This window comes from Crassostrea angulata, chromosome 2, assembly GCF_025612915.1.
Source record: "Crassostrea angulata isolate pt1a10 chromosome 2, ASM2561291v2, whole genome shotgun sequence".
Taxonomy (NCBI): domain Eukaryota; kingdom Metazoa; phylum Mollusca; class Bivalvia; order Ostreida; family Ostreidae; genus Magallana; species Magallana angulata.
In genome coordinates, this window is record NC_069112.1 from 77703352 (window position 1) to 77847530 (window position 144179).

At 33.9% G+C, this 144179-nt stretch overlaps 6 protein-coding genes and 3 long non-coding RNA genes across 9 annotated transcripts in view; 5 read left to right on the forward strand and 4 right to left on the reverse strand.

The window, feature by feature from the left end:
- LOC128170924 (sodium-coupled monocarboxylate transporter 1-like) overlaps positions 1–7000 on the forward strand; it is an 18101-nt gene extending 11101 nt beyond the window's left edge. The window contains exons 11-17 of the mRNA XM_052836690.1: positions 1–6; positions 559–629; positions 1092–1178; positions 1683–1855; positions 4602–4702; positions 5147–5271; positions 6598–7000. The exon at positions 1–6 is cut by the window's left edge and continues 107 nt beyond it. Of these exons, the coding sequence (XP_052692650.1) occupies positions 1–6; positions 559–629; positions 1092–1178; positions 1683–1855; positions 4602–4702; positions 5147–5271; positions 6598–6843 (809 nt within the window). The 3' untranslated portion in view covers positions 6844–7000. The remainder of the gene's footprint in view (positions 7–558; positions 630–1091; positions 1179–1682; positions 1856–4601; positions 4703–5146; positions 5272–6597) is intronic.
- A 20671-nt stretch (positions 7001–27671) lies between these two features.
- LOC128170919 (homeobox protein 5-like) lies at positions 27672–38768 on the forward strand. Its single transcript, XM_052836669.1, has 4 exons — positions 27672–28316; positions 28610–28795; positions 29761–36030; positions 36306–38768. The coding sequence occupies exons 1-4, from the start codon at positions 28091–28093 to the stop codon at positions 36497–36499; spliced, it is 6876 nt and encodes a 2291-aa protein (XP_052692629.1). The 5' UTR covers positions 27672–28090; the 3' UTR covers positions 36500–38768.
- Positions 38769–38899: 131 nt separating this feature from the next.
- On the reverse strand, positions 38900–66792 carry LOC128170938 (thioredoxin domain-containing protein-like). The gene is made up of 9 exons (XM_052836718.1): positions 66591–66792; positions 66253–66330; positions 64642–64749; positions 63594–63732; positions 62895–62948; positions 61891–61986; positions 61037–61174; positions 58757–58793; positions 38900–39378 (listed from the first exon to the last, which is right to left on the reverse strand). Exons 1-9 carry the CDS (start codon positions 66745–66747, stop codon positions 39244–39246), a joined length of 942 nt encoding a protein of 313 aa, XP_052692678.1. The 5' UTR covers positions 66748–66792; the 3' UTR covers positions 38900–39243.
- On the reverse strand, positions 41745–47169 carry LOC128170955 (uncharacterized). The gene is made up of 3 exons (XR_008241958.1): positions 45788–47169; positions 45507–45679; positions 41745–43034 (listed from the first exon to the last, which is right to left on the reverse strand). It is a non-coding gene; the product is annotated as an uncharacterized LOC128170955 (long non-coding RNA).
- On the forward strand, positions 51915–58347 carry LOC128170960 (uncharacterized). Its single transcript, XR_008241963.1, has 2 exons — positions 51915–54337; positions 56068–58347. It is a non-coding gene; the product is annotated as an uncharacterized LOC128170960 (long non-coding RNA).
- A 132-nt stretch (positions 66793–66924) lies between the features above and the next one.
- Positions 66925–74302, forward strand: LOC128170949 (uncharacterized). The gene is made up of 2 exons (XR_008241951.1): positions 66925–67061; positions 74127–74302. It is a non-coding gene; the product is annotated as an uncharacterized LOC128170949 (long non-coding RNA).
- A 7285-nt stretch (positions 74303–81587) lies between these two features.
- Positions 81588–92705, forward strand: LOC128170926 (uncharacterized). Its single transcript, XM_052836695.1, has 16 exons — positions 81588–81722; positions 83587–83695; positions 84273–84482; positions 87175–87408; positions 88056–88216; positions 88572–88694; positions 88824–88935; positions 89581–89738; positions 89906–90004; positions 90348–90422; positions 90640–90763; positions 91033–91142; positions 91371–91550; positions 91694–91790; positions 92211–92303; positions 92477–92705. The coding sequence occupies exons 2-15, from the start codon at positions 83599–83601 to the stop codon at positions 92291–92293; spliced, it is 1863 nt and encodes a 620-aa protein (XP_052692655.1). The 5' UTR covers positions 81588–81722; positions 83587–83598; the 3' UTR covers positions 92294–92303; positions 92477–92705.
- A 4791-nt stretch (positions 92706–97496) lies between these two features.
- LOC128174879 (uncharacterized) lies at positions 97497–99687 on the reverse strand. Its single transcript, XM_052840304.1, has 2 exons — positions 98709–99687; positions 97497–97606 (listed from the first exon to the last, which is right to left on the reverse strand). Exons 1-2 carry the CDS (start codon positions 99685–99687, stop codon positions 97497–97499), a joined length of 1089 nt encoding a protein of 362 aa, XP_052696264.1.
- Positions 99688–110148: 10461 nt separating this feature from the next.
- On the reverse strand, positions 110149–110830 carry LOC128174880 (uncharacterized). The gene is made up of 2 exons (XM_052840305.1): positions 110774–110830; positions 110149–110631 (listed from the first exon to the last, which is right to left on the reverse strand). Exons 1-2 carry the CDS (start codon positions 110828–110830, stop codon positions 110149–110151), a joined length of 540 nt encoding a protein of 179 aa, XP_052696265.1.
- Between the last annotated feature and the right edge of the window lie 33349 nt (positions 110831–144179).

A 144179-nucleotide genomic window follows, 5' to 3' on the forward strand; every position in this document is an offset into this window, starting at 1 on the left:
TACTAGGTAGGGCAGTGCTGGGCTTTCAGCAATATTCTATAAACGCCATGATCGGATCTAAAAAGAATGGGGTTAGAAGGGTTCGGACCCCTGCAAAATTTAAATTTCTTTAAATTACATTATAAAACTACCAAAAATATCCCCCTTGGAAATCTTTTTTTTTTCGGATCCATGCATGGAGGTTATGTTCTTGCATTATGTGTATAGTAAGCCAACCAACATATTCATAAGCATTACGTTGTAAGGTTAGTCTACAGTTTAAAGGTTTATCAAAGAAAATTGATTTTAACAATTGTCATATCTTATAACTGTAAACTTACGGATAAATCGTATATAGATGAAATAAAATGGATTAGAAATTATTCGAGTATGTAATTATATCTTTATATAGTTTGACTTGGAGTTTTAGCGCATTTTTCGGATATAGTTTGCTTTTAATTTTAATCTAAATTAGCAATGTTAAGGATTGCTTTCTTTAAAAAAAAAAAGGTCACAAACTGTGAAGTTCCAAAGAATTCTTTAGCCAGTAAAATTGAAAATCATACATTTCATTGACAGTTGCTTTATATGGAGGCGCTGGGATAGGTATGGCATTTATGGCGATGAATTTGGGAGGAACAGTTCTACAGGTAAAACTACTAGATTTATTCTTCTTTATAACTATATTCCTTTTTTGAAGCCGTACAGATAATTATATTTATCATATGGAAACAAACCATGTTTTTCTATTTTTTAAATACATCTACAATTAAACACTTGACCCAATACTTAAATATTTTTACGATTTTTCTTGATTCTTCGTAGCTATTATGGTCATGGAGACAGAAAATGATTAAATACTATAAAATCACCACTACTGTGGAATCATTAAAATTCATGTGGGCCAATTTTCGTTGAATGCTTTAATATTACAGGTTCAAGGGGACTTAATTTCGTGTATTTTCGTTTACAAACAAATGGATTATGACTTTATAGCTCTAGTTTATTTAGTTCGTGGGGTGTTAATTCGTAGATAAGGGGTACCAACGAATTCCACGAAAATTGAGCCAACACGAAATCTAATGATTCCACACTATTCATTATCAATGTAGGCCTCTCTAAGTTTTACCGGTGCTGCCTCAGGTCCGCTACTGGGCATTTTCGCTCTAGGGGCTTTCTTCCCGTGGGCAAACTGGATTGTAAGTATTAGTGTGTATGCATGATTTTAACCGAGATTGTAATAAGTGTATTGCTTTATTTACATCGTTTATTTGTCGATCATGGATTTAAATGCAAACGGTCTGGATAGAAAAGATGGAAAAATCATTTTAAAATTTAATTATTTGAAATATTAGTAATAGCATGACAAACACACATAAAATGAAGTGAATGCACTGACAATTGAAAGCGAATTTGTTTCTCTGAAAAAAAACTTACTTTTATCACAATGTAACGTCACAATGGGAATCAGAATATAAAGTCTAGTTTATATAAAACTGATGTCACTGGTCATTCAACTTCTGAACCTTTGTATTAGTAAGAATCATCCAATCAGATGTCATGTTATCAATTTAGAATTTACCGGGTGGCAGTAAATACAAAATAAGTTGTCATGTTCTAAATTTCGTATTTAATGCCACCCGGTAAATTCAAAATTTACAACATGACACAGAGTTAAACTGATGTGTTTTCCCGTCCTTCAGGGAGCCGTTGTAGGTAGTGTGTTTGGTTTAGTGCTTCCATTTTGGATCAGCATTGGTGCGTATAGCGTGGTAGGGACCCCAAACTCACTTCCGTTTCCGACAGAAAATTGTTCCAGTTCCGCTAACGTGACAGCAGCCACGAACCAGACAGCTACCGACACGGCAGCTGCCATGTAAGTGTTAAGACAAAAAAAACTTTTATCCAATCGTATCTAACAAAAAATATTGTTATATTCAGTAGTATTTTCTCACTCTATAACTCTATATAGACGAATAGTCAATAATTATAATATAATTATAATATTAGCTCGTCCGAAAAATATCGACCGGTCAATATTTTTTTGATATTGACCAGCTAGGAATAATATCTAGAGAACATTCCCTGTATTTCAAATAATCGCTTCTGATTTGTTGATTCGTAAACGATGACGTAAATAATTCTTCGCGACTCCAAAACAAGGTGACGTCATAATAGACAGTCAGTCAAGGCAAGTAAACAACGGACGCGCAATGCGACGGTTTGCTATCATAACGGATATAAGGATTTGCGAATTACTGTTAAATATTTACATTCTACTGTGTTTTTCCATTAAATTCCGTGATGTTTAAATGCCTCTAAATGCAACAAGTAGTCAAAGGTCAAATTGACGAGTTTTATTATGACGTCACAAACGTTGAACGCTGTAAACTGCAACGTCACAAGCGAAAATCAAAGTTCACGCTTGTGGCTGTTACTGTGGCTCTTCCATTAATATTAACTTACCCTTAGGATAGGATATGAATTTTAAGGTATGAATCACATTTGCAGACAAGGCAAGAAGTTAAAAATAATGTAAATATAAGCATTAAATCATGATTTTTTGAAGTATACACTTTCATAACTGCATCGGTGTGTGCATACAAATTTTCATAACGCGCTAACGCGCGTTACTCAATTTGTATGCACACACCGATGCAGTTATGAAAGTGTATACTTCAAAAAATCATGATTCAATGCTATAGTAAAATCAGGTAGAACATTTGTATGTTAATTCTTACGGTTGGCGGAATATCACCAGTGGTCGTTTGATGCTGAGGATATTTTGGAAATGAACTTTGCATAAAATTGAATTCGTGAATTTCTTGTTGAGCTGAGAAAATTACGGCGATCTGTTTTCAATTAATTTCTTAAATTTTGGTTTGTTTCTTCATATAACAAAACAAATGTTGGGACGAGAATATTGCCCTCCGCTTCGCGTCGGGCAATATTTCGTCCCTCGGGGGCTAATATAATCAATGTTGCCCTCAACCCCAGTCAATATTTGTATAATATTCTGACCCGCTTTTGAATTCACTCTGGACGTCCTTTGTTATTGGTCGATTATGTTGACCTCACTATCTCTGTAGTGAAGGCCTGCACGTGCTGTTTGATTGTTGATTGTGATGTTGACTTAATTGTGTCTCTAGTAAAGGCCTAGTAATTGTTGATTGTGACGTTGACTTTATTGTATCTGTAGTGAAGGCCTAGTAATTGTTGATTGTTACGTTGATTTTATTTGTATCTGTAGTGAAGTCCTAGTAATTGTTGATTGTGACGTTGACTTTATTGTGTCTGAAGTGAAGGCCTAGTAATTGTTGATTGTGACTTTGACTTTATTGTGTCTGTAGTAAAGGCCTAGTAATTGTTGATTATGACGTTGATTTGATTGTATCTGTAGTGAAGGGCTATAAGTGCTCTGTGATTGTTGACTGTGACGTTGACTTTATTGTGTCTGTAGTGAAGGCCTAGTAATTGTTGTATGTGACGTTGATTTTATTGTATCTGTAGTGAAGTCTTAGTAATTGTTGATTGTGACGTTGACTTTATTGTATCTGTAGTGAAGGGCTATAAATGCTGTGTGGTTGTTAATTGTGACGTTGATTTTATTGTATCTGTAGTTAAGGCATAGTAATTGTTGATTGTGACGTTGATTTTATTGTATCTGTAGTGAAGGCCTAGTAATTGTTGATTGTGACGTTGACTTTATTGTATCTGTAGTGAAGGGCTAGACGTGCTGTGTGATTGTTGATTATGACGTTGACTTTATTGTGTCTGTAGTAAAGTCCTAGTAATTGTTGATCGTGACGTTGATTTTATTGTATCTGTAGTGAAGTCCTAGTAATTGTTGATTGTGACGTTGATTTTATTGTATCTGTAGTAAAGGCCTAGTAATTGTTGATTATGACGTTGACTTTATTGTGTCTGTAGTAAAGTCCTAGTAATTGTTGATTGTTACGTTTATTTTATTGTATCTGTAGTGAAGTCCTAGTAATTGTTGATTGTGACGTTGACTTTATTGTGTCTGAAGTGAAAGCCTAGTAATTGTTGATTGTGACTTTGACTTTATTGTATCTGTAGTGAAGTCCTAGTAATTGTTGATTGTGACGTTGATTTTATTGTATCTGTATTGAAGGGCTAGTAATTGTTGATTGTGACGTTGATTTTATTGTATCTGTAGTGAAGGACTAGTAATTGTTGATTGTGACGTTGATTTTATTGTATCTGTAGTGAAGTCCTAGTAATTGTTGATTGTGTCGTTGATTTTATTGTATCTGTAGTGAAGGCCTAGTAATTGTTGATTGTGACGTTGACTTTGAAGTCCTAGTAATTGTTGATTGTGTCTTTGATTTTATTGTATCTGTAGTGAAGAGCTAGTAATTGTTGATTGTGACGTTGATTTTATTGTGTCTGTAGTGAAGTCCTAGTAATTGTTGATTGTGACGTTGATTTTATTGTATCTGTAGTGAAGGCCTAGTAATTGTTGATTGTGACGTTGATTTTATTGTATATGTAGTGAAGTCCTTGTAATTGTTGATTGTGACGTTGATTTTATTGTGTCTGTAGTAAAGGCCTACATATAGTAATTGTTGATTGTGACGTTGACTTTATTGTATCTGTAGTGAAGGCCTGGACGTGCTGTACACGATTTCCTATCTGTGGTACCCGTCCATTGGAGCAGCCACTGTTGTGATAGTCGGACTGATCGTCAGCGTGTTCACTGGTGTGTGTTAGATAAGTTTGTTTCTAGTCCTTTTTATATACATTGAATGTAAAAGTAACTCGATATTTTACATTGGAATAGCCACTGTTAAATAATATTGAATGTTATTTTATTTCATATTTCGCTTAGAGAATTCGATATTTTAAATGTACATCTCAAATAAACTACATGAAATATAACAATGGTTAGGAGTCATTTATTAATGTGTCAATCGTTTTAGTCCTTGGTGGCAACTGTCATGGCCACACATTACTTTAGCATTATAAATACTAAATATAGAAAATAAAAAGTTATTACAATATTTCATGTTCAGTCAAAAGAATATTTCGTAAAGAAATATTTCAACTACAGTGATTAAACAGTGTGAAACCAAGTATATAACGAACCATATCAAACGGTCTAAGGTTATCTCTGTATAAATGAATCCTGCTTGGTTCTGTGAAGGTTTGACGCCCAAGGAGGAGGTGGACAGCCGATACCTGATTCCGCTGTTTGACCGGGTCTTCTGTTGCCTGCCGGGAAGCTGCAGACGATGTTTACGTTGCCACATAGAATATGAAGATCCAGACGTACGTTAAAAGATTATTCCAAACTATAAAAAAAACTGAACTTTATTTATTTTACAACGATTGATAAGCAAGTTCTAAAACTTATATCAATATCTCTCGTTGGCACTATAAACTATAAAGTTATACTCCCTTGTAACCAAGCTTCATTATATAAAATTAAATGAGATAAGTTTTAATGTTTTGCGGCACAGTATTGCATATACATGTACATCCATAATGAAAATTAAAAAAGGCTAATACATAACTCTGTTAACTCCTTGAATATAACTGTTGTTTTACTCATATCAACCTTCGATTCTATAACTGTAACAATTACCTTTAATCCTCGGATTCTATAGCTGTAACAATTACCTTTAATCCTCGGATTCTATAGCTGTAACAATTACCTTTAATCCTCGGATTCTATAGCTGTAACAATTACCCTTAATCCTCGGATTCTATAACTGTAACAATTACCTTTAATCCTCGGATTCTATAGCTGTAACAATTACCTTTAATCCTCGGATTCTATAGCTGTAACAATTACCTTTAATCCTCGGATTCTATAGCTGTAACAATTACCTTTAATCCTCGGATTCTATAGCTGTAACAATTACCTTTAATCCTCGGATTCTAAAGCTGTAACAATTACCTTTAATCCTCGGATTCTATAGCTGTAACAATTACCTTTAATCCTCGGATTCTATAGCTGTAACAATTACCTTTAATCCTCGGATTCTATAGCTGTAACAATTACCTTATAGGAAGACCTTAATTATCTTTAATCCTCGGAAAGTTGACAAGCACATTGTACAGTGATACAAATTATACAATACACGCAATAATTGACTCTGCACCAAACTTTTTCCACCAAATACTGTAAACCAACTTTTATTTGCGTGCAAGAAATTTTCGCGAGGTCTGCGAGAGCCTCTTGGTCGCTAATTTTTTTTTGCCGTAAACCAGTCTTTATCGTACGGTTGTAATAACAAAAATACGGGTCTGTTTTTTTTATAACAATACAGGTCTGGATAAGGCTTGGTCGCGAACATTAGTCGTTGCGAACCAGTTTATTGGAATTAAATCTCGAAATAAAGTCGCCGCGAATAAAAATTGATTTACAGTACACTATTGGTATGATTAATGCCATTATTGAAAGATTAACGGATCCCTGGTTAATTTGACGAATTATTCTATATCTTAGGACATAAAAGCTTGTAATGTGGAATTCGACATTCTTTTCACATATTTCATCCATTATTTGTTATAATCATGATAGTATTATTATTGTTCATATTGATTATGAACCCAAGATGATTGATGAAAAAACTAAAGCTTATACTTTAGGATATAAAAGCAGAGAATGATGTGGAATTCACAGTTGATGCAGACCAACCTGTTATAGTCCCAATAAAGTCCGAGAAGTACCGAGAAAACATGTACTCCAAAAACCCAATCGGCGGGATTTCCTACAGGTCATTCCGTGGGTCTGAAAACTGGCAGGACAACCCGGCGTTCGCTGAGAGCGAGGCGCCGCCCTCGTACAATGACGTAGAAGGTACAGCAGTTCAGATGGCCAAGACGGAACTATAGCTAGAGTGGAATAACTTTTCTAATTGATTGATTGTGATAATTTTTTTTAATTGATCTCTGATATTAAAAAATCGAATTTTACAATAACTATGTACTGTTCATGTAAAAATGCATTGCTCATTTCTATTTGATTAATAAATCAATGTCACATATCGTCTTCCACTTTCTTTGTATGATCCAAGGGAGTTATTTTAAATTTGAAAGGTTCATTAGCGTTCATGATTCTCGACACCCCGTGACTTCTACTTTTTATGACAGTGCACCACAACATGGCGATTTTAACGCATTGTGAAACAGTTTATATCGCCAAATTGTGGTGTATATCGCTGTGGCCAATGGGTGTACTTTCGGTGTACCAACCCGCAGTTCCCGATTTCATGAAGAGCGGTAAATGTTTAAAAGTTGATCGCCCCCCCCCCCGAAAAAAAAAAAAGAATTGAATTTGTCTCGGTCATTTTCAAGTCGAATACATGCTAAAGTCCACGTCTTTAAGTAATTTATAAGAATGGGCTTGTACGCACTTTCTTTGTATGATCCCAGGTATTTATTTTAAATTTGAAAAGGTTCACTTGCGTGCTTAATGGTTCATCTCATATTCTCCACTGCTCGTCTTATGATTGTATAGAATGCATATTTACAAACTTTAAATACTGTTTTGCAAAATATTTTGCATTGCATGTTTTAAGCACTTGAATGCACGTGCATATCGAAACGTCATCATGTAAAGGTAATGAACCTTTGCTCATTCTTCACAAATTAGATACCTTTGAACCAGCCTACCATGAGGTTGTCATAAGGCTTGGCTCTTAAAATAGAGTTTTTTTGTTTTAAATTCGATTAAACAAGATTTGATAGAGATTATGCAAAGCTACCATTAGACGACATTTTCAAAGATGGCTTCTAGATAACTTCGATTAATACAGACTAACTAATGTATGAATGGATACTTAATATTTATTTTCATGTAAAATAGACTACATGTATACTTTTCTTTTCTTTTTACAGATTTATATAATGTCTCTGAAACAAAAAAAGAAAATCCATAAACAGATGGAATTTAATCATGATGCTTTAAAGTGCTTGATAATATATAGTAGCTATTAAAGTATACATTGTTTCAATGTAACAAATTCGAAAAGTAAGACATACTGTAGTTTATATCTTTCCTTCAAAAATAATGCAATTGCAATTGACTGTTTTGTCTTTAGCAATACAGCAGGCATTCACCTTGTTGAATATATATATCTAAACTGTTGTCATTGAGATTTAGATAAACCATTTGAATTTTTATGAAAAAGAGATCCTTTATCTTTCTCAATTGATACATCACAATTATGCTGATTGCTAGACAAACTCTTGCCCACTTAATTTCTAAATCAGGTATTCCACATTGCTAGAAATAACAAATACGTTTGAGCTGATAGAAAGGATAGCAAAAAAATCTTGAATTAATGTGTGTAACTTTTTTATAATGAACGACATGATGAAAAAAACTATTGTTCCTAAACTTGCTAATTTCGCTCATCATTAACTATTCAACTCAGGTCACCAAGCTGTTCGTCAATTTTGATGCATCGTCTTGGCACCCAATCATGCATATCGTTATCTTTTGAATTGTGCAATTGGATCTCTAAAACGCAGAGCATACCTTTTTTCCAAAAGTTAAAACGCCCTTTTCATTGCATTTCCTTTCGCCCAGTTAAGTTGAACCGCCAGCTTGTCCGATCTTAAATTCGCAGAGAACTGGATATCTTCATTCCACCGACAACTGGATTCATTAATCCATAGTTCGGCGATCTGGATATATCATTTTATTTTACATTCTGTGAGTTTTGGGATTTTCCCCCACTTTGGAATGGTAGAATAATGATCCGGACTTTCCCTAAGAATATCCAGAAGAATCCTATAGTGTATATATGAGGTATGTACATATTCCCCTATAGTTGATTTTCCTCCTACCGCCCGAAGGAATATTACCCTTGTAGACATATATTTATTTCTTTGGCCTATCTGGGAATGCAGGATCAGTTTTAAATGCTGTTTTTGTCATTTTTTTTTTGTCCCGTTGCTTCATGGGTCTATAAAGGTTTTTAAAATTTGATTTGAAAACTTTTTAAAAAATAATCATTTTCACAACCTAATGACCCAAGATAAAGATGAAAACCTTAGTCGAAAGAAGGCTTAAGAATAATTATATGTTGTTTGGCTTCACTTTTATATATTATTCTCAAATTATCATATAATTTAGTTCTGTTATTTGTATAAACATTCAACATAATATACTTATTTTCATAATATGGAACTATACCATTTATTTTCAAAGGCAAAGGTAAGTTACAACGATTTATTAAGCTAACATTAAGACTTTTGTTGACAATAATAATTGCCAAAGACCTATTCATACCCCGGTATTAGTCCAACAGGCAGAAACCTTTTTTTCTACAAGGCGTTATGAAATACGGGTATTTCTTAAGGTGATATCCGCACTCTCATTTTGTGACGTACTTCCTATAGAGATAGACTATCAATTAACATTTAACTTTATAATTTTTTTTCTTTCATAATATTGTTATCTTAAGGCGAAGCGCAATCGCAATAGGCTAGAGCGTTATTTACGAATCTGTAAGTAATGGGATCGAATTCCATTGGGACTTTTATCTTACCTTACCAAACATTTTCAAAACACAAATATTTGCCAAATATTGAGTTTGTAAATTCTAAAACGCGAAATGATTATGTTTGAATTATTGGCCTTTTTCCACATCAACATTTTTAGGTATCACATACCGCCTTAATGGAAACCAGAAACATATTTGAATTAAAGTGTATGTGTACTGTTTTCCATCAAAACTATATGCTACATCACAAATATTTCATCATCTCTGGAAACTTATTTTTGCAAATCATTGCCACGTCGTATAAACTCTAAAGGTGTCCCTAACCGATTAAAATGCATATGTAATGTTTATGCACCGCATGAACATGTGGTGTAATGTGTTATGTACATATAACGCTATATTGAATAATTTGATAGGTTGACTTAGATACAGATGGAACCATCTACGAGATATTATAATTTTTAACTCAAGAAAACTTTGCTGTACACAAAAGGTTCATTAAGCTTAATTGCCTTGACAGGAAAGAGATCACAGAGTTTGACAAGATTTTCCGGTTTGAAAACAAAGTGTGATTTCTTTGCTCAGGTTTGACAAATGACAAAGCTAATGAAACATGTGGGATTTATCATAAAAATGAAATGGATGGCGATACTTACGAGATTTGACTAGTAATGCCTGACAATTGACACCATTTTTCATGGTCTAATCGAATTTCGATGGGGCAATGCATCATAATAATAGGTAAAAAAAACACCTTAACGGTGAATTCAAAAATTCCTTGTGAAAGGAAGGTATGAAAATGAACATGGTTTCACATGAATACACTGAAATTTTACATTTCTTCATTTTTTAAAGAAGAACTTCGCAATCAGCTTCTGGATGTTTTTTCTACAAAATAGTTTATTTAATGTTTGCATTTCCTTAATTTAATTTAGGTGAAGAATATACTAGTTTAGGGTATAAATCATTATTAAAAGATAAATGAAAATTGTGTAATTTAAAAGAAATAATTAAGCAAATTACAAATTGCTGTTTAGGCACATGAGGATCTCAAAGACTGTAAAATTAAATGTCAAAAAAAAAAAAATAAAACTTTAAATTTGTGTTAGAAAAACTAACAAAAAAATATTCATAAATTGCTATTGATGCTTCAATTAAACAACAACTTCAAGTTTTGTAAATGAACACTGATTAGAAATAAACTGCAATTGATCAATCTAATGTTTAGTCACACCCTTACAAACCTCTGACTTGACATTTTTCAAAGTCAATTACATTCCGTCTGTGTATGTAAATCCTATTCCTTTACAAAATTACCCCAAAAATCCAAATGACTATTTTTGAATCTCAATTTCGACACCTGTTCCTATGCCGATGAGAATGACGCCTTTAAAACGATTTAAAAAAACCCTAATATCGTACATGAAAATTAATGTCGATATAGGTCCTAATAAAAAAAAACTATCATATGTCTGCTGAAAGAAAAGCATGACGTAGTGAAGTTTGTTTTTTAAAATAACTATTATAATAAAAAAAAACCAAAAAAACAAACAAACATTGACCATAAATATGTTTTATCCCTTATTTATATATAAAGATAAAACGGTACAAAAAGCGCTGAAAAAATTGTGATTTTTTTAAATTCTTTTACACGAAAAAACTTATGCAATGATGAAAAAATTACTTCCTCATCGTTACAATAGGATGTTGTCTAGATTGTTTATTATGCAGATAATCACTCTGCTGTTCTATAATTAAATGCTCTGTCATTTGTAGCTGTGTTTGTTGACACATCTAATTAAAAGAAAATTTACATTTCTTCCTCAAAAAGACCCTGTGTCATCAGTATGGTGTTTGCGACCATATTAAGATTAATTAGTTTTATACATTTTAATATTTTTAGAGCATTTGCTCCATACACGGTGATAAGGCCCAATTTGCTTATTTTTTTTACCTTTGCACATTTTTATCCTGTGTTTCCTTTTTAGGCGTTATCTATTCAGGAATCTGAACAAACATCTAAAAAATGGTTCCTTTATTATTTTGTATGCAGATAAAAACACCCATATTTCATCTTATTTCTGGTTAAAAAAAGATAATAATCTATTAGTAACAATTACAATTCTTGTAAGAGAGCAATTTTAAAGGTAACCATTGTTGATCAAAGTTATTCAAAATATGCAGTTAAAACAAGTTTATAAATTATTTTGAAATTTATTTTTAAAAATGATTTAAAAAATCTAATTATCTTTATCTTTATAAATAGAAGTTTTATGATATCAGGAATTTAGTTTGATCACCGTGGTTAGTGATACTCGGTATCTACGGTTACTGTGTGATGTTCAGCGTTTGTTTAATGGTTGCTTTCACTTTGATTAATGTTTGTAGACTCCAAGATTTTATAGCTATTGTTTGTTAAATATAAGTGTCCTGGTGTTTTGTTGTTTCGTTAGTAATCTATTTGACAAAGGTCAAGAAATGATTGACTAAATATATGTAGAAAAAAAGAAAGGAATATAGATTTTTTTTTTCAAAAGCATGTGACATTATATTAGGTAAACTGAATTCTGTATATGTTAAACACGTTTTGAAGAAGTCATAGTTATTGCAACATTGTAACATATTTAACTTATCCACTTACAAAAAAGTAATAAATTGCATCATTGACATTTGTTAATTCTAATGTTTGATAAATGATTTATCTTTCATACATGTAATTACTCACGCGTGAACCTTGGTCTAAAGGTCCCTCTACAAATGACACAATATTCTTTTTCCTTTATATTTTCGATTGCTCGTTTGGAACATACGATAGTTGAATCATTTATTGTTTCTCAGGTAAGAATAATTTTAAAAAAACTAGATAATCTTGCAATAAGATTAAAATTTCATAAGATTTCATACAGAACGAAGAAATTCTTTTATTTTAGATAAAATGATTTTACAAAGAACGAAGAAATTCTTTTATTTTAGATAAAATGATTTTATAAAGAACGAAGATATTCTTTTATTTTAAATAAAATGAACCATTTCAAATTTGATCTTCAACCGATTTTATTTGAGTTATTACTGTTATTAAAATTAAGGCTATGGAGCTGAGATTACGAGGAAGACTTGGTCAGTAGGGGTTAATTCTAATGGTTGTTAAGATAAAACTCTACTGCCCTGGGCTGCGTTTTACAAAAGACCTTAAGACTAAATTAATGAATGTTAATTAATCACAATCTTATCAATGTTTTATTCTTATGGCTGTAAAATATAACTATGGATATTGAAATGGTTGTATATAATTGGTTTTGTCTACGTTTTCTCCATTTAAGATTATTCCATCAGGCTGAAAATATTTACGACTTGTCGTAAGTTCTTTTGTAAAACGCAGTCCTGCTTGTTAAGCCTTTGTCTTATCATTAAGAAATGGAAAAAAAAATCATATTAGGGAATATTAACCATGTGTTTTATGGTTAACATTAAATTTTGATCTTTTGCTGTTTTTAATGGCCCAGTCTTAAATTCTCTGATAGCTGCACCGATAATACAAGGTGTTGTCAAACATACAATGAGTAAATATTGTTATGCAAATATATGTTAGTTTTTATTTGCAACAAATATATTTTCACTTCTTATCAAAGACATTCTAAGGTATTCGATCTTACAAGTTCAAATGCAATTTTTGACCGACCATCTAAGCCTACTACATGATATTAACTATGCGTATTATGTTCAACATTCAATTTTGACTTACTGCTGATTTAAATCGCTCATTCTTAACTTCTCTGATAACACAAATTGTTGTCAAACATATAGTGATTTAATGTTGTCGGCTTAGTTTTCAATTGCAACAGAAAACGAAAATAAGCATTTTTCCATCCTATCAAAAACATTATTGGGCATTTGATTTGACAAGTTAAAATGCAATTTAGACATAAGGCTACCAACTTAACCTACTACTTGTATTTTTCATCAAGCGTCAATGCAGAAAATACTTTGCGGTAATTGGTTGAAAAGTCACCAAAAAAAAAAAAATAATAATAATGGACCTCGTGAATAGCAACGACCGCGTTGTGATATAAGTCAAGTTGTTTTTACAATGGATATGTTCATAAGATTAAGAATTCTCAATGATGTACCTTCTGAAATAAAGCAAGGGTCAGCGAACTCCAGGATACAGAACAAGGTGACATTTATTGTAATAGATTAATTTATTCATTAACAAAATAAAATTGTACCAAAAAAGCAATAAAATGCTGAATGACTACAATGACATGGAAATACTTTTTATATGAAAGCAAAATATTTTTTCCCGCCCTTGATGAAAAAAGACGTTGCTCAAATAATTGGTTGACCCTCCTTTACTGTATTTAACACCAAAAATCCTGAAAGCGACACTTGGGTCATCAAAAGCGAGAGTTTTATTTTTATTTTATTTTTACGATGCTCGAATAGAATCCAGATCTGTATAAAACGTATCAACACTTGTCATCGCCTACTAATGCCCTGATGACATATGTCCCTCTACTCTAACATGTATTTTTATAGAATCTACAAAAAAATTAATTTTATTTTTGTGACATTTTAATTACAATTTCTGCACGAATTTATCATTAAAACCCTACGATATAGAAACCCTTTTACAAGGCTAACAGAGTTGTGCGTATACAATAGAAAAGGCTGCCACATTGTTTAAAGTATAGTTTAAGAAACGTGTTTAAAGTCCTTATAAATTCTTTTCTTCTGGTAATTTTACATTGGGTGTGTTTCTTTACATGGAACTTATTGTAATGGTTTTTTGGCATATCTAAAAACGGAAATCATTTGTTTTATTTATTGAAATAAATTAATTGAAGTAATTAATTCACTGTGACGATCCTGAATCTTTTTGAGTTTATCCGTTTTATCTATATTAAACGGTTTACCATTTAAGTTTTGCATAATGGGCCATTCAAAATAGCTCTATATGATACATTCTGCATTGCTTAAAAATCCTTTTCATAAAAATGTAAGAAGAAAAAGGCTAAATGGCCCCAATTTAAATAAAATCAACAACAACACACAAGCAATTAGAATCAACCAAGCACCAGTGCTGACATCTGGTCATTCAAAAGAGTTAATGTTAAAGGGCTTAATGGCCTCCATTTAAATAAACACGGCTATAAAACAACAAGATACATCGGGTCATTAGTCGGTCCTGACACTTATCAGCCGGGTCAGTTACGACTCCCCCTATATAGGAACTCTTTTGTGTCTGAAGTTTGCATAACGTGATAGCATATTAAAGTTAATTTTTAACTCGATGTCATTTGCTGGCACCGTTTTGCTACATAATAATGCAAAATAGACATAAATTTGACACAAAAACTGAAAGAAGAATTAATTTTTTTGTCACAATGCTTTCTTTGATTGGAACAAGTATTAAGGTTGTGCATTTTCAGTATCGTTACATTGTCTACATTCTTAAAGCTGAAGTTCTTTCACTCACGTCTGGATGAACATACTTGTTTGAACTTTTCAGAAAAATCAAACAAAACAATTTAAACAATCAATCAGGTCTTATTTCTAATTCCACATTTACTAGGAGTGTGTAATGCTATTAAATTTCATCAATGGTTTCTATACTTGTAACGAATATTCCCAAATGTTTTGATTGATTGCGCCCTTAGTACCTTTTGTCACGGCATTTCTTTACAGTGAAGTCAATGCCACTGCGCATAATTGATTTGTAACTACTGATCCATGATGATGTCAAACCATGACGTCATCATTCTCATTATTTTGATGAGTGTTTGAATGTTTTTAAGCAATACAAGAGAGTTTAATCCACTTTTGTACTTCTTAAACACATTTATTTTAGGAACAAAGCATTAAGGTAATTTCATTTCAAAGTAGTGTTTCCTACTGAACTTATTTCTGCTTAAATATACATTACCCCAAAAAGAGAAAAAGGGGGTTTACGGACTAGTCGCACAAGATAGAATCTTGGAATTCGTGTCAAAGGGCTCTATATCTCCAGGGGTCAACTGTTAAACCAAGATACTTCACGGAAAAAAAAACAATCATGAACTTTCATTAACACCTGTAGACCAAAATGATTGATTTAAAAACAAAAAGATGAATGATGCTTTTAAAAGAGTAAATAGTATATCCTTGAAACTCGTTCATTAGTGTGTCTACGGTTTTTAAAAATTCTCTTTATATAGCTCAACCAACCCCATCCTCTGAAACATTAACATAAACATTGACATAACAAAAAGCGTCCATGTCTGATATTTGATAAATTTTATTTTTGATGGAGCATATACTAACTAGTTGCAACTGTAACCTGGGAGTTACATCATATTGTTTTTCAATGGTTGTAATCAGCCACAAAATTGATATTTACTTTATTATACTGAATGTCTGAATTTTAAAGAAAATTTTACTGCTTTTATATTGAAATGAAGTAAATTCTACGGCAAACCGTACGCGCATGATTTACGCGCATGTAACAATTCGTTGTGTTACCCGTTGCCAAGTGTGTTGCTAACGCTGAGGGTAATAGAACGGATTACCAACTGCGTCTAAACCAATTAGATTTCAGTATTTAACATGAAAGTATAATAAAACATTGATAGCAGGGCTTTCAGGGTGGTCATTGCTACGCTAGTACGAGTTTTAGAGTTGAATCAACTAAGACATATGCCGTTTCACGTCCATCAAATCCTATTCCTACAAACGCTATATTCAGTCATTTCTTTAAATATATTGCAATTGGCACGTGAAGTGCGATCCTGTTTTGTCAGATCAAGTCTCAATCACAGATAAATTAAACACACTTAAGTTACAACTATTTTAAATAGGATCTGATATCAAACACAAACTTCAAATCATGTGTAACACCTGACATGAAGTTTACCAGTGGAGCAAGTTAATTAACACATGGACAACTGCTCGACCAATCACTCCCCATTTTTAGACTTATTGACATGCATGCATGTTTCTACAATCTCATCTGCTGCTTTGTCATTATAAATGAGGATAAGTCATGTGGTGTTATCAGGGGTTATATAGATGCCACCACATGTTAGTTATAAGATATGTGGTGTTTTTTGAGTTATATAGATGCTACCACATGTTCGTTATAATACATGTTGTGTTTTGGGGGTTATATAGAATCCTCCTCATGTTTGTTATAAGACATGTTGTGTTTTGGGGGTTATATAGAATCCTCCTCATGTTAAGTGCTGGACATGTTGTGTTTGCGGGGTTATATAGATGCCTCCTCATGTTAAGTATAATACATGTTGTGTTTGCGGGGTTATATAGATGCCACCATATGTTAGTTATAAGACATGTTGTGTTTTGGGGGTTATATAGATGCCACCATATGTAAGTTATAAGACATGTGGTGTTTTGGGTGCTATATAGATGCCACCACGGGTTAGTTATAAGACATGTGGTGTTTTGGGGGTTATATAGATGCCACCATGTGTTAGTTATAAGACATGTGGTGTTTTGTGGGTTATATAGATGACTCCACATGTTAAGTATAAGACATGTGGTGTTATTCAGAGTTATCTTGATGACTCCACATGTTAAGTCTAAGACATGTGGTGTTATTCAGAGTTATATAGATGCCTCCACATGTTAAGTGTTAGTCGTGTGGTGTTATTCAGGGCTATATAGATGTCTCCACATGTTAGATATTAGACATGTGGTGCTATTTATAGTTATATAGATGACTTTACATGTTAAGTACGAGATATATGTTGTTCAATATATAGAAGCTTTCACTTGTTAAGTATGAGACCACTGCAAAGAAGTCAAAAATAACTTAATTAATCACATTCTCTTCCTTTTCTTCACTGGAGTTCTGGGAATCTCTGAATGTGATGTGTACTATCGTTATATAACGAGTTCTTAATTTCAGAATATTAAGGTAGCATTTTATGGAAATAAATCTTACCTTAATTATATGAAGAATTAAAAAATTATTAAAGTGGCATCCTAATATATATCAATTAAACTGTCAAAGCATTAAAGAAAGAATTAAAGAAACAAAGCAAGTGAGGAAAAATGTTTATAACTATATGTTTGCCGACTTATGCATCTATATTGATATAATAAATGACTTTAAATTGCGAGTTTTGGGTTTTTTTTAACCTGAGAACGACAGATGTAGCATTGCTTTGATGTTTCGACATTCCATCATGGAATTATGGTAAAACATATTGCCATATTCGTCTAATTAAAATTTAATCAATGAACAAACAAAAATCATCAAAAGCTTCCTCTCTATCTATTGAGTATTGTGTTTCATCATTCCACGCTTAAAACACAACCCACGTATTTAAAAAAAACCAAAGAATCATTCCCTATTGATTTTATTATGGACAAAGTGATGATGATAAATAAGATAAAAAATATGAATCATGTGATTGATACATTGTACTGAACAGCAATAAGATGCTTATTCTGCTACTTAATGTTCTTCTAAACAGTACTAAATAATGCTATGCTACACTGTGCTATATGATGCTATGTTACACTGTGCTATGCAATGCTTACTCTTTGACACTTAATTATACAACATTCTATTGCACAAATGTTCTAAATTGGACAAGCACTGATATGCTAAACGATACTGTGCTACAAAATTGCAAACTACACTGTGCTACATAATTGTAAACTACACTGTGCTATATAATGCTATATTACTCTGTGCTACATAATTGTAAACTACACTGTGCTATATAATGCTATACTACAATTTGCTATTCAATGCTTTCTTTTTGACAGTTAATTATACAAAATTATTTTGCACACATATTCTAAATTGGACAAGCACTGATATGCTAAACGATACTGTGCTACTAAATTGTAAACTACACTGTGCTACAAAATTGTAAACTACACTGTACTATATACTGCTATGTTACACTGTGCTACAAAATGGTAAACTACACTGTGCTATATAATTGGTAACTACACTGTGCTATATAATGCTATGTTACACTGTGCTACATAATTGTAAACGACACTGTGCTATATAATGCTATGTTACACTGTGCTACATAATTGTAAACTACACTGTGCTATATAATGCTATGTTACACTGTGCTACATAATTGTAAACTAAACTGTGCTATATAATGCTATGCTACACTGTGCTACAAAATACTATACTACACTTTGCTATTCAATGCTTACTCTTTGACGGTTAATTATACAAAATTCTTTTGCACACATATTCTAAATTGGACAAGCACTGATATGCTAAACGATACTGCGCTACTAAATTGTAAACTACACTGTGCTACAAAATTGTAAACTACACTGTGCTATATAATGCTATGTTACACTGTGCTACAGAATGGTAAACTACACTGTGCTATATAATTGGTAACTACACTGTGCTATATAATGCTATGTTACACTGTACTACATAATTGTAAACGACACTGTGCTATATAATGCTGTGTTACACTGTGCTACATAATTGTGAACTACACTGTGCTATATAATGCTATGTTACACTGTGCTACACAATTGTAAACTAAACTGTGCTATATAATGCTATGCTACACTGTGCTACAAAATGCTATACTACACTTTGCTATTCAATGCTTACTCTTTGACAGTTTATTATACAAAATTCTATTGCACACATATTCTAAATTGGACATGCACTGATATGCTAAACGATACTTTTATTTCCTTGACTAGACTAAACTCTACTTTATCACATAGAACAAATGCTATACTAAACAACAATATACTAGAGAATACTAGATAATATAATTCTATATATACTATATTTTTTCTCTACCTAACTATTTTCTTGAGGGGTTTATTTCCCTATACCAAACGTAACCGGACTAAATCATACCATTCTACACTTTAGAGCAACACTACATAACAATATACTATAGGGTTCTAGATAATTTCATTATACACAATATTTAAGAATAACAATATTCTTGAGCTGTTTTTTTTGTTCCGATACCATACGTAACCGTATCATATCGTACCATACTACACTGTAGAACTACACGGCGTTATCCCCCCCCCCCCCCATCCACAATCACAATAGAGAATGATTGACTTAAATTACCAACAGTATCTCTATGAAGATAATGACCTTACTTTCAGTTTCCTGGTGTTATCCAATATATTTTGTTCTAATTTAAACATTAAATATTTTATACAAATGTTTGCGCAAACTTGATGACGAATGTTTTCTGCCACCATAAATTAGTGCATGTATATCTTTTTGTCGTCTTCACGATACTGTTCTCGCGTTAGATGATACTTCACGGCGTATCATTGTAACATTGGGATAGATAAGCTTGTCATAAACAAATTTGACAAGTTAATGGGATGCTAATTAAAATCGTCCGATATAAAAAGCGCGATATAGGTTTTTGTGATTGAAGACATTTTTTAGTACTGGAGAGACCGCCGATCATTTTTTATATTTCATTTCGTATCTATAAAAATATCGCCATTTGTGTGTTCCGCATACTACAGTTTATTTTGGAATCAAAAAGTTACTCAAACGTATTTGAAGAGGTGATTAGTATCAACACGTGAATATTACAACGAAATAAGATTTCTTTAAAAAAAAAATATGTAAAAATGATAAAGGAATTTAAGTAAGAATTTCACCCTGGAGTTCCACATCTATTCTGTTACCAACGAAATATCGTGAACTTCTAACCAGGATTAATCAAGCCATCGATTGTCTTTTACATATCTTTCTCATAGTTTTACTTGGATTAACGTTCGAAAAGAAAATTAACACAACAGTATCAGCAGTACAATGTTCGACAGTTTGTCCAGGCTGATTTGAACTACTTTATGTATCCGTACTGACAATCAAGAAAAACTGCAGGAGGAAATATATTTTTTTCATCTAGTGTTTCTTAAAAAGACTAATACATTTTATCAGTGAAGTAACGTTAAAACGGTACAGTTTCTAATCCATCGTATATATTCAAGGGTTTAACAACTGTCAAGCTATTCGCTGCTACAGTTCTGTTGATAGTAAAGGGACTGTCTGAGACTTGACTCTTTTCGCTTCCTCTAGGAATAGAAATTAAGAAATTAAACATTACCTGCAGACAGCTGTTCCGTTAACGCCCTAACGTAAAGTCGTGTGCTGTCATTAAAGTTCATTAAATCCGCTACATTACAAATCCAAAGGAGAGAGGATTATCTTTGTGAGGGCATTTATCGTCGGGTTCAGTACATGTAATTGGAGACTGGATTTTTTTAAAATTCCATCTGTTGAAATCTGCAGGTAATTAATTAAGTTTGCACCATACTTTTATTTGTTTTTTGCAGTTTCGAGGCCATGGTTTGTTCCATTTAAATTTTATTCTTCTTGCAATGTTTATTAATTGCATGACATGAAACAATTGAAACAAAGTTATTAAGATAACAAATCAGAATCACTTTCACATCATTAGAAAGCTAGAAGCAAGCAGTTACTTATTACTGCTTTTCATTGCTTCTCATATTGTATATAACATATGACGTTGTGTAAGATATTTACCTGCAGAGCGACACTGACTGAATGTCTGCGCTGCATTTGAAATAAAGATTGAAGTATGAATTGAAATTGTGTATCAAATTTACTTTGATTTTAATAATTACCACAATAACCCTAATAAGATTTACTTTTTGAATCATAAAACCAAAACAAAAAGAACTATTGTCTATTTTATGTATATACATCCTACAACAGGGTTTAGGGTTCTTGAACTCAAAATAATAATTCAGGTGTTTCTTTTAAAAATAGTTCTTTCGATGTCTTCTATTTTCATTGTTATTTGTAATCATGCTTTGACATTTTGACCACATTTTTTTTTATTCATGTTTGCTTAGGGAAGCTGGGTGGTCAAAGGATTAACCATCTAAATTGCCTTACACTTTGACAACTGATAGTTTAAGCCATAGAAAAACATTCAGTGAAGAAAAAACTCAATAACGTTTAGCTTTAACATTTGGTAATTTTCCGATTTCTTAATACAAAGCTTTTCCCTTTTGGAATAAAATGGCCAAGAACAAGAATCCTTTAATTTACTCTTACTCAGTCAAACTCTACTCCAAACCAAACCCCTAACCCTAAACCTAGCCCCAACCCTCTAACCCTAACCTAATTTTATGTACATTTTTCTTTTAACAGGCAGGACTGGTAGCTATACAGCTTGTATAGAAGTATGGGGAGACTTTCTGTGACTGTAGCTTGCATTATCATACAGGTAAGATTATCGAATACCATAACACTTTACCCTACAGGATCCACCCTATTTCACATATTCACTGTACATTGTACAACTTTATAGCATTATTATAAAATTCTATCATATTTGATAAACATTTCCTCATCTTTCACGAGAAGTTTTAACATCTTTGTTTATTCTTAATCGTGATCTTATGTTAATTAGACGGTGCAAAAACTGACAGAGTTCTTTATTAACCAAAACCTCATGGGAAACCACGGTTTTGTATTTTCACTCTTAAATTTAAAAACAACGGCCCAAACTTTTTTTTTCTGTCAAATCGCAGGACAAGATGATTTTTTAAAAAGATATTTAAAGAAATGAATTTCTTACGTTCTATTTCAATACTAAAAATATAAACAGGTAAACCCCATACAGACTTGAAGGTGTTTTTCTTATATATACATATTAATCATTATTTCCATCTTACGTTTACTTGGTATTTATGAAGAATTAGGATATAAAGCACATTTAGAATAAAAGAGTAATTAGCACGACTTGCTGGGAAGATATTAATGTTAATAAATCAAACATGACTTCTGTTTCCTCTTGAACATTTTTCTCACAATTTTTTTAAACAAAGAATAAAGATGACCGCTTTTTCTTAAATACTTCCTTTTTTAAAAAAGTAAATGGATAAATAAAAACAAACAAGAACAGAACAAATATCCTTTCAATAGTTAGATCTGGTGTAGTTGTTAACCAGGATTTAGAAATATAAGTTTATTGGCCTTGTTTGTCCCTTAATTGCATAAAGTTTCAAATTAATTATCTAAATCACGTTTATTTTTGCGACTTTTTTGTAACGAAAACAGTTTACATTGAAATCATTTTAATGTTTGGTTACTGTGATATGAAGAAAGATACGTGACTTATGGTGACAGATGAACCCCGCTGCAAATCTAGAACAGTTATGGATGCATATAGATACATACAGAGATTATAACGTGTCCCATTGTAAGAATCTTAATTAAGGAGTAAAACACAATATACTTTGTGTTAAAAATGTCCAAGTATTTGTTGATAAAACAAAATACCTCAAGATCAATTTTAATGTAACAATCAAAATTTGGTGGTGACAATTGTTACCGATTTTCTTTGCATTATACAGTTTGATACTCCCTGATGAGTAAAAATGCTTAACACAATTTATCTGTTGCCATGTGGTAAACATATTTTAACACAATCCATGGCGTTTAAAATGTGTCAACAGTATTTATCAACGTATGAATTGTGAAATAAACGAGTTTGTATGTTGTTAGATCTATAAATATATTTTGATATAAAATAAGAACACTGGTTACACTCCTACAAAACACAATACATTGAACATATTGAAATCTGAATCATAAATCATCGATCAAGTCAATATATTGACTAATGTATGTTCAATAACAATATATCGCTTTAATGTTTTATAAACTTACTTTATTTTAAACATTATTGTTAAAAAAAACAAAACGAACAAAAACACACCTTTTACACCTTGGTATAAAAGAAATAATAACTTAATAATGTATCTTTTTAACGATTTCAGTTCCTTGAGGTACATATATTTTGATCTTATGAACATTCAATCAGCAAATCATATTTAATGACGGTAGTTACGTATATCACACGGGGAAAACACAAGATCTAAGTCGGAAATAAAACCCAATTACCATAAAGTTAAAAGAAATCCTCTGATAACTGTCTTTGACTATTGACAAGTCATAGAAAACCGCTTGTCAGGGCCTTGGTACCTACGTAAAAAGCTCACATCAATACGTTCTAGCCATGGGAGGGCAGTTTGGTGGTTAATTAATGAATTTGGCGGTCTATCATATGTTAATTAATAAACTTCATTGCTTGACTTTGACATCATTAAGCGTTAACATCTTATCATTTGTTTTTAATTGTTTATGAGTTGTTTATCGATTTACCTATTCCTTCCTGAATATGTGTAGAAAATGTTCACCTGATATGAACGATGTCTGTTGATCTACTGCTCAAAAACAAGAATAGACTGGTGAAATATTTAACGTAATATCTTGCACTTTGAACAATAGGTAACTCTTTAGAGCAGGGAGAAAAATTGGGCAGGGTAGTATCAATATTAAATCTTTGCAGTCCATAGTCTAAAAATACATGGTTAGAATTATGACGGCCACCAATAGCTAGAGCAACACAGTAGGTAAGGGGTAGGGGTAATATTATAGCGAATTGTGTTATCTATAGTCCTAGATTTTACCGCTCGCCTATATAACGTTCTGTTTAGTATGTTGATAACATGTCTTCATACAGATTGGTCCTTTTTTTTTTTAGAAATTCTATCAAATTAGATAACCATTGTTGTTGATGGCATTATAATTATATCATTTGTGACTGTCCTTTTCTTAAGACTAAAAGTAACTTATATGTGGAAATGAAATATACATATTTTGTATCTTTTTTCAGTATTGTAACATTCGCTTTTTCTGATATAGGAAAATGAAAACATAAACTTATATATGGATTCTCAATTTCAGATGACCTATGCAATTGGTAAGTACAATATTCGCAAAATGTATAATGTAGACTTTAGAAGAAAAAAACAGAATTTGATAAATTTATTTGTTCACCATTGAACTAATATCCAACGAAAAAGTAAGATATTCAAAACCAATCGGTAATTCCCGCAATCATTTTGATGAGATCAAAATTCGGTTCATAGTTTTTTTTTTCCGGATAAAATCGCTTATTGTTTGTCATAATGCTAATTTAATTTTGTAATTGATTGCGTGTCAAAGAATTTTTATAACACCAATAGGTATAAGTCAAGGGTTAGCCTTTGTTGACTTGCGGTTTTATCATATTTTGCTTAGTGGTATATACTTCGAGAGCAAAAGAAGACATCGAGAAAAGATCAAATAAAATGACATCTATCTATCTATCTATCTATCTATCTATCTATCTATCTATCTATCTATCTATCTATCTATCTATCATTAAAACAACAATCAATATAAACCTTTTCAATCTGATTTACAGGATTGTATTAAAAGAAGCTCTTAATATTAAATCAACCCATTTAATAAAAACTCTACAGCTTCCCTATCTACAACAACAAAAAATGTCAATACTATCAATTAAAGGTGTATTTCAAGTGATTTTGATTCATAATTGAACACATCTGCTTAATGAAATTAGTATTGCAAATGTGATTGAGCATACTGCTATTAAAATGTGAAAGTGATGGATTAAAAATCTCTCTTTTTTTAATTGTTGAGATCAGTTCGATTGATCGGTTACACGCTATGAGCAGTAAGCATGCAATGCAATATGCATGCACGAAGACAACCGAAAAGGGCCCGGCATCCATGAATATCAAAGCCGAAATTGTAACAAAGGGTGTGAGATTACTCTTTCAATATTATGATGGGTTGTCAAAAGGCGGAGGGAAATTTGAATGATAGGCGGTATTTTATGATATGTTGGAAATTATGCAAACTTTTCATTTTTTGCATAATTTATGAAATAAAATGAAAATCAACGTTATCATTCGGTACGATTTAATTGTGCTCTCTTATTGTTTTATGTACCAAATCCTATACAGGACATTTGGTAATCATGCAATGAAATTAGAATTAGAGGAAACATTTCGTCCCAAAAAAATCGTAAAAGACAAGGAAAAAAGGTTTTTAAGTTGATGTATCCTTCGATGGGTCAAAGATGAGTATTTAAGGATATCACGTACTGATCTTCACTGACAAAACTAAGATATTAACATAATGCGCATCAACGTCATTGCACAATCATAAAATTCAATTCAAAATCTAAATGGAACAAAAAATGATCTGCACCAAGAAATTCATTTGTGAATTAAGGATCATTAAATTAATTTTTAATTGTTGCATGATGAATAGCTAAAAGCCGAAAGGTTTGCAGTGACAAGGCATCCAGATCACAAAAACAAGAGACTGGGCATGTACTATTTATCTCGTTTAATTTACAGCTGTCAGGGAAAGCGGTGGTATATGGGAGAGGGACATTGATAGATGAGAGCAGGGCCAATGCAAAATATCTTATTAAAATCCCTTCAAACTAAATTATATGGTAATATCTTATCTTTAAAACCTGCATTTATAGCAGGCCTGAGTAGTCGATGTAAGTACAGAGCATAAAGATGTCAGATACTAGGCACCATCGGATCTGATATGTATTAAAATATTTCATGCTAAAATTAGAGGGAATCATACATCTATAATGTATGGTAAATGAATTAAAAGACAAATAGTTAGAAGTAAGGAATTTGATCTCTACATACTTTTGTAGAAAATAGTCTTCAATTATCTCACATTCTGTCAGAGGTAAACGTACTTGATATTTCTTTTTTCACCTTAGAACTTATTTATGATTAGATCATTAGTGACACATCAAAATTGAATGTGTTCAAATATAGCAATAATTTCTTCCTTTCACAGAAGTCTGAAATGTAATCTCAAAAATGAGAGAGAGAGAGAGAGAGAGAGAGAGAGAGCTGGATACTGTGGTTTCATCAATATTCGTTGAATACCAATTTTCTTGGATTTCGTTGTATAGTTGATCAACTAAATTAAATGTTCATTGAAGTGCAATTTTTTTTAACATTTTGTATTGATAGGGTCATTGGCCACGAATTTACGTATCCTTGAAAGTGTGATTTTTACTTTATCCACGAAAATTGATGCCCTTGAATATTAATGAAACCACAGTAGTTTTCTTCCTTACACTAGTCTGAAATAGAATTATACCAGGGAAAAGATCAAAACAACAGTGTAATGTTATTTATATCATGTATCTAATATCAAACACGTCTATTTAAATTCAAATTCCAAATAAGGAATATAATTTATATTGAAGAAACTATAGATTTTTTTCGGATTTACAAAACTTGTTCGTTTTTATTTTTTTTTATATGTGTTAAGAACCGTAATTGTTGTCAAAAATTGTTGTCAAAAATCACAAATGAAAGAGTGTTTGGCCTTTTTCTAAGCTATATTGATCTCTTTCAAAAGAAGAGCACTTATACTGCTGGAAACAAATGTTCAAATTTCAAAGCTATGAAATATGGAACTTTCCTACACTAGATAATACTGTGTTCTCTTCATGTTTTTAGAAACATATCATTATTAGTTAAATCAGTATTTGAAGAGCTAATCAAATGAAAGCAAATTTGATAATTGACAAATATCATGTATTACCAACCCTACATATCCAAGAAGTTAATACCATTACTTTATAACTTCCATGAATACGTTCATCAAATTTCTGTAGAGATATTTTTTGTACCTCAAGTTCGTGCTTTTTAAAATGCTGTGTCAAATTCCCACTAATTTATAACCGTCCATCGTGACGTATACGTCCCTAAACCGGAATGCTCTGTTGTAAGACGTGCATTCTACTTGACTTTTAGTTTATTTGGCTAAATCAGTGCGCAGTTACAATAACATCGTGCATTCATATAATGCGCTTATATCGCATTTCTTGACATGTATCTGAGGAAACTAACCGCTGCTTTTTGACATTCTGTCAATGATATAACCAAATTGCTTCTTCTGTAAACATGTCTTGAATAGCTGAAGTGTTTCACAACTGTTTATCCTTAATCTATTATGGTCCATGTTATATAATGTTATATAATCCTTATATAATGTTGTATTCTTGTATTTAAGACGCATTTCAGATGTATTTTCGGAATAAAATACTAATTTTTGCCCCCAAACCTGTCATGCGAAAGCGATATAAATGTACAGTAATCAATTAACATGCCAATTAATTTACACTCACATTCTATAAAGCAATGTTTTATGAAGAACTACCATCATTTGTGACAAGCGGAATTTGTAAAATCAGCATTATTTTGAAACTTTTTAAGAACAATGCTATAAGAGTTAATCGATAATACGAGTGTTTGACGAAACCTTATTTCACATTGGCAGTGTTCAATTACATAAAAATCTATCATACATTGGTGTAATGTTACATGTACGGGAAAGATTTATATTCGATATATTCATAACAAATGGTTAGATCTGCAGGAATGAAATTGACTTTGCTGTAAGAGTGAATTACTGTGGAATCATTAGATTTCGCGGTGGCTCAATTTTAGTGTTTTCTTGGGTACCTCACAACCACGAATTAACATCCTCCACGAATTAATAAATTAGAGTTATAAAGCTTATTTCCTTCTGTAGGTATAAGAAAATACACAAAATTTCATCCCCAAGAACCTATAAAATTTCAGCAAATCCACGGCAATTGGCTCCCACGAATTTTAATGATATCACAGTAATCATTAACATATTTGTTATAACCCTTGTTAGCTGTATTTGTGTCCTAACGCATGCCAAAATACTTAAGATATGTGTGATGGTTAACAGGCGTCTAACATTGTTGTCTAACCCTTGTTCGTTTGTAGGACAGTTACAACCATTCTGTGAAGACCCAGCGGACAGAGGCCCTTGTAATAAGTTAGAGCTGCGCTACCGTTTTAACGAGGATAGTGAATATTGTGAAACCTTTCTGTACGGAGGGTGCGCCGGGAATAAGAACAATTTCAAAACCGTCGGGGAGTGCGTGAAGGCGTGCGTGGATGGTAAGGGCGTGTTCGCGGACCTCTGTAGCATTTATTAGGTTCTTAATTATCCTGAATATAATAATTGAAGGTTCACGTTACACACTGTAGAATGTAATTTTTTTTAATTTAAATTTATTATTAACAATCAAAGCATATTATTTGATATTTGTATCTAACATCATGAAAATAAAATGTAGTGAAAAAAAGGACCAAGACCAGTCTTTACAAAAGAAATCCGTTTTAAAAAAACAAAACATTGGGGAAGAAATGTAGTTAATCATCAAAATAACACACTATATGCACCATTACAGAGCCGAAAGGATCAATCTGTGAGTTTCCGCCGGACGCCGGCTCCTGCTTTCACGCCACTCTCCCTCGCTACTATTACGACGAGGAGTCGGAAAGCTGCAAAATATTTTATTATAGTGGTTGCCAAGGAAACGAAAATAATTTCGTATCGGGAGAGGATTGCAAGACAAAATGCAAAGCGTTGTCATGTAAGAAAAGCACGTAGTCTAGACAACAATGCGCATGCGCACGATGCATTTAAATTTATATATTTTTTAAATTTCAGTTCCGTTCAAGTAAAGTATGCAAACACAAGCATGGCGAGAGTTTGCACCATAGTTAGAATTAAATTCGATTTATTTTCAATGTTTTTTTTGGTCAATGAATATTAAACAGTGTTGCATTTGTTATTTTGTATTAAAAAAAAGGTATCTCATTTTCAGTTATGTTCAACATATTTCATTCCAGCGTCCAAGAATTGGTTTGAGTAATGTTTTCTATAATATAACATGAATTCTTGTTGAGAGATGCAAATGTTACGTTTTTGTTTTCTGAATTGCAAAATCTTTTTATATTGATTTTATAGATATCCACTCTTAATTGTAATAACATTTAATATATGTTGTAATTACAAGTTGAGATATTATTTTAACTTCTTAATTGAATATAAATTAGCTTAATCATAGACAATATATATGTTGCCCTTTTATCAAATACTCGTAACCAACAAGCATTGCATTATTTATTTCTATTTATGCATTGCTTATTCAATGTTGCAAACTTTGCTAGTGTTGTTGCTTGTTAAACACGTGCAATGCCAGTTTCATGTTGCCATGTTACCTATAACCATATAGATTAACCTTTGTCGTTATTTGAGCGTTTGTTGTATTCTATGATGTCTTTTTTATATTTTTGAATCTCATAATCGATGTTCTATTTTTAAAACTTAAGTTGATTGAAATAGTTCATATAAAGTTCTTTTAAAGCTAAACACGTCGGTAAATAAACATTTTATGTGTTAAAATTAGTTTGCATGTCATTAGTACATTATCTAAAGGCAATAAAATTGCTTGAACTAAATTTTCTTACCAATTTTATCCCGTTCTCTTCCAGTTTGTTTTGACACTTTTAGGAAATACAAATTTCTTAAATTATTCTTTTTTCTCTTCAACAGTTGAACCTTTGCCAGGAGGACAAAATCAGGGCTCCAACTACCAGTGGAACAGCCCTGGATCAGAACCCAGCTCCGGAAATTCCTGGAATTCCCCTGCCACTACTCCCAATTGGAACAACCCTCGACCGACGAATGTTGTAAACCGTGGGTGGGGTAACCACTACAATAGTGACCACAGTAGCCACAACTCTCCTCCTCCTAGGAAAGCCCATGCACCACCGGCACAGTACGATTTTAACAGCAACCCAAATAATAACAACCATCGCCCACCGCCGCCAAATCACAATAACAACCATCGGCCATTGAATAACAATAACCATCATCCTAATTATAACCATAATTCAAATCACCGGAATAGTCCCAACCATCACCCTAACCAAAATGGCGGGAGTTCTATATCATTTGTTGAGAACGATCCTAACAACCAGAAACAGAAAAATGTTCCACCTGGCATTCAGCCTCCAGAATTACGAGAATACAACGGGAATTCCCCGTGGAATAGTGGAGGATGGAATGGTAATAGTGGTGGATGGAACAGTAACCCGTATCACAATGAAAACAATGGAGGCGGTGGCGGAAACGAATGGAGGTCCAATGAATCTCGACCTCCCAACTCTGGTCATGGCAACAACAATAATGGATGGAATAATCCTGGCAGTGATGGTGGTAGCAGTAATAGTGGTGGTGGTGGTAATGGGGGAGGAAGTAATTGGAACCACTCTATGTCCTTCAAAAGACGTGTTGGGCCTAATGATCAATCAGGGTCGGGAGGAAACAATGGTCAGCCACATTGGCAGCCAAATAATGGTCAGCCCCGAGGCCCAATGTCCCCCATGGCACATATGGCTCGGAGATTTGGACATAATCCATATGGAATACCACCTCGCACAACGACACCAGAGGATGATATTGTAACGACTCCTAGTACTCCAGTATCCACTACTCCTCCGTACAACTATAACTACAACCATGCACCACCGCCAAGAAACAATCACAATCATAATTATAATTGGGACAGTCCTCCAAACCCACCACCTGCTAACAACCCTCCACATAATCCAATCCAGCAAGCTCAACCATTCCCATCTAAACATATTAACAACGCACCTCCGAGACGAAACAATATTCCCCCTTATAATCCACCTCCAGCAGAACCAAATTACAACTACAATAAAAACCCACCAATCCCGCCAAAGAGAACATCGCGTAGACGTTTCGCACCAGACTGGGTACGGCAGCAAGAGGCTCCATCTAATAACCAGCAAATGGCTTACCCCCCTACCACGACCGCCTTGCCACCACCACCTCCCCCAGGACCTGCCAATAATCTCCCTCTTCCAGGGAAAACGTCTTGGGACAACATGTTTCGTAGGAAGAAGGAGTCGGCGATTGAACAAGTAAAGTCTGCCCCAACTGAAATAGCCTCGTATGATTTCGAGGCTGGTTCTTCAACAAAATCAAGCACAGTGCCTGCTAGAAGAAACTTTGATCCCTCTATGGAGAAACCACAGCAAACGCATTTACAACAGACTGAAAACAGTATCGCTCCTTCAAAACATAATATAAATCAATATGACTTTGAAGCAAGTGTCACTAAACACCAAGATATTCCTTCAAATGCGGGTCCTCCTCGGAAGAACAATGCAAATACACGACCAGTTACTGAACAAAATGAAAGTTTTCCTCCATCTCGAAATAATGCAAACCAATATGACTTTCAAGCAAGTCCGAATAATGCAGGAGGAAATGTTGGTCAAAACGGAGTCACCAAGAAATCAAGCGACGATATTCGAAGAGAAAATGCAATGAGAATGTTCAACAGGCAGATGCAAAATGGAGATCCGTCATCCGGCGCAGTTCAAAGACAACCGGCATTTGAACAGACAACAAATGCCCCTTTCAAAGCTCCAGTGTCAAAATCTACGTACGATGATCAATATAGATCTGTATCCCACGAACCGGTTACTAGTCAGATCATTAATCATGGTGGTGATGATACTTCTAGAAACAATTTCGACGACGCTTTGAGAACCAAGGAGAGTAAAACTGCAGCATCTAATCCTGGTGGCATTCCAGGTGGGTTTGATTCGTTCTTAAGACCGAAAGGACGCCATGCGCCAACAAATTTTCAAGAACAAAATGAGCAACCTCCAACACAAGGTAACGACCCATTGCCACCATCAGCTAGAATCGGTCAGCAACAAATTCAAGCGATGGAACAAACACCATCACATGGCCACGCACCGCATCGGAACATTGATAAACCAAATAACAATTTCGACAGGTTTTTCAAATCTAAGGAACAAAACGTTAATAATGCAAATTCAAATGGGGCCGGGGGTGGCTTTGACAACTTTTTAAAACCCAAAGCTTCTCCTGTTGAGAGAAATGTTAACTCTCCTTGGGATTCGAAGAATAATGCAGATCCAAATCGACACTTGGGGTCAAATGAACACGCATCTCCTAATGATCCGCCAATAAACAATAATCATCATAACAGTTTCGACAGTTTTAGACGTTCAAATAAATGGCACAAAGATCCCCAGACTGCAGAGTTCAACTCCATTCCAAACAAAAAACAAATGAATCACCATAACGAAGCTTTACAATCAAACTCACCGGCGGAAAAGAACAACATACCAGACAATATATCAACAACACAGCATAAAGACATTCCCCAAATGCCACGCAAGTCACATTTCGGACACAGGAGTCACAATCAGTATACTAACAGAGAGGCGTTTGACCTGTCAGGTTCCCACACTGCCCCTACGGCAGTGCCCACTAAACCTGCCTCAGTGTTGTCAGGCGCCGACCTTTACACGGGGGTTTCACCTACTCTAGGTCAAGGTCACGCTCACTCAACAGGAAGACCAGGTTTTGGAATATCTCCCGCATCTCATGCAGAGTCTATGGACACCTCAGCTCTGAGTTCTAATACAGAACCTTTTAGTTTAACAAGGACAACTCCGCAACATCGTGTCCAGCAGCCCGACCAAACCCAAAACAATGATCAACGATTTTCGCAGCAAGATAACAGGCAAGCATGGGATCCTCGGGGTTCAAGTAACAACATTCAACCTACAACACAACCTGTGACACCATACAATGATCGAGTCAATACAGAGCCCATTAGTGTCACAGTAAAAGATACCACTAAATTGAAAAAGATCTTTGGGCAAACAATGCCCCCAACGGGAAATACAAAAATCCCAATCGGATATATTCTTACCCATAAACCATTCATTGACAGCATTGGATTGGATAAGAATTTCCCTTTGCTGTACAAGAAATTTCTTGAAGCTCTGAAATCTGGTAAACTACCTGCTAAGGATTTTCAAACAAGTAGCGACGAAAACGGAAACAATAAACAAGTTAGTGTAGATAACCAAGGGACAGGAAACACAGACAACAAACAACAAACAGAACAAGGAAAAATGTTCCACGACAGATCGCCTTCTTCACATCAAGAATTATCAGTGCATACTAGTGGAGTGTCTACAGAGCATCAAGTGAATAATCAGAATCAACCAACCCCAAAACAACAAACACAAAAATACCAAACTCCACATCAAACTCCACAACAGGAAGTTCCTCGATACCATGAGCAACAAACTCATCGACAACAAACTCATCAACAAACACATCATCAACAAACTCATCAACAACAGCAAACTCAACAACAAACACATCATCAACAAGAAAGAGATCATCAACAACAAACTCATCAACCACAGCAAACTCAACAACAAACACATTATCAACAAGAAACACATCATCAACAACAAACTCATCAACCACAGCAAACTCAACAACAAACACATCATCAACAAGAAACACATCATCAACAACAAACTCATCAACCACCGCAAACTCAACAACATACACATCATCAAGAAACACATCATCAACAACAAACTCAAAAACAAACACATCATCAACAACAAACACATCATCATCAACAAACTCATCAACAGCAACAAAGTCAACCAAATATTCATCAACAAACTCCGTTAAAACAAGATCATCAGCAACAACATTCCCAACAGGAATTTACTCAACAACAGCATTGGCAAGCACAGAGTCAACCAGCACAAGGTCAACAAAATCACTGGGATCAAAACAAACAGCAGGAACAATACCAAAATAACCAACAACAACAACATCAGGACGTTCGTTCACAACAACAACAACAACAACAACATCAGGACGTTCGTTCACAACAACAGCAGCAACTTGCCATGGCGCAAAGAGCTCGAGAAAGACAGCAGAGATTAATGACAGAATCAAGCAACCAACACGCAGGACATGGAGGGTTTAATCAGCAGTTCAATCAGTTATACAGAACTACCACTGCTGCACCGACAGAAGCAACAACCCAGCCTTTCTTTAAGAACACGTACCCACCAATATTTAACATGCTTGTGAAAAATTCCTTGCCACCGACTCAAACCCCAATGCCTGAAACGTCTCGTCGACAAAAGGATACTTTCCAGCAGCAGCAGCACGAGCAATCAACAAACCGCTATCTACCAACTAATAGCCATAGACAGGAATCGAATCCGTCATCTTATGTACCCGAAAGCTCTCTAAGATTGGGCGGTCCTGCCTTTAACCCAGTTCATGACAATCTACCGTTTGGAAATCACATTTCTGGTTCAGTTTTGGATAGTGTTCCGGAAATGCAGCTGTACGAAACCCGCGAACCCGTCTTGCCTATCGATATGATATCTGAAAACAAAACAAAAACAGAAGATATCAATATACGCAACTCTCAAAATATCATTATGGATAAAAATGAGAAAAACTCTATGAAACTTTCAAGTCTCGATCCATATTATGCAAAGGACATGCCATCCGGAACAAGGGTAGAAAAAATTTCTACCTTGACCCCCTCCTATGTAGAGACTACATATTCTAGAGCTCCAGCAGTCCAAACAACGGCGGCTCCAATAACTGAAAGTGTGTCCAACCACCAACGGCGAATACCTATCAGTCACCAACATCTACCGGCCAACCAACGACACAATCAGACCAGTTTCGAATCAAGTTTCGGTCGATTTGGAAATTCAAACCAGCAGTTTCGAAATCAATTTGGCAATATCAATCAAGGGAATAATAACTTCCAGAATTTACCTCAACACAATCAAAACCAGGAAGACACCAGCGCTAGTCAATTCAAGATTCACAAAAAGACACATATAACAGTCTCTATAAAGAGCACACAACCGCCGACGTCACCCGTACTGGGTATCTATAAACAAAAACATTCTTTCGAAACATCAGCGCCACTATCTCACAATGGGCGTTCAAGCCACGTTCAAACTCCAGTCAAAGACATTATACCAGAACATCATTCCGTGAGAGGTCAACAGAGAGACCTGCATGCTGGATCTCGGTCCCAGCCAACTCAGCGGCAACAACAGGCCGCCCAAGCTGGGTTTGTAATAAGCCAGGTTAACAATGGCCAGTCTGCTAATCAAAATCACCCTAACAAAGAAAGCCATCAACCTTCAAATACTAAGCAACAGACTCGTCAAACAATGGACACAGTTGGGACGTCAGCGGCCTTCAACCATCAACATAATAGACAGGTTAATCAACAAAGGCAACAAATGCAAGCTTCTCAATGGAGTCAACAGGGTGCTAGGCAAAACGAGGGTAACTCACATCATCGACAAGTCGCGCCAAAGCCTCCAAACATGGGTGCTGCTCCCGACGCAGGATTTATCATTGTATCGCCAAAGGAAACTGCTTCCTCTTCGAGAGCGCAACAACACAATTCTGTTGGAGTTAACAAATCAATACAAAAACCCGAAACCAATAACTTACGTTCACCCACCCCCGCCCCAACTCAGGGGTATCTGAACTTCCTAGCAGACTTTGGAGGAATTGAAAATTTCGCCGCCTCTCATTCAAGGCAAAGTCAGAGCAAACCTGGCGGTAACACTCAACAAGCTAACACACAGAACCACAACGCAGCATCTGGGACGTTCTCTAGACAAAATACAAACCACCAACAGGTGGCGCAGAACACACCAACCAACACCGTCAGGAACACGGGTACACAGGGCTCGGCGGCCTGGGGGAGAAGGCAATTCTCAAATCGATTCCAGAGCAGACCTGGATTTGGAACAGGTTTCCAGCAAAACCAGAGGAACTTTCAACCCAGGTCAACCACCACCACTACCACCACCACAACTACAACAACAACGGCGGCGCCACCTGTCAGGCGCCACTTCACAAACCACCGACGATCTCAGCCTCGGCGTAAGTTACTTATAATATAATGAAATAAGCTCAACAAGGCTATGTGAAGTCTTTCACACTAATCGAACGAGTAATGAACAATTCTCACTAAAAATCAATTTTTAAAAATATTTTATTTAAAAAAGAAGTCGTACTGAACTGATCTTAGGTGTTATTTTACTTATTTATGAATGCAATGTATTCAAATAGCATATTAAAACGCGTGTACACGTGCTGAAATTGGCAATAATACTTATCTATCTTGACAACCTGTGTACATTTTCTTCCATTTTCAGAGGGGGCGTCTGGTAGCTCCCAGAACAGGTGTAGAGAATCTAAGAATGAGGGACCTTGCAGAAGCTGGTCCATACGCTACTTCTACGACCCCGCCCTCGGAAACTGTCGCCAGTTCTACTACGGAGGTTGTGGCGGGAACCAGAACAACTTCCGGTCAAAGTCCGAGTGTTTAAGTACATGCTACGGCTCTTGATGAGTTAGTGTTATATATTCATAAACTTGGTTTGAGGACTTCCTGTTGAATATTCATGATCTTGGTTTTGAGGACTTTCTGTTGAATATTCATGATCTTGGTTTTGAGGACTTTCTGTTGAATATTCATTAGATTTAAAACTATGTGCAATCGTTACGGTCATTTCCTGGCGTGATTCACAAACGTGTTTTTCGTGTGCATTATTGTTTGGTATCATGACCAGAAGAAATATATTCGCCAAGAGGAAATCACACAGAGAAAATAGTCTACCTCATGGACCAACTACCACACATCATGCTACAGACACGAAACAGCATAGGAAGAACGTAGCGCTGTACCAAGTAGAATATGTGCATATTCATGTTTTTCTCTGGAATTATTTAAATTTGAGCGTGAACTGAAAGGGTGAATTTCGCGAGGATATTAACAGGGGCACTCTGTCTCAAATACATTTCTTTTAAAGAATATTTTTTTTCTCGAAATTCCGTTGCATTGTCAAATTTAAACAATCCACGAAAATAAACGATTGCACACGAGTCAGAGTTCATACATGAAAATATGAGTGTTTAACGTTGTTGGACATTGTGATACTGTCGGCAACAATTTATTTTTATAGATAGTTACGTGATCCTTGCAGTAATAGGAACACTTTAACGTTATCTTCACTTTTATAACTAAAATATGTTGAACACAAGTAGAGACAAAAAATTAAACATTTGTATACATGTATATATTATAATTATATATATTTTCAAAATCGGATAAACTAACTTTTTTCTTCTTTTCTTGACATCTGTCTTAAATGATTCAACTTTTCTTCATATAATTAATCCCAATGCGTCACAATCAATCAAACGACCAAAACCCTGGAACATACCACGTGTCTAATCAAGTAGAAAATCCATATCAATTATTCATCGCCATTAATTTCAACATTCACCAAAAATTGTGTGATATGGCTAGGGATAAACTTATAAGGTAATCAAATATATCATATAAAGTATTCTTTGCTGGAAAATGTAAATGAAAGGATTTGTTGCCAAATTATCTAGGTCCCCCCACCCTCGATGACAATATAAAGAATTGCAATCAATATAGAATCCTGTACTGTTTTATGCAAAACTTTTTGTAACATTTTCTGTATTTTTAGAGTAAGGTATATAAACACGTGTCTCCGTCAGAGATATGGACCATTTTCGCTGCGATGTTCTAAGCTGCATGTTTCAGGAACACCCTGGCTCAATTTAGAAACGTTTATTTGTCGACAATGGTTGCTTGACCACTATAAAAACACATCAATCTCATATTTTGTTCCCTATAAAATCGTCAAACTAAGAAACTGTTCAATTGTTTCGCTTTACGGAATTTTTTAAATGCAGAAAAAAAAATGTATTTCAGTTGTTAAAATGCATCTATTATGGACTTAAAATTTTTCTTTTAAATCGGTTTATCCAGGTTGCTTCCTCCCCCCTTTCTAACGGTACAAGGGAGCTCCAAATTTGTTTTCAGAATGCAAAATAAGACTCGTATCTAGATTCTTAAAATGCCTCTCTGATGGATAATAGATATTTCTGTAAAATTATTTAATCTCGTTTTCTTCATTTTTTTTTCTATACCACACTGGTGTACGGCAATGCTCGGTACAATGGATGCATTGTTGCCTGTCCTTGGCTTCCCTTTTCTTATTTGTTATTTACCCTCCGTTATGATTGATTTTGTAAAAAACTTTTGTTGTATTTTGTTGATAATTTATTTTGTGATCAATGATATATAATGTTTGAAATCGTTCACACAATTTTTACGGATATATCACAATAATTTATGTTAGAGTGTTGATTTGTTTATTCAATAAAAAAATTAAGTTATATGTAGCATGGGCTTTTTCTCTCGTTATCTTACATCAATTTATACAAATTTAAACTCTTTTTGTGTCATATTACACAATGCATTACATTTGATAAATTCTGCATTCTTCTTTCAACATTTAAGGACCCTATAAAAATAAAACATCTCTCTCTCTCTCTCTCTCTCTCTCTCTCTCTCTCTCTCTCTCTCTCTGTTCTTTAATGACCAATATTTGGCTGAGAAGATGGATTCGCCATCTTATAAAAAAAAATGTTAATGAGAAACTCTCAATTTCACTGTGAAAGCATTGTCTGCCTGGCAATCAAATTAATTAGGGGGGAGGGGGGGGGGGGTAGTTTAACACAGCAGAGGCTGTCAAACTACTCATAGTTCTGTAAACATTGATATTGATTAATTTTAAGTGTCAATTCAGGTATTTTAAAATATTTCATGAAAATAATTCTGTACTTCTTATTCATAACATTAAAATGAAGCCCGCCCTGAAATATTCATGCCTCGAGTATCCCAACAAAAGAAAAGAGAACTAATAATATGTTGATTTCTCTATTATATTAATACCAAAACATGTTATGACAGTCAATTTACACCTCTTTAATTAATGTAACTCAGGAATGTTTCAAACTTAGTGCCTCCTCCAAACAATTAAATAAGTAACATAACATAATAAGATTTATACTATCTGAAATCGGTCTCATGTACCATGCGCTATGTATATTGCACAAATTTATTGCCCTACGTCAGCCATACACGCCATATGTAACCAATGTCTACAGATTATAGTAAAAATGCCCAGTTAATCCTCGTTACTGGTTAATCCTCGTTACTGGTTAATCCTTATTACCAGTTAATCCCCTTTACCAGTTAATCCTCGTTACTGGTTAATCCTCTTTAACGGTTTTCTTGGCATTCCTGGAGCATGTTGCCACGACTACAGCCACAATAAAAGCTATGACGGCCAATACAGTGCCCCCTATCAACAGGAAGTTACCACCTTCCGGGGACTGCAAGTTCTTCTGAAAAAAAAGATGAATTTCAATGTACATGTTTATACAGTAAATAAATTGTAAAATAATGTATTCTATTGTATATAGAATATTTCTACTGTTAAACTAAATATTCTTTGAAGAGTTCATTAGGGAGCCAAAATAAAATCAACAAATTGTAATCCACTGATATTCAAACAATATGAACATTTCATCAATCAGGGAGCCAACATAGTTTAGGGACCAAAGAATTCCTTTAAATTTTGGGGATTTTTATCTTTTAGATCAGGGTGCCAATAACATTGTTTTTGATTTTGGTTTGCATGTATTTGTCTTTAAAAGCCTTATTTTTTTTTCTCTTATAACACATTTAAATTGTGTTATATTTCAAATACTTATGCTGTAGTGCGTTATGTTACGTAGTCATGCAACACAAATTTGGACTAGTAATGTTTAGTTGTCAAATGGAATTTTACACACTTCTTTTAATGTGGACTATGGTCCTTCTTGAATCTCTTTCAAAGAAAAACTTGCGTATACTTATTAATAAACAATATTTATTTTCATTTTAAAAACATCTTACTTATCCCGCACCCCCCACCCACCCCCCAAAAAAAATAATAAAGGAATGAAAAATAAAACGAGAATTTTAACAATCCTGTCACACTCAATGATGGTTTACAAGATTTATCCAACGTTAGTTTTTCCTAATTGCAGCCTGGCCTTGAAGATGGTAACTCAACAAGTCAAAACCCCAAACACTATACCATGGTACTGATGGTACCAGCACTAACTATACCAAGTTAAAACCCCAAACACTATACCAAGTTAAAACCCCAAACACTATACCATGTTAAAACCCCAAACACTATACCAAGTTAAAACCCCAAACACTATACCATGTTAAAACCCCAAACACTATACCATGTTAAAACCCCAAACACTATACCATGAACGCGTTCCAAAATCAAAACAGAAAATCTTTTTGTCTGTTTTGTACGTTTTACCTCATAAAAGCACAAATATAAACCAATCAAGACAATTTAAGCTTTATTTTCTACATAACACAGAGAGGACACACGTAACAAGAAACTCTTCAGAGTGGAAATTTACCCCCAAAAACTAACAAAGCATCTCTCTACTTTGGATTTAAAATTTAAACAGGGTGTTAGTAGAATATACAAGTAAAAGACAATTGCTTTAGCAATTATTGGTGAAAATAAAGCTGTGTGGTATATCCTAAAAATATACAGTATATTTTTAAATGCTAGATACAATAAAATTGTTATTTTTCTACAGAGTAAATTTACCCCCAAATACAATTCAGTTTTTGTACATGTAAGTCTTAGTAAAATTCGACAATGGAATATCTGCTACTCTGTTTGGATAAATTTATCCCCAAGATAAAACATCGTCTTTACAAACTTGCAGTCTTAAAATATATACAGGTATAACTGTTTCAAGTATTTGAGGGTATATTACCCAAAATACAAAATGACATTTTTAGAAAGTCGAACCCTAACAAATAAACAGAAAATGACTGTGTAACAATTCTTTGAGGGTAAATTTCCCCCCACACAAGACAACATCTTAACAATCTCGAACCCTTACCCCCCAAAAAATGACTCTGTTACAATTCTTTGGGAGTAAATTTCCCCACCAACAGAAGAAAATATCTAAACAATCTCTAAGCCATACAAATAAACATAAAAATGACTGTGTTGCAATTTTTGGGGGTTAATTTCCTCCAACACAAGATGACATCTATACAAAGTCGAAGCCATAAAAATATACAAAACTATACAGAAAAAGCTGTGTTGCTATTCTTTGGGGTAAATTTCCTCCAACACAAGATGACATCTTTACAGAGTCGAAGCCATAAAAATATACAGAAATAAGCTGTGCTGCTATTCTTTAGGATAAATTTCCTCCAACGCAAGATGACATCTTTACAGAGTCAAAGCCATATAAATAAACATAAAACGACTGCGTGTGTTGCAATATTTGGGGGTAAATTTCCTCAAAAACAAGATGACATCTTTACAAAGTCAAAGACCTAATAAGAAACAAAAAAGTCGAACTCTAACAAATAAACAGAAAATGACTGTGTTACAATTCTTTGAGGGTAAATTTCCCCCAACACAAGACAACATCTTAACAATCTCGAAGCCTTACCCCCCAAAAAATGACTCTGTTTCAATTCTTTGGGAGTAAATTTCCCCCCAACAGAAGAAAATATCTAAACAATCTCAAAGCCATACAAATAAACAAAAAACTGACGTTGTTGCAATTTTTGGGGGTAAATTTCCTCCAACTCAAGATGACATATATACAAAGTCGAAGCCATAACAATATACAAAACTATACAGAAAAAGCTGTGTTGCTATTCTTTGGGGTAAATTTCCTCCAACACAAGATGACATCTTTACAGAGTCGAAGCCATAAAAATATACAGAAATAAGATGTGCTGCTATTCTTTGGGGTAAATTTCCTCCAACGCAAGATGACATCTTTACAGAGTCAAAGCTATATAATTAAACATAATATGACTGCGTGTGTTGCAATATTTGGGGGTAAATTTTCTCCAAAATAAAATGACAGCATTACAAAGTCAAAGACCTAATAAGAAACAAAAAATGTCTGTGTTTCAATTCTTTGGGGGTAAATTTCCTCCAAACACAAAATGACATCTTTACAAAGTCAAAGCCATAGAAATAAACAAAAAAATTACTCTGCTGCAATTCAATGGAGGTAAATTTTCTCCCAACACAAGATGCCATCTTTACAGATTCGAAGCCAAAAAAATACGGAAAATGACTGTGTTGCAATTCTTTTGGGGGTAAATTTCCTTCAACACAAGATGGCATATTTAAAAAGCCAAAGCCTTAAAAATAAACAAAAAATGGCTATGTTGCAATTCGTTGGGGGTAAATTTACCCCAACACAAGATGCCATCTTTACAGAGTCGAAGTCCCCCCCCCAAAAAAAATACAGAAAATGACTGTGTTGCAATTCTTTTTTCTTTTTTTTTTGGGGGGGGGGGGGGGGTAAAAATCCCCCAACACAAGACGACGTTTTTACAAATCGAAGTCTTCGAAATAAACAAAAAATAACTGTGTTGCATTGTTGGGGGATTAATTTACCCCCCAACACAAGACGTCATTTTTACAAAGTTTAAACCTTATAAACTATATACCGATCATGATTGTTTTGCAGTTTTATGGGGTAAATTTACCCCAATGCAAGACATCGTAATTTTTAACTTTAATGTATACAAAACGCATCCATGTACATCTTTTATATTTTTTGGGTATATTCACTCTCAACTCTCGACACATAGTTTAAACAATACAAGAAATGTATTATTGACTAAATAAAATGAATATTCATAACATCAGTTAAACTACATGTACGTTGACGATTTTATGTAACAATTTCACAATCAAAATCAAAATATCATTTAGTAAATGAAGATAAAGTTGCAAACAAATGAGACCTGATAAGAAAAATTCCACTGGAAAACTAAAACAATTCAATGAAACCATTTTAATAAAGAAAACATTCTAGAATGATAGACATATATATTTTTTATTATTAATTGAAGTAGTTATGCTTATTATGAACTTGAGTATCATTTTCTGTCCGCTTTCTCAGTGTATTAGGTTTTGGACTTTAGTCTTCAGTTTCTAGAAAAGGAAAGACAAACATGAAATTAATCACCTTGCTTCTGACAACTAAGTGGGGTAATGTCATATAATCGTTTCAAATTGTGTAACGTTCATTAGTAGGGAGTTAGGAACTGTTTATATATGCTTAAGATGAATAAGAGGATAGACAAATCAGCTTAAAAAAGATTTTTTACTGATATATTTAACCTATGTAAACAAAAACAGGACACGAGCCTTGTTTACATGACGAAGAATTGTATGCTCTGTATCTTGCTTAAAACTCATCGACTGACACCCAAATTTAATTTGATAAGAGGAAATACGCCTTTAAAGCATTGTAAATAATAATTAAAAAAAATTGACCAAAATCGTGACCATGCCTCTTTAAATTCCTTCATTGTGGATTGAATTTCATGGAGCCAATATTCGTAATTTGCTATTTTTTAAAAATAGGTTAATGGTAATATTTCGTGGAATTAATTATATTATAAATAATAAATATAATTATACTATTATTCATAAATGGTTGTGGATTTAAATTCATGGTTGACGAAAATTAGCATTAACGAAATCCATGAAAATTGAGCATACACGAATTCCAATGATTCCACAAATGTCAGTCTACAGCTAGATTCAGAGGTGACGCACCATCAGCACTCCCGCCCCCGCGAAATTTTATTCGATAACAATATTTGTTACCATATGTTTCCAAGAAATGAAAACACATATATGTTAATATGCTTAATATAATATACATACATTTACATTGTTCTATGTCAACATTTTTTTCTCGATATAACTAAAACTCATTATTTTTAACTCCTTATTTTGTTAAATCGATATAGCAAGAATACAGATCAATTGCAATAAGATGATTTAAATTATGTTAGCTCATCTCAATACAATGGAAAATATTTGCATAATTTAAACGACATAATAGTTTATATGTTGATAAGACGATAAAAAGTATGACAATGTATATAAGTTATAACACAACAAGTGTAGGCCCCGATACGCTTCCGTACATAAGCTGCAATGACATACATGTACATGTAAAATATTCCCGTCAAATGATAAATGACCTCTTTTTTTGCGGTGGGGGGGGGGGGGGGTCACTGTAAATATAAATCTTGTAAAGCCTATAAGAATGTCGATATTTCAAATAATATGTATAAAGGCACGGATTCGTGGATTTGAATTTCCAATACTCCTGCACGTCAATAGAAAGTGCAATTCTGATAAATCATGCGCGACCCGCCATGACTGCTTTAAACTTGCTGGTGTATTTTTATTTTGATTTATGAAGGGTTAATTTGAGTATGAACATCATCCCGATAGGTGCATCATATCTAAAGGATTTTAACTTAGCTTTCAAATCCCTCAATATAAAAAATCCACCAGTATGAATCCAAATACATCCTATTCTTTAGTTTTCCTAAACACGTACACATATAGTCATTCTCATATATATCATCTGGTGATGCACGAACCGCGAGGGTTTAATATCAGTTATCGGACAGCGTATTTGTTACCGATGACAGATATTACAACAATTAATAAACTCATATGTGTTTCTGAGTGTGGTAACTACATGTATAAGATTCCCCGATTTTTCAATACTAAAAAAAAATGTATGTTGTATACGTTGAAAAAGTATACAATCTTGGGATTTACTTACAGAGGCCTTCGATTAAAGTTATGTGTTTGACAATTTTTTTTTCTATTGTTTTGTTTTATCTATTTCATCTACGGTTTCTAGAAAAATCAACATGTAGGTTGGATTTCAATAATGTTCAAGTGACTTATCTTTGTTATCGCCTTATTTGCCCGTACGGTATGATTGACACAATATATCAAAACGCCCTCGTTATGCACTACATAGGCCTATATGATCAACGAGATGTTCCGAAAACATGCATAGATATAGGATAAGTCTTGAGAAACAATAAAATCCGCAAAAACATTTCTCAAGTTCGAATTTCTTCTATAATCAAAATGAGTTTGCGCCATTAGCACGTTCACAGGACGCACAGTTCTTAACCGTGGTATGTTTATGAGTTTGAGAAGACGGGGCTATAATTTTGTCATTTTCGCAAGCAAATTTTAGAACCTATTTAATTTTTATAGAATCCTGTCTGAAGAATGAGTAGAACAATTAGTCTTTTATCATAATTTGATTAAATTTTAGGTACAGTGCATCTCTTGCGCGGATCTGGAAGCCCCACCCCCTCCACCCGTCCTGGGACCAGCACTGAAAAAAGAATTTAACATGACCCCCCCCCCCCCCTCCGTCATTTACCTTCACAAAGAATTGGTCTTATTTATAAGTGCGTTATTTATGATAGAGTAATACAAATATTTAAGATTCCATCCCTTAATTAAGCGTTTTCGATATCCGCCTCTATATTCACCATTTTAGAGTACGTGAAGAGTATACAATGAGTTCATTGAAGAACAATGCACAAATTGAACTATTTATCATATACTTACCATTTATGTGTACAAACATGCCATGATCTTGTTATAAAGATTATTCCATGCGAATCGGCTGACCGCATTTTGAGGCATTAACATATACCACATTTGTGCAGCTAGGGTTTCCTAAAGTTGAACCAAAGAAAGTCCGAGCGTATACCCCGAATATTCCAGCAAAGTTCGTCATTCTTAAATAAAAATAAAGATTTTATCAAATACGTAATGGCATTATGTAAAATGGCATACAGTATGACTGTTGTTGATTAGTATCATGGTAGATTGAAAAAAGTACTTACTTGTTTTATTCTGGATATGGCGCAATTGTATACCGATAAAAAGATGAATCGACATTACAGTTGATGCTCTTGATCATGGGGGACCGATATCAATTCCGCCAAAAATAAAGCTGACAAAACAATGCAAAAGGAGTCTTCATAAATTTGCCGTCGCGTTTTATCTCCTTGTCTCATAGTCGGGGATTTCAAAGTGACGTGTAGGAATTAAACACAATTTATGGCCAGCAATGTCGGTGCTGGCACTGACCGCTATGTTCAGAGATCCCTTGGGTGTCATAGCAATTTATCGGTCAGATGAATGCATGTCTGTGGTTTTTCCGTTAATCGTGTTTTCAAACGTGCTGTTCAATTTGAAAAGAAGAATTCCACAGATGGAAGCCGCGCTCGATCAGCAAGTAACACCAAGTATCGGACTTTGCACAGAGAATCGAAGTTCAAACACGCTTAAAGTCTGATGATATGACTAATTTGTTATAAACATATATCTCTATCTCAATAAGCCAGAACATGATGGATACGTGAAACATAGCAGTTATTATACAATCTCTATTATTAATTTAATAAATGTTTATACATGTACGAAAAAACATGTTTAATAATGTCGGACACAATTGTCAATAGCATTCCCTAAACTTGTACTTGAGCAGTAAATGAATTAAACAGAAATATGTGAAATAGGAAGACGGTTGCATACGTACGGGTTTTTTCATTCATCCAACACAGTTGTTCTTAGATATCGTTTGATATGTCCTAGGTGTATTTTAAAATTTGACATAGCAATCACAGTGATAGCTGCATGTTTTAATAAAGTTCTAAAATATGAAGTTCATTTTGATATTATTGCAAAATAGAAAAAAGTAGACTGCAACGTTGACAATTATAATTATTAGTTATTATTTAAATCAGTTGTAACCGGTAGATAATATCGATTTACAGATATGATTTAATCGTAACTTGTCTGTTCTAGCCTTAATAAAAACAGTCTCCAGCAGTAACAATATAGAACGTCCGTCTATGCTTCAGAGAAAAGGTCACATAAGAAACAAGAAATAACTCGGACTAAATGCGAGAAGCTATATTATAATAATGAAATGTTTTGCTATTTTTTTGTCTCGTTGAAAGAAGCTTTATTTCGATTCGAAGTAGTTTAAAATATTGATATTCTATCGATTGTTTGTTGAATAAAGATCTCAATAGTTAGATATGACAATAAGTGGTAAAAGTGTATCTGCTAAAAAGATGGAACACGCAATCGTCGTCCCATTGAACTTAATGTGACTTTTTGAATGTGTGCGCTACATCATCCGCCACTAGAACAGATGCGATCCTATTCGATAAATTTTGAAAAAGTTTTACCTTTTAATTATGGTTTACATGTATTTAACATGTATTTAACATGTTAACGGTATTATGTCACATAGTTTTCGATTCTCAGAAACATTAACCCCCCCCCCCCCCAAAAAAAAAAAAGGTGGCTCAACATATTCGATAAGACGTGGTCAAAACACGGATACTGTCATAGGCATGAAGTGTTATGTAAATATTTAGACGCATATACACAAGGATAACTGATTTTTAATATACCTCTCTGAATTGTGTGTGTGTGTGTGTGTGTGTGTGTGTGTGTGTGTGTGTGTGTGTGTGAGAGAGAGAGAGAGAGAGAGAGAGAGAGAGAGGGGACAAGTTTACAGATCTGTATCATGATGGAGATTTTCCTTGGTAACTTTAAAATTTTAATTTCTGGCACACTTGCATTTAAAAAGTAAAAAAGGTTTTAAAGTAAATCATTCATAGTACTACTCTTTTACCTCAATAGTTAATATAGTCTCGGGATATTCTAGAAAATTGACAGTATTGCCATTTTGAATTTCATTCATACCGAGGGAAAAAAAATTGCTGTCACATTCCAGTAGAATATGGGATGCATATATCTCTAGAAAAACTTTTTGGTGATGTCCAAAATCATATTCATATTCATAGTTCTATTCACAAAGTTTATGTTTCTTTCGGACTAATTACCGAGTTTATTTCCAATGTATGATATGGCACCGGAACGTTCAGTATTCTCTTATTCTCAAATTTCTTACAACCATATGTTTATCTTAGATTTATTAGTTTTATGAAAACGCTATCATGAGATCTTATGACATATTTTGTGTCAGGCTGATACATGTATATTCATTGTCGCAATACTCTGTACACACTGCACAGGCCAAAATTACACAAAATCAACAACACTCTCTATTAGGGTGAATGTTTCTCATATTGTTCCCCTGACATATCTTGATTTTAACACTGACAAATATGCATAGTACATGTAACTACATTTTGTCATATTGCAAGCGTTTATTCATAAATAAACATGTTAAAAGGATAATCTGCACATAAATGTTATTGCATCATCAAAAATAACAGCCAGTCTCGCATTAGCTTTAATACTGACAGTGTGTCGCCTATCTAGATTTGATTCGTTAACATAGCTTGAGTATTCGTACTGTGTAACGATTGCTCTTTTACACATTCGTGAAATATAATTTTTTTTAGTTTTTGGTGTATATGTGAATAAACGTTGATGCATTAAGTTTTAAAAACATTTGAAAACAGATTTGTGTGAAGTCAATGTTATTTGATGTGCCTATCAGACTTTGAAGTCTTCAATTGTCATTTATGAGAAGAGCCAGGATGATATTATACCATTATCTGCATTGCAAATAAATTGCGGCGGAGATGCAATATATTATTAGTCTCCTACCGGTTTCACCGGAGGGGACTATAGCTTTCGTCTAGCGTCCGTCAGTCCGTCCGTCCGTCCGTCTGTCCGTCAGTCCGTCCGTCCGTCTGTCTGTCTGTCTGTCTGTCCGTCCGTTTGTCTATCCCACTTCAGTTTTCCACACTTTTTTCATTATGCGTTTGAGGAATAATATAAAATTTGCTGAACACCTTCAAATGTCAAACTACAGTTTACACTTTTGTAGCGTCTGGTTGACATATTTTCGAGAAAATTAATTTTTTATATTCCAATTTTTTAATGTTCGGGTTCGTTATCAGGTTAGGTGTGTATTGAATAAACGAGGAAAGTATGAAGTCAGTAATAATATCGTGCATGCATTACTTGTACAATTCCTTTTATTGTTTCTAACAAACAAATGACTTCTGTTGAATAGTGTCAAGCATTTTGTTATAAATTTAATCGACAGGGTTTTTTGTATTATTACAATCGGGTTCGTTATCGGGTTGTTCTGTTGATTCGGGGTACAGAACGGTAAGATATGATATTCTGCATAACAGTGCATTGTTTTCACAAATTTCTACCAGCAAATTCTTAAAGGACTTGGCGAAATTACAAGAGATAAGATAAAGAGTACTGTATTATTTTACCCATTTTTTATTTAATTTCCACATCAACTATATAGTTTGAATGTCCCCTGTTCTTTTATCTCTGATTAAAGCATAACATCTCGTTTATAATAGTTTTGAAAAAGATGTATGCTTCGAAGTTCGAAGCTTTCATAGAAAAATTACAAACCGGTAGAGGACGCGTGTATTGCCTCTGCAATGCTCTCAGAATGCTGGTTTATTATATATCATTTGGGGGGGCGGGGGGCATCTGTAGTGGAACAGCTGATGGACAAAATGGAGAGAGACAGACAGGCCGAAGCCAGACGGACCGACATTTAATTGCAGCTGCTATGAAATCATATCTCAGTTGACGCTTAGCAAATAAACATGTACATGTATCGTAAATTGCACCTGTAACGCTGACTATTAAAATTGGTAGAAGTACTCGTACAAAATTATGTTGCTTGTGCAAAGTTTACAAACGAGGATTGGCCTCTAATGACATTACTAGTATATTAATTGGAGCAATAAGATTCATACCAAAACTCTTCTATAGTTATTTAAAACTGAGTATGATATTTCAATCAGTGTACTACATAAGGAATAAAGAATCATTCTTTGAGTATTATGAGGTGATAATTTTGGTCGGGGCGTGATCAAATCCAATAAAGCCCGAAGTGCTTTATGATAGATTTGATCACGCCCCGACCGAAATTATCACCTCATAATATTCAAAGAATGATTCCTTATTACTTATATAATTTTAAGCCATCGTACAATTAAATCTTTTTAACTATAAATAAGCAAACCCCGCCGGCGCCTCAATTTGGCGTCATTTGTATTATGGGTTATATAGTGCAAAATCGATACGTAGTGTTATCACAAAGACACTGGATGATGTAAATATATGTATATAATATTGTATTCCATCGTTGTAAAACTGATTTCTACATGAGCTCTCTTCGTCGCAGTAATATCCAATCATATTGTGACTTACTGATATTCATGTGTTTCCTCTAATTCGTTGTTGATACACATCACGCTGATACAGTTTTGCGCTACAATAACGCACGACTTCAAAAGTAGAACTTATTCTGAGTTCATCGTAGATTGAGTCGTATCTACTACTTTACCTCAATGCAGAAAATCGCCAAAGGCTGCGAGTTTCTGAGCAATCGTTGCTACAGTATGGCTTTTACATGTAATCATTCGTAGACAATCGCACTAAACTTGCATTGCACTCGTTCACATACATGTATTCGCAATACATCTTCTACATTCGCAGTGCATCCGCACAATCTGATTAAAATCCGTTTTAATCAAATTGACATCGCAAGACTTCGTAGTACTAGAGTTTACATATATTACACCGCGTATCCTACAAGTTGCTAAGAGTGTTCATTGGGTATCTGTAATACATAGAGATGAAGCGAGATTTGATTCGATTACGATGGTGTGACCGAGTAATTGATAAATACAAGGTTTTTTGTTGGTGGAAAAAAGGAATCGGATGGCATGTGATTTGCTGCGTTTTTTTCCTATTGAATTTAATGTACAACTGGTAGTCATTTCAAATCTTCTAATATCATACACACACATAGCATTTTTACTTCCCTGTGTTCTGAAATGTATTCTTTATTAATTATCTTTTTCAGTAATTGAATTAAATATTACAGTTACATTTATTTCATGATGGTGATAATTATATTATTCAACAATAAAGATTATAACAATAAGACCCCCCCCCCTCCAAGAAAAAATTGTATTTCCCAAAGGGCATCGATGGAAAGAAATGAGATTTCTCAAGGAGAATTGATTTTTTTTTTAAACTTTTGAATGGAATGTCAATAGATCTTCAAAGCGGTGAAACATGTTACTAGTATTTATTCCGCGGGATATACGACCTTCTGCTGGTCACCCGTCAGATGACTTTCTAGGTTACCCAGATGACGCATTATATAGAAATATCACACGGGGGTATAATGATAATGCTTGTTTTATGACTGTCAAAACAAAACAACAATAAAACACATTATTCTGATCTGCCTGCTCGTTATGAGAACAAAGGAGTACCACGCGGCAGTTAAATTATTAGAGCACTATAAGTCAAAATCCCCTGAGTAACATTTTTTTGGGGAAAATGATTATGATAACGGTTCGAGGAGGGCGAGTTGTTATTCATGGATAACACAGGACACCTTAATCCACAAATCAAATCTGCAAATTATTTGCATCCCTTAAAACGTCTTTAAATTTATATTTATATCTTTTTTTCGATTATTTTATAAATATTATACCGATCACATTTTTAATCTGGTGTCGTTAAATTTCCTATTTCTGGGTCAGTAATTATAAATACAAATTTGCAATTACCACTAAATCAACTGTCATACTACATGTTTTAATATAATCGTTGGCCTGTTTGAATAATGTGTACTTTTCGTACAAAAATTCAATTAGTTTATGCTTTACTCAGGGCTTGAAAATAAAATTCATTCTGTTTCATATTCGTTACATACGGGAGAGAGAGAGAGAGAGAGACAGACAGACAGACAGACAGACAGACAGGCAGGCAGGCAGGCAGGCAGACAGTTAGGCAGGCAGGCAGGCAGGCAGGCAGACAGTTAGAGAGAGAGAGAGTGAGAGAGAGAGAGACATTTAAAACACTTGCAATATTACCGCATACTCCTAGTTGTAAACGCGCATCATGAACTATTTGTACATGTAAGAGAGAGAGAGAGAGAGAGAGAGAGAGAGAGAGAGTTAGAGAGTTCAACACTGGCCATATTACTGCACGCTCGTAGTTCTAAACGCGCATAAAGTATTTGTACATTGGAGAGTAAGAATCTCTAACATGCTCGGAAAAGGGGGTAGGGGACTCCATATTAGAAACCCCCTTTTAAATATGTAAATTTTGGAAAAATGTTTTCAGCGAGAATATAGTGCTTGTGTGTAGGGGGGGGGGGGTCAGTCTGTAAAATTCAGTTTGGTTTCCTGTATTGTGATATACACAAGGCTTGTTCTTTAGTTACTTGTCAAACCAAAGGAGGGTATCTTAAAACCATTGATCTATAATTTTGTTTTTTTTAAATTGGTATACCTCTGTCAATTAAAAGAACTCCCCAATTGACATTCAACATCTTAATTTCAAAACAGAGATACTGATATAAGAAAATATCCAATACATATTATGTTAATCCTTCAAAGTGTTATAACATTGTTCATTTGATTATAATAATTCTGAATTGTAAATTAAAGACAGTTGGAATCAGACCTTCAGTGCTGATGCATACCAAACTCACATAAAAGTATATTTCATGTAAAGTCTATATAAAAGTCTGAAAACTAAAGCGTGTTGGCTTGTTGGAGGTTTCATGAGGCTGGTTCCAACAACAAGAGAATAAGCTCAAGGTTGGCCCAGAATTTGTCATGTACGGGAAAGAGCGCCCCGTAATAAACATCTTATTTCAAAATTGTAAAATACTTCAAACATTGCTTCGGGTACCTGTCTCACTACATGTATTGTTTTGATATTGTTTGTTACTTTCTACAATAAATTTTTACTTATTGATTTATTTAACGAACGTTTTCAGTTGAAGCAATTCGCGACAATTTCAGAACTGTAATATATTTTCAATATTGCCTCGGGCACCTGCTCATGGCATGCATCAAACTCATGTGTGTATATCTTGTATATAATCTGTGATAGTTCCAGTGTTTTTCTGATCGTTAGCAAATATAATTGTCTTTTATCTACCTACTCATATATAGCAAGATATCAGTGCGTAGAACGTAAATCGCCACGACTTCTCCTGTTATAAATATAGATCTTTCTTTCAAGATTTGAAAAAAAAACAGTGTCTAAGATTTATCGCAAGTTGGCCTGGCGAAAATTTCGACTTTAAACTTTTGTAATTGTAATTTGTAAGAAATTGTAGTGTAAATCGGGACAATGTGACAGGACCTAAGAATGGTTTTCGTAAAGGCAACAATTTATTCAAAGCATCGTAGGAGTCTTTGCAAAAATACACGTTTATAATTCTTTATATGCGTGATTTGTACCAATTTTAAAAATAATAATCAGCGACCAATGAAGAAAGACACAGATTTAGAATGTTATAATGTATATACATCTTAAAGAAGTTATACATTGTATTGCCTTTAAGATTTCGATTAATGTGATTATACCTGACATGCGGTAAACGGCGCATCTTAATTATGCGCTTACAAGTTTAAAAACTGTCATGATTTTTTAATTTCTTTCAAGTCACAAAGTTCTAATAGGTCAAAACCCATGGTCAGTCATGGTGTGTAACAGTAAATTTCAGTTTCATTCAGAACTTTGTACCCTGTTCATGCTTCTTTTTATAGGTAGGTCTCTTTTGAATATAATTTAAGATGAAACACCTTTGACGAATACAAATGCATCCATTCCAAATATATAATATCCACATGTACACAATGGCATGCAGTTAAACACCCAACAGTATACAGTTCATTGGGGTTTTCACAACTTGGTTGCAAAACATGTAACATCGCAGCCATGTTTGGTATTAGATACCAGATTTAGTTGCAAAATATGTTTATGATATGGTTAATATGATAGGTTGTTTGTACATGTATCATAGAAAGATTATGTAGCTCGGAAAACAAACTGTATCACAAAATATTTCTATCTTTAGAATTGATATTGATAGAGATTGTCACAACCACTTTCAGTAATTCACTAATTTACATACTATTATAGCAAAAAACATGTAGGACCCCCCTCCCGAAAAAAAATGATATTCTCAACGAATACTATTATTTTTCTACAGGGAGTATATAGGAGGCCGGTTACATTAATCAAATCACAAATTAGCTATTACTGTACATGATATATCGTCTTTAAATTTTGAATAAAGTTAATATATATTGCTGATGACGATTGTAGGGTCATTTCATATCCTGATGTTTTGTACATTGCATAGCGATACATCAGAAGTGCGAAGACAAGGACCGTGAATGAATCCCCAAATCAGTGAACGTCGTTGCAAGTTTTAGGAAAAGTTAATCTGTATTTTATCAATGCCATGAAGCACATAATTCAGACCCACCGCTGTGGGAATTATCTCTCATGAGAATAGTGATAAAATGCGATCTGCAAGCTTACAGAAAAGTCAGGCAAACTGTTTTGGAGGAAGTAAACAGTGAAGTGGAACAGCGATAAAGGTATCTGTTTAAAACTTTATGTTGTTCTTTCAGAATATCTCGCATACATGTAATAGAAAACATTTAAAACTTGAAATAAGGGAATCAACCCCATTCATACATGTATATTTATATTTTATATTAAACTGCCATTATGCAATGTACATGAACTCGAGGGCTTGAATTTGTTTCAACAAAAACATGGCCCATTATTCCAAGTTTGAGAATTCAAATCCGTGTTTTCATTAATAAGTAATTATATAAAGTAAATATTTAAAATATACTTATAATTTTTTAGATATACCAGTCCTTGTTAATCTAAGCAGTGACATTCAAAACTACTTTTAAATTTATATTTGCACCGTGGTTATCCCACCAAAAGCACCCCTTCACCTCGGATAAGAATTTTGAGGATAAGCGAAAATGGGTTTTCAATTAATTCTAGACACACACTTGCACACATTCAATGTGAAAGTTGTAGATGTATTGATATGCACCGTGGGGAGGGGGGGGGGGGGTGCGTAGTATTCCTTTTACTTTCAGTTTCATTTTTTATATGTTAATGTTTTTAAAAATGTCTGCTGGGAGCCCATCCCCCTCCCCAACAGTGCCTTATTGAAACAAAAACACCGATGTTGCCTGATATTTTTGTACAATAAGCGAAACTGAATATTTACTAGAATACTTCTCACCTTTGTTCCCGCTTTAAGGTTATTACTATACATGTACATGTATGTGCGCACTTCTTAAAACAGCGGATGTTAAATTCGAAGGAATTTAAATTGAAACTCGAACTAGAACAAAACCGTTGGCAGTTTGTTAAAAGGTTGCAGGTAAATTATTTTAAAGCGCTCGTTAGAAAATATAATAAATCTTACATCATAACAAATAAGTATTTCTAAGCGTTGTTTACGCTTTCGGAATAACGCTTTATAAGATATAAACGGCTGCATAAATGTAACCGCTCCCCCACTTATTTTGTAAATGACGAACGGTATCTATTTATATATGTCTACCCTCTGTACCATTGATTTTATAGTATAGAGGGTAAATACACATAAATAGATATCACTCTTCATTTACAAAATTAGCTGGGAAGCGCCTATGCAGTCGTTTAGTTTTCAAAGCTGTAAAAATACTTCGATGTGGCAGCTATTTTCTTTAGCTTTCAAAAAACAAAGAATGAAGGATATTATTCTAGAAGAAAAAAACCTGTTAATATATTTATTATTTGAGATATGAGGGAAAAACTGGAGATAGTGTGTATTAATAACCCTTATATAATAAATGAAAAAAGACAAGTCCACCATGATATGAATAATTTTGAATAATTTTAAAATAAGATAATAAACAACTGGTCGCGGAAATTCAAATGGTGCTCCAAGGATCCATCATACACAACGCACATTAATTTGTTGCAGTTTCAAATAAATAATTATGTTTAAAATTTCGAATAGTTATAATCAAATGATTCTTCGTATGTTTGTCAACTTGTATAGAGCCCCATCCACCCCCCCCCCCCCCCATCCCCATATCGATTTGCCACAAATCTTTCAAAATAAGTGTTTTCAACAGAAAAAAAGTTAATAAGCAATTAAAAAATCAAGTCATTTGAAATTATTAATTCTTATATTCTGATTGTGTTCTAAAAGTAACTAAATCTAAAACAAAATATACAATATTTCTTTTCCTCAGATACAAGTACAAACTATCCACTATTATAGTCAATTTTTATCTTAATTATTCATCAGGTACATGTAGCTGAATAAAGTATGGATTGGTTTGAAATGGGGAACACATGTTTCTTCGGATAAAATGAGACCCAACCTTTGTGTATCAGGACCAGTTATAAAGACTATATGTTGAACACCTACATGTATATCAGACACGGAATATTCATGAGATACTGACTGGATGTGTTGGAAGGATTTATTGGCAACAACTTTCGTGAAAACATATCAGCGCGTCAGGGTGGATATTTTTCGAGGAATTTTAATAGGAAGACAATATAAGTTTATATAGGCATCTAACGTTAGAGATCTTACTCTATACGCTATATATTTTCCCAAGTGTCGCAAAAAAGTACGATTGTGAAAGCTTGGCGTGTAGGTCTTTAAATCCTCCCAGGAACCAATGTACCCGAAATGCCAGAAATTACATAAAGGCTTCCTAGTTAAATTTTGATTAATATTGCGATCATCCCTCCGAATTATAGTTAAACCGAATATGTAGCTTTTTAGCGATTAAAGAAAATAAATAAATGCTACACTTATTCAAATTATAGTTAAAGCATTCCAAAACAGTGTTTGATAAGACGACCAGTGTAGATAAGTTGACTGTCCGCATTGTGTGGGACCGCACGAAAGAATTGCAGCACAGTCATTTTTTGTTTATTTTTAATGTTTCGACTTTGTGAAGATGTCGTCTTGTGTTGGGGGAAATTTACCCCCAAAGAATTGCAACACACACACACACACACACACACACACACACACACACATTTTTTAGTTTATTATAAAGTCTTAAAAGTAAAGATGTCGTCTTATATTGGGGGAAATTTACCCCCAAAGATATTGCAACACAATCATTCTTTGGTTTTTTTTATCGCTTCGACTTTCTAAAGATGTCGTCTTGTGTTGGAGGAAGTTAACTCCAAAGAATTGTAACACAGAAACTTTTTTAAGGCTTTGACTTTGTAAAGATGCGGTCTTGTGTTGGAGGAAATTTACTCCAAAAAATTGTAACACAGAAATTTTTTGTAAGGCTTTGTCTTTGTAAAGATGCGTCTTGTGTTGGAGGAAATTTATTCCAAAGATTTGTAACACGGACATTTTTTTTAAGGCTCTGACATTGCAAAGATGCGGTCTTGTGTTGGAGGAAGTTTACTCCAAAGAATTGAAACACTGTCATTTTTAGGGTTTTAATTTACGGCTTTGACTTTGTAAAGATACGGTCTTGTGTTGGAGGAAATTTACTCCAAAGAATTGTAACGCATACATTTTTTGTAAGGCTTTGTCTCTGTAAAGATGCGTCTTGTGTTGGAGGAAATTTACTCCAAGGAATTAACACAGAAACTTTTTTCAGGTTTTGACTTTGTAAAGCTGCGTCTTGTGTTGGAGGAAATTTACTCCAAAGAATTGTAACGCATACATTTTTTTGGTAAGGCTTTGTCTTTGTAAAGATGCGTCTTGTGTTGGAGGAAATTTAATCCAAGGAATTGTAACACAGTCATTTTTTTGTTTATCATTAAGTCTTCAAATTTGTAAAGTTGATGTCTTGTGTTGGAGGAAATTTACCCCCAATGAATTCAAACACAGTTATTTTCTGTTTATTTTTAAAGCTTTGAGATCATATAGATGTCGTTTTGTGTTGTGGGAAATTTACCTCAAAGAATTGCAACACAGTCATTTTGTGTATATTTATATCGCTACGATCCGAATTTATATAGATGTCCTCTTGTGTTGGAGGAAATTTACCCCAAAGATATTGCAACACAGTCAATTTCTGTATTTCTTTATCCCGTCGACTTTGTATTGATGTCGTCTTGTGCTGGGGAAAATTTACCCCAAAGAATTGCAACAGATATGCATACCTGTATAGATTTTAAGGTTGAAAATTTGTAAAGACGATGTTTCATCTTGGGAGTAAATTTACCCGAACAGTGTAACATATAATCCATTGTCTCAGATTAATCGCTTGCATAAAATGCATTGTATTTGGGGGTAAATTTACTCTGAAAAAAACCGATTCGATTTTTTTCTTGAAAATAACAATTTATTGTAAATAGAATTTAAGTATATTCTGTATAATTTTTTGGATATGTCACAGCTTCACTTTCACAAGTAACTGTTTATGCATTTGTCTTTTACTTGTTTATTCTCCTAACACCCCTAGGCCTCTTAAAAATTCTTAATTCCATATATACAGAGAAGCTTGGTTAGTTTTTGGGGGTAAATTTCTATTCTGAAGAGTTTCTTGATTTCTTGTTACGTGTTATGCTGTGTTATGCGGAAAATAAAGCTTAAACTGTCTTGATTTGCTTATATTTGTGCTTTTATGAGGTAAAACGTTCAAAACAGACAAAAAGATTTTCTGTTTTTATTTTGGAACGCGTTCATGTTAAAACCCCAAACACTATACCATGTTAAAACCCCAAACACTATACCATGTTAAAACCCCAAACACTATTATAATACCATGTTAAAACCCCAAACACTATACCATGTTAAAACCCCAAACACTATACCATGTTAAAACCCCAAACACTATACCATGTTAAAACCCCAAACACTATACCATGTTAAAACCCCAAACACTATTATAATACCATGTTAAAACCCCAAACACTATACCATGTTAAAACCCCAAACACTATACCATGGTACTGATGGTACACTCACTAACTAAACAATATATCACTCCCAGCCTTGATTGACATACCTTCAAATAGTTCGCTATTGATTCTGTCAGTTTGTCACTGAAATTAAAATTGGTAAACTTTAAAAACTTGACTACATTTGTCAGCGGTATTCACAGATACGGCAAACTGAGCTACTTGTTGTCTGAAAATTAAATACATGCTACAGTGGGAATTAGAATAATTATGGTTTAAACAATACACATAATTATATAGACGTGTGCTGATAATAAAATGTAATACATGTATATTGTAAATCAGCTGGTTTAGGAACACTTGGCAAACTGATCAATGTGCAACATGTAGCTCTAACTTAAATACTTTGATACCATTCAAATTCAATCCATTCGGAGCGAAAAATTATTCGATCTGTTGAGTGGTATTACATAAAACATGTTATATTGCCTAATATGAATTATTGAATAAAAAACATTAACAATTTTTTTATATATTAAAGAACAATAACTCTTATAGTTTTAACAGTCTGAAGCCAGAAAAATTCTTACTTTTCCTTATCTAAATGGAAGTTCATCATATTTTAAAATGGATAAAATTGCGATGATGAATTGGCATAAAAACTTATAATTATAGGAGATACAATTCAAATAATCAAATATTGAGTGGCTTTAGCAAATGTGACTTTCCATTTTACACAAATTGTGCATATATTCACTTTTAAATTATCTAAAAAAAAAAACAACAACCCAAAAACAGTTTCTGTATATTGTGAGAAAAAATAAACACAAAAACATATTCAAACCCAATAGAAATTTTCATTAAAACATTTTTGTTATGCAAACCTTTGTTATTTTAAATTATTACCTAATCAACGGGATTTTGTTGTTTTATTACATATTAAATATTTGCGTCTATTTTGAACTGCCGGTCAATAGACTGCGATCTATTGGACCGCCGGTCAATAGACTTCGATCTATTGGACTGCCGGTCAATAGACTGCGATCTATTGGACCGGCAATGTATTTAAGAACGCGGGTATGTTAATGTTACATCCTTTCGATAGTTCTCAGGGAATGTATATTCCTTTACATAGACGCTGTTTTTAGTACTTGGTGAAACCAAATTCAATGTTATCAAAATGCATGGAGTATCAAATAATCAACAGTTTTAAAGCTATATATAGGGTAAAAGACTATATAAATCTAATGGGTTGAAGACTCCCCCTTCTTTGTGTAAACTAATATTAAATTGATATGTTGTAATGCATGCAACAGGTTTTGTGCATGTAAAAGATGAAAATAAAATCTGAGTATATTGCATAATCGCACGAAAACCATCTGCAATATGCAAATTGTAAACCCCGAAAGCTAAAAAAGGAATTAGGTAATAAAACAATTATTTAATGCTTGAACAGTCAATAGACCAGAATTTTTTCTCTTGGTGCAGGGAACAGCACAGTATGATCTATTGCCCTCGGACAGGTACAGGTGACGTGTAATAAAACAAATACCATGCAAAGCCATACATCTGAGAACAAAATGAAATTTAATTAAGCACGCTTCGAAATATAATAATCCAAATGAATTGACACAACTCTGTAAAATAATTCAAATGCACTGGTACATGAGTGGAAAATAATCCAAATGCAGTTGTATACATGTATACATGTGTGGAATCAGGAAAATCCAGATTTGACTTTGCCTCCGTTTTCTTAGATAAACCACTCCGTATTAAGTCATCCAAATCCTGCTGATTCAGAGGCTTTAAAAACCTATTATTGCTCTCTACCTCTTGACTGGCGTTAATCATATCTTCATCAGAGATATCAGAAAAGACACAGTTCTGAATTAAAACAAAATCTGGCCCAGCCTCCATATCTAGAATGTCACTTAGAACACCATCCGTGTTTGGATGATTTTCATAATCATCCTTGCATTTTGACTGAGTTATTTTTAGAAAATGCTTCTCCATCAGAGGAAGGCATCTCGATACTTAAACACAAGTTGTGTGAATGAATGATAAATCATGCAGTTCAAGTTATACCTAAAAAGTCACCTGTACCTGTCCACTAAGTAGACAATAGAAACAGAATTCTATTGAGGACTGCATTTTTGTTAGGGGTGGTTATAAATAGCTCTATTTTCATTGTCTACTGGTGTACCTGTTGAAGTCCATTCTTAAAACAAAAGAGGAGAATGTTTTAAGTCGGATATAAGCCTCAAACTGTCCATTCTGTGAGAAAAAGAACTGATCTCGGCCCTTCGTGCCTCGATCAGTTCTTTCTCTCACAGAATGGACAGTTTTTGGCTTATATCCTTTACGGAAACGAAAAGATCTCGACTTACAACGCGGTAGGTATCGCTGGAACCCTGGCTCCCTCTACATTTTTGTACCAAGACGTGGCGAATGACACAAGGGACTTAACTCTGTAAACTTCTGATGACGTCTGAGAAATATAACCATACATTTTCCCATGATGAAATCTGGAAGGGAAAAAAATTAGCATTAAAGTTATGTTAACACCCTATAGCTATTTATTATTGACAGATTTGACTGAGAGCATCTTAGCTAACTCATAGTTTATGGACAATATACTTTATTTAACATTACATGTATATGTATGTAACAGATCTGAATCTCTTTTAAACTCAATATATGTGATGGTACATTATATATAGCATTTAGCTGACCCTAACTTGCTAACAATACAAAATCTACAATCTATTTAACAATGAACAGCATGAAGAGTTTAGACAGACTGCATGGTTCTCAACTGCACAGACACTATACAAGAAAAACTTTTCTTTCATTTGATAAATAAATTAACAACCTTAAAAAAATCACAACTTGAAAATAGATCCCTGTAAATGATTAACTTCATGTATCAAAAGAAATGATTACTGTTAAACAACTTGTATTTGTGTGCAAAAAATATTCGCTTAATTCATGAGCGTATCTTCATCTCGACATGAACTAGTCAAAATAAGAGTGGTCAAAAATAATACCTGGTACTTGTCGTGAACATTAGTATATTACGTAAAATTCACTTAGGTCCAGTAACATTATAAGATGTATCTAATTTCTTGTCATAAATTGTAAAAAATACTAAAACTTTCTCTAGAATGGGAATGGTCAGCTAGCCAGACAATAATTGGGACAATAACTAGGACTCAGCGGTTTCTGACATTAACTGACTTACAAGTAGGTCGTAGGACAATCCTGGACGTGGAATCTCTCAGCCGTTTCTGGACTTTCCTCTACATTGACTTTGGCTACATTCGTCTTCTGTCGGATTCTGAAAATTTTAGACAATTATATTTAATATAAAGTTCAGAATGATGATATCATTCGTTCACGGTATACAATGGGGTGGTGAGGATTGTGGAGAGACTGATGGACATACTAGTACAAGTATTAGAAAGAATTATATACTGTGTATTCCTAATTAAACATGAGGAATTTATATCCACGTGAAATCACAAGAAGCACCCCTTGCGGATATCAAAACCTCGCCATTATTATCCGAGAGTTAGGAACTGTAAGAAATATGGATAAATGCTCAGCATCATAAGAAATTTTGACAAAATATACAGATACTTTATTATCTTTAAACAATAAACAATAAAATTTGCACTGAATTATTATTTATTAGAAAACTTTTTAAGTTTTTAAAGTTTTGCAGATGTATTGAAAAGGTCTGAATCAGGCATTAAAGTGCTTGGTTCTTTACAAGAATGAACTCCCACATGTAGTGTGAAGGTCTGAATCAAGCATGAAAGTGCTTGGTTCTTTACAAGAATGAACTCCCACATCTACTGAAATATCTGTAGTGTGAAGGTCTGAATCAGGCATTAAAGTGCTTGGTTCTTTACAAGAATGAACTCCCACATCTACTGAAATATCTGTAGTGTGAAGGTCTGAATCAGGCATTAAAGTGCTTACAAGTTCTTTACAAGAATGAACTCCCACATCTACTGAAATATCTGTAGTGTGAAGGTCTGAATCAGGCATTAAAGTGCTTACAAGTTCTTTACAAGAATGAACTCCCACATCTACTGAAATATCTGTAGTGTGAAGGTCTGAATCAGGCATTAAAGTGCTTACAAGTTCTTTACAAGAATGAACTCCCACATCTACTGAAATATCTGTAGTGTGAAGGTCTGAATAAGGCATTAAAGTGCTTACAAGTTCTTTCCAACTTACAGAACTCCGGCACCTTCCAAGGCAGGTAAATACTCCGGACAGGAGTCCTTGTAGCTTTCAAATAAAAAGATAGTTATTACAATGAAATGAACTGAAACTGAAAGTCATTTTAAACATTGCGACCCTCGAAGTGCAACAAACAACTTGTGTTTGTTACTCCTTATTTTGTGCATTTTGCTCTATTAAATTTTCATGGTCTATCTCGAACATAGCAAAAATTGAACAAAAACTTATACTTCTTGAATTAAATTTGAAATTGATTGATACACTCTGCCTCTCTACATTAAGGAGGTTGCGGAGTCAACAAATTTGCTATCAGATCTTCCTAAAATTTCAAGATATGATCTCTTTAGCTATAAACTACTATTTACACAGAAAAAGTACACATATGTTACCTAAAAAATTTGGGCATTTTCCTATTTTCATATAATATAAAAGAGCTCTTCTTTTAAAGGAGATCAATACAGTCTAAAAATATGGCCACAACCATTGAGCCCTCTTAATCAAATAGTTTTCTATTGTCTTCTACTGGGAGAGCACTAGTGTTCTGTTTCCAAGTAATTTCTGGGTATTAAATAAGCTCCACAGTCTGTTTGGCTTGTGCCTGACTAGAGACAGGTAAGCAATAAAAATTCTCTTCATTGACTGGGGGATAAGTACACCTGGGGGATTAATTGCGATTAGTACACATGTACTTACAACATAACCAGCCAGTCCCCAGTGGTAGCTCCAGTTGATGCTTGGGTCAGGTGTTCAAATGACGTGTCATCCAGTGTCTGCAGATTTACCTCCCTTGCCTGCTCTAGCCAACTCTGTACAGCAGGAGCAGCAAGTTCACCTGTAAAGTCAATAGGAAAATCTGTCAATGTCAAATAATCATAGTTAATGTTAACGAGGTTAACATAATAATTATTCATTTATAATAAAACGTGGTAGGCAAAAACTTTTCTTTACTTTCATTGCAAGATTCGAAAAGGGAAATAACTCCATTTTATTATTTTAACCTAAAATATAGATATGACAATGAAATTTATCACTTTAAAATTTTGGTGTCAATGTAAAACTGAATATTCCGAGTTGGACCATAAATTAATAATTTAATATAGCATTGAATCATGATTTTTTGAAGTATACACTCTCATAACTGCAGCGGTGTGTGCATACAAATTGAGTAAGGCGCGTTAGCGCCTTATGAAAATTTGTATGCACACACCGCTGCAGTTATGAGAGTGTATACTTCAAAAAATCATGATTTAATGCTTATATTTACATTTTTTTTAACTTTTTGCCTTGTCTGCAAATGTGATCCATACCTTAAAATTCCTATCTTATCCTAAGGGTAAGTTCATATTAATGGAAGAGCCACAGTAACAGCCACAAGCGTGAACTTTGATTTTCGCTTGTGACGTTGCAGTTTACAGCGTTCAACGTTTGTGACGTCATAATAAAACTCGTCAATATTGACCTTTGACTACTTGTTGCATTTAGAGGCATTTAAACATCACGGAATTTAATGGAAAAACATAGTAGAATGTAAATATTATCATATAATGTTAGGAATATAATATGTCCTGATACAGGGACAGGTTCTCAAATATACACATGTTGGATATTGGCCGACTGTAGGTACATTGCAGCTCAGTGGAAGAGCTCGTGATTAGAGTTGCAGGGTCTCAATTCCCCATCCAGCTGTAACGTTTTCAATACATCCTCCCTACTATATTCAATGAATCCTTGGGACACTTACCATCATACATAGCGGGTACCTGACTCCTGTAAAACATCAGCTGGGGGTAGGAGATCACTCCTAGAGAGGCCGCTAGATTCCTGTCTCTGCATGTCACTCGAACCACCTCTGAAATACAAAGTACGATCATGTATGACGTATAGAAATACTGTGGAATCATTAGAATCGTGGTGGCTCAATTTTCGTGCTATTCTTGGGTAGACATTCCCCATGAATTTACATGCTTAATGAAAACTAATCACAAAAGATCTAGTTTTCTGATTGTCAATGAACTGAAAAGTGAGGCATCCACGAAATTATATATTCCTGTGAATAAGCAAAAAACCACCAATTCACGAAAATTGTCTCCCACGAATTTAATTAAATGATTCCACAGTAAGCACATTGACTTCGGACCAACAAAAACATTTGAATGCAGGCAACAGATACATGTAGCTCATCTGAAAGGGCACCTCCCTCAGACTAGATTCATGGGAAAATTCATATTGGGCTCTTGTAACTGCATTGAAATGTATGATAACGGAATAATATCAGCTGAAGGTATCCAAATTACTGGAAGTACATCCCAGACTGGTCCACTGTTATTTTTTCAGTGACTGGCAGACCGGTTTGAACCAGATAGTTCAGCACCTGACTAGGGGTAAGTCATTATACCTCCAATCTTATAACTCATTCATAGGTTGTAAAAAAAAAAGTTAATTAAATGGAAGAGGAGAAATTACCCAGGACTCTTTAGTTAAAAAAACCAATGCTCTACCGACTGAGCAGCAGCTAAAGGGTTAAAGTAGTTTGTGCGAGTAGCAGTGTGGTAATACTGAGCCCAGATACACATCAATGAATTTCTTTTCCCTTCTTATTTGAGATTTCTATCCTCAGTCTATAGAAATCTCACAACAAATGCTTCAATGTACTCCATGTGGGTTATTTTGCAGCGCGCCAATGTAATCGAAAAGGAGAAATTATCAATAATAGAGCTGAACCTGGAATCCTTCACTTCTAAAACTTGAATGTTCTTACCAAACTGAGGCTTACTGAGCTGAAAGGGTTAACCCCCTATAGTCTGTCCCAAGTTATTGCTTCCATCACTTTTTGATGATTTTTGATAAAAATACACAAACCTGTGAAAAAAGTACAGTTATAATCGATGAAATGGAAAATATTCAAGATAACTTCATTGACAAATTATCCCTTTTCACTCATAAACGTTTACAGGAACGAAAACAAATTTCTTGCGAAGATTTATAATGGAAAATGTTTACATCTTTTCTCCATGCGGAAGTACTCGGGACACCTCGCGCAATTTTTCAACGTTATCTTCTGGGCTTATTAATGGCTGATGCAATGCAAAATCTCTGTAGACTTTCTATTTTTGGATGTGTATTGAAACCTGAAGCGGTACAAAGGGCGTTTAAAAACAGATAATCTGGACATTTTTCATTTTAGTGGATGAACGTAGTTTGAGCATAAAGGTATTTATTATTATCAAAATATCAAGCGATAAGTGGTAGAAGCAAAATCCAGGGACAGAGTATAGCTAGTGCTAGTAGGAGCGTGACAGTTATGGCATGAGCCTAAATTATAATACACATTTATAACATTGATTTAGAATACCTTGATCATACAAGTCAGGTGTTTCTATCTTTGAAAGAACCTCTTCTGCTGCTCTATTGGTCTCACTGTTTCCATTCACTGTCAACATGGTAAACATGTCATTTGACACACTATTCCATTCATGAAATTGTTATACTCATCAAAACAACTTCTTAAAACAATATTGATAATTTTTCTGTTAAGAGTTTGAATATTGATATTTTCTCTATTTACTTGACAGTTAAAAGATAAAAATATATATTGATTTCTTAATTGAATGCAGAAGACTATCAAGAAACCAATTAATTTTCAACCCGCATTTCCTCGACAATCAATTTAATGTTAAATAAGCAACTTACTGAATAAAACTAGTACATATTTATTGACTTCAACCTCTCTTTTTATCTCAGATGCAGTAATGGAATTGACGGCATCCGATTTTGCGGCGAAAATTATCACAAGACAAACGTAACACAACATATGTAATTTCATCAAACTTGTACACGTGTTTGTCATTTTTGTCTGTTTATATCGTGATACAAGCGGCCCTAAAATCCATTCGGAACACATCAATGACATCCAATCGTAAGTACTCGGCCGTTTCCGCTGTCGAAAAATATGTGTTATTTTTCGCCAGCGGAAATGGCCGAGTACTTACGATTGCATTGACATCGGGCATTCTCTAGACTTTACGTAACCTGTTATGTAAACATACGGCACTCGCTCAACTTGAAGTATTTCCGGGGTATTCCACTTTGAACGTTTCCTTCTCTCCAACAATCTCGTGATATACCTCCTGTCTCAGCAGCTCTCTGCCTTGAAAAGTTCTGGTAAGTCGTTTAACATTCGGAGATTGGCTACTTTTCATTTGATTTATTACTATTTTTAATTTAGCCAAAGGGCAGGGAAACTCTGTTCGTAATGTCGCCATTTTGGGTAATAACCCATTAGAGTGATTGACTCATTCAAACCCCCCTTCATTTCGGTTGTAAAATTAGCGAACTGTTTATATTTAGATAGATTTATGTCTTTTATGTATCTTATCTGCTGAAATATAGTTTTTGATCAAGTGGACTTTGGGTAACACGAGAAATCAAAATGTACCGGCATCGTAAAAACTTGGGGTGGATCAACAATTTTTGTCTTCAGGTATTGTACATGTTTATAATAGCATGGTATATATTTTGCCACGACTACCATTTTCTAATAGAGACTTTAAATTATTCAGGTCATTATACATGTAGCTGCTCTTAGTATTTTGTTGCAATAGATAAGATATTTCTGAGTTCTGCTTTGGATAGCTTTATACTTAATTTTCCTCTTGCACAGCCCCTACTTTCATTAATGTATACATGTGTGTAGGGATGGGTCCAGAGAGATACACTGAAGGACCAGGTGAGACTCTGAAATCTCTAATCAGGGGCTCTACCCACTAAGCTACATCATGTATATTGTGGAGGTGTTCACTTTAAACTGGCCTTAAACCTCCACACATTTAACAGCTGACTTTGTCTAGTATTTTAGTACACATATATAATGTGTACATCATGATGATGAGTTATTATGATGCAATAAAGATGTAAGTATAGTAGCTTCATTTTGGCTAGGTATTGGAAGGAGATATTGATGCCATTTACTCATCAAACAAGAATTAATCTTTATATTTACCGAACAATATCAGACCCTCAATGGAGAGGAGATAAACATGGATTATCTTGTACTATCTGTGTCGTGACCAACACTGTGAAAATCATACAGTAATTGACAACAATCCAACATAATATTCCACATGTTGCATGTTTTCAATTTCTATTTTTTAATGCACAATCATTTGAAAATGATTAAGGAAACTCTATATGCTAATTCCTACAAGGAAATGGATTTTGGAGACTCTGGTGTCGCATGTCTGATTGTCAATGACACGGCCGTCAGAGAGAAGTTGTACGACACAGTTAGAGCTCACCCCCCTCCCCCTGGGGTCAAACTATACAAACTTTAAAATACCTCTTTTTCCTGCCCGCTTGAAACTATACCCCCTTTTCCCTTCCTGTGTCAAACTATTACTTCCTTCCTCTGGGGTTAAACTATACTCCCTTTCTCTACCAATGTCAAGGTATGTACCCCCTTTCCCTTCCTGTGTAAAACTATAATCCCTTTCCTCTGCTCTCTGGGGTTAAACTATACCCCTTTCCCTGCCTGAGTCAAACAATACCCCCTTTCCCTGTCCGCTTCAAACTATATTCCCTTCCCCTGGGGTCAAACTATACCCCCCCCCCTTCTCCATCCTGTGTCAAACTATTACCCCATCCTCTGGGGTTTAACTATACCCATTTTCCCTGCCCGCTTCAAACTAAACCCCTTCCCCTGGGATCAAACTATAACCCCCTTCCCTATTGGTCAAAATATATCCTCTTACCATTGGTCAAACCTTACCCCTTCCCCCTTTCCCCTGGAGTCAAACTATGCCCCCTCTTTCCCAGGAGTATATAACCTTTTACTTGTCCACCCCCATTCTACACATCAAATTACTTTCAAATTCAAAGGTTTAGAAATGGATGCCAGATGAAGACAGAAAGCAACAGGAAAGAGGGATGGAGTTTGGGGGGGGGGGGGGGTCTGACCTCTCTAGTTTTTTACAAAAGAGCATACTTAACGGGTCCCTCTTCCTTTTTTTGTCCCCCTCTTTTTAAAAAAAATAAACCCCACAATGCTACATCATGCCTAGATTTGAAATTATCTAATTACTTTTGTTCACATGATAATTCACCAACTGGACCTTTGGACTTTCTGAACTTAAATAGTCAGACTCACAAATAGATATATATGGATTTAAGGAGTTGTAGAGATTAGTCACCTTATAAAGCTGGAGTACTCTGTAAATTAACCCTGCCCAGTGCTGAGATTGCGTGGGTGGAGGGGGGTGGTAAGTAGGTCAGCATTGACCCACTTCTGTGAGGGTCCAGTGATGATTATGATTCAGTCGTATGGTCAGTAAACACCCATGTCCTTCTAAATATCACCTGGGTATTTCAGATTGAAGTTTGAAGTTTTTGTATTAAAGTTGACAAATTTAGGAAAATGCCATTTATTTGAAGTTACTGACAAATCCCAAGAAGAGTACTACATGTATAATAGTGAGAGCTGTATATATACACTGTACATTAATTAATATACGTGATACATATGAACAGGTTCCCCAACCAGTCATTATACTATGGTGTAATACGGAAGTCTTTCCGTGTACAACCAATGTCGCTGTCCTATGTGGCATAAACGGTACTCATACATGCACCACTCTCAATGGCAACGACAAAATAATATTATCAACTTAAAGATTAGGGGAAAAAATGGGATTAAATCATTCCATATTCCATTTAGTCAAGAAACAGACTGGTCCATGATGTACATGTATGATTAAACATTGAGGTGTCAGCAAGATTCTGCTGATCAGAACATATTATTTTTTTTACACATTACTGTAACAATAGACTGCTCAACCATTTGCAAATTTTGAAGGAGAAAAATGATAACACTTCAATCTTTTAAGAAAACATAATTTTCATAAAGCACTTGTCTTTAGAGAAAGAAATAGATTAGGTATTATAATATGATTGTTATCCTAAAGTACTTCAAATTTCCACAAACTTAAAGTACTTGAACTCAACTTAAGGTACATAGATTAGTGTTACTTGGCCATATGTTAGTGCATTTAAGAAAATGTCTAGTGGTCAGTGTATAGAGACTGGAGCACAGAGCTTGGATTAATTAGTATTATTTAAGGAATGAATTCAATATTTATTTGTTTTATGCAATATCAAATGGTAAGGGGCAGTTTACGCTTTATAAACCGCGAAGCAGTTTATAAAAAAGCATAAACTGTTTCAAACCATTTTATATCATATAAAACAAATAAATATTGAATTCATTGCTTATAATTTAATTTTCTTACTCTTCATTGTAGATAAAAACAGTCATTTGACCTTTAAAATGATGTACACATCAGTGTTATTATTTTACCGTATGTGTCGTACACTTATTTATACCTGGTACTGTACAGTGGTCTGAACAGTCATAATTATCAACATTGTACATGTAGGTATAGTTTAATATTGTACAATGCTTGTCACACAATACTTGGTACTGTGACAATATGCTGCCTGTACAGTTCATCAGTATAATCATCATGTACATGTATTATATATTTGCCTCCTTCACTGCGCAGTAAGATAAAACATTATTTAGTATAATTAACACGTACATATATTATATATGGTTGTAGCGGGCGATCACCGACTATTTAACTTAGTCTCCTGGACCAGCAGGAAACGACCGCCCCAGACACAGGAAGTCTTACCAGGGACATGATTGTACTGTCAGACGACCGAGAGCTCAAACCTTTCACTATTATTATCATTGTGTGTATTATATAGTCAGAGTTTACATACGTACGTGTTCAGTTTTAAGTTTACAAGGGTCTTACTTGGGGACACATTATGATGATCTATCAGGATTCTGCAATAAGTACTAATAACTGGGCTACATGTCGACGAATTAATTAGGGTGCGTATGCAACTATGCATGTAGTTTTAATTAACATGTTTAAAGGATTTATGCTACATACCAATAACTGGGGTACATGTCTAGATATTTATGTTTTTGTATACATGAAGTTTACATGACAGTATATTATTCTGTTAAAGGGTTATGTGCTGTATCAAAATAACTGGGGTACCAGCTGTCTCAATTAATATACATTTGATTAGTTTGTTTATATGCATCATGAACATGTATTTTACTTGTACATTACTGTGCTGCAGGGCCATAGTAGTTGTTTCAGCAGCAGGTGATTCCATATCACTGAATCTGTGTATGTACACATGTATGTACACATGTATGTACACATGTATGTACACATGTATGTACACATGCATTAGGATGTTACATGTATGTATCTAGTGCTGTACATACATGTATAGCAGCTGGTTGGTGAATCCATCAATTTTGTTTGTACACATCAATTACATACATGGACTTATCTTACTAGCTACATGTAGCCACATGTATCTAAACAATGAATGCTATTTGTCCTACCCTTATACTGTAACTATATACCTAGCCATGCTACATGTATTAAATTTGCTGTGTTGCGTCGTGTAAGCCTCTCCTACCCTTATACTGTAACTATATACCTAGCCACATGCTACATGTAATTTGCTGTGTTGCATCGTGTAAGCCTCTCCTACCCTTATACTGTAACTATATACCTAGCCACATGCTACATGTAATTTGCTGTGTTGCGTCGTGTAAGCCTCTCCTACCCTTATACTGTAACTATATACCTAGCCACATGCTACATGTAATTTGCTGTGTTGCGTCGTGTAAGCCTCTCCTACCCTTATACTGTAACTATATACCTAGCCACATGCTACATGTAATTTGCTGTGTTGCGTCGTGTAAGCCTCTCCTACCCTTATACTGTAACTATATACCTAGCCACATGCTACATGTAATTTGCTGTGTTGCGTCGTGTAAGCCTCTCCTACCCTTATACTGTAACTATATACCTAGCCACATGCTACATGTAATTTGCTGTGTTGCGTCGTGTAAGCCTCTCCTACCCTTATACTGTAACTATATACCTAGCCACATGCTACATGTAATTTGCTGTGTTGCGTCGTGTAAGCCTCTCCTACCCTTATACTGTAACTATATACCTAGCCACATGCTACATGTAATTTGCTGTGTTGCGTCGTGTAAGCCTCTCCTACCCTTATACTGTAACTTTTTACCAAGCCATGCTACATGTAACTTGCTGTGTTGCGTCGTGTAAACTTGTCACACCAATGTTTACGAGTACTACTCAGGCTCAGTCATAACCAGAATTTTCAAGTCACTGAGCTTGGTCCAACTCAAATCCTTAATAGAAAAGGGCATATTAAACTTGAGGTCAAAACTCAGACTTTTCTGGCTTAGTATTGACTCGCGGAAAATTGGTGACGACAGGGCAAGGTGTCCATTTTTGAGGAAACGAAAGGTGTATAATTATATTGAGATTTAGTCAATGTGCATTTAAATAAGGATTTGGAGTTTTTATGGGGAAGTATTATCTGCTTGTGTACATACAGAATTATTAATCATCATTGAGAGTTTAGATTTTTTAAATTTTAGGTTTTTGAAATTTGATTAGGAGACAACTTTCAAATAAAATGTAAAGGTGAAAAAGGTGAAAGTTTTTTTAATTCCTAGGATGAATGAAATACTTTGCCAGGGGAGAGCACCCTAGACTTAGATTTTCTGATCAAAGATTATCAGAGAAAATCGCGGGAATCTAATCGCGGTCTTGACTCGAGTGTTCCCACAGTGTAACATACGGTGGAATCCTTTATCAGTGTTGTCGATCTAGGCATGGGAGTAAAACACAAGCCTCAATTTTAATTTGGTTTCTGTTCTTCATCCATCGCTTTTTTAATTTTTTTATGAATTCTTTTTTAAAACATTGACATTTTAAGGATGTACAGGTGCATTATTTTTGATGCGCTCTGTAAAATAATGCACATATGTTGATGCTATCACTGTAAGGAGCAATGGGTACAACATGTATGATATTCCCGGAGTCTGTTAACACTCTGTGTTTATATAGAGATTGTATGGCTAGTATAACATGTATAAAGCCCCCCAGTTACTGCATAAAGTCGTGTTGTTCTGGGTCATACATGCTTTTCTGTGAAGCTCAGGCTGGTCCTTTCTTCCTATAGTACTGTCAAATAACCAGGGTTTGGGGTGGGGGGGGGTGCTAATATTCCTCTAATTGCTTCCTCTCCTCCATTTAATATGGTTTGAGTTTATTAGAAGGGGGGAGGGGTGTCAGTTCTTTTTTTTTTATCATTCAAGTATTCATATAACATAAATCATTATAATAAATTGCAATATTAACTTGATCAATATGAGAGAGAGAGAGAGAGAGAGAGAGAGAGAGAGAGGAGAGAGAGAGAAAGAGAGAGAGAGAGAGGTGTCAGTTGTTAGTGTAATTGGTATTGGAGTATGACGGTCTTATGTAAAGGAACAAGGAGGGAGGGTGTTATATTTTGTTACAGTAGCTTATAAAGACAAAACCGAGTATTCAATATTCAGTAATATAGTGCTATTTATAAAAATATGTTGAAATGGCATTTCTCACTTCATGATAGTTAACACGTAATATATATATGTATATTGACTATAAGTACATATAGTTACTAATAGTTAGCACTATATAATGGCCTCAGTGACATTGGAATAAATCACCAGGAATGTAGAGTTCAGCACTTACACAGCCACAGTGACATTCCACTTATAAATGGATTGGTTTTCCTTGTTAGTATATGTGTGTCCGTGTGCAGTGACTGATGATGATGATGATGCATAGAATTGATAATTCTGATGATTCTCAATCTTTAGATTTCCTTGTGTGTGTCCACGTGCTATGACTGTACGTGTGCAAATGCTGATTATTGATAAGTTTGATGATTCTCGACCTATATTAGTGCAAATTAACGCCTAATTGTACATGGGTTGGGGGGGGGGGGGTGGTACTTCTTTTTTATTGTTATGACTCTATCAAATCATTAGAATTGTTATTTAATACCTAACATTAGAACTAGTTTTTTTCAACGATACATTTGTTTTGTTTTCTGATGATTTCAATAACAGTGTACATGTACTACATTTTCTACAAGTACTAGTATCTCCTGTTTCTGAAAATCAAAACCAGGTGAAACACTTGTTTATAGTAACAGTAATTTAAAACAAAGACTGTGTGATATGGAGATAATATTTGACTAGCATCAGGCCTATTTATAAATGCACAGGTTATCTTCACCACATGAGTCATCTATGATGGGTATTTTATATTGTAGGACCATATGAGTTTTTGACCAATGGAAGCTGAGCTTTTGACCCTGCAGTGCGACTGATCCCTATCAGGTACAAGTAACATTCCCATGATGCACTGCTGCACAACTCTAATAGGAAGAGTGGAGAACCAGTCTATCAGCTAAGGAGAACCAAACCTGAGAAAAAAAGACAAAAAAGATCTAAAGACAGTAACTCTTTCCAAGAAGGGTAACTCTGGCCAAGATAGCTTAATGATCAAAGAGAAATAACTCTATCCAAGGAGAATAACTCTAGACTAGCTTGGTGATATAACTTCAAATCAAAGGGAAGTAACTATCCAAGGAGAGTAACTCTGGCTGAAACAGGTTTGAAGATCCAAGGGAAGTAACTCTATCCAAGGAGAGTAACTCTGGCTGAGATCAGTATGGGGGATGGACTGTTTTCTCTGATGACCTGCTGTGTTGCAGAGCAACCTCAGCCCACAGTGAGTCTCCTTTCTTACTGTAGGGGGGAGTAAAGGGTGGGGGTGGGGTGTGTCGGTATCATAATTTTGTCTTTTAGAATTTCTTTTCACTTCATATGCCTTCATGGCCTTTACATATATGTGCTTTCCTGGCTTCCTAACAATAGTGAATTATCCTCTATTTTTTTTCTTTGGATTTGATAAAAAACAGTAGAATTGTACAATAGGAAATTTATAGTTAGTACTGTACTGGTATGTCATATTCCCCTTATTCGCCTTCATGGCTTTGAGAAGGATTTAACTTAATTTATATTTTTTATGTGTTTTTATTCTATTTGTGAAATGGGCATTATGGCTAATATGTTGTCTAAAAAAAGGAACTAAAGATTAGTAAGATTAGTAAAATGATTAAATCATTGAATATGATAATTGTAGTGTCTCATTGTTATTTATGCTTCCTCCTAGAAGAGGCGGAGAAGAATTGACGCCACAATGATAGGGAACCCCACAGACTTCCGTCACACAGGCCATATAGGATCAGGCGAGATGGCTACTAAACAAAATGTTTGTGTGAGTAGAGAGAGAGAGAGAGAGAGAAAGAAAGAGAGAGAATATGTGCAATTGGTAGGATGAATGCCAGAAAAAAATGTTTGAGGATAGAAAGAAAAAAAGAAATATATAAGGAGAAGCTGACATGTAAAGACATACAGTAAAAGGAAAGAGAGAAAGAAAAGAAGATAAGAGAATGGGAGATATTTTCGTAGCTAAAATAAAAAAAAAAAAGAAAGAGTTTTGCAGGGAGATATATAAGTGAAAGAGAGATATCAAACTGATTTTCTTTTTATGTTGTTCTCATGTATTAAATTTGACATTGGTTTTGCCTGTACATATTTTTGTTGTTTATTTGTTTAGCTTTCTTCATTACAAAACCAAATGAAATCCAAAGGAGGTTATGATCACACATCTCCTGTGGACATCCATTTAAATGTAGTGGATTTACCAGACAGAAACAATAGATAGGTATGTTAATATCTCAACTGTAAACATCTCTATTGTTAACATCTCTATTGTTAACATCTCCACTGTAAACATCTCTACTGTTAACATCTCTTCTGTAAACATCTCTACTGTTAACATCTCTTCTGTAAACATCTCTACTGTTAACATCTCTACTGTAAACATCTAAATGTAGTCGATATACATACCGATCAGACCCAACCTAACACCAGAGTAAACCCCAACTAATCCCCGAGTTTACTTTCTGGGTTTATTTTGGGTTTACTTTTTGAAAATTTGGGTCCACTCTGGGTTTACTTTGGGTTTACTTGGGGTTTACTTTGGGTTAACTTGAGAATTGCTTTTGGAGTCAACTTCAGTATACGCAATGAAGTGTGAAGCAGACCTGTATTTTCTCTTATCATCCTACTGCCTGTGCTTCCAGCCCCTTGCATATTCTGAATATACATGTAGCGTCTGCTTTCAGGGTATACTTCTGATCGGGGTTTACTTTCTGTGTCCACTCTGGGTTTACTTGGGGTTTACTCTGGGTTTACTCTGGATTCACTCTAGTTAACCAAGAGTAAACCCAGAAAGTAAACCTAGGGTTTAGTTGGGGTTTACTTTCTGTTAGGTTGGGTCTGATTGGTACTGTACTGAACAGAAACAATAGATAGGTATGTCAATATCTCACATGTAAACATCTCTACTGTAAACATCTATATGTAGTCGATATACTGGACAGAAACAATAGATAGGTATGTAAACTTCTGTACTTATCTTGCTGTATATTGCGATGTTTCCCCTTGTCATGTAATTAATGACAATATAAGAGTCTGTACATAAATATTTAACCATGTTCTGTAATTATTTAGAAATATAGCAGGAATAGCATTTTAGGAGCATGAAACTCTAGTAAAATTTACACGATTAAGACAAATTTTTATCCTTGTTGAACAATATTAAAGTTATGCACAATTTCTTGTTTTACAGGAATTAGTGACTCTGCCAAAATTCTTGTTACTGTACAAAGTATATTAGATACATCTGTCTGTGATCTCAAAAGTGTGGAAGGAATCTGTCATCAAACTATTTATATATACAGTCTCTAGGCCAAAGGAGAAGGAGCAGTGCTTGAAGCAAACATCCTATCAACTTATTTGTGCAAGAACTTTTTGTGCAAATGAAAGATGGATTCTCATTGGATGAAGTATGTTACTCTGCAGTTTGAGAGGAAGAATTTCATTGGATGTTTGGGAGCTGTGATAATTCAAGTTTAAAAGAACACTTTTCATTGGGTGCTGAACATGTTTAAAGCAGACATTTCGTGACATAGGACTCCTGAGTGAACATTTTGGTGCTGCATTTCTGAGTGAATGCCTCCCTTGGATTAGTTTATGTTTGTGTAATTTTGTACATTCATGAATATTGGCATAAATGTCCAGGTCTGATATCTTATATCCATTTCTTAGCTCTTTTCTTTTTCATGTCTGAGCAATATTTTCCAAAAATTGAAGGTATATTTGTTGTGTTGGGTGTTTGAATGAATGCCAATATTTGTGGTAGGACCTTTTTTGGCAAGCACAAACTTTCAATTGATGTTACAATCCAATAGCTAACAGCTTGCAAACAAAGGTTTAGATTTAGGGATTGAAATTTGAGCAGGCTACTATCAAACCACTAGAAATAGGCATAATTAACATAAATAGCAGCCCTATGCTGAAAAACGCATGCTATTCTATGGTGAAGCATTTTTTCTTGTTTAATAAATGTTTTACATTTATGAACTCCCATGAACATGATGAAGGGATAGCCCATTCACTATGAATAACATGTGTACTTTCTCATGAACGAAAAGCTACATTTACATTCTTATTTGACAAATTTCAAAAAGTGATTGTTCATGTATTATAAATATTGACAGAGGAATTGCCCAAATTTAATGAATATTCACAGTTTGCTACATCATCTTGTGATAGAAGCAGCTGTGTAAATAATTAGACTTTTATAGGATCTGAACTGATTTTATAAAAATTTAGATAATAATAAAAATTGTACCCCTTCCTTTAAATATTACGACTGAGAAGTGTTTTCAGATTGTGACAATTATAAATATACTTTGTAGCTGTATTTATATTTCTAAAGAAAATCAACGAAATCCTTAGTATTCTATTTGTTTTAAAATACTGTTACCGTGGTTACTCTAAACTTGCATCCATTTTTATACTTCTATTGAAATCACGCAATTAACGCACATTTATATTTCATGTGAAAGTATTTGTAGTCAGGGCTTTTTTGCAAATATGAGATTACTATTGCCAAGGATGCAATAACAATAAATTACAATTGTTATAAAATATGTTCATTAATACATACGCAAATATTTTCATAACATAAAATCTTTCTCGCAAAAAAAAATGCAAAAATAATTTTACTGTGGAAAACTACGCAGTCCTAAAACAATCTTCGTTGGTGGGGTTGGGGGGGGGGGGGGTTGGGGTTGGAGACCCTTATTCCATTAATTAGCACCTCATAACTTGGTTAATTGTAAGGTGTTATTTCGCAGAAGGAATACATTTTGAAATGGCACTGAGAAATAGAAAGCAACCTAGTTGTGTAATATTGTATCCTGGCAGACTCGTACACAAATGTCAGTATTCTGTTTTTTTAAATTTCCTAAGTATTTATGACTGACGATAATGTACATTGTTTAATATACACTTATAAGATTATTAATATATTGATAACCTTTGTTTTTGAATATTTATGTGAAATTTATTAATTTATATGAATTGTAAAAATCTTAAGGCTACAGATGTAGGCAATAAAAAAAGAATTGTTGAATTGGGACACTCTGTATTCTTGAAAGAAAAATTGCTCAAATTTATTCAACAACCACTATAGATTTATTTTATGATATGACCATTATTTAAATAATTCTTTTCAAACATTTTGCAATTTTCAAATTGTTTTTTCTTCAAAATACTGTTCTTTTCACTTTTGTTAAAAATGTACATGATAATTCTGGGTTTTTTTTTTTCCATTGACAACCATTAATTCAATTTTGTCCAAAAACAATTCTCAGTTATTTATTTTTTCTATCCAAATTCTAATTGTAATTTTGTTCCCCAGAGTTAATTCCCATGTATTGAGTGCTTCCAAACATTTCTAGTCAGGGACTAATGTCTTGTTGTTTTTTTTTCCCCCAAAGATTTTAAAATCTTCATTCAACCTGGTGAATATTACTCCTCATTATGTAAATATATAAGTTGATGCTAGTTACAAACAGGAATGTCTCAAGAAAACTTGATTATTTATTACTCCTGCAAATCATTGTCTGGTCCATATGATTTTGTATCATTGATTTTGATTGGCAAATGAGATTATGGGATGCTGATTTCGATTGGCTAAAGAGATTATTTGATTCCATACATAATATTTGTTCTTTTGCAATAATCACTTCAACATCAAGCACATGACAACAACTCTGAAAATGGGAAGGGGGGGGGGTTAATTTAAAAAAAAACCCACTCATAACAAGCTTTAAAAAATTGTGAAAGAAAACAAAAAAGAGTTGGAAGGGGGCTGGACCCACCTTCAAATGATGTGAACACTGTTGATTCAGAAGTATTCTCTGTACTCAATGGGGGACTAATCCAAGTTGTTTTTCCCTGAATAACGACCCTTGATCTTTGTCGGGTTTCCCTAAGTCGCAGCCTTTGTCGACATTATTTACTTTAAAACTTCTGAAAATGTATTCTAGATTCTCAAAAATCATAAATAAATCTAGTTTATGAAATAATTATCAATATTGTATCATGTCAAGTTAATGTTTTAAAAGTCTCTCTCTTTCTCTTTTCTTCGTACGTGTATCAGATATTTTACAAAAACTTCTTATTCAGGGCATCCATAACTTTATTTTTGAAAGTAGACATTGCTGTCTACCAAAACATTCATAAATTGGAAAAAAAGAAAAGTTAGGAGATTTGTAAACAATATTCTTTTCATAAAGATTTCATTTATTCAAAAAATATCTTTTTGTTAAGCATTTTAACTTTTTTAAACAAGTGAGGATAGGTTGGCCCAACAGTGAGTTACTTTTCAATAGTTTTTTCTTAAAAAATGTTTCATGTTTTGTGCCGTTTTAATGTTGATTGTTAAAGAGGTCTGATATTTGATAAATTGTTTAATATTAAAAAGATGTACAGCGTAATACAAGTAATGATTTATCAATATATGTATGAAATGTGTAAAAGACAACAATGGCATGTTTATTCGTTGTTAGATGTGAACATAATGTGTTATTTAATTACAAAATTAACGGTTAATCCAACTGTAGCAAAACTTTGAGAAGATACTGTAGGCATCTGTGGAAGTGTCATTTGAGATGAACTGTAGTCTGCTTTTTCGTGCCTATGATGTTTTTATAATATGTATAATTTACATGATATAGCATATATATATAGTTACATTGTTTATATTTCTTGTTGAAATACCAAGTTAAATATATCATGTTTATATTTGTCAAAAAATAAATGAAGTCTTTCCTATTTGCTAGAAAAGTATTGTAATTCTGCCATTCAATAAATTTATGTATTTTACAGAAATAAATAGGTTTTTTTTTGTTCTTTGAAACTGAAATCTTAAATTTTAAAATTTATGGGGAGAGATTCACCAACAGTTCTTGAGTTTAAGACATGGCGAGTCCTTGAATCTTCTTGGAGTTTCTATGGACACAATTTTGTTCCGGACTTAACTTGGCAACTACTGCAGTTTCATTTTAGAATTGCCCTACATAATTATTTTAACACCTTTCAAAGATAAGCATAAAAAAGACAAGGTTTTGTGATTTGATGAGAAATCTTTCCCCATTTGTGTGTAAATAATGAATGACAAGGGAGGCAATCCCTACAGATTGTGTGAAATGAATCCACAGTACATGTACTGTATATGATGCAGCACCCAATCAGGCTATCAAGTTGCATTAGTTTAAACTATTTTTTAAACTCAAAAATAGAACATTATTTTTAAACTAAAGCTTAAAGAATGCATTAAATATGAACACCCCAAAACAAGTGTGAGCCTTTACACATGTGTACATCTGAGTTCAAAAATTAGAGAGAGAAAAATTAGATCAGTTGATTTGTCTGTTGATATTCAGTTGGATTTATTTGACACAGTTGTCTTACCAGTTTTATTTTACTCATGTGAAATTTGGAGCTATACGAAAGTATTGATGTTATTAAGGGTGTAGACACCTTATATTTCTAAAACACAATCACTAAATAATGATAAAAAATTGGGGTTTGCAATTTTATATTCTCGCGATTTGATGCATAATTAACATTTGAATCGCTGAATATTAATTTTAATTTTTTTCTAATTTTACCATTCATAGCCCTTTGAGCTTGGGTACATAGATGTCTCTTGGTTTACAAAAAGAGACAGATCGTGAAAAAAATACTCCGAGATAATTAGACTCTTTTTCCACTTCTGATGTATCACCGGGTACCATTATAGGTAAAAGTATATTTGGGAGAAGGTCCATTTTTAGAGTATACTAGGTACCCATTGTTTTAACGATATTTTTTCTTTCTTTTATTTTTGCACAAGCCCCTGTGGTCGAATGTCTAGAACAGTTGACGAAGAATTGAATGAATTGTTCGTCTTATCGGCACCAGACCTGAATCAAAGTTCTTCCAATATAAAAGCAATCAAGCATTAAAAAGCACCGAGTTAACCGTTCACAAAAGTATATATAACAGTTTACGTGGTTACTTTATCGTTAACTTTATACTTTTTGGTATTCAACACTTACTCCATTAAAATGCCCCCTACATGGTTATTATTCCCATAAGAAAATATCTCTCTCTCTCTCTCTCTCTCTCTCTCTCTCTCTCTCTCTCTGTGTTTTTGACGTTACCTTTAAAATATTAAAGTGGTATGCTATCAATTATCCACTTCAGGTACTAGTAACTACTTCTTATCTTCGGCATGCAGTGGAATCCGCTCCTTCGTTATAAAGATCTCACGATGCTCCTTTAGATCCGCGCCCGGTTATCTATCGCCCTATCAGTCATTATCAGTATGGGTACAAAACGTGAACTCTCGCGACATCTCATCTACAGAGGGGGTGGATATTGTTCGGATACATATTGAGGTAGGTATTACCACAAATAATATAAAGATCATTTAACTCTTGATATTTCAAAATGTAAGTAAATATTTCAAGATATAAGTGAGATATATTGTGTAAAATGTAAGTGAGATATATTGTGTATCATAACTATCCTGCAAAAGAAGAAAAGTATAATTATGTTTACCTGTTTTCATCAGCTATATATTACCATTTCGGCATGTGTGTATTGAAAGGGGGACGGGGGGGGGGGGGGGGTTGAAGGGCAAGGGGTAAATACAAAAACACCCCCCCCCCCACCAAAAAAAAAGAAAAGAAACAAAAACAAAATTATTTACAAAGTATTAGTCATCGACGTAACATAAACGTATCCAACTTTCCCCCAACTTTACGTAACCTATTACAGAAGATAGGAAACTTTTATGTCGTAACAATGGAAATTTTGAAAATGCATGATGCGTATGTTTTGTTCAAATTGCTCTAGTTTCAGAAGAGTGTATGTAGGGGCTGGGTAATCAGACTGAATCAGACTATATATTGCAGTGTAGAAAAAGCTAATTCTTTTCATTTTTTTTATTTAAACAAAGCTCAGATTATGTTTTTGTTTACAGTTTGAATTTTCTAGGTTTAGACCTAAAATAAATCTGACAAATGGTAGGAAATGTTCAGCAATAATCAACAGAAAGAATAATTAGCTTGAAAAAGAACCTTTTACCGTTAGTTAAGAAAAATCCCGATGACGAGGCTCTTGCGAATCTCGTGAAAATTTCTTGCAAGCGAATAAAGGTTATTTTACAGTATGACATGACTAAAAGAAGCATATCTTGTAATGGCGTAGATTTGCTATATACATAACAACTTTAGCCGCTTACGTCTTTTATGTCGAACTTTAAGGTATAGGGCAAAATGCCCTCTGGTTTCGCAAGCGCAAAGCATTGTACGTGCATGCACCTTTGAATAAACCGGAACAAGAATGCTCTACTTGTCCAATGACGTAATGCTATTGGTGTTCGATACTATAGTGCATACGTTTAGTAAATTGGTAGTACATGTAAAATCTTAATCATATATTATACTGTATGAAGATTAATTCCCTCAGGAAAAACATTATTTCCCGAGGGCAACACAGGAGGCAAATATTATTTTGGGGGAAAGTTGATATTCATATTTCCCAACCGTTCATGCAATAATTTGTTTTTAAATGCCGAACGACAGATGATAATATTCGATTAACAACTTTTATAAAGTAAGAACGTCGTGAATGGTTACCTGTCCGGTTTCATTGTACGTGAATTTCTCATTTTATCACAGGATGAATCCCTGCCATTCAGTCACCTAAATGTTAACTGAATCGTCTGGAAATTTTACCGAATGGCATAGCTCTGTCATTCAGTCTCATGTCAGTTAACTTTCAGTCATATTTCAGTCGACTGAATGGCACAGTTACATCCTGTGATAAGATATAGAAAGAATTTGAAATGTTGACATAATCCGAGAAAATAGCGCTAATCATTTAATTTATCGACATGCTCATCCTCGGGATTATTCATACGCATTGTAGAAAATGTCATTTGGCTTCCGAAGGATATGATGAAAACCATGACGACGACAAGGAAATATGAAGGGTTATTGCCCTGTCACGTGATTGTCTAGAATCAATCAAAAAACGCGCTAGGTAGAATTATTTTAAAGAGATATCAAAATTATATGGAGTGAAGATATGAATACTACTTTATCGAGTTATTAAGGAAGTTTTTTTTTTGTTTCAGAAATATTCTATGTACTTATATCTACTGATAAAAGACAACTAGGTCTTGGGTTAACGTTTGTTTTGCTTTGCGAATGTACTGATTTAAAAAATCATAATTAAATGTTTTGATATCCACAGGTAAAGACCACCATGTTGCGAGCATACATCTTGTTGGCGTCTGTTGTAACGACCCTGGCCCTACACGGGAAGGACACCAGTGTCTGTAATGGGGACCCGGTGTCTTCAGGTCAGGACAACAATATGTATTGTTAAACTTTCATGTTAAATACTGATATCTGATTGGTTTAGACGCAGTTGATAATCCGTTCTATTACCCTCAGCGTTAGCAACACAATTGGAAACGGGTAACACAGCGAATTGTTACATGCGCGTAAATTATGTTCGCCATAGAATTCACTTCATTTCTATATAAAAGCAGTGATTTTTTTTCTTAAAAAAAGACATTCTGTATAATGATATGAATAGTGCCTGTTTGGGAGGGTCACTGTTGAAATTGACACCCCGAGAAAACCATTGTCAACCGACGCAAAGGTTGACAATGGTATTCTCGGGGTGTCAATTTCAACAGTAAAACTTCCCAAACAGGCACTATTTATATATTGTTATCTATTGACTAATCTTTAACCGCAAATACACCAGACGATATCGTTAAATTGGTAGCCGCTCATGTAACGAATAACTTATTCCCTTACCTTGCAGTCCCTAACAAACCACGCCCTAACGTATTATCCATTTTTACTACTTTATCCACCCATCTATTTATACTTTTCAACTTTATATTTATGTATTTCCATACTTTGCAGTCCCTAACAAACCACGCCCTAATGTGACCAATACGTTCTCCGCCCACGTCCAGTGCGTCATCATGAACAAGAACCGGACGACGGACATCCACGAGTGGTTCGACGAATCGCTGAACGAGGGGCGTGTCAGGCAGCTACAGGAGGGGATCCAACTAGACGCCTGGTACAGTTATAACACCAACGAGTTCATCGCCTACGTTCCTGGAGGGGGTGAGTTTACTGACGTGAAAGGGGGGTTGAGTCAAAAGCTGTTATTTTAAAATAACGTGATGGGGTTAAGTCAAAAACTGTTATTTTTAGGTGACCTTAAAGGTTGGAGTAAAAAAATTCAAGAACTGTTATTTTTAAGTGACCTGATGGGATTGAGTCAAAGACTGTTATTTTTAAGTGATTAGAAATGGTAAACTATAAACTGGGTTTTTTTTTCACGAATTTAGCAAGTTATGAGTTCGAATCCCCCCAAAAACTTTTTTTTCAAAGCAACTGGAAAAGGTTGAGTCAAAAAATTTTCTTTTCAAGTGACGGGAAGGGTTTGAGTCAACAATGTTTGTTTTAAGTGAAAAGAATGCGATGAGTCAAAAACTGATTTTAAAGTGACTGGAATGGGTTTAGTAAAAACTGTTCTTCTCAACTTACTAGAAGGAGTTGAGTCAAAATCTGTTCTTTTTATGAATTCCGCAAGTAATGATCTTGAAATCTGCAAGCGCTTTTATAATTTTTACCCAATTGAAAATATTTTCTAATCATATTTTTGGCCAAATATTGTAAAATTTGAAAATTCCAAACCAGTGTAAGTGGTTTGGTCATACTGTATTGTTGTCCCATACCACCTAATGAAACATCAAAGAGTGTGTCATATAAAATCTTCTTATGTGAGGGGTATGTCAATATTATTTAGTGTCTGAAGAAGGTGGGTCAAGAACTGTTGTAGTAAATGTTTATTTCTTAAAGGGGCATGGCCACGATTTTGGTCACTTTTCTTCTATTTTTATTTCTTAAATTGCTTGAGTGAAGCATTTCGATTGATCACCGAAAATTTGAATTTCAGTTTTAAAGTTATAAGCAAGATACACAGCTTACACTTATCTGTTTTGCTAAAAAAGCTCATTATGCCAATGGATGTTTTTAAGTATATTGGTTCAATATACAGTGGAGCCTCAGATATCCGGACGCCAGATATCCGGACGCTTCACTTTCCGGTCGATTTTTATTGGGAACGGAATTTTTACACAATAATTTGTCTCGTTTATCCGGAATTCCGCGTTCCGGATCCGGACGGTCAAATTTTACCACATAATACAGTTTTCCTTTAAATTTTACCTCATTTAACCGGACGGTCACATTTTAGTGTTCGGGGGCACAAAAGCTTTTTATGCACTAGTGCAAATTGGTATAAAAACATCTGACACTGGTTGTTGGTTTTAAACAATTCCTTCGTCCGGTAATCGGGGTCACCTGTGTCACGCTATGTACTCGCCCGAGGATATTACGATAACCATGGAAGCGACATTTTTAATTGTCGCCATTTAACTTATGAACTGTTATTGTTTGATTAAAATGTCATGAAAATTGTTTAATTTGTGTTTTAAAAAGTCATCTATTGATTGAATCAAAATTCTATTAATCGTTGTGTGATCAGATCGTTCGTACGCCCATTCATTTTAAAACGTAATTGAAATGAAATATTTGATAATTTGAGTTCTGTTTACGATAGTTATTAAGACCGCTTGGGATGTTCAGGGTATCGACATTAATTTTATAGCGTGTGTTCAATTAACAGTGTAATAATAATTTATGCCAAACATGGCGTGGATGAGTGTTCACGCTACTTGTAAATATCGCTTGGGTGCAATTAACTCTATAGAAAGATGGATACCTAAAATTTTCAGGCAGGGATGAAGTGATTCACTTTTCCTCTGTAAATAATTGTTAATGTGATTTTATGTAGTGCTTTATGTAATTGTAGTGCTTTGTTATGCGAATGTAATTAAATTATCGGTTTAAAACAGTGATTGTTATGTACATGTGCATGTACATGTGTTGTCTTGTAGAATGTAGTGCTTGCTTTCCTGTGGAAAAAACATGCCTTAAATAATGTTTTTAACAATATTTTGTTTTGTTAATTAAAAAAAACCTAAACTTTTTGTTAGTGCTTATGGCTATCAAAATAAAATATTTAATTGTATAATTTATTTATGAGTTATATTTCCATAAATATTAAAGGTAAATATCACAATTCAGATATCCGGACGCTTCACCTATCCGGACGATTTGGCCTGGGGACAAAAGTGTCCGGATAAGTGAGGCTCCACTGTATACCGGTAAATCATCTCTTTCAGGCTGATTTTTCTATTTGCTGATTAATCATACATAAACAGATGCAAATGTGAATCACAATCAGTTCAAGCGTGAATCTTTAATTTTCTTTACAACGTTTAAAAATGTAAACAAAAAATGACATGAATCTTATTTACATAACACAGAATTGTGGTTTCTGTATCTCACTTACAACTCAATCAATGACGCTCAAAAATGCCATACTCAATCATTGTAAATATTAAAAACTGAAAAATATTTTTTGACGAAAATCAATGCCATGCCCTTGAAGGGGTTGAGTAAAAATACATTGGATATAACATAACTGTCTTAAAGGGATGTCAAAAGTTGATAGTTGTTACTGTATTCAGGATTATTTTCGCCCCTTGTTTTTTCTTCCCTTCTACACTATGCGAGTTTGACTCGTCTTGAATTCACCCAGATGCAATTGTGTTAAAAGAGGTATTACTTGCGCGAAAAGAATTTGCCTAGTCTTAGATTCGCCCTCTGACAACAGGGGCGAAAGGGGCGAAAATAAAACAGGGGCAAATATTTCCTTGTGTACAGTATGTTAATGTATTACCAGGCTGTATGGTACAACAGCTGAGTACTTCCAGCCAGCGATTCTTGATTGGTTACAACTCTGGAAATGGCGGGAAAATATACTCCGCGGCTCAGTCACTCCACATGTCCGGGAATGGTATCAACGAGGTGTACATGGGCCTCAGTAACGTGAGGGGGATCACCGTGGACGTGTGGCAAAGCTGTCAGTACTGGCAAAGTATGGACGCCACTATGGTTGTCAAGTGGTACTTCACAGGTGAGTGGTAGAACAAAACTGCCACTGTGACTGTAAAGTGGTACTTCTCAAGTGAGTGGTAGAGCATGGACGCCACTATGATTGTCAAGTGGTACTTCTTAAGTAAGTGGTAGAGTATGGACGCCACTTTGAATGTAAAGTGGTACTTCTAAGGTAAGTGGTAGAGCATATACTCCACCATGACCATGATTGTCAGGTGGTACTTCTCAAGTGAGTGATAAAGCATGTATTCATCCATGACCATGACTGTCAAGTGGTACTTCTCAAGTACGTGGTAGAGTATGGACGCCACTATGATTGCAAAGTGGTACTTCTCAGGTGAGTGGTAGACTACTCAGGTGGGCGGTAGAACATTGGCGCTGTTATCAAGTTGCACTTATCTGGGATGATACATATTATTGACGCCACCATTTTTGTTAGATGGTACATATTATGTGAGTGGTAGACCACGATTGTTAAGTGGTACTTCTCAGCGAATTGAATTGGTGAATTGGTGAACAGTAGGTATCGACGCACTTATTGCTCCAGGAAATTATCAATTTTGTGAACAGTTGATATCAATAAGTTTTTTTTTTTAAGTTTTCCTTCTCTATACAACCATTGCCGTTAAAAGATATTTAAAAAAAAACTCCTTCAATTTTGGACAGCGTCTAACCCTGAGTGGGACACTGCCCTGGGAGTGACGGTTCCTGTAGCTGCCCGGGTAACCGGTGTCATATACGACCCAGACGGTACACGCCGACCGTTCGATCATTGGTACGAGCTGATTCACTACAGACAGACAGTCCACGGCGCCTCAGTATTCGAGGTATTGGTCATGCATCCTTTTTTTCCCTGTACGTATCTCTATCCATCTTTCTCTTCTTGACCTCTGACTAAAATACCGTATGTACAGTTTTTTTCGCGTGGCACAAAATTTGCGTAAATGGGGAAAATGTGTAGTATGTTTGATTTGCGTCATTCATTTTTTACGATTTTAAAAGTTTCTTACGGAAAATAATACATAATGATATAATTTCTGCGTTTTGAAAGAGATTGCGGAAAAAAAGAAAATTAGATCATCGCAAAAATTACCGGATAAAGGGTATCTTCTCTCAATTTCTTATTCTCTCCCTATATCGTCCTTATGTATGTATCTCCATCTCCTTATCTGTTTGTTGTAGACTCCGGCTGGACTGCAATGTCCAGGACGAAAGAATATAAAGAACCTTCCCACAATGCCCCCGGCATTTAGTTTTATGTCAGAATACATAGACAAGACAAGGAAAATTGTCTCGTTCATGAAGGTATAGAGTTCTTATACTGTATACAATTGTAATGTTAGTGAATCATTTCGCCTCCATACAGCTAAGGATATCATTGCTATTTTGCCGTCAAAGCTTAAACCAAATCCTTGTTGCAATATTCTATTCTAGGAGTACTATTCCTTTACTGAGAAAATGGTGATGTACTATCAGCGCCCCCTACCGTCAGACAACAGTCCTTACGGTGTCAACGACCTGAGAGAAATCCACGACTTTAATACGGGTATGTACAACAGTCTCGAGACTAGAAATCATTTTCTTTTCGATTTTAAGTTGTTTTTTTTTAGAGTATAAATTTGGTGGAACTGTCTTTCAGAAATTTAGCAAAGTTTTTAAGGATGCTTAAAATGGTTGATGATAATAAATCATGTATAACTTTTTGTGAAATCATAGAAAAGTTGGTGGTGCCTTAATTGTTTGAGTTTCGTAGGATTATCATGTAAAACATAATTTGTGTAATGTTCATTGTTTGGCGTTTGTTTAATGGGCTTTAATGGCTTATTTCACCTTGTTTCTTGTGCCACTCCTTGGATTTTGTTTTTATCATTTTTGTCCAATTGGTGATTTACTGGCGTGGTTTATATTATTGTTGTAATTACCTTGTCTAGTTAGGCCCAATTTATTTAAGCCTTCTTCTTTATTATTAACACCGATGGCTCGTTTTTATCTTACCGCATTTGTTTTTGTACGCGTGGCTGATGTCATTGACACGATTGCTTAAAATTTGTTTTTTAACCCTCTTTAGTTTTATAATAGTCATTTATATAATCAACATCAACGACTCTTTGTCTTGACGTTATTTGTTTAGTAGGCGTGGCTATATTGTTACAGATGCATGGTTTATATCATATAACCTCCCATTTTGTAGGCGTGGCTTATATAATTGACACGATGTACGGGAACTGCACGGTCCAGACCATACAGCAGACATTCGACACCCGGTATGTGGACAAGAACCATCTCAGGATCAGAAACGCCAGGGAATTCTTCTACTTTGACGTCATTAACTACACGTACGAGGGCGTGGTAAGTCGTTTTTGAGATTTTTAAAGAACTATTATGTTTTTAATATAATATTGTTAAGAAAAGAGTTACGCAAATTTCGCTAAGATGAGAGGTTAAACAATCGGTTTTCCTTACAAACTGATTCTTGTAAAAAAAACCATATTATATTATTTTTATTTTACAAATAGAAAACGGTCCGGAACATCGACTGTGACAGCTGGGTCGGTGTGCGGGCTAACTGGCCCACCCCCGGGGTCAACTCCACCTGGCAATGGTACTTTGCAACCGTGAGTAACAATGCTAACAACCATTAAAGTCCTGAAAATACCGTTAACAAAAATAATCTCTATCTATGACTTAAATCAAAGGCTTGAAAGTATTGACGTCAGCATCTGATACTATTTATTACTAAATCAAAGGCTTGAAAGTACTTCAAGGAATATGTGATCTCTCTTGATGTTTTTGCACAAAAATCAAAGGCTAGAAAGAACAGTTTCGAAAAACTTGCATTGACTTTTAATTGTTATTTTGGTTTATTTGGTTTATAAAGTAATATTAAAAAAATGCTAGAAAATATTCAAAAAGATACACAACTTTTCTTTTATGTTGACTCGTTCATGTGTTTTACAGAACCAGTGGGTGGAGGTCAACACAGGAGCCGCCCAGGGTGGTACCCCCGTACAGCTGGTGATCGATGCCCCCGCGGTAAGTTGGTACTGAATTTTGGGTTAACTGATGTAGTCCTTCTTACTCTTTAAGGGAGTAGCATGAGTCTCAAATATATCACAGTTATGTCAACTTTTATGGCTTGAAATTCAAATGTTTTTTAAACTATTTTTTTCTTTTATGACAACAAATAATATTATATCAGTATCAATACTTATGAAAAATTAAATACACGTTTTCCCTCAATTCAATACAGGCCGCTTACCACAATGAATACAACTTGTACAACTTTAATGTCCATACCCCGGATATACTTAAGTTTGATGTTGGTCTTTGCTACGTCAATAGAAATAGGAGGAAATTCCAACTTACTTTCTCTGGTAAATTGTATTAACAAGCAGGTCTAAAATGTTTTAAAATTGTTGAATAATAAGAGGAGAGAGAGAGAGAGAGAGAGAGAGAGAGAGGGGGAGAGAGAGAACTTTTCAATATTCCAAATTTGTATATAAAATCTCGAGCCATTTGTATCAATTTATCCTTTTGTTATTAAAACAGTATTTTTTTTATGATATGATAAACGACTTTTTGACAAAGATATATGATGGTGGTAAAACTGCAATTAAAGAAGTGGGTTGTTTTAATTCTTCAGGTGATTACAAGTCTGCAGTAGACGGTAATTTAGAGACGTTTAAATACAACATACTAAAGAGTTTAGTTTCCACACTCAGTGTTTCCGCTATAAGGATATCAAACCTAAACGTAAGCGTCTATTTGTATGCTTTGTTTGTCTTTCTGTTTACGTAATTTAATCTAACTAAACGTTTTTGTGTGTTTTTGTTATACTTTTTATCCTTTTCATTCAATTTTGGAACAGCAAATAACCTGAAATAATTGAATTTAAATGCTAATTAAAATTGTCAAATTCTATGTGTACAACTTAATGCTTTCATTGTTTCTTGACTGATGAACTCTTGATGACTGTTTTAGGTGTATTACAGTCCCACAGACATCATTGTTACATTTGAAATCCTGGACGTGGCACCAGTTGTGGGTGATGTCAAAAACGTTGTCAAGGAAACCCCGCTAGATGTCGCAGCAAACACTCTGCAGACAAAAGTGAAGAGTTCCCAGTTTGCTATTGCTCTTGATAAAAAAGTGTTCCCAAATGTTAGTATATTATTCTCTCCTTCAAATTCTTCCAACTGTGTTTGAGAAATTAGGATTCTGCTTTTTTATAAGCGTATGAACCACACTCTTTTCCACCATACTTTCCAGACTTAATGTTAGATTTCTGCCCTTACTGCTTACAGATTCCTGCCATGGTGCCAATAAAGAACTCCTTTACAGAGACGACTTATATTAACAATAACGGACAGACGGCGGCTTCACAGACAGGGTACAGTCCAGGTAAAGTCGGAGATGCTTGTCTTTGTTGTCAGATCTATGTATCTATGGAGTAGGCATTGACATTATTTTTAAAAGTGAAAGGGTTCGATAAAACATGTCGAAACATGTTTTGTTCGTTCATTTTTTGTATTTTTTAAAATGAAACAATTTCTTCTCTGCTGCCGTTTCCCAGTTGTTACATGTCTGTGGAATTACGTATAACAGGAAAAGGAGTTTTGAATTGGAAAGCAGGATTTGAACTAAAAACTTTGATAATGATCTTATTTATTGTTCGTATTAACTCTTCAAAAAAGTTTCCCTTTAGAGGTTAGATGTAATGTAAATGTTTGAGATTTGATGCTGGAAAACAACTTATGTACATGGTGTGTGTCTGAACTACGCTTTCGTAATGCATTTGACCTTACATCTTTTAATTGACAGGTGCCATGGCGGCAGTCGGGATTACACTTCCGGTTGTTGGCGGGGCTTTGGGTGGAGTGTTTGCATACTTCTTTTTTAAATAAAAACCAAGAGGTGCGGCACTATAGTAAATTAAATATCTTGATTTATTAGAAAACAAATTTAAGTTGATTTAGAAATTCTAATACCGCTTTATAAAATACCTTTTTTTCACAGTAGGTTTCAATACATTGCAATTGTTAAATATCTTTAAAAAATATATATATCTTTCAAAATTCTCTTTGCAGATAACCTAAACGCCAGCGTACAAGAAAAAGAAATATATTTTTTAACGGTCCATACATAGCATAGAGGACGTGACTGCAACTGGACAAAGAGACCACCTGTGTTATCTATGTATAAAAGAGATGGACAGAACAATCATTTAATCTCCAATTTACTGTGTATTTTTGTTATGTAAATGTGATCTCATTTATAATGTGACCATTTGAAATAAAAAAAAAACTCCAAAATTTATATATTCTTATATTTTTTATCGCTCACCTTAGCAGTAAATCCAAACTCTGTTTCTTTTAGCTTTGAGAAATCAATTATGAAATATTTCTGTTAAGTTTAGAAGATTATTTTACCACACATTTTGACATTGCATCACAAATAAAGAAATAAGATTTTTTCTCAACAATTCCTATGTAAACAGTTCACCAAACCCGATGCAAAGTCCACGCATTTACAACATTTCCAATATAACTCGGTGTTGGACCTGCTCAAGATTACATATCAAGAAGTACGGTAGATTCCTTATTAAACGCGAGGAATTTCTTTCCGCGTACAAAGGCGAAAAGCAACCCTGGCGGATTTATACACCTCGCTTTTCTTTTTCAGACAGTTTTGAACGATAAGAAAAGAAAAAAAAATGATCGCGATTTTATGTTCTCGCGATTATGTACCAAAACAGTGAAATCGCGGAATTAAGTACTTGCTTAAAATTAGAAATCTACAGTACAAGAACAAAACGCTCACACATTTCAGTAATTTGGGCGTCCATAACAAATATAACATCTCTCAACAATATCACTGAACGTATTATTCTCGGGGTAAATGTAAATGAAACCAGGTTCCCAAAGCAACACCACAGGCTTCCGCACCATTTGACTAACCATGCATGCAAACAAATATATATAAAAAAGTGTAATCAGATGGATATATTTTAACATAATAAAAAACAATCAAAACCAAGCCAACCAATTTTCTGGGAAGATATTCGAAACATATTCTGACTGCTTTGTATTTCTTTAGTAGTATTCCATGGTAAAAAAAAGATAGACCATTCATTAATCATGGCACTTTGAATTAAACACAACATTTTTTCACATATGAAGACCTACTTCTTTTTATTCGTAACACTTTTAGAGAGAAAACTATGTCGTCATAGACCAGTCCGTCTGTGTATCTCACTTTTTGTGGTATTTCTGGTTTTTGTTCCCTTCTTTGCATAGTTTTTTTTTACTTTTAAAGTGGTCCCCTCCTCGCCTTGTATCAAGGTCACGTTGTTCTTACAAACTGATTGTTTTGTTTTGACCTTCCATGATTGATATCACGTTTATTTTATAATTTTTTTTTGCAATATACCCAAGAGCCATAGACCAAAATAAACATTTCATACTTCCTACTTTAGGGATGAAAGGTATGTACTAAAAGTACAAATCCTCAGTAATGAAGAAAAAATATGTTTATATTCTTATTTAATGATTAATATATGCTCTTATCAATCGTTAATAATAAACCCTATGTACATATCCTTTGTAAATGACAAGACATCTGTACATATCATTAGTTTCGTACATACCATTAATAGCAATGGAACCTTGGTATATATCTTCCATTTTCTTCATATTATTTCTTTTTTATGAATATGTTTGTATAGATTTGTATACATTAACCTTTGAACCAACAGATCGGTTATAATTATAATTGACCATAACATATCAGTTCAAACACAGAACAGACCTTAAGTGTTCTGTTTATCCCCCAAGTTATTATTTTGTCAACACATGTAACAAAAAAGATTCGGGAAACAAGACCAGATATTACAGCGTTCCCTGGTTGTAAGTTATGACAAAACAATACACAAGGTACACATCATTTTATTTATTTTCTATTTACAATCGATTGCTACTCAAAACATATGGAATCTACAAATAGTACAAAGTACTTAAAAGGAGTAATTCACATTAACTATCATTTGGTTCAAAAGAGAAAAAATGATATGGTCCTAGAATCTTCTCTAAACAATACCATATATCCGACAATTTTCGTTTTTGTTCGCAGTTATCTTAATATTTGCTATATTTGATATGCAAAATATATTTGGTATTTTTGCTGTAAAAAATTTTCATCGCAAAGAATTACTGCCTTATATAAAAAAGTGACTTATTCTTCTGATTTCCGAAAACAAAATTGTGACAGGCCACAAAACCCAATTAACGATGTGTGTTTTTTTTTTGGTCACAAAATAACATATGAAAATAAGTTAGGTTATCTTTTTAGTGTCTACAATAAGGTACACATGCAAATATTATAACAAATATACCGTGTAAACAGAAAAGTAAATATGTTGTTATTTAAAGAAGGCTGAGCATCATTAAGCTATGTAAAAGATAATCTAAATCTTGCTTTAAACAGATCCTAAATATAACATTTAAATGTAATGTTCTATTTATTCCACTTTAGAATTGTTAATGTCTTTATATATATATATATATATATATATATATATATATATATATATATATATATATATATATATATATATATATATATATATATCTTTATCTTTACAAGAATGGAAACATTGAAGAATAATAACACTGTACTATTCATTTAAACAAATACATATAATGTAAGTAACGCATAAAAAAGCAATCAGAATTTCTGAAACATAAAGACAATTTTATCAATTTATTGGAATATTTTTGACCAAACACTTTGTTTTACCCCGAGTTGATAATTCAATTATAATGAATTAAACATTAAACATCATAATAACTTTTAACAACCCATACTGATACAGAAATAAATGATCTAAAGTTAGATTAAGTGCTAGATAAAGCTAATAAGAAATCATTGTAAATGAAGTAGGTATTATAGTTACTGTCCATTCAGTTGATGACACAGAGTATGATTGACTTCTATATCGATCCTTCTCTCGTTGTTTCCTCCAAGAATGGTGAATATGGCGTTGACGACTTTTATTATTTACACGTACGTGGTTTAACTTAAGATCACCTCAAATATATTACCATGTAACAAGTTTGATTATTGCTCACATCACGGGAAACTTTTGTCTGTAAATGGCAATGGAGGTATGATACGTACATATATAAGACACTACTCCCGATAATGATATTTTCCCCAACGTTTTTCTTAAACATCAATGATACATGTAACACACGGTTTAAATAAGTAACAGCTCACTATAGTGATCCTTTTCTCTCTACGATATGGACAGCCTAGAAAATATACAAATAGTCTTGATATGGTTTACATCCTGGGAATTTTGAATAACTTCACGAATCCTTATTCATGATTTCCTCGAGAACCTGGTAAAATGATAAAAAAAATTGTGTATTTTTAGTTTTTCTCCAACAAAATTAAAATGTTGAAAAAATAGCTATTCTACAATAAACATAAATGAATATTTAATGATTTCTTTTATGTTTAATAACATTTCTTTAAATTGCTTTAAATTTATAACAATAGTACACTTACGTTTATACAAACGTTCATTGGTTAAATCAGTATTTAGAAACAAACAACCTAAATTTGATTATCACAAACATTTTAACTTTAAAAAATGTTCCTGTGTCCATATATTTTTTTCTATAACATATATGTATCTTTAAGTGATATTCAGTTATTAGATATTTTTAATGTATAACTTTTTTTTTCTCATTTAATTCATTGTATAGCAACATGAACCCAATGTTTGTATAATCACATTGTTTGAACTAAGCGGAAGTCAGTATTGCAGTCTATGCAAATAATACACAGGTGAGTATTAGCTACATATGTTGAACAAAGTGACAAACAATATGTTTGGTTGTGATAGCAGACTAGTATTGTACAGAAACATTTACAACCTTTTAATATCCGTTCTATCTCCATTCCATGACTGGTGTTTAGTTGGGCCAGGTACTCCCATAAGGACAGGGTCTGTGTTCATCTACAACATAGTTTTTGTTTATCTACGATATTTTTCTCTTGTATTTGATATCAATTTATCAATATATTATTAACAATACATGTATTAATATTTATTATATTTATAGCAGGAACATTGAAATACATGTACGTATTTACTTTTTCGTATATCACGATATATACTACATCAATTTACATTGAAATTATTATAACGGAACAGTAACAAAAACAAACTAAATTCGTTTTCAAATGTCGGTTTGTACTCATCTGGAAATTTATAAGGACAATGTGTCTGAATATTCATTTTATCAATTGATTTATTAGTTGAAGGGTGACATTGAGATGAGAGATTAAGAATCTTCTAGCAATGAACTGTTTAAATTTACACACAATGGCACAATCAAATGTTTATTCCATTAATCTTACTCTAATTGTCTAATAATCAGCATGGACTGTGTGTCTTAGTGTTGGTCCATTCATCACACACCAGAATGTGTGACAGCGCGTCAGTACAGATTCCATGTGGCTGTAGTCGTGTGTAGGAGAAACGATATCCTCCTCCACGCTCTGTCACAACTAAAGCACCTTCATCAGACACCACGACATCCCCATTGTTGTTCTCTGTTATAAAGATAGGATCTCTGTACAGTTCCAGTCCGTTGTTGTCATATTGTATGGTCTGTGTCAGTTGTCCGCTCTGGTCGTACCGGGTTACTTTACCTGTTGCTGCCCTATAGGTATTCCTTCCAAGTTCTATACCCTCAAAGGAAGGACAATGATTGTCCATCGCGACCAGTAGATCTCCAGTGTATAAGGAACAGTACACACACTGTGGTCTACATGTACAGTCTGTTCTCTCTATAAATGTGGTGGTTGTTTTCATATCCGTTGACAGTTTGTTGATGTTATAATTCCTATCTATATAAATCAGTTCACTCTCACTGTTCACTGTGTGTAATCCTCCATTATATAAATTATTACATAAATCCTTCACACGATGTAGAGGGACACCTGTTTTGTCTGTCAAGATGAGATTGTGGTCTGAAACAGAGGTCCAGAACAAGTCGGATGTTACAAAGGCAATGTGACGACACCAAATAACATCTTTCAGTGTGACAGAGTGAAGTAATTGGGGGAAGACATCATGTCTGGTCTTTCTGTCTCTGTTGATTGGATTTCACTCAGTGACTCCATCACAGCAGTGTCCTGGTTCAGATCTGCAAACACCAAACATAAACAGTCAATAATACATTAATATATTAAGATTAAAGTGGTTTTTATATGGTTTGTTTTGAAATAAACATTACTTCATACAATCGTTTGTTTTTTTATATCATTTAGTGATGTACTTTCACAAGTATTTAACTGTTCAAGATGTCACTTGCTTTACTCTAATGCTTTTGGTTTTGTAAACGTGCAAAATGCCCTAGTCACACATTCACGGATTAAATGCCGGATTAGCTGCGACAATTTTTGAACATGTTCAAAATACCACTACGGATGAAACAACCGTAGTACTTCCTTATAAAAACTTACTAAACCGTTTTAGAACGTAGAAGTCCGTTTTAAATCCGTAGTAATTCGTATGTTTCAATTTGTATCCATTCCGTAGTGCATCCGTACTAACTCCGTATCGGTGTTAACCGTAAAAAAAATACCGTAGTAGAACCTAGGAGTTGATCTGTGAATGTGTTACTGGGACATTAACGATTATTTGATTTTCTGGTGTCAACCGTTGAAAATATTCCGTAGTAGAACCTAGGAGTTGATCTGTGAATGTGTGACTTGGGCATTAACGATTATTTGATTTTTCGGTGTCAACCGTGGAAAATATTGCGTAGTAGATCTGTGAATGTGTGACTGGGGCATAATGTACATAAAAAAGAAACGTGTGGTTTGATCTAATTACTGTATGAATTATCAGATCTCAAGGGATGAAAAAGAACAACAACAATAATGAAATAATTTTTTTTTTCAAATATTTACATTCAATACAATATGATATATTATTATGCTTCCTGTCAGTTTCTCGCCTCCGGCTCGTGCACTATGTATCAAACCCTGACTACTATTTAGGCATAGTACATGCACAGCACAACACTATTATATAATTATATCATTATATACAGCTCCTGTATTTTGATATACAAGGTAGTGTCTGAAACTTACCAGATAGGGGGTTTTGATGATTTGTATACCTGTATATGACTATCCTGTTGTTGTAGAATGATCCAACCCAAATACGGTGATTGCTAACATCATAACTAAGGCTGCATGGTGCGAACATTTCTGATATCGATAGAAATGACAGGAACTGACCGTCCTTTTCTATAATATGTACTGTGCGGGATATATCATCACACACCAAGATGTTTGACAGCTCGTTAGTACATATTCCAAATGGCTGTAACTCTGATCCTGATGGATGTCCTGTGTAGGAGAAACGATGTCTTCCGCCTCGTTCTGTCACCACTACAGTACCATACCCACACAAAGACAAACGGTAAATGTTTGAAAAATATACAGCACCAGTTCTATAGTCAGACACCACGACATCCCCATTGTTGTTCTCTGTTATATAGTTAGGCTGATTATACAGTTCCTGTCCTGTGGTGTCATGTTGTATTGTTTGTGTCCGATGTCCGCTCCGATTGTATCGCATTACCTTGCCTGGCCCTGAATACTTTCTATGCATTCCGACCAACAAATCCCCAGTGGACGGGGAGGAGTACACAAACAGTGGTGCCCATGTATGGTCTGTATTCTCTTTAAATGTGGTGGTTGTTTTTGTATCCTTTGACAGTTTCTTGATTGTATCATTCCTATCTATATAAATCAGTTCATTCTTAGTACTCACAGTGTGTAATCCTCTAGATACATAAGTACATAAATCCTCCACACGATGTAGAGGGACACCTGTTTTGTCTATCAAGATTAGATTGTTTACATTATCACTGACCCAGACCCGGTCTGATGTCACGCAGGAAATGTGACGACAACTAGAGACACCTGTCGCTGCAAGAGATTGATGGAACTCAACATCAGACGTCAGTTTCCGCAGGCATTTGTCTTCTGACCGCTGGTCTCTTTCCTCTGGAATTTGTAATGCAAATAGGGATTCCATCACATCCTCCTTGTTAAAGGATACAGTCACGGAGAACTTGCTATGGCGGAGTGTAAGATATCTCCGAGCAAGGGTTGTCTTTATGGTTGAAAGGAAATGAAGCGGACTGAAAGTAAATTCTGGCTGTACATATCTAAGTTCATATTCCTGAAGACTGACAATATGTATGCTCATTTTTTGTTTTAAACATTTGCGTTTAAAATTGAAGTCATAAACTGCATTGTTTATTAGATCAGATAACAAAAAGTTAATAAGAAAATTCATCTTCTTGGCCTTTTTTAACACCTCTGATTGACAGATGGAGAAATATGTGTGACAAGCTTTGAAATCAGCTTTGATTTGTGGCAAAAGAACATGTCTGTAAAAAAGAGCGTCACTTCTGATGCTGTAAATGGTTCCTCTATGTTGTTGTCTATTTTCTTGATAAGCTTTTAGTATATCCCAAATGCTGTGCGTTGTATGGACATGGCTAGGATCTCTCTCGTAAATCACTTGTGTTGTAATGTAGTTTATTTTATCATGGTGTGACGCAACATCATGGTCTAAAGTTTTGAGATCTTTTACATTGTTCTCTTTACACTTGGGACACAGTTCACATGGACACGGACATGGACACACACAGGAGTACTCAGTATCCCCCAGATACTTAGAACACTGATGTACTTTGTATGGTGTGTCTGCTGGGTTCATTCTATTTGAGTCTGACAGCCTGATTAATAGAAAATACATTTTTAATTTTTTTTTTACTCTTACTTGTTTCAATTATTGCTGTTAAGTGTTCATTTTTGATAAAAGGAAATCTTCATTTTATTCTTGCAATTGAGCTAATACAAATCAGCTCAGAAACTCTTCCGTAGTGTGATGTAACAAGTATATAACCTTACTTTGACATTGCGTTTGCATGTGTTATTTTCCAGTGTACGCGATAGCCTGGGATGATAGTATTTTGATGCGGAGTAGGCATAATGGTTTGAAATTGTTAATTTGCAGGGTTTTTGGCTATAATGATGTCAGCACATACTGCTTTTTTGACTGGTATAACCGATACAATTTCAAAAACATTATATTTTTAAATGACATTATTTGAAAAAAGGGCTGCAATTTAGAGACAGAACATGTAGACCTTTATTGATATCATCTCAATTATAAATTGAAGTCAAATGAGTATTTAAAAGATATATCTTTTCATGGTCTAACAGGTGTAAAGTGACCATTGCCATTAGTTTATGATCAATGAATGCATGAGAATTTATTTGTAAAATTGATGTGATTTTTGTTTATATCCAGGTTAGATACTGTGGACTTTAAATCATTTGTAGAAGTAAATAAAAAAAGTTTAATGTAAATCAAAAATCGGATAAAATACCAATTTACTATTATCTAAAAACAGAAGAAACACTGGCAATTATCTAAAAACTTTTTTTGGGGTAAAATAATAGAAAACATTTAAATCCTCTTCAATTAATAGAGAGGTTGAGATTTAAAACGTGTACGGGTACGCTCACGTGTGTTATAACTACACGTACAAGTACACATGTTTAAGATTTCATAACTTGTACGATATAAACGCGTACGTAAATTTCGAATCAGTTTTTTGACATGAATTTACTTACTCAACTCTAAATTAATGGTGAATTTCTTATCATTTTGCATGCAAATGAAGTTAAAAAATCTATGTAATGTATCAGATAAGAATATATTTACCCATCAATTAGATTATAGTTGTTGTAAAAGCTACAAGTTTGTACTAACGTGAAGACGACAGTCTAAAAGGTTAGAAAACGTGTAGAAACTTTGTCGTAAAAAAACCTGATGACGTATTACGCGAAGAATTAAGGTGAACCCGTACACATTTGAAATCTCAACCTCTCTAATATCACAATAAAAACACGTGTCTTTTTTAACTTACTGATCGTGTATATATATATATATATATATATATATATATATATATATATATATATATATATATATATATATATATATATATATATATATATATAAATCATTGAGAACGATTGACTGTTTATCATCTTACTTACTATATTAGATTAACAACAAAAATAAATCAAAACACTTTTTAAAGATGTCCACTTTAATACATGGACACAAAAACAGTCCAGTAATCGTATCAATATTACAATGGAAAGAACTATATAAACAAAGCTGATAAGAAAAAGAAGAAAAAATTGGCGCGTTCGCTGAAATATATGTCTCAACTCCTCGAATTCTTTAAATATTGAATGTCAAAAAGCTTTATTAATGTTCGCAATGTAACTAGCAATTTAACCAAGACCGCAGATAAAAGTGCGTTCGCTTAACAATTTGATATCGTCACTCCTCGAATTCTTTAACTATTGAATATCCAAAATCTTTATGGATGTTCTTAGTTTATCAAACAATCGAACAAAGACCAAATGGTTACCAGTTGGGGCTAAGGAATACTCTCTTTGATATTTAGAAGATCTCGATTTTTTTTAAATACGAAAACAACAAAGAAACGGAACAAAGAAATGACGCAAAGGTTTTACGGTGAAACGGAAAACCTTCACAAAAATGAGGAAATGGAAACAAAGCAATAATAACAAAATAAAAAAAGTATTGCCAAAACAATAGAATTGTCAGTTCGACGGAAGAACTGAATAATTAAACACTGTCCAAAAACTATAAGGCCTTCCGTTCGAAACAAAATTCCTTAATCAAGGTCTTCCGCTTCCGAGCAGAAGACCTGACTATTATTCAATTTTTTTGTTAGATTTCTTTTTTTTTCTAGACGCAAACTTTGATCCTTAACACGTTCATTCACCGATTGTTTTAGAATTTTCAGGTCTGATAACATGCTGCGCGATGTTGTCGTTTCATATTTTAATTGATGAAAATCCCCATCCGGTTTTAAATTATTCCCCTTTTAGAATATATAACGACTTCTTTTGTCGGATGGGTTTAGCATTAATGGTGACCGGCAGAGTCTCAAAGATTGGCTGGCTTGAAAGCTGATACATTGAATTGGTGAAAGACATATTTCATTTTTATTTAAATGCAAATAAAAGAAGTGTTATAGGTGTTGAAACAAAGGTTAGAAAAAAATGCAAAAAATTCGCATATTTTCCGTTCCAGTTTTCTACCTGATAATAATTTTTTATAAGGTGTATTTAAAAAGCTCTTGGTCTTACCGAGACCGTTCATATGGTATACAGAAGCAATGGTTAAAAAAGTCTCAAAATAAGAAAATAGACGCAAAGTAAACTGCATTCACGGTACATCTTTACATTGTTTAATGTGTCTCAAAAGTTCCTTCTTTGGGCTCGTCCACTATATCTGCAAACAATTAATGAATGAGACATTCTGGCGAGGAGTCTTGTAAATGAAATTTCCATTGGTCTGAAAGGATTCTTTTGTGAGGGTCGGGGGAGGTATTTAAACCAATTTAATCGTTCAAAGTTTTGAATATTAAACAACGATATATCAGATCGAATGTCTCCTCTACATATAGACACACAAACAGAAAATCAATCAGTTTTATATATCTATTTTGTGTAACGCTTGTTTGGAGAACAAAAGCATAACCTATATCAATAATAACCATACACAAAAGACTTCTATTCTCGAATCATCATTAATCACAACAGATTTATCATAACCATAGAAAGTGCATTTTACTCCAGCAATTTTAATGTTGTGCGTTGTGATCTTTGTGTATTGGTTTTTAAAAGATATCATAAAAATGACAGAGAATATTCTGGCCTATTATTGATTACTAACTTATCGCCATTCGTTAAATAGATTTAAATGCTTTACTCGCTATTGATGCGCATAACTGCTTTTAGTTTTGATAGCAGACAAACTGTCCGTTTTGCTTCTGTTTTAGACAAGTAATTTGTCTGAAGAATTATTTGTGTAAACATCTGCAAATACAATGTACAGAGGATTTGTAAAATGCTGTTATTGAAAATGTTTTTTTAGGTTTAAGCATATACGAAACAGAGATCGGGGGAATAAATGTGAAAAAATATTTTGTTGATGAAATGTCAACAAATCCTATCCACACGAACTGTTTATGCTTTTCTCCGCAGAGGTAAAACCTTATAAAATTGATAATTCATATTAAGAGCCATATCGAAAAACTAAAATGTGTGTCGATGTGAATTAAAATATGCATTTTAGCCCTTCCCTTTATAAAACACTGCGTGATTCGATTATATATTTTGATGCGTTTACAATCTGTTATCGCAGCAATTCGAACTTTGTTTCACTTGTATGTCGAAATCAAGTTAATGCTTTTAAGTTACAAGGCCTTTAAGGGATTGTTATTTTTCTGAAAAGCGACCTCGACCTTTGGTGTTGACACCTTAAACATGACACATTATTTAGTTTCCGTATTCCCATTCATTATATTTATATGCAAGATGCATATAGAAATTAAAAACACCTGATCACATCTTTCCTGAAGTGATTTTTATATACGCATGATTGTATTACGAGTGCTCGTATCTTTAATTAATACTTTTTGCGACATTGTGCCAAATATCTGATCTAAAGACGATTTTAAACATATCAAGTCTTGGCTTTTGTATTCATGTGTCTTACTTGGACTTTCAAAAAGCAATAATGATACACCATTCCTGTCGTTTAGTTTAAGAGAATACCTTAACTATGACTGTGCAGACCTTGGTCTTGTATTGATTGCTTTGGTAAGATATACATATATATATATATATAACCGAATCTTGTCACTTAGGTGTAAACCGTCTGAGTTGTCACATAGGTGCCAATGGTTGTTTTCATAGGGAAAATGTATCTTTTAAGAGATTATTCATGATGACATCGGGAGAAAAGAAGATTTTAAGAAAAAAAATCTGAATTTCGGACAAAAAGAAAATTAACAAAAAAGTGATTTAGCTTATACAATTTTCTTTGCACCTAAGTCCTTAGAAGTTATTACTGAATTTTTGCACCTAAGTTTAACTATCACATAGGTGCAAACGAAGGGAGAAAACCACTCCGGCCTTATTCTTGACTGACCATTTATTAATTCTTTATTAACATGTTGGGGGGGGGGGTGTTAGGATAATTCTATTTTAAGTACACATTTTCACTATGAAAACATTAAACTATTTTCTAAACGATAAATTTTCATTTAATCCTTAAATGTTTATTATCACCAGAAATGAATTATTAAAATCATAATATGTGTGGTCAACTAGTAACCACTGTGGGCCTTTTTAACTGTGTGTTGAATAAACACATTGACATTATTTAATTAAGTGTTTCATTTCATACCTACGCCGAACGCTCAACATAAACATAAATATCTTATTATGAGTGATTTAATTGTGAATCTTGCAATTAACAACATCGAAAAATCATTAACAGAATACATAGGAAAATGTGATAATTATTATGTTAATATGTCATGTATTCTAATCATTCTTATTAATTTTCTGTAAAAAAAAAATGCATCTTTTTATCCGACTCTAAGACTTAATCGATAGATTTGTGCTCATCGTTGTTTGCTAAATATACTTCAAAACAAAACACGTCATATCCGACTCGAATGTGGGTCAGATCTAAAACGCTGCGTCGGGAGCGGATCAAGTGTGCTTTAATGCATAGAGGACATCTAAGCACATTTCTGAAGTGTTATTCCTTTAAACTGTTGAACTTGGTATTGTTATAAACTTTTCCAATTGTCTAATAAATTAATCTGTTGATTAATGGTTTTTAATTTGATAAGTAATTAATTGATTTATTTAAAACATTGATGAATAATTGGTTTTGGAATTGTAACATTGATTTATCATTTTTTTTTCTACCATTTTTACAACAAAAATTCTCGTCAATTTTTTTCGTCTTCAATATTTTTAAGATTAGAAAATAGGTTATTTCTATTTGTTTGTTAAAATCTTTTTTTTAAAATACAAATGATTTTTATAGGTAAAAATTTTTTGCGGTGTTCAAAGTACCTAATATATCGTTGAAAGATAAATAATCTGTTTTGAAAAAAATTGTATTTAGATTTTTTTTCTAAATGATTTTAGGAGCTTTTATTTTTCGAAGTAAATAAGTTATTTAAGCTTGCGATAAAATGTTTTAAATACCCGAACATTATGGTTTGTAAATACCCTGCCACCTTATTCTTTTTGTTCACATTTTGTTGCAGATATTGTGTTCACTTTTTTATTGTTATTCTTAACCTGCCCTTGTGTCTTAAAAAGTAAAACCACTGAGTAAAACTGGCTGAATATATTGAGAAGTGGACAGGAAAGAAGTCTAAACTCCTGCAGCTGATTAAAAACAATAAAAATTATTTTCGGGTTTTGATTGTTTGTTTCGTATGCAGTTTATTGGTACAATTAAGATATTTTCTCGTTTTGAAAAATTGCTTTATGTGAAATGTCACCCTCAAACGCATGTTAGTTTATTCCCCAAACGAATTTTTGCCAAAACAAACACCTTATTATACATGTTAAACTAAGCAATTATGGGATCCTCTTAAAGGATACAAGTAGAATTTACCTGTGTTTGCCTTGATTACTATATTCAGAGAAAATATTGTGAGTTCATTAGAAATGAATGAAAGTTTCTATTTTAATTATGGGTTGTTAAGCATAACAAAAAATGGAGTTATCAATCATTTTTTAAACTAAAAAAAGCAATGTTCAAGGAGACAGTACTATGCATCTTATATAAACAAAACGCATAAAACAATTTCCGAATTGGTTCGGTATTTTTTTACTGTTCATAAATGTGAACTTTAAAAAAAAATTCTAAATGAATAAATCTAATTAATTCATTAAAATTATTAATTACTAATAACGATAATAACAATTAGTATATTATCTACATTGCAACCTGTTACAGGGTTCAGCCTTCTATTTTATCCATGTGTAGGCATTTTACACACATTATCCACCCAAAGAAAAGAAATATCAGATATTAATAAAAACATTAATAGATCTGATCGGTTAATGTTTACAAAATACTTTTAAAAGAAATATCTTTTAGTCTATCGCTTTCATTTAAGATTAAAAAAAAACCAATGCAATTCATTTACTATTTATTTTACAATCAGATTTATTATTTATAAAAACACATCAAATTTCATTATGAAAAAATATCACAAATAATATAACTGATTTAGAATTTAATCCCTCAAGTTTATCAATTAAAAAAATAAATACATGCATCTATTCTTTCACATATAAAGACAGTTTGTTTCATTTACAATGTTTTGACTAACCATCTACCTATTCTTACGGAGTCAATACGGTTAATCAGTAAGTTAATCTTATACCATTGTATTTAACAATGAATTAATGTTTTAGTTTAAGAACGTGTGTTTATCCATTTTTACAATAGAAAATATAAGTAAATCGTTTATTAAAGTGACATTCTGCTTTATAAACACTGTAATTTATACTGTAAACGAAATAAACTAAACTGCACCCGGCCCATTTGACCTATAGGTCACTTTAGCATTAAATTATATAAGTCGTTTTAATTTTCTGTGATTAAAGGTTGTGTGTACAAATCTGTCTACTTTTCTATGGCAATTTTGATTTAACGCTTTGAACATATAACCCGTATTATTATTATTTGGGTGATCATTATATAATTTATCAAAACATTTTTCCTTATAATAACTTAAACTTGACAGCCTGTTAAGATGTGTTTTTTAATCGTCGACAGAAGAGTTTGAACAGAAAATACACGTAAAATCTTGTTTGCATGTCTCCAGACACGCCACAATGCATCAACGTCAAAAACGTACTAATCCGCTTGACGTAATGTTTAAATTTTGAACAGTTTAATTAGATTTTAAAAAGTTAAAGGCATCTAATTTGTACAGTAAATTCCAGAAAAATAAATTATAAGGAATGAACTCAATATCTACCTTCGATATGCTCGTATTACTTAAGTTGAAGCAATTTACGCTTTTTTATAACTCGCTTCGCAGATTTAAAAGTGTAAACTGCCCCAACCAAGGTTATCCTCGTATAACTTGAGTAGACATTAGGTTTATTTCTTAATTATAGCTTTCATATAAACATATACAATTTTGTTATCCTGCCAATGTATGCATAATATGTACCTGGTTCTAAAATTTATACATGACTCTCTGTTTATAAGCAGTATAAAAAGTGTTCTAATCCAAATATACGAGAGCATGCATGAATATATTTTGTATATAGATCTCAAACCAAAGTTGTCAATTACTATGAATGAGGACATGTACGTAGACACTGAAAGCAGATATAAATATACAAATGACAAGAATTACCGTATAAACTTGTATCAATACAATCTGAAAACATGTATATACAATAGTACATCGATGTTAGTCCATTATCAATCCATTTTGAGCACATACAGAAAAATTTGGCAACCCCAATAATAGCCCGTTGATTTCATTCTTTTGGAGATGATCGATGTTTGTTTGTTTTGTTTTTGTTTTTGTTTGTTTTGTTGTTGTTTTTTTAGGAGATACTTTTTACTATTTCTTCTATTATCAATCGTGTAAAACAAAGAAAGAGTGTGTATTCTGTTCTATGGTTATTTAGCTCTTTGCGTTTATATAGCCTAGTGTTCAGCTTAGTAACAATGGTGATCCTTTCAGTAGATATTACCAATAGCCAAGGGTACATTATGATAAATAATGTGATCCTTTCAGTGGACTGAATTAAAACCTAATGGTACTTAAGTATACCTGTTCTGATCCTCTCAGTTGATTTTATCACAAATCTAGGGTAGTAAAGATGACATGTGGTGATAGCTCTGGTTGAACACTGTTCAAACTGTGTAATGTTAATTACTGTTGATATCCTCTAAGTATATTCAATACTGTGGTTTCATCAATATTCGTTGAATACCAATTTTTTTTTATTTCGTTGTTAAGTTTATTCTTGAAATTAAATATTCATTAAACTGCAATTTCCACTAATATGGTGTATTGATAGGGTTATTGGCCACGAATTAAAGTATTCTTGAAACTGTGATTTTCACTTTATCCACGAAAATTGATACCCTTTAATATTAATGAAACCATAGTATATAATTAAAGCTATTAACAAACTCCAATGAGACGATTAAAATACTTATACAATAGTATCTTACGTTTTTGATACAATCAACTGAAATTGTACCATGTTATAATTATGCATCAGTATCCTATACTATTGATACAATCCACTCAGAGGACACAATGGTTAAAGAAAAGTACCCTAGGATAATCGTACAGTCCATTGACAAGATCACTACATGACCTAGACTAGTGATACAGACTACAGTTCTTACACTAAGGGTACCGTCAACTGAGAGGATCACAACAGTTATTCATTAGTTCTCTAAAAAGCTATACATATAAACTATGCTATTCATACTGTTCTCCAAGATAAGATTTAAACTTAAGTATCCAGCCTATTTAAGGGATCACAAACTGATATTGCATAGTAAGAGCCAGATAACTGTTACATCTAAGTGACCTAGACGACTGATAGAGTCCATTAAGAGGAGTATAACAGTTACATGTAAGTACCAAATATGTTGTTAGATTTTACTTTAAGGAACACAAACGTTACACATTAGTTCCTTACAGTTATTTATAAAGTTCACTTGGGTATTGATGCATTCCACTGAGATAATCACAACTTAGTACCATAAGCTATTTGTGTAGCCTTCTGAAAGAATCACAACATACTAGCTCCCTAAGATGTTGACACAGTCCACTAAGAGGTCACATAAGCTATGCATTGCTACCTAAACCATACATAGACTCTACTGAAATGATCACAACAGTTGCACATTCCTACTCCGGGTAATTGTAACAGTCTACAAAGAGGAGGGAGTTGTTTTGCTTCCAATGTCTAGCCCCTCGGGGATTTTCACAAGTATAGAGTTCAAGAAATATACCCAAGTGATCTGTAAACCTGTTATTGTCTATGTTTGGCGCCTTTCTTAGAAAAATATTATTCATTGGAAATGATAACTGTTCTGAATTAAAACTGTACATAATCGATCCTACTTTGAGGGACATTATATCCCCATTACATCATGTTAAGCCTTGTTCGTAAGTTTTCCCACCTGATAACCAGCAATCTTTAAAAAAAAATATTTTCAAGATTTTCTTTAGTACACTAACGCTTTTATCTTTATTATTTGTATTTATTTGACAGTTAAAGTCTCCACAAAGTATCACATTATCTAAATTTATCGCATTTTAATTAATCCATGTAATTACTCTTTTAAAAAAATCAATTCTATATTTCTCATTATTAGGCGCTTAAACATTTACTAGAGTCAATTGTTGATCATTATACTTTAATTTAATTAGAAATCGTCTGCCGTCTACAGATTTATAATGGTTTATAATCTCTATTTTACTATTCTTTTTAAACAAAACTGATACACCCCTACTATGTACAGATTCTGAAAAACAATGCACTATTTTCCCCAAACCATCGTGAGTTCTTGCTGTTTTACAAAATGAGTTTCTTGCAGAAAAAAATATCATATTTAACATATTTTAACCAATCAAAAAGTGTTGTTCTCTTTTTGTAAGTATTGAAACCTCTAACATTTAGAGAGTAAAGTTTTATAGAGGAATTGTTTATGTGTTGGTAAGAGTTAGTGGGCGTTTTACTTACTTACGGGCACCGCACTTGTCGTTTTCTTGCCCTTCTTGTCATTCCGCACATCTTTCAGCAGTTCCTCAATGTTGGGCTGTCTCTCATTTGTCGCTCCTTTCGTACGCGAGACGGAAGCACTGCAGAGTTTTCTGCCGAATTTATAAGCAATCTTTTGATAGATTTTCCCTAGTTTGTTTTCATAGGGCCACTTTTTCGGATCGGTATGTAAGGTGGCATCGACGTCCAGTCCTGTACCCCACTCCATGTCAAACGTACCTTCAGAATACATGGTGTCGTTGTTAAACGTTTCCAATTTGGTATTGATCTCGGGGATTTGGTCAACCTTGGCGTTGACTATTTCTTCCATCACTGCCTCTTTTTCACTCTGCCAGTCCTGCGGGTCCCTGATGTTATGTCCAATTCTTTTGGCGTCTAAAGCCTTTTCCGCTTTTCTCACTTTTTTTGCTGCATCTGCGCGAATTGCTTTAGTCAGCTGATAAGCATATTCTGCGGAGCGGAGTTGTGCTTCTCACCAAACACATTGATTGAACACGGATAAAAGTTGGATAGTGGAATGGACATGCCCTGAAACACTACCACTTCCCCGGTTGTCGGAGGATCCACGTAATGCTTACATTCGGTTGACCCAGGAGCGTGTCCCAGTTTTCTACAGACCCCGCAGACCCTTTCATTTTTACACTGCTGTTTTCGATGTCCAGTTTCCCAACTGTTGAAGCATTGACTCTTTGACATGGAATCATTTACCTGGTGATCACAATTATAGTAATATATACATGTAAGTATCCTTGACTTTTGATATAGGATCATAAGAGTTTTTACATAATAACTTTAGCTATTGGCACATTCCACTTACAAAAATCACAACAGTTACAGATTAGTTTTTTTAGAATAATGATCACAGCCAGGGAGGATCACATCGGGTAAGTACCTTTAGATATTGATAGAATCCACTGGGAAAATCACAACATTTTAATTAGGACTCTATGCATTCAGTGCATTCCAAAGAGAGGATCACATTAGTTACACTTACAAAAACTAGTACCCTAGAATAATGATAACGTCCATTGAGAGGATTACAACATATACACCTTGGTGCCCTAAGCTGCTGATACAGACTACTGAGGAAATCACACTAGTTACACATGAGTATCTAAGTCTAATGATAGAGTTATCCAAGGTGATCTCAACAAATATTCATGTACCGTAATTTATTGATATATGCGCAGTCAAATAAAAAAATCACAGCAGCTTTTATTTAGTTATATTTACATTTTCCAGTGTCTTCGCCTGTGATAACACTACGTATCGATTTTGTACTATATAACCCATAATACAAATGACGCCAAATCGAGGCGCCAGCGGGGTTTGCTTATCTATCATCTAAATATATATAATGGTACGATGGCTTAAAAATATATAAATATATTAAGTAATAAGGAATCATTATATAAATATATATAAATATATTAAGTAATATTAAGTAATAAGGAATCATTCTTTGAATATTATGAAATGATAATTTCGGTCAGGGTGATCAAATCTATCATAAAGCCCTTCGGGCTTTATTGGATTTGATCACACCCCGACCGAAATTATCACCGCATAATACTCAAAGAATGATTCCTTATTCCTTAATTATTAACATTGCCAACACACTGAAAAATCACTAATTCTAAATTAGTACATTCGTACTTTGAAATAATGATGCAGTCTACTGACAGGATCACAACACAACCACTGTCGCAATGCCTTAAGCTTTTGATACATATAATTGAAAAAATTAACTACAGTACGAATAAGTATCTAAAATATATGATACTGTTCGCTGAGAGCTTCACAAAACACAATTGTGTCCTAAGAAGAAAGCAACAGTTACACTTGAACTTGAAGCTTTAATACTCTTCACAAAGAGTATCATCACAGTTATACACTATTTCCCAAAGTGTTTGATACGGTTCACAAGGAGGGTCAAGCACTTACAATTCAGGACCTACGGCATCTGATACAGTCCACTGAGGGGATTACAGCAGTTAAGGAAGTACTGAATGCTATTTGCATATTGATAAAGTGAACTGAGAGGTTTACAACACTTTTACATTAGAACCCTATAAATTGTTAGTGTGTATTTAGAGAATCACAATTATTCAACATGGATACCTTTTGCTATTGATTTAATCAACTGAGAGGAAAACCAAAGCTATTGATACTTTTCATTAAGTTTTATATAAGTACGGTATGCTTCTAATACCGAATACTTAGATGATCAACATATTCACACATTTGTATCTTAGGCTATTCACTGATTTAACTGCATGATTCACAAACCTTATGCATTAATACTCTAGGCCATTGAAAAAATCTACTGAGAATATTACAACAGTTATGCATCAGTAACGTAGGTTATTGATATAGTCGACGGAGAAGATCACAACAGTTACACATTGTTACTAAAGACAATTGACAGAGTCTACTGAAAGGATGACAACAGTTATATATTGGTTCTATGTGTCATTGTAACAATATTATTCCACTAAGAGGGATAAAACGATTATACATTACGAAGTTATGCAATTGTTAGAGTTCATTTAGAGGATCAGAGGATATCTAAATACTATCATATGCTATCAATACTGTACTACTTAGGGAATAACAACAGTTAATTCGAACATATTTTATTGCATTATATATTGCAATGGGATTAGGCACAGGTTATAAAAACTTAATTCGCCCTCTCCCTACATGTTAAACAGCAAATACCATATTATTTCAGGTAGGTCTCAGTTTGTACTTATACAGTATTAATTACATCAGTACGTAGATATTTGATAAATATAGTAAGAAAGTTAATGTTATCTACTAACAACAGTTAGAGGTAAGTGCCCCAGTGTAATGAAAAAGTACGTTGACAGGATCACAAATCATACACATTTGTTCAATATATATGCTATTTATACAGATTGCTAAGAAAACTACAACTGTTACAGTCATTTTATGTATATTAATATCTTTTACAACCTTAGCTTTGCTATGATATGCAATTCAAATGATATGCTATGAGATTTAAATGTAATGCTAGGAGATTTTATGCTATTCTATGAGGAATTGAAATGAATCGTTAATGATATGGTATGTTAGGCTTTGCTATGGTATGTTAGGCGATTTAAACAAAAACGTCTCCATACACAGGGGAGCTCTAAACATATCAATGTTAAATGATTAGAAGCCAAAGTTTACCACTAATCTGCAATGTGAACATTAATTCTTTTTTATAAAAGCAATTGAAATCGAGTTAAAAGCATGTTGTATACTATGCTATAGTATGCTATGGTATGATATGACGAATGAGAATGTATGAGATTGCATGCTATGTTATGATTTTGATGCTATGGTATGAGTTTCTAATGTTATGCTATGCGATTTCAATGTTATGTTATGCTATGGTGTATGTTGTAAAAGATATGCTTGAATTGACTGTACGCATACATATCATAATTTAATGATAAAGTACAGGAAAGGGTCAAAACACTAATGCATTGATGTATCATCACTACAGTCCACTAAGAAGATAACAGCAGTAACAAATTAGTACCTGGCTCTTTTGACACAGTTTACTATGAGGATGAAACATTTAAGTATACGAGGCTACTGATACACTTCACTGAAGAAATAACTACACTTTTGATACAATCAACATAGCTGATTACAACACTTGTACTTTGGAACCTTTAAATCATCGACCTTTTGATAGTCTACTTAGAAGATTACAACAGTTATTCATTGGTACCCTAAGCTATTGATTCAACCACCCGAGAAGTTAACAACAACAATAGTACTCATATATATTTTTCAATGAGAGAATCTTAACATTTGAATCTTATGCACTGATAAGGCCTCTACATAGGATCACATTGTTTTGTATTATTAGGGTACAGATTCCTCTTAAGTAATCACAGCAGTGACACTTTATTACATGTACGCTGTTCCATTGAAACAGTCATCTAAGAGAATCCCAAATTAGCGAACAATAATGATAGAGTTCATTGGCAAATCACAACTCATATATTATGGAACCCTTATCCATTTTTAAAGATTACTGAGGAGATCACAACAGTTGAACATAAGTATATTTTACAAATTATACTTTTCACTTAGAGGGTCAAAACAGTTGCACATTGTTTTTCAACTTATTTATTCAGTCTTTTGAGAAAATAACATGGTCATTGGAAGAAAAAAATGTTAGCTGACAAAAGGATAAAGTTAATGCGATAAGTTTTTAACAATGTTCTATACTAGGTTGTAACCTATGTTTTTTTCACTGTTCTGCAGTCATCGGAAGTATTTAACTTCCCTGACTTGCAGACTGTTTTATTTGTTGAGGCGTTTTGCTATTATCAGGCCATAGGCACACACAAAATTCATACATAATAAAGGCATAAAAATGACGTGGCGAATACAAACTGTAATCAAAACCAAATTAAAAAAAAAGATTACAAAATAGGAGCAGAGCAAACAAAATTAGAGGAGGGATCAGCTACCATGTATTTGCAAGTATCCTCTTGTGACAGGTCACACCCACCGTGTATTCTTTGTAGTCATCGGAAAACTGAAAGAAAACCTACATAATTAGATGATTAATTATGGTCTAACAATAAGTAAAAAAAAAAGAGTCGATCAGCATGCGACCCAGTGGAAGATTGTATTTGCGGATAGGTTCCTAGTATCGACCATAAAAGTTTTATGAACTTTTGTGTCTTTAACTTACCTCGCCTTAAAATTGTTTATACGTAAAGCATGCCCTTGTGTATCAAATTGATCGAGAGACTAAAACTCTATCATACGCATTTGATGAAGATATACTGCTACATAAGTAAGGACAGTTGACTATTGAAAGATTGAAGTCGTCACGTTTATCATAAAATTTTGTTCTTAGGTTACCACCCATGTCCCTTTTCAGTGAAGAATCCAAATATGAAACAGATAAAACAGACTCTATAGTATCTTTTATTTTAAGTTCACCCGTATATATCGAGTCAACATAATTACGTAAGTTACAATTGTTAATTAGTAATATGTCGTCGATATACTGAATGTAAGTATTGAAGGCCACAGCGAGTGATTTATATTTTTTCTGGTACAAGCGTTTAATAAATTCTGCTTCATATTATACAAATATAGGCCCGTCAATGATGGGGCGCAATTAGTACTCATGGTTCCCATAAATGATATAATTTTTCGATAACTTGTATTAACATTCCTCCTGCCAAGGGCGCGAGATTCAGAATACAAATTAGACGCATTTTTTAAGAATCTTACTTTTGAAAAAGACTGCTAACCAAGGATCAAGCGCATTCAAATACAATTCAGCATTTTAACACTTTTTAAAGAATATTTTATACCATGATGTAAAATGTTTTTACTGTTTTACAGGCGTCCGAAGTAGGTAGAATCCCACACTATTATAAACATTATTAACGTATTTAAAATAGCATGTCAGCTGACATCTTCGCTAGCCAAGGGTTTATGGGGAGCGAAGTGGATTTCATTTCGAAAACTCGGGTACAGTGCCTCCACAACAATGGTCTTACCAGATCGCTTTAAAAACCTATATATTTTACTGGTGATTGAACATAGTTCTACAAACTTGTCAAGGCTCGCGTGATAGCATGGGAAGTAAACATGGCGAATGTAGAAGTTGCCTATCCCGTCAGTATATACGTTCCTGCTTACCATGGCTTATGGTTATTGCTTTTAAAGGTTCAGTGAGCTGTGTTTTATTCACGATAACAATACCTGGTTTTATAGCATAAAAGCTTTCATAGAAATCGGCGACTTTTCACTCCCAGTACAGGTCCTTACAAAACACTATAAAGAAAACATCCCGTTCTTTCCTTGGGTTATAACTTAATTTGTATTTAATCACTACTAAAAGCATCGTTAATTATGTTGCGATATTCGGTAGTCAACATGTTTTCAAGTTGTATTAATGCCATGATGTGTATATAACCCGTTGTTTATTTCGATCAAAAAGTATATATGCAATATGCTCGCTAGAGAGCGCATCCACATCACCGAGTTTTCGTAATGAAATCCGCCAAGGGTTTATGGGGAGCAAAGTAAACAGAAATCCCTTGGCTAGCAAAGATGGTCAGCTGAAAGTTTTCCAAAATCAGTGCAAATTTTTTTAACCGTACTTTATACAGTGTTGTAAAATGTGGTTTTTTTTTACTGTCTTGAAGGCGTCTATGGTACAGTCGTTTCATGGAGGCACACAAATTCCCCATACAGTAGCGCCTATAAGACACTAATTTCTATCGATCATTTTTACAGCTTCAACTACGACAATAAGATTTTGAAACTGAGTGGATAGTCATCATAACTCAAACTGTTAACCCTTCCGAGTCTCTAAGATTTTGTTGATACTGGTTGAGTTTGTTTGTGGAAATTATACCATTGAACTACGGATTATTAACATAGTTAAAAAGCATGACATTGTCAGCTGACAGTAGGATAAAATTAATTCAACATGTTTTTAACAATATTTTATTCAATGTTGTAAAGTGTGTTTTTATTTCACAGTCTTGCTGGTTTTTTGTAGTATGTACAATCCCAGACTTGCAAGCTGTTATACTTGTTGAGGCTGCATGTCTATGAAAATGGCAAAGGCACAGTATAGACCTAATGATATACCTTATGTAGCTTCTATAAACAATAGCCCAGATTTGATGCAATAAATGACAATTATTGGTTTAAGCCTAAACTGAAATAAAAGAAATTGGGAATAGGGGTGTACAGTAGAAAGGCGGCGCTTTTGTAACAATTGGTGTTACCTGGCTGACCCCAGATCAGAGTTTTAATGTGTTTCCTTGACATATTTCATAGCATTAATAGACAAAAAAGCACGATAGCAAGAACACTTATTACAAGCATTTCATAGAGAGACTCACTTTCAAATATAACTGTTAACCAATGGCCAAGCGCATCTCCATGATATTTTTCCATCCAGGTTATAATTAAGTCAGATTCAGGTGCCCTTTTTAAGTCACTCAAAAATGAAGTCAATCATAAGGACAGATGTAACACTTAACCGAAGTATGTTGTATGTTGAATACAACCTCAAATTTAAATATTTGTTAATGTGACCGTTGACTTGATAACAAGCTCTACACATATGTTTTCAAAAGTCTTTGACTTCGTATCCGTATTCGAGACATTATTTTCTAAACATCATCTTTACGGTTCGAACTAAGAAAACAAGATAGTTTGAACCTGACTGTAGAGGCAAAGTAACTCAAACTGTTATGACTTCTGAGTCTCTAAACTTTTGTTGATATAGGTTGAGTCTCTATGTGGAAATTATACAATTAAACCACAGATTACGTTTTTTAACATTTATTTTCTTTCCGAAAACATAATTTATTTTTTAAAATCTCTGCCTTATTCAAAGAGTGATGTGCAATTAACGGAAGAGCCATTGGAACATCTGAATCATGCTGACTAAAAATAGTGCACAAAGATTTGATAATTTATAAAAGAATTTTATTTTTCATTCTGTAGTTTAATGAATATACTTTTGGTTTACTAAGAAATTAATCAATTGAATTCATCTTACTAATAAAATGTATTTACATCAATGAAATATTATTCAGCGTAGGTTAATATCTGGTCGTGATCTGGCGTGAAGTCTCGTGGAGAGTCAGTATTGTTTTTCGTGAAATTCTAAAGGAAGGCTGTATTCATACGCACCAGATTTGCTGATTGGGTCTTCTGTGTTATGCGTAAATATCACTCAAATAAATAAATGCAATTTGAAAGGGGGAGAGAAAGTAAATGTAAATATTGTATGTTGAATACAACCAACAAATTTAAATAGATGAATTTTATGATCTGACCGTTGGCTTCATAACAAGCTCTACAAATATGTTTTAAAAAGTTTTTCACTTCCCAACTGTAAAGGAGACACTAATTTCAATTAATCATTTTTATAGCTTCAACCAAGAAAATAAGATTGTTTGAACCTGCATGGGCGGAAATCATCATAACTCAAACTGATAATTCTTCCGAATCTCAAAGATTTGGTTGATACTGTTTGGATTTATATGTGGATAATAACAAATGAACCACGGATTATGAACAAAGTTAAAAAAAACACGTCAGCTGAAAGTAGGAAAAAAAATAAATGCAACATGTTTTTAACAATATTTTAAACCATACTATAAATGTGTTTTTTCACTTTCTTGCCGTGTCTGTAGTATCTAGAATCCCGGACATGCAGGCTGTTTTTCTCGTTGAGGCCACATCCCTATAAAAATGTTATCTAGCTGAAACCAGATCAGAGATGTTTTTGATACTGGTTGAGTCCATATGTGGATATTATACAATTGAACCACCAATTGTAAATATTGTTGTTATCTAGCTGAAACCAGATCAGAACTTTTAATGTATTCTCTTCACAGATTCCATGCATAAAAAGGCAAAACATGCACAATAACTGGAAAGCTAAAACACTTATTAGACGCATTTCATTTTCTGTCTTATCTTCAACTAATACTGTTATCCAATGGCCAAGCGCATCCTGACAATATTTTTGAATCTTAAAGTCAAATCCATGTGCCCTTTTTAAGTCACTTACAAATCATGTCAATTATGTGAACACATTAATATTCAACGGAGGTATGTTGTATGTTAAATACAACCTCAAATTTTATCCATTTGATGATCTGACCGTCGACTTGTTTTCAAAAGCCTTTTAACTTCCCAACCGCAAACGTGGCACTAATTTTTATCAATCATTTTTATATTTCCAACTTAAAAAAAAACATAGTTTGAACCTGCACGAGCGGAGAGTCATCAAAACTCAAACTGTTAACGCTTCCGAGTCTCCAAAACAATGTTTCATATCATGTTGTAAAGTGTGTTTTTCACCGTCTTGCAGGCGTCTGTAGTATGTACAATCCCTGACTTACATGCTGTTTTTCTCGCCAAATCGCTATAAAATGCCACATGCAATCAAATATTTCCAACACAGAAGCTCTTTTATGGTATACTTTATGTTGGTTCCGTGAACAATGGCCCAGATTTGATCCAATACAGGACAATTATTAGTTTAATCCTATACTAAAATATTAGGAATTCGGAATAATGGTTGTTATCTAGCTAAAACCAGATAAGATATGTTTTTGATACTGGTTGAGTCTATATATGGATATTATATGATTGAATCACGACTTATGAACATAGTTTAACAAACAAGTCAGCTGACAGTAGGATAAATTTAATGCAACATGTTTTTCACAATATTTCATATTATGTTGAAAAGTGTGTTTATTCCCCGTCTTGCAGGCGTCTGTAGTATGTACAATCCCGGACTTGCAGGCTGTTTTTCTCGTTGAGGCCAAATCGCTATAAAATGCCACATGCAAACAAATTTCCAATACGATAGCGCTCTAATGGTATACTTTATATTGGTTTAATAAACAATAGCCCACATTTGTTGCAATAAAAGACAATTATTAGTTGTATCCTACACAAAAATATAAAGAATTCGGTTAAACGGTGTCGATCGAGGTTCAGCGTTTTTGAAACAATTTTTGTTATCTAGCTGAAACCAAATCAAAACTTTTTGTGTGTATCGTTTACAGATTTCATGCATTAAAGGGCAAAACATGCTCAAAAGCAAAAACACTTATTAGATGCATTTCAATAAGTGTCTTACCTTCAACTGATACTGTTATCCAATGGCCAAGCGCATCCTTACAATATTTTCCAACCTTAGTAAAGTCAAATTAATGTGCCCTTTTTAAGTCACTTACAAATCATGTTAATTATGTGAACACATTAATATTCAAAGGACGCATGTTGTATGTTGAATACAACCTCAAATTTTAAATATTTGATGATGTGACAGTTGACTTGTTCTCATAAGCCTTTTTCTTCCCAACTGTAAAGGAGGCACTTATTTTTATCAATCATTTTTATCATTTCAACTAAAAAAATAAAACAGTTTGAACCTGCGTGAGCGGAGAGTCATCATAACTCAAACTGTTGAAGCTTACGAGTCTCTAAGATGTTTTGATACTGGTTGAGTCTATTTGTGGATATTATACAATTGAACTACGAACAAAGTTTAACAACCACGTCTGCTGACAGTAGGATAAAATAAATGCAGCATGTTTTAGCATTATTTGATATCATGTTGTAAAGTGTGTTTTTTCACCGTCTTGCAGGCGTCTGTAGTATGTACAATCCCGGACTTGCAGGCTGTTTTTCTCGTTGAGGCCAAATCGCTATAAAATGCCACATGCAAACAAATTTCAAACACAGTAGCGCTCCTATGGTATACTTTATATTGGTTCCATAAACAATAGCCCACATTTGATGCAATACAGGACAATTATTAGTCGTATCCTACATAAAAATATAAAGAATTCGGATAAACGGTGTACAAACGAGGTTCAACATTTTTGTAACAATTGTCGTTATCTAGCTGAAACCAGATCAAAACTTTTTAGGTGTTCCGTTTACAGATTCCATGCATTAAAGGGCAAAACATGCTCAAAAGCAAAAACACTTATTAGATGCATTTTAATAAGTGTCTTACCTTCAACTAATACTGTTATCCAATGTTTAAGCGCTTCTTTACAATATTTTCCAACCTTAGTTAACTCACTTACAAATCATGTTAATTATGTGAACACATTAATATTCAAAGGACGCATATTGTATGTTGAATACAACCTCAAATTTTCAATATTTGATGATGTGACAGTTGACTTGTTCTCATCAGCTTTTATCTTCCCAACTGTAAAGGAGGCACTAATTTTTATCAATCATTTTTATCATTCCAACTAAAAAAATAAAACAGTTTGAATCTGCGTGAGCGGAGAGTCAGCATAACTCAAACTGTTGAATCTTACGAGTTTCTAAGATGTTTTGATACTGGTTGAGTCTATTTGTGGATATTATACAATTGAACTACGAACAAAGTTTAACAACCACGTCTGCTGATAGTAGGATAAAATAAATGCAGCATGTTTTAGCATTATTTGATATCATGTTGTAAAGTGTGTTTTTTCACCGTCTTGCAGGCGTCTGTAGTATGTACAATCCCGGACTTGCAGGCTGTTTTTCTCGTTGAGGCCAAATCGCTATAAAATGCCACATGCAAACAAATTTCAAACACAGTAGCGCTCCTATGGTATACTTTATATTGGTTCCATAAACAATAGCCCACATTTGATGCAATACAGGACAATTATAAGTTGTATCCTACACAAAAATATAAAGAATTTGGTTAAACGGTGTCGATCGAGGTTCAGCGTTTTTGAAACAATTTTTGTTATCTAGCTGAAACCAAATCAAAACTTTTTGTGTGTATCGTTTACAGATTTCATGCATTAAAGGGCAAAACATGCTCAAAAGCAAAAACACTTATTAGATGCATTTTAATAAGTGTCTTACCTTCAACTAATACTGTTATCCAATGTTTAAGCGCTTCTTTACAATATTTTCCAACCTTAGTTAACTCACTTACAAATCATGTTAATTATGTGAACACATTAATATTCAAAGGACGCATATTGTATGTTGAACACAACCTCAAATTTTCAATATTTGATGATGTGACAGTTGACTTGTTCTCATCAGCTTTTATCTTCCCAACTGTAAAGGAGGCACTAATTTTTATCAATCATTTTTATCATTCCAACTAAAAAAATAAAACAGTTTGAATCTGCGTGAGCGGAGAGTCAGCATAACTCAAACTGTTGAATCTTACGAGTTTCTAAGATGTTTTGATACTGGTTGAGTCTATTTGTGGATATTATACAATTGAACTACGAACAAAGTTTAACAACCACGTCTGCTGACAGTAGGATAAAATAAATGCAGCATGTTTTAGCATTATTTGATATCATGTTGTAAAGTGTGTTTTTTCACCGTCTTGCAGGCGTCTGTAGTATGTACAATCCCGGACTTGCAGGCTGTTTTTCTCGTTGAGGCCAAATCGCTATAAAATGCCACATGCAAACAAATTTCAAACACAGTAGCGCTCCTATGGTATACTTTATATTGGTTCCATAAACAATAGCCCACATTTGATGCAATACAGGACAATTATTAGTCGTATCCTACATAAAAATATAAAGAATTCGGATAAACGGTGTACAAACGAGGTTCAACATTTTTGTAACAATTGTCGTTATCTAGCTGAAACCAGATCAAAACTTTTTAGGTGTTCCGTTTACAGATTCCATGCATTAAAGGGCAAAACATGCTCAAAAGCAAAAACACTTATTAGATGCATTTTAATAAGTGTCTTACCTTCAACTAATACTGTTATCCAATGTTTAAGCGCTTCTTTACAATATTTTCCAACCTTAGTTAACTCACTTACAAATCATGTTAATTATGTGAACACATTAATATTCAAAGGACGCATATTGTATGTTGAATACAACCTCAAATTTTCAATATTTGATGATGTGACAGTTGACTTGTTCTCATCAGCTTTTATCTTCCCAACTGTAAAGGAGGCACTTATTTTTATCAATCATTTTTATCATTCCAACTAAAAAAATAAAACAGTTTGAATCTGCGTGAGCGGAGAGTCAGCATAACTCAAACTGTTGAATCTTACGAGTTTCTAAGATGTTTTGATACTGGTTGAGTCTATTTGTGGATATTATACAATTGAACTACGAACAAAGTTTAACAACCACGTCTGCTGACAGTAGGATAAAATAAATGCAGCATGTTTTAGCATTATTTGATATCATTTTGTAAAGTGTGTTTTTTCACCGTCTTGCAGGCGTCTGTAGTATGTACAATCCCGGACTTGCAGGCTGTTTTTCTCGTTGAGGCCAAATCGCTATAAAATGCCACATGCAAACAAATTTCAAACACAGTAGCGCTCCTATGGTATACTTTATATTGGTTCCATAAACAATAGCCCACATTTGATGCAATACAGGACAATTATTAGTCGTATCCTACATAAAAATATAAAGAATTCGGATAAACGGTGTACAAACGAGGTTCAACATTTTTGTAACAATTGTCGTTATCTAGCTGAAACCAGATCAAAACTTTTTAGGTGTTCCGTTTACAGATTCCATGCATTAAAGGGCAAAACATGCTCAAAAGCAAAAACACTTATTAGATGCATTTTAATAAGTGTCTTACCTTCAACTAATACTGTTATCCAATGGCCAAGCGCTTCTTTACAATATTTTCCAACCTTAGTTAACTCACTTACAAATCATGTTAATTATGTGAACACATTAATATTCAAAGGACGCATATTGTATGTTGAATACAACCTCAAATTTTCAATATTTGATGATGTGACAGTTGACTTGTTCTCATCAGCTTTTATCTTCCCAACTGTAAAGGAGGCACTAATTTTTATCAATCATTTTTATCATTCCAACTAAAAAAATAAAACAGTTTGAATCTGCGTGAGCGGAGAGTCAGCATAACTCAAACTGTTGAATCTTACGAGTTTCTAAGATGTTTTGATACTGGTTGAGTCTATTTGTGGATATTATACAATTGAACTACGAACATAGTTTAACAAACACGTCTGCTGACAATAGGATAAAATAAATGCAGCATGTTTTAGCATTATTTGATATCATTTTGTAAAGTGTGTTTTTCACCGTCTTGCAGGCGTCTGTAGTATGTACATTCCCGGACTTGCAGGCTGTTTTTCTCGTTGAGGCCAAATCGCTAAAAAATGCCACATGCAAACAAATTTCAAACACAATAGCGCTCCTATGGTATACTTTATATTGGTTCCATAAACAATAGCCCACATTTGATGCAATACAGGACAATTATTAGTTGTATCCTACACAAAAATATAAAGAATTCGCTTAAACGGTGTACAATCGAGGTTCAGCATTTTTGTAACAATTGTTGTTATCTAGCTGAAACCAGATCAAAACTTTTTAGGTGTTCAGTTTACAGATTCCATGCATTAAAGGGCAAAACATGCTCAAAAGAAAAAACACTTATTAGACGCATTTCATTAAGTGTCCTACCTTCAACCAATACTGTTATGCAGTGGTTAAGCGCTTCCTTACAGCATTTTCCAATATCAGTAAAGTCAAATGCATGTGCCCTTTTATGTCACTTACAAATCATGTTAATTATGGGAACACATGTTGTTATCTAGCTGAAACCAGATCAGAGATGTCTTTGATACTGGTTGAGTCTATTTGTGGATATTATACAACTGAATAAAGACTTATTAACATAGTTTAACAAACAAGTCAGCTGGCAGTAGGATAAATTTAATGCAACATGTTTTTCACAATATTTCATATTATGTTGAAAAGTGTGTTTATTCCCCGTCTTGCAGGCGTCTGTAGTATGTACAATCCCGGACTTGCAGGCTGTTTTTTTCGTTGAGGCCAAATCGCTATAAAATGCCACATGCAAACAAATTTCAAACACAGTAGCGCTCCTATGGTATGCTGTATATTGGTTCCATAAACAATAGCCCACATTTGATGAAATAAAGGACAATTAATAGTTTAATCCTACACTTAACTATAAGGAATTCGGAATAATGGTGTACAATCGAGGTTCGGCGTTTTTGTAACAATTGTTGTTATCTAGCTGAAACCAGATCAGAGATGTTTTTGATACTGGTTGAGTCTATTTGTGGATATTATACAACTGAACCACGACTTATTTACATAGTTTAACAAACAACTCAGCTGACAGTAGGATACAATTAATGCAACATGTTGTAACAATATTTAATACCATGTTTTAAAGAGTGTTTATTCACCTTCATGCAGGCGTTTGTAGTATGTACAATCCCGGACTTGCAGGCTGTTTTTCTCGTTGAGGCCAAATCGCTATAAAATGCCACATGCAAACAAATTTCCAACACAGTAGCGCTCTAATGGTATACTTTATATTGGTTCCATAGAAAATAGCCCACGTTTGATGCAATACATGACAATTATTAGTTTAATCCTTCAAAAAAATATAAGTAATTCAAAATAACGCTGTACAATCGAGTTTCAGCGATTTTGTAACGAGTGTTGTTATCTTGTTGAAACCAGATCAGAGATGTTTTTGATACAGGTTGAGTCTATTTGTGGATATTATACCATTGAACCACGACTTATTAACATAGTTTAACAAACAAGTCAGCTGACAGTAGGATAAATTTAATGCAACATGTTTTCCCAATATTTCATATTATGTTGAAAAGTGTGTTTATTTACCGTCCTGCAGGCGTCTGTAGTATGTACAATCCCGGACTTGCAGGCTGTTTTACTCGTTGAGGCCAAATCGCTATAGAATGCCACATGCAAACAAATTTCAAACACAGTAGCGCTCTTATGGTATACTCTATATTGGTTCCATAAACAATAGCCCACATTTGATGCAATACAGGTCAATTATTAGTTTAATCCCACACTAAAGTATAGGATTTTATGGTATACTTTATACTGGTTCCATAAACAATAGCCCACTTTAGATGCAATGAAGGACAGTTAATAGTTGAATCCTATACTAAAGTATAAGGAATTCGGAATAACGGTGTACAATCGAGGTTTAGCGTTTTTGTAACAATTGTTGTTATCTAGCTGAAACCAGATCAAAACTTTTTGTGTGTTCTGTTCACAGATTCCATGCATAAAAGGGCAAAACATGTTCAAAAGCAAAAACACTTATTAGAAGCTTTTTATTAAGTGTCCTACCTTCAACCAATACTGTTATGCAGTGGCCAAGCGTATCCTTACAATATTTTCCAATCTTATTAAAGTCAAATTAATGTGCCCTTTTTAAGTCACTTACAAATCATGTTAATTATGTGAACACATTAATATTCAACGGACGCATGTTGTATGTTCAATAAAACCTCAAATTTTAAATATTTGATGATGTGACAGTTGACTTGTTCTCAAAAGCCTTTAACTTTCCAACTGTAAAGGAGGCACTAATTTTTATCAACCATATTTATCTTTTAAACTAAAAAAATAAAACTTTGCACCTGCATGAGCGGAGAGTCATCATAACTCAAACTGGTGAGGCTTCCGAGTCTCTAAGATGTGTTTGATACCGGTTGAGTCTATTTGTGGATATTATACAACTGAACCACGAACATAGTTTAACAACCAAGTCAGCTGACAGAAGGATAACATTAATGCAACATGTTTTAACAATACTTCATATCATGTTGTAAAGTGTGTTTATTCACCGTCTTGCAGGCGTCAGTAGTATGCACAATCCCGGACTTGCAGGCTGCTTTTCTCGTTGAGGCCAAATCGCTATAGAATGCCACATGCAAAAAATTTTCAACACAGTAGCGCTCTTATAGTATACTTTATATTGGTTCCATAAACAATAGCCCACATTTGATGCAATACAGGTCAATTAATAGTTTAATCCTAAACTAAAATATTAGGAATTCGGAATAACGGTGTACAATCGAGGTTCAGCGTTTTTGTAACAATTGTTGTTATCTAGCTGAAACCAGATCAAAGCTTTTTGTGTGTTCCATTTACAGATTCCATGCATTAAAGAGCAAAACATGTTCAAAAGCAAAAACACTTATTAGAATCTTTTTATTAAGTGTCTTACCTTCAACTAATACTGTTATCCAATGGCCAAGCGCATCCTTACAATATTTTCCAATCTTATTAAAGTCAAATAAATTGTCCCTTTTTAAGTCACTTACAAATCATGTTAATTATGTGAACACATTAATATTCAACGGACGCATGTTGTATGTTGAATACAACCTCAAATTTTCAATATTTGATGATGTGACAGTTGACTTGTTCTTAAAAGCCTTTTAACTTCCCAACTGTAAAGGAGGCACTAATTTTTATCAATCATTTTTATCATTCCAACTAAAAAAATAAAACAGTTTGAACCTGCGTGAGCGGAGAGTCATCATAACTCAAACTGTTGAAGCTTACGAGTCTCTAAGATGTTTTGATACTAGTTGAGTCTATTTGTGGATATTATACATTTGAACTACGAACATAGTTTAACAAACAACACAGCTGACAGTAGGATAAAATTAATGCAACATGTTTTAGCAATATTTCATATCATGTTGTAAAGTGTGTTTTTTCACCGTCTTGTAGGCGTCTGTAGTATGTACAATCCCGGACTTGCAGGCTGTTTTTCTCGTTGAGGCCAAATCGCTATAAAATGCCACATGCAAACAAATTTTCAACACAGTAGCGCTCCTATGGTATACTTTATATTGGTTCCATAAACAATAGCCCCACATTTGATGCAATACAGGACAATTATTAGTCGTATCCTACACAAAAATATAAAGAATTCGGATAAGCGGTGTACAATCGAGGTTCAGCATTTTTGTAACAATTGTTGTTATCTAGCTGAAACCAGATCAAAACTTTTTAGGTGTTCCGTTTACAGATTCCATGCATTAAAGGGCAAAACATGCTCAAAAGCAAAAACACTTATTAGATGCATTTCAATAAGTGTCTTACCTTCAACTAATACTGTTATCCAATGTTTAAGCGCTTCCTTACAATATTTTTCAACCTTAGTAAAGTCAAATTAATGTGCCCTTTTTAAGTCACTTACAAATCATGTTAATTATGTGAACACATGTTGTTATCTAGCTGAAACCAGATCAGAGATGTCTTTGATACTAGTTGAGTCTATTTGTGGATATTATACAATTGAACCACGACTTATTAACATAGTTTAACAAACAACACAGCTGACAGTAGGATAAATCGCTATAGAATGCCACATGCAAAAAATTTTCAACACAGTAGCGCTCTTATAGTATACTTTATATTGGTTCCATAAACAATAGCCCACATTTGATGCAATACAGGTCAATTAATAGTTTAATCATACACTAAAATATTAGGAATTCGGAATAACGGTGTCGATCGAGGTTCAGCGTTTTTGTAACAATTGTTGTTATCTAGCTGAAACCAGATCAAAGCTTTTTGTGTGTTCCATTTACAGATTCCATGCATTAAAGAGCAAAACATGTTCAAAAGCAAAAACACTTATTAGAAGCTTTTTATTAAGTGTCTTACCTTCAACTAATACTGTTATCCAATGGCCAAGCGCATCCTTACAATATTTTCCAATCTTATTAAAGTCAAATAAATTGTCCCTTTTTAAGTCACTTACAAATCATGTTAATTATGTGAACACATTAATATTCAACGGACGCATGTTGTATGTTGAATACAACCTCAAATTTTAAATATTTGATGATGTGACAGTTGACTTGTTGTTAAAAGCCTTTTAACTTCCCAACTGTAAAGGAGGCACTAATTTTTATCAATCATTTTTATCATTCCAACTAAAAAAATAAAACAGTTTGAACCTGCGTGAGCGGAGAGTCATCATAACTCAAACTGTTGAAGCTTACGAGTCTCTAAGATGTTTTGATACTGGTTGAGTCTATTTGTGGATATTATACATTTGAACTACGAACATAGTTTAACAAACACGTCAGCTGACAGTAGGATAAAATTAATGCAACATGTTTAAGCAATATTTCATATCATGTTGTAAAGTGTGTTTTTTCACCGTCTTGCAGGCGTCTGTAGTATGTACAAAACCGGACTTGCAGGCTGTTTTTTTCGTTGAGGCCAAATCGCTATAAAATGCCACATGCAAACAAATTTTCAACACAGTAGCGCTCCTATGGTATACTTTATATTGGTTCCATAATCAATAGCCCCACATTTGATGCAATACAGGACAATTATTAGTTGTATCCTACACAAAAATGTAAAGAATTCGGATAAACGGTGTACAATCGAGGTTCAGCATTTTTGTAACAATTGTTGTTATCTAGCTGAAACCAGATCAAAACTTTTTAGGTGTTCCGTTTACAGATTCCATGCATTAAAGGGCAAAACATGCTCAAAAGCAAAAACACTTATTAGATGCATTTCAATAAGTGTCTTACCTTCAACTTATACTGTTATCCAATGTTTAAGCGCTTCCTTACAATATTTTTCAACCTTAGTAAAGTCAAATTAATGTGCCCTTTTTAAGTCACTTACAAATCATGTTAATTATGTGAACACATGTTGTTATCTAGCTGAAACCAGATCAGAGATGTCTTTGATACTAGTTGAGTCTATTTGTGGATATTATACAATTGAACCACGACTTATTAACATAGTTTAACAAACAACACAGCTGACAGTAGGAAAAATTTAATGCAACATGTTTTTCACAATATTTCATATTAAGTTGAAAAGTGTGTTATTCCCCGTCTTGCAGGCGTCTGTAGTATGTACAATCCCGGACTTGCAGGCTGTTTTTCTCGTTGAGGCCAAATCGCTATAAAATGCCACATGCAAACAAGTTTCAAACACAGTAGCGCTCCTATGGTATACTTTATATTGGTTTAATAAACAATAGCCCACATTTGTTGCAATAAAAGACAATTATTAGTTGTATCCTACACAAAAATATAAAGAATTCGGTTAAACGGTGTCGATCGAGGTTCAGCGTTTTTGAAACAATTTTTGTTATCTAGCTGAAACCAAATCAAAACTTTTTGTGTGTATCGTTTACAGATTTCATGCATTAAAGGGCAAAACATGCTCAAAAGCAAAAACACTTATTAGATGCATTTCAATAAGTGTCTTACCTTCAACTGATACTGTTATCCAATGGCCAAGCGCATCCTTACAATATTTTCCAACCTTAGTAAAGTCAAATTAATGTGCCCTTTTTAAGTCACTTACAAATCATGTTAATTATGTGAACACATTAATATTCAAAGGACGCATGTTGTATGTTGAATACAACCTCAAATTTTAAATATTTGATGATGTGACAGTTGACTTGTTCTCATAAGCCTTTTTCTTCCCAACTGTAAAGGAGGCACTTATTTTTATCAATCATTTTTATCATTTCAACTAAAAAAATAAAACAGTTTGAACCTGCGTGAGCGGAGAGTCATCATAACTCAAACTGTTGAAGCTTACGAGTCTCTAAGATGTTTTGATACTGGTTGAGTCTATTTGTGGATATTATACAATTGAACTACGAACAAAGTTTAACAACCACGTCTGCTGACAGTAGGATAAAATAAATGCAGCATGTTTTAGCATTATTTGATATCATGTTGTAAAGTGTGTTTTTTCACCGTCTTGCAGGCGTCTGTAGTATGTACAATCCCGGACTTGCAGGCTGTTTTTCTCGTTGAGGCCAAATCGCTATAAAATGCCACATGCAAACAAATTTCAAACACAGTAGCGCTCCTATGGTATACTTTATATTGGTTCCATAAACAATAGCCCACATTTGATGCAATACAGGACAATTATTAGTCGTATCCTACATAAAAATATAAAGAATTCGGATAAACGGTGTACAAACGAGGTTCAACATTTTTGTAACAATTGTCGTTATCTAGCTGAAACCAGATCAAAACTTTTTAGGTGTTCCGTTTACAGATTCCATGCATTAAAGGGCAAAACATGCTCAAAAGCAAAAACACTTATTAGATGCATTTTAATAAGTGTCTTACCTTCAACTAATACTGTTATCCAATGTTTAAGCGCTTCTTTACAATATTTTCCAACCTTAGTTAACTCACTTACAAATCATGTTAATTATGTGAACACATTAATATTCAAAGGACGCATATTGTATGTTGAATACAACCTCAAATTTTAAATATTTGATGATGTGACAGTTGACTTGTTCTCATCAGCTTTTATCTTCCCAACTGTAAAGGAGGCACTAATTTTTATCAATCATTTTTATCATTCCAACTAAAAAAATAAAACAGTTTGAATCTGCGTGAGCGGAGAGTCAGCATAACTCAAACTGTTGAATCTTACGAGTTTCTAAGATGTTTTGATACTGGTTGAGTCTATTTGTGGATATTATACAATTGAACTACGAACAAAGTTTAACAACCACGTCTGCTGATAGTAGGATAAAATAAATGCAGCATGTTTTAGCATTATTTGATATCATGTTGTAAAGTGTGTTTTTTCACCGTCTTGCAGGCGTCTGTAGTATGTACAATCCCGGACTTGCAGGCTGTTTTTCTCGTTGAGGCCAAATCGCTATAAAATGCCACATGCAAACAAATTTCAAACACAGTAGCGCTCCTATGGTATACTTTATATTGGTTCCATAAACAATAGCCCACATTTGATGCAATACAGGACAATTATTAGTTGTATCCTACACAAAAATATAAAGAATTCGGTTAAACGGTGTCGATCGAGGTTCAGCGTTTTTGAAACAATTTTTGTTATCTAGCTGAAACCAAATCAAAACTTTTTGTGTGTATCGTTTACAGATTTCATGCATTAAAGGGCAAAACATGCTCAAAAGCAAAAACACTTATTAGATGCATTTTAATAAGTGTCTTACCTTCAACTAATACTGTTATCCAATGTTTAAGCGCTTCTTTACAATATTTTCCAACCTTAGTTAACTCACTTACAAATCATGTTAATTATGTGAACACATTAATATTCAAAGGACGCATATTGTATGTTGAATACAACCTCAAATTTTCAATATTTGATGATGTGACAGTTGACTTGTTCTCATCAGCTTTTATCTTCCCAACTGTAAAGGAGGCACTAATTTTTATCAATCATTTTTATCATTCCAACTAAAAAAATAAAACAGTTTGAATCTGCGTGAGCGGAGAGTCAGCATAACTCAAACTGTTGAATCTTACGAGTTTCTAAGATGTTTTGATACTGGTTGAGTCTATTTGTGGATATTATACAATTGAACTACGAACAAAGTTTAACAACCACGTCTGCTGACAGTAGGATAAAATAAATGCAGCATGTTTTAGCATTATTTGATATCATGTTGTAAAGTGTGTTTTTTCACCGTCTTGCAGGCGTCTGTAGTATGTACAATCCCGGACTTGCAGGCTGTTTTTCTCGTTGAGGCCAAATCGCTATAAAATGCCACATGCAAACAAATTTCAAACACAGTAGCGCTCCTATGGTATACTTTATATTGGTTCCATAAACAATAGCCCACATTTGATGCAATACAGGACAATTATTAGTCGTATCCTACATAAAAATATAAAGAATTCGGATAAACGGTGTACAAACGAGGTTCAACATTTTTGTAACAATTGTCGTTATCTAGCTGAAACCAGATCAAAACTTTTTAGGTGTTCCGTTTACAGATTCCATGCATTAAAGGGCAAAACATGCTCAAAAGCAAAAACACTTATTAGATGCATTTTAATAAGTGTCTTACCTTCAACTAATACTGTTATCCAATGTTTAAGCGCTTCTTTACAATATTTTCCAACCTTAGTTAACTCACTTACAAATCATGTTAATTATGTGAACACATTAATATTCAAAGGACGCATGTTGTATGTTGAATACAACCTCAAATTTTCAATATTTGATGATGTGACAGTTGACTTGTTCTCATCAGCTTTTATCTTCCCAACTGTAAAGGAGGCACTAATTTTTATCAATCATTTTTATCATTCCAACTAAAAAAATAAAACAGTTTGAATCTGCGTGAGCGGAGAGTCAGCATAACTCAAACTGTTGAATCTTACGAGTTTCTAAGATGTTTTGATACTGGTTGAGTCTATTTGTGGATATTATACAATTGAACTACGAACAAAGTTTAACAACCACGTCTGCTGACAGTAGGATAAAATAAATGCAGCATGTTTTAGCATTATTTGATATCATGTTGTAAAGTGTGTTTTTTCACCGTCTTGCAGGCGTCTGTAGTATGTACAATCCCGGACTTGCAGGCTGTTTTTCTCGTTGAGGCCAAATCGCTATAAAATGCCACATGCAAACAAATTTCAAACACAGTAGCGCTCCTATGGTATACTTTATATTGGTTCCATAAACAATAGCCCACATTTGATGCAATACAGGACAATTATTAGTCGTATCCTACATAAAAATATAAAGAATTCGGATAAACGGTGTACAAACGAGGTTCAACATTTTTGTAACAATTGTCGTTATCTAGCTGAAACCAGATCAAAACTTTTTAGGTGTTCCGTTTACAGATTCCATGCATTAAAGGGCAAAACATGCTCAAAAGCAAAAACACTTATTAGATGCATTTTAATAAGTGTCTTACCTTCAACTAATACTGTTATCCAATGTTTAAGCGCTTCTTTACAATATTTTCCAACCTTAGTTAACTCACTTACAAATCATGTTAATTATGTGAACACATTAATATTCAAAGGACGCATATTGTATGTTGAATACAACCTCAAATTTTCAATATTTGATGATGTGACAGTTGACTTGTTCTCATCAGCTTTTATCTTCCCAACTGTAAAGGAGGCACTAATTTTTATCAATCATTTTTATCATTCCAACTAAAAAAATAAAACAGTTTGAATCTGCGTGAGCGGAGAGTCATCATAACTCAAACTGTTGAATCTTACGAGTTTCTAAGATGTTTTGATACTGGTTGAGTCTATTTGTGGATATTATACAATTGAACTACGAACATAGTTTAACAAACACGTCTGCTGACAATAGGATAAAATAAATGCAGCATGTTTTAGCATTATTTGATATCATTTTGTAAAGTGTGTTTTTCACCGTCTTGCAGGCGTCTGTAGTATGTACATTCCCGGACTTGCAGGCTGTTTTTCTCGTTGAGGCCAAATCGCTAAAAAATGCCACATGCAAACAAATTTCAAACACAATAGCGCTCCTATGGTATACTTTATATTGGTTCCATAAACAATAGCCCACATTTGATGCAATACAGGACAATTATTAGTTGTATCCTACACAAAAATATAAAGAATTCGCTTAAACGGTGTACAATCGAGGTTCAGCATTTTTGTAACAATTGTTGTTATCTAGCTGAAACCAGATCAAAACTTTTTAGGTGTTCAGTTTACAGATTCCATGCATTAAAGGGCAAAACATGCTCAAAAGAAAAAACACTTATTAGACGCATTTCATTAAGTGTCCTACCTTCAACCAATACTGTTATGCAGTGGTTAAGCGCTTCCTTACAGCATTTTCCAATATTAGTAAAGTCAAATGCATGTGCCCTTTTATGTCACTTACAAATCATGTTAATTATGGGAACACATGTTGTTATCTAGCTGAAACCAGATCAGAGATGTCTTTGATACTGGTTGAGTCTATTTGTGGATATTATACAACTGAATAACGACTTATTAACATAGTTTAACAAACAAGTCAGCTGGCAGTAGGATAAATTTAATGCAACATGTTTTTAACAATATTTCATATATTATGTTGAAAAGTGTGTTTATTTACCGTCTTGCAGGCGTCTGTAGTATGTACAATCCCGGACTTGCAGGCTGTTTTTTTCGTTGAGGCCAAATCGCTATAAAATGCCACATGCAAACAAATTTCAAACACAGTAGCGCTCCTATGGTATGCTGTATATTGGTTCCATAAACAATAGCCCACATTTGATGAAATAAAGGACAATTAATAGTTTAATCCTACACTTAACTATAAGGAATTCGGAATAATGGTGTACAATCGAGGTTCGGCGTTTTTGTAACAATTGTTGTTATCTAGCTGAAACCAGATCAGAGATGTTTTTGATACTGGTTGAGTCTATTTGTGGATATTATACAACTGAACCACGACTTATTTACATAGTTTAACAAACAACTCAGCTGACAGTAGGATACAATTAATGCAACATGTTGTAACAATATTTAATACCATGTTTTAAAGAGTGTTTATTCACCTTCATGCAGGCGTTTGTAGTATGTACAATCCCGGACTTGCAGGCTGTTTTTCTCGTTGAGGCCAAATCGCTATAAAATGCCACATGCAAACAAATTTCCAACACAGTAGCGCTCTAATGGTATACTTTATATTGGTTCCATAGAAAATAGCCCACGTTTGATGCAATACATGACAATTATTAGTTTAATCCTTCAAAAAAATATAAGTAATTCAAAATAACGCTGTACAATCGAGTTTCAGCGATTTTGTAACGATTGTTGTTATCTTGTTGAAACCAGATCAGAGATGTTTTTGATACAGGTTGAGTCTATTTGTGGATATTATACCATTGAACCACGACTTATTAACATAGTTTAACAAACAAGTCAGCTGACAGTAGGATAAATTTAATGCAACATGTTTTCCCAATATTTCATATTATGTTGAAAAGTGTGTTTATTTACCGTCCTGCAGGCGTCTGTAGTATGTACAATCCCGGACTTGCAGGCTGTTTTACTCGTTGAGGCCAAATCGCTATAGAATGCCACATGCAAACAAATTTCAAACACAGTAGCGCTTTTATGGTATACTCTATATTGGTTCCATAAACAATAGCCCACATTTGATGCAATACAGGTCAATTATTAGTTTAATCCCACACTAAAGTATAGGATTTTATGGTATACTTTATACTGGTTCCATAAACAATAGCCCACTTTAGATGCAATGAAAGACAGTTAATAGTTGAATCCTATACTAAAGTATAAGGAATTCGGAATAACGGTGTACAATCGAGGTTTAGCGTTTTTGTAACAATTGTTGTTATCTAGCTGAAACCAGATCAAAACTTTTTGTGTGTTCTGTTCACAGATTCCATGCATAAAAGGGCAAAACATGTTCAAAAGCAAAAACACTTATTAGAAGCTTTTTATTAAGTGTCCTACCTTCAACCAATACTGTTATGCAGTGGCCAAGCGTATCCTTACAATATTTTCCAACCTTAGTAAAGTCAAATTAATGTGCCCTTTTTAAGTCACTTACAAATCATGTTAATTATGTGAACACATTAATATTCAACGGACGCATGTTGTATGTTCAATAAAACCTCAAATTTTAAATATTTGATGATGTGACAGTTGACTTGTTCTCAAAAGCCTTTAACTTTCCAACTGTAAAGGAGGCACTAATTTTTATCAACCATATTTATCTTTTAAACTAAAAAAATAAAACTTTGCACCTGCATGAGCGGAGAGTCATCATAACTCAAACTGGTGAGGCTTCCGAGTCTCTAAGATGTGTTTGATACCGGTTGAGTCTATTTGTGGATATTATACAACTGAACCACGAACATAGTTTAACAACCAAGTCAGCTGACAGTAGGATAACATTAATGCAACATGTTTTAATAATACTTCATATCATGTTGTAAAGTGTGTTTATTCACCGTCTTGCAGGCGTCAGTAGTATGCACAATCCCGGACTTGCAGGCTGCTTTTCTCGTTGAGGCCAAATCGCTATAGAATGCCACATGCAAAAAATTTTCAACACAGTAGCGCTCTTATAGTATACTTTATATTGGTTCCATAAACAATAGCCCACATTTGATGCAATACAGGTCAATTAATAGTTTAATCCTACACTAAAATATTAGGAATTCGGAATAACGGTGTACAATCGAGGTTCAGCGTTTTTGTAACAATTGTTGTTATCTAGCTGAAACCAGATCAAAGCTTTTTGTGTGTTCCATTTACAGATTCCATGCATTAAAGAGCAAAACATGTTCAAAAGCAAAAACACTTATTAGAATCTTTTTATTAAGTGTCTTACCTTCAACTAATACTGTTATCCAATGGCCAAGCGCATCCTTACAATATTTTCCAATCTTATTAAAGTCAAATAAATTCTCCCTTTTTAAGTCACTTACAAATCATGTTAATTATGTGAACACATTAATATTCAACGGACGCATGTTGTATGTTGAATACAACCTCAAATTTTCAATATTTGATGATGTGACAGTTGACTTGTTCTTAAAAGCCTTTTAACTTCCCAACTGTAAAGGAGGCACTAATTTTTATTAATCATTTTTATCATTCCAACTAAAAAAATAAAACAGTTTGAACCTGCGTGAGCGGAGAGTCATCATAACTCAAACTGTTGAAGCTTACGAGTCTCTAAGATGTTTTGATACTAGTTGAGTCTATTTGTGGATATTATACATTTGAACTACGAACATAGTTTAACAAACAACACAGCTGACAGTAGGATAAAATTAATGCAACATGTTTTAGCAATATTTCATATCATGTTGTAAAGTGTGTTTTTTCACCGTCTTGTAGGCGTCTGTAGTATGTACAATCCCGGACTTGCAGGCTGCTTTTCTCGTTGAGGCCAAATCGCTATAAAATGCCACATGCAAACAAATTTTCAACACAGTAGCGCTCCTATGGTATACTTTATATTGGTTCCATAAACAATAGCCCCACATTCGATGCAATACAGGACAATTATTAGTTGTATCCTACACAAAAATATAAAGAATTCGGATAAACGGTGTACAATCGAGGTTCAGCATTTTTGTAACAATTGTTGTTATCTAGCTGAAACCAGATCAAAACTTTTTAGGTGTTCCGTTTACAGATTCCATGCATTAAAGGGCAAAACATGCTCAAAAGCAAAAACACTTATTAGATGCATTTCAATAAGTGTCTTACCTTCAACTAATACTGTTATCCAATGTTTAAGCGCTTCCTTACAATATTTTTCAACCTTAGTAAAGTCAAATTAATGTGCCCTTTTTAAGTCACTTACAAATCATGTTAATTATGTGAACACATGTTGTTATCTAGCTGAAACCAGATCAGAGATGTCTTTGATACTAGTTGAGTCTATTTGTGGATATTATACAATTGAACCACGACTTATTAACATAGTTTAACAAACAACACAGCTGACAGTAGGATAAATTTAATGCAACATGTTTTTCACAATATTTCATATTAAGTTGAAAAGTGTGTTATTCCCCGTCTTGCAGGCGTCTGTAGTATGTACAATCCCGGACTTGCAGGCTGTTTTTCTCGTTGAGGCCAAATCGCTATAAAATGCCACATGCAAACAAATTTCAAACACAGTAGCGCTCCTATGGTATACTTTATATTGGTTCCATAAACAATAGCCCACATTTGATGCAATACAGGACAATTATTAGTCGTATCCTACATAAAAATATAAAGAATTCGGATAAACGGTGTACAAACGAGGTTCAGCATTTTTGTAACAATTGTCGTTATCTAGCTGAAACCAAATCAAAACTTTTTGTGTGTATCGTTTACAGATTTCATGCATTAAAGGGCAAAACATTCTCAAAAGCAAAAACATTTATTAGTTGCATTTCAATAAGTGTCTTACCTTCAACTGATACTGTTATCCAATGTTTAAGCGCTTCTTTACAATATTTTCCAACCTTAGTTAACTCACTTACAAATCATGTTAATTATGTGAACACATTAATATTCAGAGGACGCATATTGCACTACTGGCTCTAAAAACCCCTGTCCGTATGAAAATCCCCTGTCTTCCCCTGTCGTCCCCTGTGTTTTCACTGTCATCCCCTGTACATCCCCTGTGTGCCACTGTACAGAGCCCCTGTATACCCTGTCATCCCCTGTGCGCCCCTGTACACAACCCCTGTGTGCCACTGTAAGCCCCTGTCACCCCCTGTACGCCCCTGTCATCCCCTGTAAGCCACTGTCTGCCCCTGTGCATGCCCCTGACATCCCCTGTGCGGTCTTTAACTGCTCGCTAAGTAAATAAATAGCTTTTAATTAATTCAGATTTTTAAACATTTATATATAGCATTCCTATTTTAGACGGTGCTTGTTTTTCCTTGCATTTCATAGAGGGCAATATTATTACAAGCGTGAATAATTTTGACTCAACATTGACACAAATCAAGATATACTTGTATAACGATAAACCGCTTATTTTATTACATGCATTTAAACAAATGACCATGCATGTTCTGTAATTTGTAAAAATAAAATAGAAAGAAAAAAACAAAGAAAAATAAGTGGAGGAGTGCGTGAAATCTGCAATGTTCTGTGCCATGTAACCTAACTGAGATAAAGCGCAGAATACACAACATGATCAGCACATGCACATAACCACACACCGATCGAAATGATGAAATGATCACCTATATTTTTACTGTTTTGATCAGTGTAATGATGCATAGAATTAAACAGCCTTGATGAAGTTCATGTAAATCGGTGATAATTGCTGTCAGTATTGTTTTTTTATACATCATGAGAGAGAGAGAGAGAAAGAGAGAGAGAGAGAGAAAGAGAGAGTTGAATTTTTTCGGAAAGGGGGATTAGACCGGTCCATTGACACTTTTATCTTCTATCAGCTAGTGTGCATTTTCCAGTTTAGTTATTTATATGCATTATTGTATAGAATTGTCCACATGCATATACTCTGTAAAGCAATTATATACCGTTAATGAATTATTTAATGCATGACTGTATGCAAATGCAGGTAACGGGGTACCATTTAATTATACACACATGCATTATATTTAACAATGGTCCGGGTTTCGGATCAGAACAATATCAGCATTTATTTAAATTTTATTTCATTTCAAAAATGAAAAATATAAAAGAGCAATATACAGTTTTAATTCATATCACTGTGCCAAATAATGTTCTGAATTTAAAGCTCTTCAATCTTTTCATGTTTGAAATTCCCAGAACTGAAAAATTGAAATTTTCAATTTCTTGTTTCTTTACTTGACAGACTGGGGAAAAGGTCATAAGGGGTGTTTAAACATATTGCATTATTGTGTAGCATTACCGAGCATCCAGACCTGAGGACGTGTGTGTATATACAAGTACACGTGTGTCTGTCACCTCATTGTTCCATGTCTCGCTACCGTGCACTGCAAATTGTCAAGAAGGGCTGAATACACTATAAAGCTATTATATAATCACTGACCGACCATTCAGATCTGAGGAAGTGTGCGTATATATACGTGTACACGTGTGTCTATCATCTTTTTTTCTATATCTCGCTACCGTGAACTGCAAATTGTCAAGAAGGGCTGTGTATAGTAGCTATTATACATGTATAATCACTGACTGAGTGAAATGATGTCAACATCATCTCCTTTGAAAACTGTAGCTTCAATCAGCTAGTTGTTAATCATGTGTCTTCAAGTTTTTTGATCAATTGATCTGGAGTAGTATAAAACATTGATGAATTAAAAATCAATTTGACAGCTCTAAGTTAATCTAAATAATTATAGAAAATTGGTTATGAAAGTTAATAAGGATTGCATGTTTCCTTATTAAGAAATTAATTCCCGGTTAAACTATTAGTAACATTTAATTAAAAATCAATGCAATCTCTCTCTCTCTCTCTCTCTCTCTCTCTCTCTCTCTCTCTCTCTCTCTCTCTCTCTGTTTAAACTCCATAGGCTACATGTATAGAAAACACTAGTTCTACATTTACATTAATGTTGTGTATGTTCTTACCAGGGCTGCGGAATGATAAAGAATAGGTAATAAAAATTAGGATTGCATGTTTACTTATTAGGAAATTAATTCCCGGGTAAACTATATATTAATTAATAAATTTAATTCAAAGTCAATGCAAACTCTCTCTCTCTCTCTCTCTCTCTCTCTCTCTCTCTCTCTCTCATGACTAATCATGATTTTTTTTTAAAAATATTTCAATATCTATAAAACCTCCTACATATATATATAGAAAACATATTTACATTTTCTGACCTTTGCGGCAGACTTCTGTTCACTGGCAATTAATTAAATTATCTTTCATATCTTCCACTTTGCAGTAAAAAGAGATATTACAATTAGATTTCGGAAATTGATGAAATTGATTATGAGATTAAAACAGCAGTTTAAATTCAATTTGAGTCCAATAAGCCGGTCAGAAACGTATTGAACAAATATACTAAAATATTTCTTAGAAAAACTTAAATAAGCTATTGAAGCTTTATTTTTCTATTCACGGGAAATTAATAAAGGTATAACCAAGAACTTGGTTAGAAAAAAGAAGAAAGGTTTACTATATCGTTACAAAGCTGATTATAAATTCTATATTCTGACTGATTTATTGGTTTTAGTGCGCTCCTACATGTATATGCTAAGATATATACAAAATCATGTGCCGCGCTTGATTTTAGTCTCTAGTGTGTTGTTTATTACCAAGAATCATATGATTCATAGGCTTAAGATATTCATAAGTAAAGTGTACATAAATCTGTAGACAATTTAAAAAACTGAAAAATTCACTCTATGTTGTATTTTTATGTCTGTTTTTTAAATATTAGGGAGTAGCGATGTTCCCGAGCTCCAAAGCACTACATGCCCTGAGAGCTTGCACACCTAATATAAAACATAATTCCCGCCCTCACTTGAGGTTTACCACCCGGTGAATCTCAAATCTTTAGTTGTTAGCATGATTTTGGAAGTATCAATAAATTATCAACTAAAACATGTGACTTCTAAAATTACGATAACAGTGTGTCTTGTGATTCGGCGCTGCTGAGTGCAAATATTGACTTATAGCTCAAAATTTAACACATGTGATTTCAATAGTTGAATTAAGAAAATGATATTGAAAAAAAAACCCAGTCAAAAGCCGTACAGGGGATGTCAGGGGGATGCACAGGGGTATACAGTGGCTTACAGGGGATGACAGGGGCGTACAGGGGGTGACAGGGGCTTACAGTGGCACACAGGGGGATGTGTACAGGGGCGCACAGGGGATGACAGGGTATACAGGGGCTCTGTACAGTGGCACACAGGGGATGTACAGGGGATGGCAGTGAAAACACAGGGGGTGACAGGGGAAGACAGGGGATTTTCATACGGACAGGGGTTTTTAGAGCCAGTAGTGTTGTATGTTGAATACAACCTCACATTTTCAATATTTGATGATGTGACAGTTGACTTGTTCTCATCAGCTTTTATCTTCCCAACTGTAAAGGAGGCACTAATTTTTATCAATCATTTTTATCATTCCAACTTAAAAAAATAAAACAGTTTGAATCTGCGTGAGCGGAGAGTCATCATAACTCAAACTGTTGAAGCTTAATTACGAGTCTCTAAGATGTTTTGATACTGGTTGAGTCTATTTGTGGATATTATACAATTGAACTACGAACATAGTTTAACAAACACGTCTGCTGACAGTAGGATAAAATAAATGCAACATGTTTTAGCATTATTTGATATCATTTTGCAAAGTGTGTTTTTCACCGTCTTGCAGGCGTCTGTAGTATGTACAATCCCGGACTTGCAGGCTGTTTTTCTCGTTGAGGCCAAATCGCTATAAAATGCCACATGCAAACAAATTTCAAACACAATAGCGCTCCTATGGTATACTCTATATTTGTTCCATAAACAATAGCCCCACATTTGATGCAATACAGGACAATTATTAGTTGTATCCTACACAAAAATATAAAGAATTCGGATAAACGGTGTACAATCGAGGTTCAGCATTTTTGTAACAATTATTGTTATCTAGCTGAAACCAGATCAAAACTTTTTAGGTGTTCCGTTTACAGATTCCATGCATTAAAGGGCAAAACATGCTCAAAAGCAAAAACACTTATTAGACGCATTTAATTAAGTGTCCTACCTTCAACCAATACTGTTATGCAGTGGCCAAGCGCATCCTTACAGCATTTTCCAATATTAGTAAAGTCAAATGCATGTGCCCTTTTTATGTCACTTACAAATCATGTTAATTATGTGAACACATGTTGTCATCTACCTGAAACCAGATCAGAGATGTCTTTGATACTGGTTGAGTCTATTTGTTGATATTATACAACTGAACCACGACCTATTAGCATAGTTTAACAAACACGTCAGCTGACAGTAGGATAAATTTAATGCAACATGTTTTTCACAATATTTCATATTATGTTGAAAAGTGTGTTTATTTACCGTCTTGCAGGCGTCTGTAGTATGTACAATGCCGGACTTGCAGGCTGTTTTTCTCGTTGAGGCCAAATTGCTATAGAATGCCACATGCAAACAAATTTCAAACACAGTAGCGCTCCTATGGTATACTTTATATTGGTTCCATAAACAATAGCCCACATTTGATGCAATACAGGTCAATTATGAGCTTAATCCTACACTAAAGTATAGGATTTTATGGTATACTTTATACTGGTTCCATAAACAATAGCCCACTTTAGATGCAATAAAGGACAATTAATAGTTTAATCCTACACTAAAATATAAGGAATTCGGAATAACGGTGTACAATCGAGGTTCAGCGTTTTTGTAACAATTGTTGTTATTTAGCTGAAACCAAATCAAAACTTTTTGTGTGTTCTGTTCACAGATTCCATGCATAAAAGGGCAAAACATGTTCAAAAGCAAAAACACTTATTAGAAGCTTTTTATTAAGTGTCTTACCTTCAACTAATACTGTTATCCATTGGCCAAGCGTATCCTTACAATATTTTCCAATGTTATTAAAGTCAGATTAATGTGCCCTTTTTAAGTCACTTACAAATCATGTTAATTATGTGAACACATTAATATTCAACGGACGCATGTGGTATGTTCAATAAAACCTCAAATTTTAAATATTTGATGATGTGACAGTTGACTAGTTCTCAAAAGCCTTTAACGTTCGAACTGTAAAGGAGGCACTAATTTTTATCAACCATATTTATCTTTCAAACAAAAAATAAAACTTTGCACCTGCATGAGCGGAGAGTCATCATAACTCAAACTGGTGAGGCTTCCGAGTCTCTAAGATGTGTTTGATACCGGTTGAGTCTATTTGTGGATATTATACAACTGAACCACGAACATAGTTTAACAACCACGTCAGCTGACAGTAGGATAACATTAATGCAACATGTTTTAACAATACTTCATATCATGTTGTAAAGTGTGTTTATTCACCGTTTTGCAGGCGTCAGTAGTATGCACAATCCCAGACTTGCAGGCTGCTTTTCTCGTTGAGGCCAAATCGCTATAGAATGCCACATGCAAAATATTTTCAACACAGTAGCGCTCTTATAGTATACTTTATATTGGTTCCATAAACAATAGCCCACATTTGATGCAATACAGGTCAATTATTAGTTTAATCCTACACTAAAATTTAGAATTTTATGGTATACTTTATACTGGTTCCCTAAACAATAGTCCACTTTAGATGCAATAAAGGACATTTACAGATTCCATGCATTAAAGAGCAAAACATGTTCAAAAGCAAAAACACTTATTAGAAGCTTTTTATTAAGTGTCTTACCTTCAACTAATAC

Coding starts and splice junctions, on each gene's coding strand:
- LOC128170919 (XM_052836669.1), top strand. CDS start 28,091: ATGGTTAACAGGCGTCTAACATTGTTGTCTAACCCTTGTTCGTTTGTA. Junction 28,796..29,760: donor AAAATGCAAAGCGTTGTCAT/GTAAGAAAAGCA, acceptor TCTCTTCAACAG/TTGAACCTTTGCCAGGAGGA. Junction 36,031..36,305: donor CCGACGATCTCAGCCTCGGC/GTAAGTTACTTA, acceptor TTCCATTTTCAG/AGGGGGCGTCTGGTAGCTCC.
- LOC128170938 (XM_052836718.1), bottom strand. CDS start 66,747: ATGACAAACACGTGTACAAGTTTGATGAAATTACATATGTTGTGTTAC. Junction 64,750..66,252: donor ACCTGACTTGTATGATCAAG/GTATTCTAAATC, acceptor TTTGTATTTCAG/AGGTGGTTCGAGTGACATGC. Junction 61,987..62,894: donor TTGGAAGGTGCCGGAGTTCT/GTAAGTTGGAAA, acceptor TAAAATTTTCAG/AATCCGACAGAAGACGAATG.
- LOC128170926 (XM_052836695.1), top strand. CDS start 83,599: ATGTTGCGAGCATACATCTTGTTGGCGTCTGTTGTAACGACCCTGGCC. Junction 83,696..84,272: donor TGGGGACCCGGTGTCTTCAG/GTCAGGACAACA, acceptor CATACTTTGCAG/TCCCTAACAAACCACGCCCT. Junction 91,551..91,693: donor ATAAAAAAGTGTTCCCAAAT/GTTAGTATATTA, acceptor TACTGCTTACAG/ATTCCTGCCATGGTGCCAAT.
- LOC128174879 (XM_052840304.1), bottom strand. CDS start 99,687: ATGAGCATACATATTGTCAGTCTTCAGGAATATGAACTTAGATATGTA. Junction 97,607..98,708: donor ACATATTATAGAAAAGGACG/GTCAGTTCCTGT, acceptor TGGTGTTTGCAG/ATCTGAACCAGGACACTGCT.
- LOC128174880 (XM_052840305.1), bottom strand. CDS start 110,830: ATGAAAGGGTCTGCGGGGTCTGTAGAAAACTGGGACACGCTCCTGGGT. Junction 110,632..110,773: donor CGCTCCTGGGTCAACCGAAT/GTAAGCATTACG, acceptor TATGCTTATCAG/CTGACTAAAGCAATTCGCGC.